The following is a 123,631-nucleotide window of genomic DNA, read 5'->3' as shown; positions in this document are numbered from 1 at the left end:
TTTTAAGATGGCGGCAGGTTAAACTTTTACTGGACTTGACTTAAATAATTATGCGTACATTAATATTTTAGGGCCACGTGAAGGTTTTTTATTTTCCGGGATTTTCCAGACAAAAGATGCTTCTTTGAACCAATAAATGCTTGGTAAAGTGATGCAACTTTCAATAAAATTAGACAAAACGACTTTTATGCATGTCTACATACATGTTACTATACACTAATCCAACTATCGTAACCTAGTTGTACTTTTCTTTGGGAAAAAACAACTTAATTGTACTTTGTTTTATCTTTTTTATTTACTGAGATTTAATTGCAGTTTAAGTCTTAATAGTTTGGTTTATGTATAATTTTGGGTCCTCTATTTTTTTTTTTTTATCTAATTGATTCTCTTCATTTTTAAAATTGTATAAATTTAGTCTCTACTGAATTTGTTTTATTTTAAACCCTCAAAATATTTTTAAATGTTTAAAAATAAAAATTTAGTAAAATTTTGACAATTTTTTTTAAGACATGAAATTAGGGTTTAAAGAAGCTTTATATATATATATAGACTGAAATTTAAGATTTGAATGGTGCACTTTAAGAAAAAAGTTTAAAATAATTTAATTGTTTCAACTTATTATTAAGATTGAGTGAAAAAAATGAGAATTTGAATGTCGTAAATGAAACAAAATTGACAAAAATAAATGAATTTACATATTTTAAAAATAAAAAAATTAACTTGAAAAATATAAAGGAATTAAAATTGCACGTAACAAAATTATAGTAAAGCCAATGTGTTTTTTTTTTTTTTTTTTTTTTTGGCATGAGCCGATGTACTTATTTGTACCCTAAGTTTACTGCATTTCTATGTGGTTATATCTTAAGAATGATGTACAAATAAGATGACAGGTGATGCGTAGCATAAATACGAAAAGCATATTTCTGGTAAACATCTCAAAAACAGTGAGTGCAATTTTTTTAATCAAGAAAATGACAGAAGCAGAATCGAAGAGACCAACAACCCAGAAAGGCTGAAGGCAGATTCCAATATTAAAATATTCTGCTCAGGAACTATCTATAAATGGTTAGTTTCCACTTCCAATGATGCTCAGACCAGATCATCTCACATTACATCATCACTTATATAAGTATCATAGCATCAAAATTTTTAACACTAATTTTAATGTTGTTTTACAATCTTTCTAGGTAATACACTAAGATATTTGTTATTGGATTTTTTAAAAAATAATTAATAAAAATGCAACATTAAAATTTTAAAAAAATTCTCAATGAATATATTAGAAATATTTATTAAAAAAGTTAGGATATTAAAAGCATATAATTTTTAATTTTTATTTTAAAATTGTTAAAAATATTTTAAAAACAATGTTTATTAAAATTTGGTTAAACACTGGGAGGGAGATTTTTGCTACTCAATGATTTTACCAATTCTGAACATGGTTACATTCAATAAAAAATACTTATAGTTTAAACAAAAAAATTATTTTATAAAAAATTTAAATATGCTGTATTTTAATATTTTTAAAATTTTAAAAAATATTATTTATTTATTATTATCAAGTAAAATTTCACCACTCAATTCATTAAAACAAATATGATTGATTTATTTAGAAAATATTTAACATTAAAAGTGTATTATTAAAAATATATAATTTTAATATTTGTTTATATTACTAATTAAATTATTATAATATTAATCAATAGTTATAATTTTCCTATTAAAATTTATGTGATTAAAATAAAGTTTTAGTCTTTAAATAAGTATTTCTTAAAATGTTTTTCTTTATATTATATTTTTTCTTTGTAATATATTATTTTTTTAGTATATATTTATGTTTCATTTAAATTGACTAATATAATATGATCTAAAGTTTATATAGATGAATATATGTTACTTATGAAATTTTTATTATTGTTTAGGATCATGTAATCTTGACTGCTTACATTATATCATGTAAAAAAATTATATAATTTACAAATAAAATAAATTTAAATGTATCATAATGTAAATGATTAGGATCACATGGTCATTTTTGTTATTTATAATTTTTTTCATATTTTTAAATTTAAATTTTAAAAGTTTCAACTTTATTAAATAAAATTTTATTAAAAAGTAAAAAAATGTGATATTATTAATATTATGTCTCATTAGTGTCATATCTCATTCAAATTATATAAACTAACTCAAATATTATATAAATAAATAAAGAAATAAGAGATTACATTAAAAATAAAAAGTATTTTTTGAAAGACTGTTAAAATATTTTTAAAAACACCAGATGAAAAAATGAACTATAATTTTTTCATGCTTACAGCTATCATCCTCTGTGAGCCATTGACTTCCGAAGTATCTACATCGTAATACCGTACACATTGTCACAAGGAATAACTAACTACTTCCTTTGTTCTTCCTTTTATATCAAAATGGAAAAGAAGACACAAATTCACGACACGCTGACGCCGTCAAACAAAATTTCACTCTCATTCTGAGTGCGTTTGAGGAAACACCTCTGCTCTGCGCTTCTCTTCTCTGCTCAGTTTATTCAATTTTCTCTCTCCAACATGCGTAGCTTACTTTCACTCCCCAAAATATAAAGATGCTCTATTCTCGCACCAGCCTCTGAAACTAGGGTTTCTGCTATTTGACACGTGCCGAAATTTATGGCGACTCTGAATTCGCAGCCGCTGCAGTTCGAGGACCCAGCGATAGCCGTCAACGACGACGACGACGGTGGTGTTGCTGATGTTATGGACGAGCTGGAGGATGTTAATGTTAATTCAGTGAACGTTGCGAGTGCAAAGCACGATGCAGTTGCTATGCCTTCGCGAACTAGCGAACTCACTCTCTCTTTCGAGGGTGAGGTTTATGTATTTCCCGCTGTCACGCCTCAGAAGGTAATTTTATTTTATCCGTTAGTTTTTTGTTTTATTATGATATTTGTTGTTCTTGCTAGCTTGTCGCTTTGTGACCACAGTTTCGTTTAATTTAGCACTTGTGGTGAAAAAGTGTTGTTAGGATTGTGTAAAAATAGAAATTGATGCGAGGTTTTGCTTAATTAAATAAAATGCTTAGTGGCGTAAAACTTCGTTCAAAGCGCAGATAATGAAGCCGCTTACGGAGAAGTAAAAATCAATCGACAAAATAATTTCTTAGAAGAAAGGTTGTAATGCGAAATGAATTACTATACTCTTCGGGGCATGTGACTAGGTCTCTATTACTGGTTTTTGTTTGACACAACTAAGAGGGAAATATATAAAGCAAGGGTATGAACTAGAAAAGTGCTGCAGAGTTTGGTTATTTATAGTCTGTTATTATTAATATATGTTGTGAAGAATCAGCAGTTTGACTTCCTGGGAAGTATATGGCAAAAAAATAATTCAATGCTCGATAAATTTCAAGACAGTATATGTGGCAAAAATAACAAGACAGTATATGCCATGAGATTCGTTGGGAGCGGGTGGGGACAACACTAAGTTATGCTTTTACATGTCATGTTTATGCTTGTTTAAGAAAGTAAAGAAAACCGTTACCTGCATCGTTTCCAATTTTTTTTCCTCATAAAACTCATATATCTGTATGTTTACATTTTCGATTTAGGTCTTTGGATGTTTCTGATTTTGATTTTCTTATCTAAAGCTGACCATATTATTGATTTTGATTCATCTTAATTTGTAAGCCCAATTATTGTCCATGATCCAAATCAGTAAAGTTATTAGCATACCTCTGATATTAAAAATTAAGTTACCTATTGTAAATTGATTCAAATTTCTGATCACTTAAAACAGATTGATAAAATATAGAAAATTAATCAATATTGTTTATTGAATAAAAATTACAAGTAAACTGAACTCTCCAAAAGGATGATAATTGAGCTCTTGCTGAGGAATGCTTGGTGATCAAATTTAATGTTGCAGGTGCAAGCTGTCCTGCTGCTTTTGGGAGGACGAGATGTGCAGGCAGACATGCCTACAGTTGAACTCCCGTTTGATCAAAGTAACAGGGTAATGCAGATATTGTCTGTCTTAATAAGAACAGTTCTATAATTTGTATTGCCTTTTTTTTCTGCTTGAATTTGAACACTGGCTACTGAAATCTCTAGGGCATGGGTGATACTCCAAAGCGTTCAAACCTTTCACGAAGAATAGCATCCTTGGTTAGGTTCCGTGAGAAACGCAAAGAAAGATGTTTCGACAAGAAAATTAGGTATTCTGTGAGGAAAGAGGTGGCACAGAGGTAAACAAAATTCCATATTTCACCCTTTCACCCAAAAATGTGATGATTTATTTCTAGGTTAAAATTTTGTTCACTGGAAATTGTTGACTGACTGTGATAACAATATGGTTACTCTATTGTCTCACCATTTATGCTCTTTGAAAATTATGGTAGATCTTTGAAAGTCATTTGTATGTTTTGTATCAACACTATATCATCTCAGCACCACTTGTGCAGTTGACATCTGAATACTGTTCTTGAGAAGATTGTTGTTTATAATAATTGTTTTATTAGTTTTATTAACATCACTCCTTAGGGCTGATTTTAAGCATCTAAAATTAGCAAGTTTTTATTAGGAAAAAAAGCATGTATTACATTGGAAATGTAATGGCGTAACAAATACTTTAATTTCCCAATAAAAGCTTGCTTTTATTAAATGCTTTAAATCAGCTCTAAGGGTTAGAGTTAACATTTTCCATGTTTTATTTTAGAGAAGATATAATATTGGTCTCTATCCTCATTAAGGAGAGAGTAAAAAGAAATAAATAAACTTTATAGAGCTTCCTGATCCCCTTTGTAAAAGCAATCTAGGAAATTTGTTGGGAAGAGCAATTTGCTTTAACCCATAAGCATGGTTGTCAAAATCGTGCTTCAAAGTGTTGAAGCATACAATTCAACATGTTGCAGCCTCTCCAGCGAGTCGTGCTCCACTGTGACTCATGAATATGCTTAGAGCAGAGTGAATTGTTGCTCCAGAGCAGTGGATTGTAGGAGCAGAGCATAGGATTGTAAGAGCAGTGCACCAAAAACACACAATGACTGATTTTCACTGCTCCACTGTGACTCATGAATATCCTTAGAGCAGAGTGAATTGTTGCTCCAGAGCAGTGGATTGTAGGAGCAGAACATAGGATTGTAAGAGCAGTGCACCAAAAACACACAATGACTGATTTTCACTGGGTAGGGTCGTGTGACCCATATCACTTAAAAAAAACCCATTTATAATGTTCTGTGAAGCCTAACTTGCATGACCCAGCCAGATATCAACATTCAATTCTCTCCGTGTCTATTCCCCATACATTCAACTCTCTCTAAGCCTCTGAGTTTGGACATTTCTGGTGTTGGTTATTGTGTCTAGGTTGCTGTGGGACTGCACCTGCATTCTCTTCTCCAGTTCTTAGTTGTGTGCGTTTGAGTTTCTTCATCTTTTGTTTTTGTCAAAAAACAACATTTTGGGTGTTTGTTGTGTGTCTACTGTGGGCATTTTGTTATGCTTTAGTTTTATACATTGCTTTTGTTTAGTCAAAAACTTATCTGACTTATGACTTTTGAAGTTGTATAAGATCTTATGAATTTTTAGGCTGTGATTTAAGGGCTATTTTATTTTTTCCTTAATTATGCTATGTTTAATGCATATATGTGTGTTTAAATATAATTTATTAATTTAGTTGACTCTTATGAGATGTGTTATGATTCACCACTCCTACGATGCAACACCTCCCTTCCGGTTCTAACTTTGATTCTCAATTTTGACAAACTTACCCATAGCCCCATAAGGATGTCAAGAAAAAGAATGCTTACTTATCATAATCCCAATCTTTGGCATTATGTTCCCAATGATAAGTGAGTGGTAAAATGGTTTTCCAGGCTAACAGACCAAACCTAATACATTCAAACTTGATTGCATTGAACTTTCACATAATGAAATATGAGAGCTGAATTGTCATAAGGTAAAGTAAAATCAACGAGCATATTTCTCAACAGCTAAAATAAGGAGTGAGTGACATAATGCTTTGTGTGTTGATAGTTGGTGCCTGAGTGCCATTTTGAAGTCCAGTGCCACTATTGGTCCTTTGTATGGTGCTATTTAATTTCAAGTTGTTTTTGAAGTTTAATGTGTTCTTTTATATTTATAAATGCTTTTTGTTGTTCTTTTTCTGTTGTCTTTTATTTCTTGCTAGGATGCATCGGAAGAATGGGCAGTTTGCATCCTTGAAGGAAAGCTCAGGTTCTTCTAATTGGGATTCTGCACAGAGTTCTGGTCATGATGGAACTCCTCATTCTGAATCTCTGTGAGTTTTAAGCTTAGATTTCTTGCATATATATTAGTTTATTCTAATGCAGTGGTTCTTTTGTATGTGTTTTTTATAGCTTAGAATCTGTGTTTCCTGTTTTGCAGACGTAGATGTCAACATTGTGGTGTCAATGAAAACAATACTCCTGCAATGCGTCGTGGGCCAGCTGGACCAAGGACTTTATGCAATGCATGTGGCCTTATGTGGGCTAACAAGGTTAGTCATGATGCTAATAAGTTTGGTTGTAATGAAATTCTTGGTGCGAAATTGTACTTCTTTATTTCATTTGAAGTACAACAAAAACTTGTTCCTCTAGAGGGATGGAGTTGGCTACATGGATCAAATAATATCACTGTGTTATGCCAGAATTCAAATCTTCAAAATCTGATGTAAAGTTTTTGTTTCTTTTTATATAATTCCCTCCTAAAGTAATTGGCGACTGTATATTGTGTCAATTTGCTAGACCTTTGCCATTTGATGCATTATAGTGACATTTCATTGTTCATGATTGGGACTATGGTCTCATTGGTTATATGGTATCGGAATTGTACCTTAGCAATGACATGTTTCTGACTAAATGATCTGCTGGTCATTATGTTTGTTTCTTGTTTACCTGGCATTGGCGTTGACCATACTTCACTGCATTCTCAATCTCTTTAATTGTATGTACCTTGCCAATTATCTTCATTTACCCTGAGTCCACTTCTTATATCTGACAGGGCACACTCAGAGATCTCAGTAAGGGAGGAAGAAATCTTTCTGTTGAGCAAAGTGATCTGGTATTTAAAATGGAGAGCTTAATGTTTTTCCAGATTTATTCCCTGATTGGAGGCCAGTTGTAAACACTCAAGGGGGATCAGTTCTGCATATAGTTTATACTTATATGTTTAAAATGAAATGGTTTCAGTGATGGATAAATTCTTGGGTGTGCAAATCTTAGTCAAGTTTTTTCTGGATAGGAAAAGAAAAACAAATCCACTTTTTTTGCGATGGGAAAATAAATTTTATTAGTGATAAAAGCAAGGTATACAAGTAGGAGGAAGATAAGATAATATCTTAGCCGTAAGTCAAGCTATTGATGCTCTAATTACAATTTGATCACTCCCCTTTATTAACAAAGTCAAAGATCAGCAGTCAAAATCCCATTGGATAAGGGATCGGTATGATACTAGTTAAAGAATTGTGAAATGCATTGATAATTTATACAATAATATCATATAATTTATCTGTAACTAAATGAAATGCTTTTCATTGACATTTGCAATTATTCTGCAAAAATGGTACAAATTCAACAGTGTACACTTCGGATTGTTACAAACAGATGGAGACAATATTCAGACATGGAAATAAATTTCATTTAGCTCTTTGTAAAATATTTATTATTAAACATTGTAGTTCAATGTGAAGATTTAGGTTAAAGTTATTCCTAACCTGAACCCAAGCCACTTCTTTTTCAAAAGAACTCCAAAACAATCTTCCCCCTATAAGGGTGAAAAACAAACTAAATAGTTTTGAGTTTGGTCAGAATGATTTGGATTTTGAATGCTAGTTGTTTTGAACAGCCTTCCCTGGAGATCTTCGTGGCACTTATTGTTTGGTCCTTTAATGTAAGTCCTAAAAACATAGATGGTTTACCGAACAATTTGAATGGAATTTGCAGGACACTCCTGTTGATGTCAAGCCAACTGTTCCTGAAGAGGAATTGCCCAGCATCCATGATGAGCAAGTGGAATCTTTTACATATATCAAATTCATTTTCAGCCCTGCAAATGTTTTTCTGTTTTCATGAAAACTTTTGTGGTGTATGCAGGGTATTTCTGAAGATCCTTCCAAGGCCATTGCTGCTGACGGTTCTAGTAATCATGCTGTAAACCCCAGTGAAGAGGTAGTTTTAAATTTCTCTGTCTATATATATTCTTTCACATCCATTTTGGAGTATTCAGACATCTTTTCTTAGGTATTGAATTGAGAAAATCAAAGCTTCTCATGAATTGTTGTGAATTGTGATACTTGTAATGGGTATTGTGATAATTCTCTTGTTCAGGAATTGCCTGAAACTGCAGAACATTTTACTAACACAATGCCACTGGGAATTGGTCATTCTTCAGCAAACGATGATGAGCAGGTATTCCTACTTGAATAATGTTACCTATACAACTCTTGTGCTCACAAGTCACAACTCTGCATAACAGTACAGGTGGCTTCATCTGAGTTTAACTATTGTTACTGCTTAAATGAGTGTCATTTGATCTACAGGAACCTCTGGTCGAGCTTTCTAATCCTTCATATACAGATATTGACCTTCCTGGAAACTTTGATTAGAAGGTACTCAGTGATTCATTACGTTAGGGGTTTTTATATAAATGGTCCCCCTGTAGCATATTGTCCGTGTACTAATGAGATGCAGATATAGAAGCAGTGATACATACCATGAGACAATTAGGAAAGTCTGGGTTATGACTAAATGTAGCCCCCAGAAAATGGAAGTGATTACTGATTAGCAATTGTCAAGAAGCTCTGCTGTTCCAGCCTAACATTAAGTGGTCTGCAATATTGATGCTGGTATAGGTGCCAAAATGCTGTTTGTGTATACATTATTAGATGATCTTCCTTCAGTGTTTATATCATGAGATATTCATTAGTTAGGGTCCTTGTTAATAAAAATGCTGTCTCCTTGTCCCTGACTACAATTAATTCGTTGAGATCAAAGCGCTTCTACCCTGATTTTGGAGATAAAAAACTTTGGTGATGCTGTGCCACTCAAGGATGGACTGCTAATTTGAATATCAAGGTAGCGGTGTGCTAATACCGACCTTTGATGGCTTGTGCTGCTGGGCTCTTTGTGAGAACATTTGGATACATTCAATTCGTGCAAACATACTTGTTCCAAATGTACATATACATATAAATAAATGTCATTTTGTGTTATCGTCTTCTGTGTTCTTCCATACATATGTATCTTTGCTGTTGCGATGCCTGGAAAAGAATTGCCACCGTTGTCATCATATCCTAATCCTAATATTGTTCTACATAGTTAAACTAAATTTGTTAGAATGATTACGTGACCTTGAAGTAAATTAAACGCTGGTTTAAGTTAATTACAACTGATTGTTGGTGCACTATATTGCAAGTTCCGAAGCAGAAAATGTTATACTGTAAGAGTATAATATCGTTTCTTTTGGCAAAACTATCATTTATTGTTTGTTTGGTTGAATGGAGAAAAGAGGAGGGAAAGATTTGAACGAAGTGAAGGAAAGGGGAAGGGAGGATAGGGAAGTTAAAGGATTGAACCCCTGTTGCATCTCATTGTCTCCTTATCTGTCCTACTATTGAAAATTGACACATCATTTGAAAATATTGATGTCACTTTGTCATTTATGTAATCATATTCTAAAGCCATTATATTGAATTCCTACTCTCTACTTGCCCCCTCTCCCTTGTGTTTTTTCTGTGTCACATTCGCAACTCTTGTCTACCACCTTTTGTCCTCGTCTTTTTTTATGCTTTTTATAGTTTTGTACACACAGGGCCTGTTGTATCTGTAGCTTCAATAATTATTATCTTATTGTCAAATTGTTATGTTGTACATATCAATTATATCTTCATTCATAGAAAAATTTTGAGACACGAATAAACTAAAGATGTATATATTCTTTAGCAGCCTTCTAGAGATGTAGACTTTGTTATGAAGAAATCTAATTCTGACATATCTGTGTGTATGATTATGACTTATCTTTGTGTTATTTTGAATTTTGCTTGGTGACTGCTAAAGAGATAAGATTGAACTAGAAAAAAAATACGCAGTGAAGGAAGAATATAAAAGTATCAAATGAAGTTAAAGTGAATAAGAATTTGATGCATACATTTTAAATGACATCAGATTTTTACTAGTGGGATAGGATAGGAAAGGAAAGGCAAGGTGAGATAAGATTTTTATTTGAAATTAAAATTTCTTGCTTGGTTTGACAAATATCTATGAAATTTTTGTAAATTTAAGTGATATGTGTCAATTTATTCTAGACACAAAATGATGATATTTTATAATATTTTAAAAATAATTTAATTTTGTCTCTGATTTTTAACATTTTCAATAAAGTACTTTATTTGATTTGAAATTTAGTACCCACATATTATTAAATGAATATTTATCATCTTTTTACAGTGTACAATGGTTCCCATTTATACAACTATGATAATTAATTCTGTGCTAAAATTATGGGTATCAATTATACCCAATTATGCTAATTACATAAATAAGGAAAGAGAGAAAATAGAGAAGAAAATCAGAATATTTTACAACACTCTCTCTCAAGCTGGTGAATGAATATCTATACCAACTTGCCAATAAGATTTTGAAATTGTTTTGTAGGTAGTCTCTTAGTATGAACATACTTCTAGATGGTACATATGTCGTCTCTATGAGTCCGCTATCTAATTTCTCTTTAATGAACTTTCAATTCACCTCTATGTGTTTTGTTCTGTGATGTTGAACTAGATTATGAGCAATTATTAGAATATTTGTTATCACAAAATAGTCTCATAGGAGCTTTATATTGTATCTTGAGATCATTCAGTATGTTTCTCATCCACAACAATTCACATATCCCTTGAGACATGGATCTATATTCAGCCTCAGCACTTGATCTTGCTACTACATCTTGTTTTTTACTCTTCCATGTTATTAAGTTTCCTCCTAGGAACATACAATATCCTAAAATGGATCTCCTATCAACAACCAATCCAGCATAGTCTACATTTGTGTATGCTTCCCGTAATAACTCACCTTTTCTCTTAAATAGCAATCCCTTTCCCAGGTTGCCTTTCAAATATTGAAGAATTCTATTTACAACTTGTAGGTGTCTCTCTCTCTCGAGGATCATGCATGAATTGACTGACTACACTGATAACATAGGCTATGTCAGGTCAAGTGCGAGATAAATAAATGAGTTTTCTAACAAGTCTCTAATATTAGGCTTTATCAACTACTGAACTCTCTTCTTCGCTACCAATTTAGTAGTTCTGCTCAATAGGAGTTTCAAGATTTTTGCACCATAACTTGTCTGTTTCTTTTAGGAGATCAAGGACATGTTTCCTTTGAGATATGAAGATGCCTAGTTTTGAATAAGCAACTTCAATCCCTAGAAAGTATTTTAGTCTTCTGAGATCTTTTAACTCAAATTGAGCTGCTAATTTTTCTTTAACACCTGTTTTTCACCATCATTAATACTTGTAATAATCATATCATCTCTATAAACTAAAAGTAGCGTTAGTTTACCACTATGTGAATGTTTTATGAAGAGAGTATGATCACCTTGGTTTTGCATATACCCCATGAAAATCATAGTTTGAGAGAACCTTTCAAATCAGACACGAGGAGATTGCTTTAGTCCATATAATGCCTTCATTAAGCTGCACACTTTGTCTCCTTTGGAATCATATCCAGGTAGTATTTCCATGTATACTTCTTCTTCCAATTCTTCATGTAAAAAGGCGTTCTTTACATCAAATTGATTTAACTTCCATCTGAAGTGAACTGCCAAAGAAATGATTACTTTGATTGTGTTCATCTTTACCACTGAAGCGAAAGTCTCCTCATAATCAACCCATACATCTGAGTATATCCTTTAGCAACAGGTCTTGCTTTGTATCGTTCAATGGAGCCATCGGATCTATATTTCAAAGTATAGACCCATTTGCACCCTATTGCCTTTTTGTTTTTGAGCCTTTCAACAATCTGCCAAGTCTCATTTTTCTCCAGAGCATGCATCTCTTCATTCATGGCTTGAATCCAATTCTCAATTTTTAATGCTTCATGTACTGATGTGGGAATCTGAATAGAATCAATAGCTGAAAGAAAACCCAAGTGCTGCATGGAAAGATGTTTAGTAGACATAAATTGGGAAATAGGGTACTTGGCACAAGACCTTTTTTCTTTTCTCAAGGCAATGGATAAATCATTAGAATTACCTATACTTTCCTTTGATTTGGACGGTTGGACTTGCTGTAGCACCAGGTCGGGTGTCCTTCGTCTTTGGTAAACCAATATTGGAGCTGATGTTGGTTTCCCAATAGGATCATTGTTGATGTTTCAATAGTGTTGTTTAGTGTAGGTGTCAAATCCTGTATAACCAATGAAGACACACTTAAGAGTTCTGGGATCTAATTTTTCACGATGTTGCCGGTGGATATGAACAAAGACAGTGCATCCAAAAACACGACACTCTAGACTATTCATAATAAGAACAGAAGACAAGAAAGAGGATATAATCTGAACAGGACTGACTCCATCAAGAACACGAGTGGATAACTTGTTTATCAAATATACAGCTGTCAAGATTGTTTCTCACAAATAAAATTGAGGAACGGACATTTGAAAAAGAAGAGCTCTGACAACTTGTAGTAAATGACAGTTTTTTTGGTCTCCAATCCCATTTTACTGTGGGGTGTCAACACATGTCAGTTCATGAAAAATACCATTCTTTTTCAAAAAAATTAGAGAAGGATAGGTTCACATATTCTCTTCCATTATCAGAACATAGTCGTTTTATTGTTTTTCCAAATTGAGTTTGAACCATATGGAAAAAATTCTGAAAAAGGTGTACAACTTCAGTTTTATCCTTCATCAAATATATCCATATTACTCGAGAGCAATAATCAATAAAAGAAACAAACCACTTTGCACCAGAAATATTAGACACAGAAACAGGTCTCCACACATCAGAATGAATTAGGTCAAATGGCTCAACACTTTTGTTATTATTACTCAGAAAGGTTGCACGATGATATTTTGCAAATTGACAAATATCATAATTAAAAGACTAAATGGATTATTTTAAAAATAAAGAGAGATACATAGACCTAAGAATACTAAATGGCGGATGACTTAGACGCTTGTGCTATTGAAGCCAAATTTGAGATGTTGTAGAATTTGAACTCGTTTAAAGGCAAGATTGTGGCACCATTTGTCTTCCATTCTCCTTTATTCCCATGCTCTGTAGATAATATAACTCACCTTGTTCCTTAGCAGTTGCAATCGTCCTCCCCATGGTAAGATCCTAAAAGACACAATGAGAAGGGAAAAAGGTTACTTTACACTTCAAATCTCGAGTGAGTTTTTGGATAGATATTAGATTATTAGATAGTTGAGGAACATGTAACACATTATGAAGAGATAAATAAGGATTGAAGAAAATGGCACTACTCCCGAAAACTAGAGTATGGGACCCATTAGCAACAGTAATGTGTTGGTTGATAAATGAGCTAGAGTAGGTGAAGAAATAGGAATGATGGGGTGTCATATGGTCAGTAGCACCAGAGTCAACTAAGAGATCCTTAGGCATAGTATCAGAAACATTAAAAGAAAAGATCCTAGAATTCTTACCGATCATTGCAAGAGAGCAAGTACTAGATTGCTTACTGGGTTTAGGGTTTAGAGTATGTGAAGAAACATGAATGATGAGGTGTCATACGATTAGTAGCACCAGAGTCAACTAAGAGATCCTCAGGCATAGTACCAGAAACATTAAAAGAAAAGATCCTAAAATTTTACCAGTCATTGCAAGAGAGCAAGTACTAGATTGCTTACTGAGAGACTCCATGAAGTTTTTCAGGTGCTTCACTCAGCTTTTAATACAGGTGTTTCCTTTGTAGTAGGCTGAGTTGATTGATCTTTGTTTGCATCCTCCACATCATATACTGCTTGATGATCCTGTCTTTGTGCATGACCTTTAAATCCACCTAAGCGATTAAGCACCTTCTCTTTCCCATGAAGTTTGAAACATGTATCCTTGGTGTGGTCACTCTTTTTGCAATAAGAGAACCAATGGTCCTCCCTCTTGTTGGCCGTAAAATTTCTAGTTTTGGGAATCTTGTTGGACGTCAGGGCAGACCATTTTCCTATTCTCCTTGCCTTGAACAATGAAGAATATCTCAGAAAGTGATGGAAGCTTATCCTTTTCAAGAATTTGAACCCATATCAGATCATATTCATGATTAAGTCCAGATAAAAGCTTGGAAATTCGAGGCCTCTGAGTAGACTATGACATAATGGCAGCATCCTTGCTGTTCTCCAATTTCAAATTTTGGTGTTGATCTAATTCCACCCACAAACCATTTAGGTGCTCATAGTAATCAGTTATCGAGAGAGAATCTTGTTTAGCACTAAAGATTCTACTTTCCAACTCATAACAAGTGGAGATGTCTTGCTTCATCGAATATATCTGACGAAGACTATCCCATATCTCTTGAGTTATGGAAAAGAACACATAATTTTGGCTGGTCTTCGGCACCATAGTACCCTACAACCATGTCATAATGAGAGAGTCCTCATCATCTTATGCCTTAAAGTGTGGGTCCTTTGCAGTAGGAGCATCCCCTTCAATATGGTTTAACCTTTTCTAATCCTTTAATGTCCTTTGAATAAATTGTGCTCACACAAGATAGTTCTGACCATTGAGTTGGTTAGCTGAAGGTAATGCTGGAAGATTATTCAAGGTTAAGGTTCCAAATCAGCAGGGTTTGGAGTCTCTATTGTAGCCATCACGATGAAGCAAACTGCAAAAAACACAAAACACAAAATTCGTAGGGTGTAGCTTCAACAATGGCAGTTGTGGCCAAAACAAAATAGAGAAAACCAGCAAGACAGGAAATGCAAGATATAGCGAATCTTCTGGTGTCAACAACGTTAAATTTTGATTTTGGTTATGAACAATATTTTCAACAGTGAATAGTGTTTCTGATAATGAACAGTGTTAAGATTGAAAAAAAATGCATAGCAAAGGTGCGATGACCGCAATGAAGGTGGCTAAATAATTTTAGGGCGCAGAAGCAAAGCCCCCAAGATCGGGAGCTCTAATACCAAGTTGAAATTTGGTACCCACAGATTATTGAATTAATATTTCTCATTTTTTTACAATGTACAATGATTCCCATTTATACAACTATGGTAATTAATTCTATGCTAAAATCATGGGTATCAATCATACCCAAATATGCTAATTACATAAATAAGGAAAGGGAGAAAATAGGGAAGAAAATCATAATATTTTACAACACTTTGTCTTCTATTTCACCTTTCTACTACGTCATCTTCCTTTTTTCGATCACCTTGCAATAGTATTCAAAATACAAAATCTCTCAGGTTTTGTCATAAGATTTGAAATAAATTGGATGAGGAAAAAGACATAGTAAAGACTGGTTTTATTGAAATTGAAGGATAATTTATTGTAATCGAAGGGGGTAAAGTTATCCAAGTCGTGTGGGGTATAGAGTGGGTTGGTGAAAATGTTAGATTTAAATGTAGATTTAATTGATATAACAGTGGAGAATGTGGTGGTTTAAAGATGATATTTGGGTTAATGAGAACTTAAACTTGTTGGGTTATGTTTAGGAGAAAAAAGATGAGATCTTAGTTGAACAAAGAGAGAACTGCAAGTGAAGCTACTACCATAGGAAAAAGACAAAACAAATACTATAAAAGAAGGAACATCATTATAGCAGCACTAACAAGAAAAATGTAAGAATAAATCATGAAAGAATGTGAAATAAATCTTATTTCTAAAAATGTTAGAAGTAAGAGATGAAAATGAACTATTTTTAAAATTTTATATAACAATGTCATTTTTTGTAAATAAATAAATAAATTGACACACTTATTTAACATGATAAGTCATTTTTACTTAATTTTAACATCTTTAATGATAAAGATTGATGTAATTAACGATTATTAATTTGAAAGACTAAAATTTTAAAAATTAAAGACTAATTTTAGTTAAGTTGCATATTTTTAAAATAAAAATAAAAATTTATCCGTTAATAATTTTATTAATTTTTTTTATTGATTGAGAACTAATTTGTAACCAAAGTTGTTAATGTCATGTTAAAAACATATCATGAAAATGAAAACACAAAGATCAATTGAAGAAATTAATGAATAAATAACTTAAAAAATTAAAATATAATAAATAATTAAAACTTCTTCTTCATGTCTATATAATAATATTAAAAAAATACTTACATTCTTTTATGAAAATATTGACTATGTAACATGCACCAATAAATTTATTCTATTAAATTTCATTAAACTAAATTATAAAAAATCACTCATATTTTTAAATTTATCAAATTTATTAGTAGTTAGACACTAAAATTTAATTAGTTATGACTTATTATAATAAAAAATAAATCAATAATATTTTTTTAAAAAAAACGTACTTAAAATACATTCCGATAATATATCCTTATAAACATATTAAATAAATATTTTATAAATTAAAATTCTATGACTTTTCCATTTGTGACTGTATACGTGAGACTTAAAAACTTAATTTAATTAATCTCATGTGAAGGAAGAACGCAATTGTTTTGGATAAAAAAATTGTTTAACTCTTTCCGTAAAAAAAGAAAAAACAATTATTGGCTCAAACGCCAACTGACTCCATTTTCTGCAACAAAAGATTCCCCAGTCCGCGCCAAATCAAAAAAATCATCACGATCGGAACAATTACTATCCATTTTCTTTTACTGCACCTACCTTTAGTAGAAATAGAACAGGGTTTACACTTCACGTTCCATTCCATTTCATTCCATTCCGATCTCTAAATCACCCAAAGTCACGACTCAATCGCTTCTCCCGACAGGTACTTCTCATTTACCCAATCAATTTCATTTTCCATTTCCCCAAACCACCGTCTAATTTCTAGGTTTTCCCAATTCCCTTGCTTTCTCCCTCAGATAATAATGATTCCCGCAAGATGAAGAAAAAAAAGCACAGCGAAACAGCAAAGGAAGACAGGCTCAGTGACTTACCAGATTGCGTTCTCCTTCACATATTGACATTCGTGAACGCCAAACACGCCGTACGAACTTGCGTCTTATCCAAACGCTGGAAGAATCTCTGGAAGAGCCTTCCTTCCCTTATACTACACTCTTCAGACTTTTGGACTTTCAAAAGCTTCACCAAATTCGTGTCTCGCCTTTTGTCCCTTCGCGATGGCTCTGTCGCACTTCACCATCTCGATTTCGAGCGTCACGGTTGCATTGAGCCTCAACTTCTCAAGAGAATCGTGAAGTACGCCGTTTCACACAATGTTCGTCAGTTAGGAATCTCTGTTATGTGTGATATTAATCACATTCCGCTTTCAATATTTTCTTGTCAGACTTTAACATCTCTTAAGCTTTCGGTTTGCCCTAAGGGTTACATTTATGGAAGCACGTTGTTTCCCAAATCTCTGAATTTAGGAGCGTTAATCAGCTTGCATCTTCAGCATTTTACCTTTTGCAATAGCGACAATGACCGAGCCGAGCCGTTTTCGGCATGTAACAGGTTGAGTGATTTGATTATTGACCATTGTACGGTAAGAGATTCGCTAATTCTATGCATATCGAGTTCAACGCTCCGGAGCTTAACTATGCGTTCTGATCATTCTAAGGACTTTTACAAAATTGAGTTGTCTACGCCAAATCTTCGTAGTTTCACTTTTACGGGTACTCCGTATCAGCAACTCATTGGGAACAATCTTTCCTCTCTTGAACAAGTGAATATTGATGCTGAAATCTGGTCAACTTCGTTGGAATCGCCTTTGATCCTATTTAGCTGGCTGCTAGAGCTTGCTAATATAAAATCGTTGACAGTTTCTGCAAGTACTCTTCAGGTACCTTTGCTTAGCATATTTTGAGCCTTTGTGATTAGTTTTTTCGTAGAATGTTTTTTTTTTTTGTGTGTGTTAAAACTGATTTGACTTGCATTCTGTTGAATTGTGTCTAATTCACCCTGTTGTTAATTGCTTAGGTTCTCTTCTTAATTCCTGATTTATTGAAGATTAAACTCCCTTGCTTGGGTAACTTGAAGTCGTTGAAAGTGAAACTGAAACCACTTTCACCTATATTTTCCATGACAGTGAAAGCTGCCAAGTCATGGAAAGCAGCACTGAAACCATCTCCACCACCTATACCTGATGGAATAGTGGACTTTTTGCTTCAAAACTCGCCATCGGCAAAAGTTGACATGATAAATTTCTCAAGGTGAAATATGAATTCAAGTTTTAAATAGAGAATCTTATAATTGGTTTTATTTCTGCATCATTCAATTCTATGTTGCTGTCTCCCTTGGTCTCTCTGATTATAAGTAATTATCGGTGGATAAATGAGTCCCTTGGGTAGAGGAACAAATTTGCAAATGTATAATGATTGTATCCAAATCTCAACTTAAGTGGATGGTCTATGGCAAGGATTGGTAAAATGTTGTTGCTTTTGGTTGTATTAAATGAAAGAAAGTTAATGGCGGTTAAATAAAATCTTTATTTTGTGGTTAATGAATGTCAATGATAAAAAAGAAAGAATTTTGAGATGTTGATGGAATGTAGAAACTAGAATTTTTGTGTATAATGAAACTGATACTCCATGATGTGTGTGTGGTTTATCCATCTTAAATCACAGCAAATACTTAGTGATAGTCATTTTGATGTGCAGTATTCTTTCTAGTTGATTATTTGATTTGCTTAGTGAATAACTCATCCTTGAAGAGCAGACTATTCAATATTCATTGAAAACTGGAAGCTAAGCGAACAGAAAATCTGCAAAGAAACCAAAGTTTTATGCGGCTTTGGTTTGAATTTTGGGAGTTGCAGGTTCTCTATGCAGTTTTGCATGCAAGTCCTCAAATTCTATTTTAAAAGAAGACAATTTTAGGCACTAATATTCATTCTAGTTACTTCTGAGTTTCCTTTGTTTTAGTTGCATGCATAGTAGACAGTAGCAGCTGATATCGCGGAGGTGCGAAGCAGCAGGGTGCTGCTAATCCCATTGTCGTCATGTTTCATTGTAGCCGTTGTGCTACAAATAGCAGCCAAGAACAAAGCAAATTGCGGCCATCATAGCATAGCTGCTATTTCATCCTAGGTCAAATCCCTACTTTAACCCTCACTTTCTGAACGTTGGGCGGCTTTAGGGGGGGTAATCTTGAGATTTTGCCCCTTTTTTTACATTTCTGATATCTTCTTCTCCTTCGTCGAGCAAGCCCTAAGCTCCTATCTCATTCTCATCTCTCAGTTCTCCTCTTGTTCTGTTCTTCTTCATCTTCGTTTCTGCAACATCATCTTGCTTCCGGTGTCCATCATCTTTGTCAAAGCTTCTGACACTGCAGACTCATTTTCTGGTCATCTTTTTCATCTTTGGTGAAGTTTTCGATGTGACCCAAATGTTCTCCAGTCTTCTTCAACTACAACGAAGCTTCCAATGTGACTCAAATATTTTTTAGTCATCTTCATCTCCAGCAAAACTTCCAATGAAGTAGGTTTTTCGGTGACTGACCATTCTTGTTTTCTATTTTCCTTTTCCGTTTTTTATTTTCTCTCTCTGTTTTGATTTTATATTAGGTATATTTAAAACTTTAGAATAGCAGTCATCTGCTCTGGTGTTTTTAGGGTCATTAGCTCCACGCCACTATCCAAGATTGACTACTATGGTTGCATGATAGTTTTGATAGATACCTACTCTATCTGGACTACATTTGGTTAGATTTGAGGTTGATGACCAGCTACTAAAAATGCAGAGCTCTCAATGATTTATTTTTTGGAACAGCAGAAATGAGAAGAATTTGTGTGCAAGTATCCAGTACCGAACTTTTAATTGGTGATAAAGTAAAAGGGATTATAACATATGATCTTTGGCAAAAGAAACACTGGAGTTTTTCCCCCACAATTTTCATAGTGCTTGGTTTCATTTTCATAATATTACACATGCCAAACTGAAATTTGACATCAAAACTTGATCATGTGCACGGGAACAAATTATTTTTATTGCAAAATGATAGATTTTCGGTTACCGCTATCAATTTCTTGATATTCCATGTTCAATTATTGTTTATATATGCGTTGTTTTAACTCCTGTTAACTTTTTGAATTGATTGATTTTGCTGTTACATTGATATGTTACTTTTTGGGCTTTTGAATCATATAGGTGAATGCAACGAAGATTCAGTCGAGAAGCACCAATCCAACACCTACTACGTGATAGTGGGTGGTGAAGGGTGCTAATCGACAATATCTCCTTACAATGCCTTCTTTATTATATTAACCTTCCTTTTTGGATTCTAGGAAAAAAAAATAGTTCTGCTAACTTTAGTGAAGCGCCTGCTGTCTCATTTGGTAAAACATCTTGGATGTCCACAATATCATTCTTGCTGATACAGTCTCAATTTTAAAGCTAAATTCTAATATGCAGACCAAACGACTTTCCGGGAGTATCCCTCGTGTTAAATTCTAATGTACGAATGCTGTACCTCTCATTTGTATGTCTACTTGTCTGTGTATGAATGGGTATATTCTGTTTTGGGAGTCTTTATGAATCATTTAGTTCCTGCTAGACCTGCATCGATGACTAATTTTGTTTTCTGAGCGAGATAATTCAAGTTAATCAATATATTGTGTACTAGAGAGAAAACTTGGCGTTTATTCATATTTCATTTATATTGTTTTGTTTCTAACGAAATATGGAGCCCGAATTGAATATTTATACAAGCTACCGGTATATACGACCAGAAAATTTTGATAGACGAGAGATGAATGTGCATCTCAACAGTTAGTAGAGGTTAATGGGGAGTAGAAAATGTTAGATTAGCGAGCGAGGTTGATATAAACTAAGGTTGATATATATGTATGTATGTATATGTCTAAGATTAAAAATCTACATGACTTTTTTTTATTTCATCCTATGATTTATTGTGTCTTTATTCTTATATGAAAGTATTTTTATAAAATATTTCTCTTCACTATGATATGTGACTTTTCTTGTATTTGATTTTTCAATTTAAAGTTTAATTATAATTTTTAATTTATATTTCTTTAAATTAGTTCTATTTAAATAATATAATATTCATTAGTAATAATGAAAATATTTTGAAAAATTAAATTTAAAAATACTTATCTAAAAAATTTTGATTTTTTATTTTAAAGATTATTTTAATTTAATAATACTTGTGGATTGTATAGAAACTTTATCAGTTATTTTTATTTTCAATATTCAACCAATCTACTATTATTAACACAAAAGTTGTTAACATATTTGTGGCATAAATTTTTTTATTAACATATTTGTGTATACAAATTAATATCTTTATTTTATGTTTTGTTTTAATTAATGTTTTATTTATATCTTTATTTATTAATTGAAACTTCTAATAAATCTGTGCGTTGAATGAATAATTTAGCGAGCATATCGTTAAATGTTAAATAACTAATAAGAAATCAGATCTAACAGCAAATTTATAGATGTGAATCCTGTCGAATAGCCGAATAGGGTTTGAAATAATGGCATCTTTTGAGAAAGAAGGAACCGATTAAACTTGGGTATACAACATCGAGTTAGGGTAAAGGCAAATGTCAATAAGAAGGAATTTATACTTTGTTTAGTATGCAAGAAAATGCCAGGGAAAGGAAGTGATAGAAAACGCATTTTTCAAAATCTCTTCTCTTATTTGGCTGTATTTGAATAGTAAGAGAAGGAAAAAAAAAACCCATGAAACCTAAATATTTTTTTCTTCCCTTTATTTAAGCCAAGAAAATGCCAAAACCGAGAAAACAAAAAAAAATTGGAAAAATTATCAATTAAAAATAATTGAAATTTTATTAAATTATAGGGGGTATAATAATCTAATTTTAAAAATCTTTTTCCTTTTCTTCAATTTCTTTTATATTTCTAACATACCAAACATCTTAAATTATTTATTTATTTACTACTTATTTTTTCTATTATTTTATTTACTTATGTCACGAAGTGTTATTAAACGGTAAAATGTGTGTTTTGGTCACTCCAAATGATTCAAAGCACTTGCATACCTGTTTATTTTGCCTACACAACTTCCTATGGAACTATGGAAGGTTGAAGTTATTGAGTTAAACATGTTACCTCCCTATTCATTTAACATCTTGACTTAATACGGAGTTCAAAGAACCGTTAACAGGTTGAAGTTAAATTATCTTGGTAAACGACAACATTTAATAAAATATTATAATTAACAAATAATTTTATTAATATAAAATATTTCATACATATTACTAACATTAAATATTAATAGAAATTATTCTATTATTAATTTAAATTTATAGTATTCATACACATAATTTAATTTTTGTTAAACAAAATTATAATAATGATGCTTTTTAACATTTAATACTTTGTTGTTAATACATAATTTTTAAGTAAAATAATCTCAATTTAATATAATAATAATAATAATAATAATAATAATAATAATTCTTGTAATAAATAAGCTTAATTGCAGTTGTTATTCATATAATTTAATGTATGTGCAATTTTAGTTTCCTTAGTTTTAATTACTCACATTGAATCTTTTTAGATTTTTAAATTTTTAAATTAAATCTTTCAAACCAAAATCAAGGATTTTTATTATATTTTATACATTTTATTTTTTATGTTTACTTAAATATTTTGTAGATTTTTCTTTATTTATTTGTATAAAAATAAATAAATTTTCATACTTTTATTTTATTTATTAAATTTTAAATTTAAAAAATTTAATTTGAACATTTGAAATATTAAAAGAGTTAAATTTAAAAAATCCTAAAAGTACAATAGAGATTGTAACTAAATCTAATAAATAATAAAAAATAATAGACATTTTATTCGATTTTTATCCAATATTATATATATTTTATATGTTAATATAAAAGATGTTATATTTTGCGTTTGGGCTAAGCAAACGCAAGAAACAAAAGTAGGAAAGGAGTGACTGTACTTATATATACACTTCGGCAGAGTAGTATGAAAAAGTTGGACCGAGAGAATTTCTCTTGCCTATATCTGTCGTTAGGAAAAGAAGACGTTTGTAGCTTTGGAATTGTGTTCTCGAACATGCGATTCTTTTTCCAACTTTTATTTTTAGCGATGACGCTTCAGTTGCAGAATTCTCCGTCCAATCTCTGTCAAACGTAAACGAAAATTTTAAAAGAAAGCGCAAGAAGTGATTTCAATCGCAAGAGCATCTTTTCAGTGAATGAATCTTCATATATTCTTTAACCTCCACTAATAAACCATTTTCCTTTTCCTCCTATAAAGATTGAAACTCGACGCTTCTTTTTCATTCTTTATTCTCTTTTTTGAGTGTGGAAGCCAAAAACACTGCCATGGCTCCTTCTCGTCTTCTTCATTTTGATCTAATTGAAGGAATGCAACTTGTGGTACACGTCTTTCCATTCAGTGGTAAATTACATGTTAAAGAAATAAAGAAGATACTAGTTAATACTTTATTTGTTGGTTCTTCTTAGATTAATATATCTGGATCCTTGGAGAGGCACAACGTGCGAATTGAATTTCAACTCAAGAATTGTACAAGGACTTGGATCCTGCACTGGGGTTTTGTCTTCAATGGGGATAAGTAAATAATAAAACCTTTTTTTTTTCCAATAAAATTGTTTGGTGTGCATTTTGTAGAGAAATCACCCGCACTATCAGTGTGCATGTGCTAGATTTATGCGGATAAATATTTTTTTAAATGGTTTATGATTTTTTAAAAAATTTCTACACTATCTAAATCTTTGATGTTTTGTCGTACGTAAATTAATTGTTGTTTCACAAAATAATTGTTTGAAGTCCAAACTGCAAGTGGAATGTACGAAGTTTATTTTGTGTCCATAGGAATTGGTTCATTCCAGCTGGTAATTCTTCGGGAGCGAAATCCTACAAGCACGGTGCATTACAGTCACAGTTTACAAAGGTTTTATCCTTAAAATTCAATTTTTAAACAATACGGTTATAATTGATACATGTTAAAATTTTCATGCATAACTTGCAGCATGGACAGATATACATGCTTATCATTGAGATGCGGGATCCTAGCATACATGCCATTGAATTTGTTCTAAAAGATGGCAGTCATGATAGATGGTTTGCTTCAAAATTTTTAAATAAACTAAAATTCATACCAATTTTTCTTGGTTTTCAATTTTTACACATTGAACTTCTCCAGTGTTATTTTATTTGTTGGCTTCTAGGTTGAAACTGAACCACAAAAATTTTCGAATAGAGATACCAGCAAGTGATGCTCCTGTAATATCTTATTCTGATTCTAGCATACCAAAGGACATGATAGAACACAAGGCTTATTCACTGTGGGAGAGTAAGGGTAGGCCTATAAGTTCGCCACAACAACAGAAGGTAGTTTTGGAAACAAGTTGCTTGCTTCAAGAAACTTTCTATGATGCTTGTTCATATTTTAACCACTATTTATAACGAGGAGTATTTTTGGTGGGAGATCTGGGCAGACTTTTTTTATGGTGTTGTGTAGATGTAGTTTAACTATCATTAAGGTAATATTAAATTTCTTTGGCATGAATATTGATACACTTGTAACCTTCATCTCCACCGTTTCTATACCTGTAAGCTCTTCCACTATGAAATGACAGACTATGTATTGAAGTGGGCCTAGGTAATTTTCATCCTAGTCCTTTCATTAAGATGCAATTTCAAAGAGTCTTTTCCTGTGTTAAGCTTTTTCGCTGTCTTCCTGCTGTAGCTATCTTCTCTTTATGTTAATAAAAGTATGGTCATTATGTTTTGTATTTATATAAAAGCCCTACCTGGTAATGCAACCCTATGATGCATTTTCTGAAACAAATTTCAGTCTTATTTGTACTTTTTACATTTTGATGCAGCAAGATTATGATGATGCATTGAGAGAGCTCCAAAATCACCTATCAAAAGGAATAACCTTAAATGAGTCATGGAATAGTCATGCAACTGGAGGAATAAAACCTGTGAGTAATAACAGAGATCAACTCAGGAGCGGTATGCGATATTCCTACCATAGGAAATACAATGTTGAAGACTGGTTACAAAAGCATTCTGAAGGGGACAAAGGAACTGTGTCAACATCAGCTTTGATAAATCTTGTAGAGAAATTTATAGGTGGAACAAATGTAATGTCAAGGAAAATATATCATGTTCACAACTATGAAATTGTGGTTAGTTTTCTTGTTATCATTCTTGTTCGCTTAAAGGCATAAATTTTTCAACAGTTTTAAATCGTTCATGCATTGATAGGTATTTTCAAAATTTATTAATGGCGACAACCACATTTTCATTGCTGCAAACACGAAAGGTACTACGGTGCTTCACTGGGGTGTATCTAAGTTGTCTCCAAGTGAGTGGTTGGTGAGTCATGTGATATATTCTTAAGCCTTCTGTTGTAACTGTTACACGTTTTTTGTTCATTATCTGATTTTTCTACATTGTGGTAGGTGCCACCACAAGAGATATGGCCAGATAACTCAAAAATGGTTTCTGGTGCATGTCAAAGCTATTTTAGAGATAAGTTTACTGGAAATAGATCATTTCAGGTAATTTTTGCAAGTGCATCGTTTCCTACTACTGTGATTGGTGTGTATTTATTAGAGTTTGGTGCACATACTAACAATACATCTCCCCCCACCCCCACCCAAATAAATAAACAGATTGTAGATGTCAACTTGCAGAAGAGGAGTTTTGCTGGTATTCAGTTTGTCATCTGGACAGGTGGATGTTGGGTTAAAAACAATGGAGCAAACTTCTTTGCTGAGCTAAAATCAATCAATCAAACTGAAAAGGTTATTTTTATATTTCTTCTTTAACAATTTCTTGTTAAATATGCAGGTGATAGCCCCACATTTCCCCCCTTTTACCTGCTTGAAATAAAGAAGTTCCTGAAAAATAGTATATGTTTGAGGGAATATGAAGAAATACGTTCAGATAGGCATAATCTTAACTACCAAAGAATAAAAAGAATCCTTCCAAATGCAAACCTTTTGAACTATGGGGATCCAAATTACCTTGTGGAAACCACCCAACTGTACTGAAAATATGAAGGCCAGCCACATTGCTCTTATCCAATTTAACCTTGAAACAGTGAGTCTCAAAGAATTTCAGAATAGGAATAGAAAAACAATTGATAAGACTCGAGTATCGCTTTCCTCCACCAAAGCCAGAATATTCCTGTTGCAAACCAAGGTCATGGTCCAGCTCCTTAACATTTAATGTAGTTTTAATGGTGACCTCTTATTAAATTTTCTCTATTTTTATTAACGCCTAGACTGTACATGTTCAATAAATGACATTGATCTTTGTTCCTCCTATTGTAGCAAAGTCCTAATATTTTTCCTTTTTGATAGGTTCAAAAATGTATATAGTAGGAGAAAAAGGGAGAACTCATAAGTTGTAACTAACTAATTTAGTAGTTAGGACAGCTAGCCCTTTTAGCAATATAAATAAGAGGTCGGGCAGTTAGTGAGAGGAGTTTTTTGGAATAGTTAATGTCTGGCTTGGAGAATGAGGTCTCTTGAATGACCTCAGGGCAGTGCAATTGTGTAGTTTTTCCTATTCCTAATCTGGACCATGTTGGTGTAGCATTGTGAATTAGGGTTCTGCAATAAAGAGGTATTCTTACATATTGAGTTTGATATTCTATTCTATCACTTTTGCAGTTAGATGAATTATGAAACTTAACATTTAAGCCTTTTTTGATCCAAAAAGCCTTATATACAGTTTGATAGAGATGCAAAAGAGGTTGTCTTGTGGCTACTAGATGAAATTTCTCGTAGAGAGAAAGAGGCTGAGAGATCTTTGATGCACAGGTGAGACTATGATATACTACAGTGTTTAACAAAACCTTTTATTCCTTTAACCATTTTCATTAAAAGAAAATTTATGAAAATTTTCAGAGTATTTTCTAAGTTTCTATAGCTATTTGTGTTATTAAAGTACCTTACTATCATTGTTGGTGTACTTTTCTTCTCTTCACCTTGATTGATCATGCATGTGTGTGTGTTGTAGTTGTATGCTAAAATGATTTTTTGATGTGTTTAATTTTTCTCAGGTTCAATATTGCCACAGAGCTGACAGATCGTTGCAAGTCGGAAGGGGAACTGGGGCTGATTGGAATACTAGTTTGGATCAGGTTCATGGCATGCAGACATCTCAAATGGAATAAGAATTTTAATGTAAAACCTCGGTAAATTATTATTCTTTTACTCCTTTTACCAATTAATTGCTTCATGAGATATTCCTTTCCATAGAAGTTCTTGTTTCATATCCATTGTCTAATAATTATAGCACCAACATTTCCCACTAAATGTACTATCCTTTTTGAACTTTGAATTATTTTGTTCAATTTCACTCAGGATTTGTACTTATAAGTGAAGCACAAATGCTCTTTTCTTCTTTAGTTAGATTTATCATGTGGACCAGTTCTTTGATTTGAATTTTGAAACGATTTGGATGTTGACTAATGACTAATATACCGACATCAGTGTTTCTCGTGCTACCATCATACCAATGCCACAATTTATGTAAGTTTTTTAATTCTACTTCCAATGAAACAGAAGACTTAAAAATGAGTATGACTAAATTAATAATATTATTTAACCTAATTATACCAACAACCAAGTCTTATCCCACTAGGTTGGGTTGGTTTAAGCCAATTCAAACAATGACAAAAAAATTTGAATATAAACTTTTTGTTAGGGGTTATTTGGAAAAGGAGGATTTTGGAGGGAAGGGCAGGGCACAACAAAATTTATATTTTAAATAAATATATTTAAAATTAATATTTTTAAATAAAAGATATAAATTGATATATTAACATAAACTAATATTTTAATAATGTATTTGTTATCATAAATAATATATAATTATTTTAATTTAAAACTAAAAAATTTGTTCTCTCTTCCCTTCCCTCCAAAACCTCCCTCCCAAACATACCTAGAATATTAGCATTCGTGTTAGAATATACGGTTGAATGTGAGGATATTGATTGCTAACTGCTAGTAAGTATTTTGGATAATTGTAGTTGATACTGGTTCAATTAATAGTTTGCCTTAGCCCATTTTCATAATGTATTTTGACATTATGTCAACTTGTCCATGTTTACTTTTTGTTGTATATTCAGTATTACTAATTGTAGTTGGTATCACAAGCCCATTGTTGCCTGCTAAATGAATTGTATTTCATTTGAAGTGAAATTAGTGAAGCTCAAGACAGGTTTACCAATTTACTGCAAATAATATACTTGAACCAGCCAAGCAATAGGGAGATTGTGAGACTAATATTGATGTGTGTTGGTCCTGGAGGGCAAGGTGATGCTGGTCAGAGAATCCGTGATGAAATTCTTTTGGTTCAGGTGTATAAAATACTTATGTTTGCTGAATATAATTGTTGTGCCTTGGATGATTAATCATATATGTATGTTACCTTTCAGAGAAATAATGACTGCAAAACAGGCATGATGGAGGAATGGCATCAAAAGTTACACAATAATAGTAGCCCTGATGATGTCATAATATGTGAGGTGACCAACTAATCAGCGCATTTGGTTTCATAATTTATTCCACATTTTCAAATTTATGTCCAATAGAAATCAAATAGATGATTATTTAATTTCTTTGTATATATATATATATTTTTTTGTTTTTGTTGAGCGAGAAAAGGAATGAGAGACGTGAAAGAATACATGTCTTAATTTCACAGCCAAGCATCTATTTATATCAGGAGTCATAAACAAGGATAATTACAGGAATATACAGTTACTCTAACCAAATTACTCAATGAATAATCTTCCCTCTTTACATTCTTACTATATCTACATTATTTTTGTCAGATTCTTATGTTATTCACACAATTTTTGATATAAACATTATTAGGGTAGTTCATGACATTTGGATAGTGTGAGATAGAAACAATAGAATCAAGGAATGTAATTTTTATAATACGTGTACTTAATAAGGGTAAGAAATTATGTATTGGGATTTAATTGTTCAATTGATTAAAATGTTATAAGCATTGGCTATAATATCTATTTGAAAAAATATTACTTGATTAATAAGTTGGTTGTTTCTTAATACTATAAGTGTTTGACTATTTAATGAGTGCAAAGTACTTGGTGTTCTCTTTATGAATTTTGGAAATGAGACTATTATTGAAGACTTAAATGTGTTTGGTTCCACATTATAGTGAATTTTTTGTTTTGGTCCCTTCAAATGATTTTTTTTGTTTTAATCCCAATTTTTTTATAAATTTTTGTTTTTAGTTCTTAACATTGATCTGGTCCATTGAGATACCACTACGTGTCAGTTTTTATTTGACCACATCAGCATTAGTGACTAAAAGAAAAAATTTATAAAAAAGTAGGGATTAAAATAAAAAAAGTTAGTTTGAAGGGACTAAAACCAAAATTGTGCTAAAATGTAAGGATCAAAAACATATTTAAGCTATTATTTAATATTGTTTTCATCATATTTCTTTCTCCCTTTGAGAGTTTCTGAATTCTCCCTCCCTCTCTCTGTCTCTCTATTTCTCTTGCCTAATTTTATTCCTCCTACCCTCTATTGTTTCCATTTATCATAGCTTTGTTTTTCTTATCTTTGTAAAGTTATGTCATTTAGTCTCAACAGGTCTGAGTTGATAATAAGCACTTCTACCCAAGATTAACACAAGACTAGTATCAGTATGCTTGCAAGTTGCGCCAGTGACCCCATTTTATAATAAATAAGATTTTCTTAAGTGGTTGTTATTTTGGTAACAGGCACTCTTGAATTATGTAAGATGCGGGTTCAGAGTTGATGTTTATTGGAAAACATTAAATGCAAATGGTCTGACAAGAGAGAAACTTGCAAGCTACGACCATCCAATTGTGTCTGAACCACATTTCAGGACTGATATGAGGGATAGCCTTATCCATGATCTCACTGCATACTTGAAGATTCTAAAGGTATGCACCAGCTAAAGAAAGGCACTTCTTATATTTTAAATTGGATATTTTCTTGTTCAAGTTTTACACTAAATTTGATGGCTGTAACTTCTCAACTCAAGTTTAGCAACCATAATTTGAATGTGAACCACCCACAGCTGCCCAATCTGTTTGCTTGTCAATAAGAGTCCCCTTGAATCAATCAGGAGCTGAACATGAAAGAGGAACCACAAACATAATCCTATCTCTTGAAAAGATTAAGGGCAAAAAATCTTCCTTAAAAATGTGAGCACTCCACTCTAACCAAATGCACCAATTGACTGCATAAACAGCATATTGTCACAAAATTTTAACTTCGTTATTTTTCAAAAACCTTTCTATTGAACCATCTAAAAATGATCCAAATTTGGTTCTTTTTTATTTTTGACAAGTAATTTGAGAGGAGAAGTGGCGTGAGTTCTAATTTTTATAATCTGCTCATGATGGGACATTATTTGGAATCAGGCACGTGCTCACTTAAGTTTTGCAGTCTTAAATTTGGGCTTAAACGTAACTCAATTTCAAAAGCTAGCTTGTAAGATGAGGATTGCTTTAACCTTTATATTGTGATTTTTTTTATATTACACTGAGAAATCTGCAGGGTGTAGATAGCACTCGAGAAGCCACAGGACCAAGTAGATTGTGTTGGAAATATTCAGAGCTAGGAATTTTTTTTCAATCAAGGGTGACCCAATATCAGATCTATGATAGGCTCTAATACCATCTTATTAGGTTTAAACTTAAGTCAACCTTAAAAGCTAATTTGTAAGGTTATAATTGCTTTAACCTTTATAAACTTTTATTTAATCATATCTATAGTTGATAAGAGACTTCAATAATAACTTTACAAAGATGGCAAAAGGATGGCGGTGTTGGTTGCAAGATCATATTGGTAAAAAGAGGCGCAGTGGCAAGCGAAAAAGGGTGCACACTAATCATGTGTACTGTTCACCACAGTACTGTTCACTGCAAAAAACAAAAACAAGAGCTAGTATTGCAGAGGAGATCAGAGAAGACAAAGCTTAAACTATTGATACCATGTAGAGAGAAAGTGTATGAGTGTTGTGCATCAAAGATGATTACACACTTATGCATTTCTAATCACAAAAATGAGTAAAATGAGTACAAAGAATGAATCATAATTATAGTAACCGTTACACAAATATAAACACATGCATATATGTTTTCTAATATGCAGCTTTAAAGAATCATTTTATCTGAAGTACCTTAATTTTTTCTTTGATGCTGGCATAGAAAATTCACAAGAAATTTTCTGGTTATATCATTATTGTTAATTTCCTGATTACATCTGGAATCTAGATAACAATATTTTAAGTTCCAATTTTCATTAGTAGCCCAACAATATGGTTTTCCTTTTATTAATTGCTTTCTGTATCCTTTTAGCACCAGTTTAGTTGTTAATTTTCAAATTTTTCAGCTGCTGTATTCTTTACTAATCTTCCAAGGAAGGCTTAGTTTGCCTACTTAATAGGAAATATTGTTGGAAATGGTTACTTCAATTAATTTTCTGTGACACAGGCTGTTTACACTGGTGTGGACCTTGAACATGCTATTGATATTTGTTTGAGATCCTCTTTCAAGGTGATGGTTGCAGATGTTAAGGATACTTGTAATTTTCATCTTGTTTGATTTCTGACATTACTAACACTGTATTTGTAATTAACAAAATGTTGACTTTTGTCCTGGTCTTTCAGGATGGAAACATTACAAATGCAATTAAACATAGCTGTGTGTTTGGTTTGCCATTGAAACTGCTGGTAATGTAATTTTATTGGCATTTCAAGTAAACTTATGTTTGTAAGGTCTTTTTATCATATGACAATAGTGCTGTGAATAAACAATTTGAATTATATAATATTTTTTTATTTTACATGTTTATAACTTGATCTTTTCTATATTTATAATTATTTAAATTATGAGTGGATAATACTTCGTTAATGTTGTAAACTTGCAGGAAAATCTGAAATTTGTCAAAGAACATTTTAGGGATGCCAATACTACTCCACTAATGGAGGTCAGTTCGTATAGCATTTGATGAAAAATATAATTTTACATGTGAATGTCCTTGAAAAGATGAAAGTTGTTTTTTCTCAGAAGTTATTGGAATCACGCATTGAGCTTCGCCCTATTCTGCTGAAATCTCATAGAAGATTGAAAGATCTACTTTTCCTTGATATTTCTTTGGATTCGGCAATCAGAACAATTATGGAAAAGAGCTTACAAAATTTGAACTTTGCCAATCTGCCGGTAACAATAATTTGAATCTAAAATTATTTTATAATTGGTTAGGACTACTTTTTTCAAAACACTCTGACTAAGCTTCTTATTTTCATTTTTCCTTCTAATTGACAACAGGAAATATTGTTTTTGTTCTCTTTTATTCTTGAGAATCTATGCTTATCAACTGTCAATAATGAAGACATCATTTACTGCACTAAGGTGTGTGTTTGATCTTGAAGTTTCTTTGACTTTCTCTTATGGACTTTGTGATAAGCAAAAGTCTAACAGTGGTATACTATAAGTGCTGCATGGATAATTATTTCTGGCATTTGTTTACATTATCCTGTCTTCTAAAGGACTGGTATCGCATCTGTGAATCATACAAATTGGGAAATAGTCAATGGGCATTACAGACAAAGGCTATACTTGACCGGTTGGGGCTAGTACTCGCTGAAAGGTCTCAGTATTACCAAAAAAGGCTCCAACCAAGTGCCCAGTATCTTGGTAATTTGCTTGGAGTTCCAAAATGGACGGTATGTTAGGTGAATTTTGGGCTATGGAAAATAATAAAGAAATTGAAATTTTTTGTTTTAGATTTTACAAAAATTCTTATATTGAACACTCCTTCTGATAACTTTATTCCATTACAAGATTGATATTTTTACAGAGGAGTTGATAAGATCGGGATGTTCTGCTATGATGTCAATCCTCATTAACCATTTTAATCCCATTCTAAGGAAAGTTGCGAATTTAGGAGGGTAAGAACGAGATGTACATGTGTGCATAATTGATTGGATTCAATCTAAGCTGAGTGATTCATCATCAAACTGTGCCATCATGTCATCATAATACTTTTATTTTTATTTAAATATACTGATCTCTTGGATTCATTTAGAAATTCTCTTATTGCTGGTTTGAGTGGTTTCAGTGGTTAATACTAAATTGATTAATTTTCTTTTGGCAGCTGGCAGGTCATTAGTGTAGTAGAAGTGTCTGGCTTTGTTACCTTTGTCAATGAATTGGCAACAGCTCAAAATAAAGTTTATAGAAGGCCCACCATTATTATTGCTTCTAAAATAACTGGTGATGAAGAGATTTCAGAAGGAGTGGTAGCAGTGCTAACAACTGATATGCCTGATGTTCTATCCCACATTTCAATCAGAGCTAGAAATAATAAGGCATGTGTATCATTTTCATTAATTATATCTTGTTTATATTGATAATTTTATGACCAGATACTATTGTTTTGATCATACACAAGAGTCCAAATATTGCCTAATGATTTGTTGTGGAAATTAAAACTAACACAGGAAGTAAGTTGGTTGGTGCAGATATGCTTTGCCACATGCTTTGACCAAAATATTTTCTGGGGTCTCAAATCAAAGGAGGGAAAAGCAATATCAATAAGATTTAAATCAAACAATTTGGTTATAAGGTAAAAATTTGTTATGTACTAGATTAGCACACTAGTGATTATTCAGTGATCTTAAAAACCATCATTTTTATGCTTGTAGTGATATCAATAGCTCCAGTCTGTCTCACAACTCCATTATTTCGTTCTCCATTCGTCGAGGAGTTACCTTTAAAAAGAAGACTTTTTGTGGTAAATATGCTGCTTCAGTTGAGGAGTTTACTGGTGAAGTGGTATGATTTTGCATATCAAATTGTTTCTTTGCTTGAATATAGTATCTTGTTTATGTTTGTACTTTGCACAAGGTCTTCTGGATAGTGATGGTAAGTTTGCAGATGATTGACAAGTCAATGATGCATCTAAAAATGTGACATTGTATAATTTGTTCTTTTATTTACTCTCCACAAGCTAAAAATTTTCCATTTTTATTTCTTAAACTGTAACAACCAATCATAGATACCAGTCTCTTTAGAGGTGATCCTATTTCAAAATTTTTCATGTATTATGAGAAACTAGAGGTTGTGTTTCCACCTAAGTTGATAAAAGTTGTGACACCATCAGAACACTCCTTTACAAACTTTTGCAAGTATCCTGGTATTGTGCTACATCAGCATCTCCAATGCTACCAAAGTTATTTCGATGATGACCTCATCAGTTCTTCTATAAGCACTACCTAGAGACAGCACAATTTTCTGTACCATCAACCACTGGTGCAGTTTCACTCTCCCTTTGATTCATTGTCACTAGGCTAGGCCACTGCCTAGTGCTACTGCAATTGCCTACCTACAATCACATTTTCTTTTCATTACCAAAACACCTTACCTGTGTCTGTTTTGAAATTGACATATTTCTTGTTTTGAAATAGTTGAAATAAAATTAAATAATTTATTTTTTGTTTAAGAAAATGAGGATGTTAGATGGGAATTAATTGGTGATTGATGAAATTTATACTTTGAAAATATGTTTAGTCAAGGCAGGAGAATCTCCTGTATGTTTGGTTGCAGATTTTGATGAAAGCCTGAATAGTTGTTACTTTTTACAACATTATGCTCTAATTAATTTCATTAACTTATGTGACTAGGTTGGTGCAAAATCATGCAATATTAAATTTTTATGTACAAGGGTACCATCTTGGATTAAGATCCCACCGTCAGTTGCCCTAACATTTGGAGCCTTTGAGACTGCTTTGCAAGACAAAGTTAATAAGGTCTTGTAATCATTTTTCATTTCCTTGTAAACAATGTATGTGAGTGTAGCTACTTTAGTTGCATTCATACAATGTTAATTTTATATGCTCTCTACTAATATGGATTTCATTAACATAAGTCAACATTGAAATAATTAGTTGATGACAGAAAATTTGAGATATTAGAGGCCAAAGTTGGCCACCATATTTACGGATCAGTTTTGTCATAATTTTAATTGTTTGTGGACATAGAAATACTATTTGGACATAGTCTAAAATATCAAGCAGTTATTTTTTATGATCATCTTTTTTCCTTCTGCTGATTTTCTCCTATTATTGTAATTTTCATTTAAGAAATAACTTCAACTTGGAATGGTAATTATCCTTATTTTGTTACAGCCATTGTTTGAACTTCAACCACCAATTATCATGCTAATATTTAAGAATTTGTGATTGAGACATGAAATAAATTGCTACTTCTGATAGTGGTAAGCTAGAGAAACATGTGTGACTTTATTTGAAAGAAGGGCCAGTAAAGTTTTCACTATCTTGCAGGCCATAGAAAATAAGATTGCTTCTTTATCCAAATCAGTGCATAATGGCGACCTTTCAAAACTTAAAGCAGTACAAGAAGCCATCCTGCAAATGAATGCTCCACCATCTATGGTAATTTAAAAGCATCATGACATCATGTTGATGAATTCATACTTATGATATCTGGTATAAAGTTTGTACATTAATATATACTTTCCTCTTTAATTTCTTCCTATCTTTGTTTTTCTACAAGATAATAACATTTTCAGTGGCATAGCCATCATTTTCCTTTTTTATTTCATTCTTTTTTTGGTAGTTTACATTATCATCTTTACAAGTAAGATGTTTGCCTTTACCCAGATAAAGCATATATTATTTTATGGTTTTGAGAAACATCGCACAGACCTATTTATATACGGTATATCAAGTGAAAGTGCGAGAGATTAGAACAAATCTTGACCCAATACAACCATGTATGGATGGTCAAGAATAACTCTTTGCTCACACTTTTATCTAATATGTTGTGCAAAATCATACTTTATTTCCTTTCTTTTGACATTGTAATTTTGCAAGACTTATGAACTCGAGCACAAAATTAGAAGTTCAAAATTACCATGGCCTAGTGATGAAGGTAATGAGAGGTGGAGTTATGCATGGCAAGCAATAAAGAAGGTATAACTTTGTTTTCACAAATACTAATACATAATTTTTGTTTTTCAAGGGAGAGCATGTTGTTATATTTCTTTCCTTTCCAGTGATATTAATGTTTTTCATGTTCACTTTATCCGTATTAACCTTTTCCATCCCAGTTTATTTTGGATTGGGCTCAAATCTTTGGCTTTGTCAATTGTTAGTTTGGTTTTTATCACCTGATTTTCTTATATCTAGCAAAGGTAAAGTACAAGGGCTTTTATGTATATTTGTCTTGAATTAAATTAGACTAGACTCCAAGTTTAAATACTTGTCATGATGACACTCCAGTGTGAATAATTGACAAAATCATGCAAGGATTTCTAATTTTCTTCTTTGTAGGTTTGGGCTTCAAAGTGGAATGAACGAGCTTTTCTCAGTTGCCAAAAAAACAAGTTGAATCATGAGAATATATGTATGGCTGTATTGATTCAAGAAGTTATTTGTGGTGATTATTCTTTTGTGATTCATACAAAAAATCCCTTGTCAGGGGATGCTACAGAGATATATGTTGAGGTAAATATTTTTTTCTTGGTCTGTTAACAAATTATAAGAGAATATTTTCCACTGTCTTACCCATCTTGCAAAAACAGATAGTGAAAGGGTTGGGAGAGACTCTGGTTGGGGCATATCCAGGACGTGCAATGACCTTCATTGTGAAGAAAACAAACCTGAAATCTCCAATGGTAATGTAGATATCTCTTCATAGCTATTTATTAAAATATGCATCATTAAGTGGGTTCATGTCAAATCACTTTAAATTTAGTAGTTTTAATAATCATGTTTCTCAAATTAACTGGCATATGAGCCCTTCATGTTTATCGCTCAAAAATCTTGTGAATTTGAAGGTTACCAGTTACCCAAGCAAGCTAACGGGGTTGTACAGTAAGAAGTCCATTATATTTAGATCAGACTCCAACGCCGAGGACCTTCAAGGATTTGCTAGTGCAGGTCTTTTTGACAGGTGAAATATGCGACACTTTGGTTTGAAGTAATAAATCAAGAGTATATTGTACAATTGTATTAGATTGGGCAATTACGGTCTTTCTTGGCATTTATACAATTGCATTTTTTGCTTATGCTAACCTATAAAGTCTTTGCTCAAATTTCCTGCAGTGTAATCATGGACAAGGTCGAGAAAATTGTGTTAGACTACTCCAAGGATCCAATTATTGCTAATAAACCATTTCAAACTTCACTCTTCTCAAGAATTGCAGAGGCAGGAAAAATTATAGAGGACCTTTATGGTTGCCCTCAGGACATTGAAGGAGTGGTTAAAGATGGAATAATATTTGTGGTTCAGGCAAGACCACAAATTTAATTTCGTAAAATATACTTAAAATTTCAACTGAAATAGTGTTGAATCTGTTAATAATATATATTGGCAAAATCATGCTTATGTTATATTTGCATTCCAACCACAAATTTAACCTTGTATTATACACATTAAATAAAATGATAAGATGTTATTGCCCTATAGGCATTTATTTTTACTATATAACAAAAATCACCACACGTTTGAATATATAAGCATTCATGAGGTGCTTATTTATATGAAATAAAACTTCATAAAACGGTTGAAAAGAATTGCTTTGAGAGAAAGTCAAATATATTTTTCTTTTACATTGTAATATACGCATTCTCACTTTAAAATGTAAACTAGGTAGAGCTTCACGAAATTCTTATCAATTAAAAGTGTATTCATATGTTTGATTGTGAAACTCCTTAAAATAAGTTAAAAATTTTGCTTTGATAAAATTCTCTGTACAACTAAATAAGAGCTAAGAAGAATTTTTAGAAAGATCATTGGTCACTTTAACAAGTTCAACTAAATGTAACTCCAGCAATATTATGTGGCATTTTTGTTAAGATTTTTTATTTTGTTTTTAAACATAATGTGCAAAAGCAGATATAGCTTTTATTCTATTTTTCAAAATATAATCAAATGTATGTACATAATCATGTCAAACTCTAGGCTTCTATTTTCTAATAAATTATGAAGCCTAAAATTGTACATTGAACAGAAGCTACAGGAATATACAACCCGAATACGACATGAGAGATGTGATGAACGCAATGATCTTCACCGGTAACTGAAGTTGTCGAGGAATACAAAAATGTTAGATCTGCGGTCGATGATGGACAAAATGTTAGATGAGAGATGAAAGCAAGGCTCTTTTTCACCGATGACTTACATAGGTTGCCACGGAAAATACACAATGAATTGCTATCAACATCAACCATGCATTGCCCAAATATCGAGCCCCAAGTTCTGTTGCCAATTCCATGCGCTCCTCTGCTCAAGATTTGAAGCTTTCAACTGAGGTACTTAATCGAGAAAGGTCATCAGTCACGTTTTTGTCTTTTAGAGTACTTTATGAACCAGAGGAAACAGCGTCATGCTCAGCTGAAAAGTAAGAAATCCTTTAGATAACGATTAACATTCTATTCATGAAAATCTTCATATGGTGAGGATCCACTTGAAGAATCACTGTCAAATGGAGTTGTCTCTCTTGGAGATGATGGTAGCGATTCTCTTTGTTGTGAAGATGAACCTGCAAGAGATTTGAAGCTTCATTCCTCATGTAATCAAATGGAAAGATTGATTCGCAGAGATGAATATTATCAGGGACGTCAAATATAAAAAACTTTGAATACAAAAGGAAATGAAAAAGTTCACCTAGACCCATAATGATTTGTGTAAATAATTTTCAATAAAAAGTGTGCATTACAATCAACCGCATGCAAGAGAGAAGAAGGTAGTTTATTAGGATAGACATCCAAAGCAGACACGGAACATAGGAAACAGCTTAAACACACAATTTCCTAATCATCATTCCTCCCAAACAAGACTTCTGTTTGGACAACTGTAACAACTATTACAAATGGAATTATAGACCTCAGACTGTTCTTTTTTTCAAGGTGTTGGTGTAGACCTAGTTCAATAACAGTAGCTCATTCTGATTGCATTGTAAATCAGCTAGTTTTAAAATGGAATAAGGAAATCTGCTAGGGATTCTTGCTGAATAATTTCTCATCACATGCTTAGAGTTTTGGCAAGGCTTTCCTATTGGTTGGGTTTTGGGCCTTTCATAATTGGAGATTACTATATTCGCCACCTCTTTCTCCTGTTTGTACCACCCCTTTTATTATCACAACCAGAATTGAATTTTCAAAATTGTGTTCAATACATTCCACAAATAAAATTTTGAAAAACATTTGTAAATCACTTACGGAATTTAATTTTTGGAAAGTATAAAATTACTTCTGAAAATTAAATTCCAGAAGGTATTTGAAATGGCTTCTAGAATTTAATTTTCTGAATATATTAAATAGACTTCTGGAAATTAAATTACAAAATAAAAAAAATGAGTGGTACAAGCAAAAATGGGTAGTGCAAAAAGTAATCACCTTATTATTTGGTGCTCGGTTTCTTAGAGCCGAAAGACCAATGATAAGAAAAATGGCAAGCGCGTACGAACTTCTGTCAATAGCTACTTTTGAAATTCTATGGTGTATTTACTAGTTGAAGAATGCCAGTATTTTCAAAAAAATTTCCCCCGTTTTTGTTTTAGGGTGATATAGGACTTCTCCCTGGTGCTTTGCTCATAGTTTTGTCAAGAGAATTTACATTAATGACGTGCACACAGAGAAGACAACTCTGGTGCATGGTTGGGCCATTTTAGTTAGCTTTCGTGTTTTCTATGTAGGGGAATTTTTTATCCTTTTAACAAAAAAATTTTAGCCAATCATGTACTCTCTCTCCTTTCTTTCTAATAATATATTCTTTTTTTAAAAAAAGAGCCGTTCATGAATCAAATGAATAGTAAGTAGGCATAAACGACTAAAGCAATAGCACCAAAGTGACAAACAAACCTTTCTGTCCTCTGGAACGGAACTTCTTAGTGTGCCTTCTAATAAGTTTTTTAGCTTTTGTAATTGTGAGCTGCCTTGCAAAAGGAGAGAACTCAATATCACTCTCACTCCAATCACCTTGAAAATCATTCTCTGCTTCCCCCCTCATAGTTCGGAGCACAAATGCCTTTGCCTTGCGGCGTTGAGTATTGAACAGTCCCCTAATGGATGTTACAAATCCATCACCTGCACCATCACCTGGACGCTTAGGCCAAGATGGTGGATATTGATCAGATTTTCCTGCCTGACCTTCATTGTCACTAAAATTAAGATCAATTTCAGGAACACCAGCACCAGTGGGCTGACTCTGACCTTTGTCTTTAAATTTCCTACCCTACATGATCCATGCAAAAGAAAAGCAATTCAGTGGAAACCGTTAAAATTGCCTCCAAATAGATCCATGTTGTTAATACAACAATTCTTTTTTTATTGATAAAGGCTATTTTAAAGGGAATCAGAAAAATAACAAATTAACAATATCACTCAAGTTCCTAATCTGCTAGTTATTATAACAGCCTGTTTGTGTTTTAATGTCCTCGTAAATTTGCAGTGGTAGGCGTATAAATGACAGTTATGAATACAAAGGAAAACAACAGGATCATATATAACTGCTTACAACAAAATGAAATGAGAGGAAACCGGAGGCCATTCCTCACCTGCATTCCGGTTACAGACTTTAGGACTCCCCATATGATGTGCTTCTTAACTCGTGAGAAGAGTCTTCGCCAAGTCCCAGTAAACTCGGTTCGGTGAAATTGATCCATAAGTAGTTTGAGATCATTTACAACAAATCTTTGCCCTTCATATGTGACCAATAACTCAACCTGTAAGAAATAATGCATGACATTTAGCAGAATTTTGAATTTAAATTATTGCATAAGTGATGATAGATAACAACTTTACCAGAACGCTCAAACCAACCAACCTGGCTAATTTTGATATTGTGAAACTCCATCATCTTCCTTGGCCTAGATCTCTTCTCTTCATGCGACTTAGCCACCTTTTTTTCTTCATGAGATGAGCGACCACCTTTGACCCCTTTTGAATCTTTTGATTTATTTTTAGCTGTTTCGTCTTGTTGCTCAGTAGAACCAAATGGGCCGTTTTTTGAGGAAGAGAAGCTTTGTAACACAAGTTCATTAGCTACAGATTCTGCCACGGTCTCTTCCCAGGTTCGATCAAAAGATGATGTCCTTCTCAACTCAGGAGTTGTACCAGCACCTTGGTTTGCTTTGACATTTTGTGTTTTGGATGCCTGCAAGCAGGTTACAGAAACTCCTTGAGAATTCTAGCATCTAAAAATTAATAAATTAGCGGGACCACTCTCTTGTCAATCAATGCACCAATTATTTGCTAATATTATTAATAATCTGACTTGAGAACCATGCATTATAGAGTAAATCAATACTCACTTGAGTTGAATCAACATGGCCTGAAGGCAGACTTGTTGACTGAAATAGCATAGCAGATATGCCAGATTTAGATGAGGCCTCAGACTCTTTTATTGAGTGGCTGCTTGAGGCAGAAGCTTCAAGGATTGATGAACCTTTCTTTACACGCCTTGCACCAGCAGTGGTTGAAACCTTCCAAACCTCCTGAATAAATAATCACTATTTTAACTTCTGATATTTTTTTCTGCTACTTTAGCCTTGGTTTTTGAAGACATCAAAATATAAGATCTGTAATCCTAAACTAACCTGTCGGCGTTGGGAATCTTGTTCTTCTTCTGGGAAGAAATATTCCCACATCATTCTGTACATTGTCTCCGTTAGATGGATCTTAAGGGGATAAATCTCTACCTATAGTGAAAAGTAAGTTCATATTAGAAACAAGCTGAACCTGTTAGGAGTTAGGACCAATCTTGACATTCCAAGAAAACCTCTCAAATAATAGTAAATTTTAGTTTCTGATTCTGAAAAATCCACACAAATGCAGATTTAGAATTTTCTAATTCCTTTATGTTTACATTTTACTCCATTGCAAATGGCTTTCAATATGAATATGAACTTCTACATTGTAACAGCTTTTCCCAAAGAAAATTGTATTGCAGGCATGTTTATGATAGACCTTTGTTGATAACAGCAAACCAGGCCACTTGACATCAATACTACAACAATATTCAAAGCTGACAAAACTTTGGAAGTACAAGGATAGTGACAGTAATAATGTTCCAGCCCTAAGATTTATGTGCCAAATTCTTTCTTATTACGAAACTTAGGTTATCTCACTCCCAAAAGCTAGCTCATAAGAGGATGACTACCAAAGCCCTTATAAGGAGTATTCTAACTCTATTCCTAACTATTGTGGGACATCTTAACATTTCTCACTCTCATGCCCCATCAGGCATATCTTCTAAATATTCAGTATATGGAGAAAATCATATTGCTAAAACATTCTTGTTGAGATTCCATAAAGGCTTGAACAATCCACCTTATGAGCTAGGTTTTGGAGTTAAGTAAGGCTCAGCCCAGCCCAAAAATTTGAACTCTGATAATGACTTAGCAATATTATATTATCTTCACATAATGTCTACTTGAGATAAGTATGAAATATGGTCTCAATTTTAATCAATGGCCACCAAAAAAAAAAAAAAAAGAAGCAAGAGAGAGAAACCACAAATTAAGAACTTATTCTAATTCTCTGCATTGAATTTCTTGGAATTTAAGGATCCAAAACAACCTAAAGGAAATGAATACCTCAAAAAGTTCAAGGGGAGAATTTCCATCCTTTGGTGCTCCCTGTTGTGCATCCACTCGAAGCATCACTTTTCTGGAAAAGAATTTAAAAAGCAGTCATGCAACTTGATACTTGCAACAAATACAATGCAATATGCAGTTGCTCACCCTTTACAAATTGTATATAAAAAAGAATTAAATAATGTAAATACAAACACCTTCATAGAAAAAGATTCCAAATTAACTATCCTAGAGACAAACATATTGCATCGAAAACATATTGTTACTGTATAAAGCTCTACCTGAATAGCAGGGAATTTCATGCCAAAAGACAAAGTAACACAAATAACTATCATACATATTTTCACACTCAACGAAAATAGACATGACTTTCAAAATCTTGTGCAAGCTTTGTTGAAAGATATCCCTCTACAAAATGAGTTAAAAGCCATTATGAATTGGTATCGCTTATCTTTTTTGGTTAACATCTTGTAATCATATTTAAATGATATCAACGTATAATAGGCTGCAAATTTTGGAAGGTATACTTTCAAAGGTATACATGAAATGATGATAAAAAATGCAATGGAATAACTGCACCTAGACAAATTGTTGAAAAGCTCAGGACATTGACAGATCCACATTATATAGCTCAGCTAAAAAATGCAATGAATTATCACATCAATGAATTTTGGTGGAAAAAGAACATCACGATAAACACCAAATGATTTAGCATGGAAACAGGGCCAGAGCCTCCAGGGTTGAAGACAAGCAGGGCATGATCTGGGACTGGAATATCAGTGTGAATGGGGCAGACCATGTTTGGTACAAAAACAAGGGCCAAATTGCATCTAGGAAAAACTGATGAGGCTCAAACCACATTTAAGTCTAACAAGAGAAAGAAGCACCGTCAACAAAAAGCAAGCTGAGGTCAGTTCATCCTGAAACCAAACAACTATGAAAATGCTGAAAGAGGAGGCACAGGACCTGATACTGACAAAGGGAGAGCAGATCAGGGACAAGGACAGCAGTGCAAGGTCACCATTGTAGACATTGATTGAGACGTGGCTGTAGAAATCAAGATACTAAATACTATTGAATATTTATCACATATTTAAACAGTAGTTTTACTTTTATATGCAAGGAGGTACATCCTCGTTTAAACTTCCTGTATACACTCTTTACAGAAAGTACTTTTACCACCTTATGGTGATGAAAACAGGAGGAGCACTTCTGATTTATTGTGCTTGTTGTAGAACAGGACAACTTTGTTATTAAAGCCAGACCAAGAACCAGTCAGATCAATGGTCCAGACAACCCAAAAAATTGATGGACCAAAAAGTCGGTCAATAACCAAATAAACCAAACAAGAATTGGTCAAAAGTAGGTAATAATTAGTGTCGAAAACCAATTTGAACAATTTTAAAAAAATGTTTTTTATTTTATTAAAAATTGTTATCCTAAAACATTTTTAAAATAAATAGACATGTATATGAACACTATGTATAAATTATTATTATTATTATTTAACTATATATTATTAATTTTTTTATCATATAAAACATGGAATATGACCTTTTATGCTAAATTAAAAGATTATCCAACTTAATTTCTTTATATTAATTTATTGCTTAATATATTATACAATACTAAAATTATAGATGTTATTACTAGATTGACTTCAGCTCAATCATGGTTAAACCAGTGAACTGTTAAACAACACCTTCACCAATTCAATAGTTATTTCAGTTTTAAAACATTGCATAGAACTTAGAATAGGAAGGCAACAAATATCATAACATCAACCATAAGCACCAATTATTTAAGAGGCAGTTCAGTAAAATTTACATACTTTCCCCATTCGATTGGAGGATTCCAAGCCGACAAAAGCATATCAGACTTGGCATTAGGCAGGCAGTTTCTGACAACAAAATATTTTGTTGTAAACTGAGCAACACCAACATCCTTGTAATCCCGGTCAAAGTCATAAATCTAAGTGTTTGGCAACATGAAACTGAATTAGTATAATCTTGTAAATTGTGACCAAAAAGAAATGAATAAAGAAAGCTACAAAAGAAATTGCTAGCAAAGTATGATGTGATATTTTTCCTTTGTCCTTCATAGCGGCCAGCGATAAGGCATTCAATGGCCCACTTAGGCAGAAGAAAAAAATTAGCCATATAAGAATGCCTTCTATATCAGCTAGTCATGGTAAAATTTTGAGTCTTAGCCCATGTTTGAGAATAGCTTTTTGCCAAAAATAATTGCCTTTTTTTTTTTTTCCAAAATCTCTCTCTTGAAGTTGTGACCAAAACAATGTTTATTTCTCCAAAATAGACTGAATCCAACGTGCACTTGATACAACAAAAAATTCAGAATGTATCTAATACATTACATATTAAGCCAGACTTGATACATAGAAGATTTGATATAGGGAAAGGAGTTTATACATTGCGAAAAAACAAATTTGAAGTGTGGTCTCGTGAGTTTTGAAAAGAAAAATAAGAGAGAGAAGAGAACAAGTTTACAAAATAATTCTTACCATGTCATTAATCTCAGCTTCAGCAAAGGATTTACCATCAACAAGCATGCTCCAAACAACTTTGTTAATTTGCAAAGATATGCGCATAGCATAGGAAGGACTTTTGTTCTTCTCTTTCTCCGTCAATCGTAGCTGCGCAGCTTTTTGAAGAGCCATCCTTAATGATGCAGATGCTGCCTTTCTAGATTTTTGAGCAATCACAAGCTCTCTCTTCAGTCCCTGGACCTGCCAGTGTTGGATTATTATTGATTAGGCATGCACATTTGTCTGCTGAAATATGCATAAAAGTAATTATACATATCAATTCCAATTAAAAATGCAGTATCCTTCCTCCACGCCTTAAAAAAGGGCAAAGAATCGAAACCAATATGGAAGTAAAGTCACCAATGAATAGAATCATAAATTTTAATGGGATGATGTCTCCTCTGAGCAACATTATTAAGAATATAAAGACTATAGTCCTTAACACTGGACAGGACCTCCTGACACTTCAATGGGAAGTAGTAAAATAGGTAGCTTATCAGTCTAGTTAGACCCTAATAGATATGGTTTAATCGAACATGCGGTGAATAAACAAATTAGCCAGCTATTACCAGCCAGTTCTTCATGAATGGATAAATTAAACAAGCCAAGGAACCTCGTATTAAACAAAATAAGTTGAATTGTAGGGGCACAAAGAACACTTTGTGAAGTGCTAATGCTAGGAATCAGACCCAACACTAGACTTAACTAACTAGCATTTGTACCATTAAGGCAATATGATCCTTATGTACGATATTAATATAAATTTTGAGTAAATTTGCATTTAGTCATCCAAAGTGTCATCAAGTTGGTCCTCCAATTATTATATCCATCAAATTGGCTCTTCAAAGTCAATTTATGCTATCAAACGGGTTCTTAAAGTATCATCACACTGGTACTGAAAAGAGAAGCAAGATGAAAATATTGCTATTAAAGGACCAATTGGATCTTGCCTAGAAATGTAGCACTAACATGATGTTGAGCATATTGTTAGTGAGTATAATATATGGACAAGACAATAAATTTTAAAAACACACTAGGGATGTATCTAATGAGAAAGTTGATTTGTTTATTTTCAATGAAAGGAGCAAATCTTGACCGTATAACCATATATAAATAGCCAAAATTAAAGGCTATATAAAATCATGTGATTTTTCAAAAAACTCACATGACCTTTGTGTTTTAACCTTGACCATTCGTGCGGTCAAGATTTTCTCCTCACTTTTGCAATAAAAAGATATTTCATTTGATTCCTCAAAAAATACAAGACATATCATGTGAAAGAACCTTTTTTACATGAGTGAGAGAGGCTAATATTAACTTTTAACATGAATAATCAAGATTAAAATTGTGAATATTTTAAGTAGCTTCATCCATGACCATTAGCCACCTTTTCTAGTTCAACGAGCACTTCAGTCTTTAAAACAATCAAAAAGAGGGGACACAACTGAATATCACAGTACTGTACTGCCAAAAGATCATAAAGGTGCACAAGTTCAACTCAATAACATCAATCCCAAGCATAGGATCCACCTAAAATTAAGCCATTTATACCAAAATATCGATGAGGTAAAAATAGGGAAGAGGCAAGTTTCGAGGATTATAATTTATAGTCATAATTAATTCAAGCATTTCATGAGCATTAAGTTACATCGCAAACATTTAGCAACTGAAATCAGCCAAAGGAAATAAACCAAAAAGTGCCAGATATGTTGATGAAAAGTGGAATAATCCAGGCTATAGACTAATGATATTAGCCTATCATTAACATTTAGGGATCGTAAACACAAATCATGAATTTATATATTTAATGTTTCATAATATTCAAAAGAAGGTTAACTAGCCCTCTTCCTCCCACAAACTCCTTTTCTTACATTAAAGTTCTTTTAAATAAAAAAAAATGACTTTTTATCCTTAATTTACTACCCACAGCTAATCATAAACCTCTGCCAATAAAACTGATATTTCACGTACTGCAATGATAAAAAGATCACCAAACAAAGTACTGCAACAGAATATTTAGCAACAAACATCTATAATTTGATTAAAACTATCGAGTCACATCAACTAAGAGATTGCTAACAAGATTCATTTCTTACCAGCACAGATCTTCCACCAGATATCATCCACAAGTCACTTTCCTTTTCTGGATGTAGATCTCCAGAAGGATCACAGCAGAGAGACAATTTTCGAATATCATCAAGAAGCAACCTTTGTTCTCTTTCTCTTTTTTCAAGGTTGATTTTTGCTAGTTCCACTTCTTCAACACCATCAGGAACCACTTCATCTGCTTCCTCTTCAACATCTTCATCCTCTTCAGCAGGAAAGGATAAGCTACTTTTTCGTGGCCTGAGTTGTATACAATACAATTATTTAATTTGAAGAACTCATTCTATACCATAACATCTTAGCCTTTGCTTAAATTTCTCCAAGAGCAAAACGAGATCATGATAATAATCACACATTCACACTAATACTGGATTATTTAAATTGAAACTAGACCTATGAAATTTTTTTTTAAAACATCAGATTGATACAAATAGTTTCAAGGAATTAATGAAGAGTAAATTAAAAGAATATCTATACTGCAGCATCAGTAAACGATGTGCGCATTCATCATATGCCAAGTAACTAAACCTACAAAACACCACATTGTTTCTGAATAACTGACAAATCTGGCATAAATAAAATCTTAGTTACGTAGTTTAGCTATTAATATTATTATGGCAGATTATACTCGTTTTATTAAGAACAGTCAGACCTACATTGACATGATTAAATTTGAAAGATCAATAAAAAGCATAAACATATAAAGGAATCGCTATAATTATAGATATTATACAGAATGAAATAAATGTTACTGTTATAAGGAGTGAATCACAACACACAATTGTTTGGAGTAGGTAAACTGATAAAAGTGCTTTAGATTGAGTGCAAACAGAGAGTAAATATGTCCTTACTTTGGCAGGCGTGCAAATAGAAGATTGGTCAACACATCCAGCATGACCTGAAACTGACGAGATGTCATTGTTGCTGTTATATTATGAGAATTGAACGTGAGCTCCTTCAAGGGCTTCACCTGCAGTAATTTTTGGAAAATACAATACATTATTGAGTATTGATCACATCCATGACAAATCGAAGGAACACGTGCTTACACTAAGAAAGTACACATTTATATGTCAACAGATTAGGTATAGAATAACTCACCTTCAGCTCTGGAGTGCCCCCTTTGTGCCTTGTATACCGAAAGTACATATCACAAGGCATAAAAACTCTTTCAAGAAGAGCACCTGTACGCATTACTTTTGGAGAGCTTTTGAGAATTTTTGGAAGCCACTGCAATCCAGCTCCAGGATCAACATCTGTTGGTGCAACATGAGCCTGTACATGCTCCAACATAACAGAGAACTCCATTCTTTTCCATGTCATTTCAGGTTGATATTCATTAATACGTACATCTTTAGTAACAAGTGCTTGCTCAATCATCTCATAACCAACATGAAGGACTGAATGAAATGACCGGGCTAAAACCCGACCACTTACAGCAGCAAGCAAAAATCTACCCTGTAAACAAAAAAGTGCAGGAATTTTAAAAGCATGAGTGATGTCTAGAGTATCAGCAAGCAATTAACTAAATTCAAATAAAGAAGTATCAATGACGTAAAACAAGTAACAATCTCAGATATATTAAGGCACTTTATTTGTGCAAATCCACAAGTAAAATAGATAGATACCTCACTTATTTTAAGATACGAGAAGATATATTAGAGGAAAGAAGAAGGGATTGAAAATTCAGGGGAAAAAGAAAAAAATTGACTTCTTTTACTAAAGAGAAGAAATTTATTAGAAGGCACAAGATAAGTACAAGAGCAGAGGGGAAATAAATAAGGGAAAGAAACAAAGATTACAATACAAGGAGGTTAAGATATTCTTCATCATTGTCATATTTTTTATTTTTTATATGTGCAATTGCAGTTCTGAACTCTGGATCAGAGATTTTGCCTCATTGAACACTCCATTCTTCAGCCATGAGCTACCTTTGGAATAAGATTTTCATATTTTTGGTGAGAATTTTGTCCTAGTTTGTTGGATCAGTTTATTCATGTTCACTTTAAAGGGTTTGGCAATAAAAGAGGAAACAAAACCTGTTGGCAATGTGTAGTTTACAGCATTTTGTAGTTTGTGGGTTAGAAAAGGAATACTTGCACAGTCAACGGTGCACCTTAGCTTTTAACTCTGCTTTGGGATTTAATATTGCATATGGATTCTTTTTGGTGTTTAGTTCATAGTTTCTTTAAAAGGATCAGTACTTCAGATACAAAAAGATATTAGACAGATCTTCTAAGCTGATCAGTTTTAGATTTTTTTTCTCTCATGTCTAAGTTTTCATTTTCTTTATCTGGTCTGAGGATTCCATATCCTCCATCATGTTGTACTGTTATTTCCTTCTATTTATAGATTACTTCGTTGTAAAAAAAATAAAATGCAAGACAATGAAGACATATTCTCCATCATAAAAATACAAAGAAGAAACATAGAAAAGACAATGAATGAGACCAAAGCAGTAAGACTAGACTCTCACTTGGTATATCTTGCAAGGAGACACAAGATAAACATGTGAGTGTGCTAATGTGCAATCTTACATTTTTCATTTTTTAAACGATATGTATTTCTGTTGAATTGCACTTCTTAAAAACCCAGTGGGATAAATTTTTGTTATTGTTGTACACTTTTTCAAAAATTGACAAATACCTGTATCTGTCATTTTATATCCTAAGCCAAAATTAATGTGTTTAAAAAGCAAGATGATTGAAATGAACAAACTTGAACGTAGTTCCTTAGTTAGTTCTCAAGATGATTGTATTTGTACCATGTGTCATTGGTTCACTAAAAAAATTAACACGAAACCTGTTTAAACCAGTCTAGTTTAAGTTGTTATGATTTATAAATCCCTATCCTCACGAGTCTAGTTTAAGAAGTAGAAGGCGATCAAATAGGGGTGTCAATTCAAATCAGCTGATCCCATTTAGACCAGTTAGAACTTAGAAGTAGGTCTGGCCTAGGAACAAAGTGCTAAGATAATTGATTAACAATACCAGAATATAAAATGAAAAAGGACCCTAAGGGATTTAATTAAAAAACGAAATTGAAGCCAAAACAGAAAATAAAAGGCTGTCAGTGTTTTAAAGGGTGCTCATATTTTTTAACTTACATTTGCATCTTCTGAGTGAAGATTAAACTGTGGCTCGATAACATTCACCATGAAGTGTCTAGTCCCATCTGAATCATCCACGTTCTCTTGTTTGACTGACAATACACCAAAATATGAAATAACTAAACTTGATAAAAATACTTAATGTTTAACAAAAAGTTAATGAGCTTGCAAGAAGTGATGCTGTTTGGGATAACTGATGGCATGTTTAACTAAATATTATCATATGTGTTTCTAGTCTTTGATCTAATTTTCATGTCCTAATTGATAACAGTAAACAAATTTCACAAAAGAATGAGACATACTAGATGGCAAGTTGTCCAGTTTAACTGAATTTGGCGAAGACGAAAGCGATACAGGAGAACCTGCATGCTGAAAAGAGGGAGACTTGGGAATTTTACCAGTCGGAGGGCACTTAGAAACATCATCTTGATGGACATCAGCCCCATCATGTTGTTTGTTTTCCTCAAGTAATTTTCTCTGTGCATACTGCCGAGAAGGAGAAGGCCTGGGAGGTTCAAAGGCTTTGGATAGACCACCAACCCAAGCCCAAACAGCATCTCTGTTTCCAATCGTCCACAAAAGCTTGAGACCATAGACAAACACACGCTGACAATCATCAGCTATTACCACATTGTAACCATCATCATCACTTGGGTCAGACCGCATATGTTCATCAGTTTCACTTCCATTTTCAAACTCTGATCGCACATATGTCATCTCAACATTTCTTCTTCCTGCTTCTTGCCATGCTAGTAACCTAGCAGGATCGGCCTTCGGAGATTGTCTTCTGATAGTGAAGTAATCAGAAGATAACAGAAATCCATCATCACGATTTTTCTCTGTCATGTAACCTTTTTCACTGGGAACTTTGTCCATGGATATAGATTGCGGATTTTTGAGTATCATGTTTACTACTTTGGCAACACTAGCACTTTCTTCTTTATTTAAGAAAGCCTTGAGCATATGAAGATCAAGACCTTGGTAAACCAGATCAAGAATGTCACGCTTGCTTTCAAAAGTATATTTTTGCTTGCCCCTACTGTAACACAATTCATATTTCAGTTTTGTCATTGCAAAAGTCAGTCCTTTGGCTGGATCATCATCATCTAGAGGCATGTTCTTTATACAGGCTGGTGTGGCATCTAGACGCAACATGAATTCAGTCATGACTTTATCTAGTGAAAGATTGCCTGACCTAGCAATTCTTGGAATACCAAAACGAGGCCAACGAGAGAAGCTGCGCAGCTTATGTGGAGGAATGTAGTTCAAACTCCAGAATCTTAGAATCCATGCTAGATCATGAGCTCCAAAGTTAAATGTTGGGGATGCAGATGAAGCATTTTGGGATATGTGAGGAGGATCAAAAGCAGTAGCATCTCCTTCAATATCTCTAGAAATGGATGATGGTGAGTGTTTTTCTGATGGAGGAAAGGGTCTAAGAGAGAAGTTCCATCTAAGGGAAAGTGAAGTGGATCTGAAGGGATCAAATACTTTATCACGAGGTTTGCCCTCAACTGGAAGTGCAAATAAATAATGATTCATGGGATCTCCAGATTCACAATCCCAGTCCATTGTAACTTCAAGACTAAAGGCAGGAGCTTCCAGAAATGCACCTGAGACACCTGTTGGAATTTTGAAACCACGTTTGTTGGCCAAACTCTCCAAACTACTCAACAAAATCTTAAAATCTTTGGCAGAAACAAAAACACGACCATCAGACTGGTGAAGTTCCATAGAGTTAGTGACAATTTGAAGTTTATCAACCTTTTCATAAGGATCTGTCGTTGCTAAAACGTTCCATTTTGATTCAGAAAAGAGTAAGGAAATTTTTCCATGGATGTAATTTCTCATGTCATCCCACCATGGCAAACTCCGCTCCTTTTTTGGTGGCAGAATAAGTGGACCAGGATTCCTGACACTAAGATTGGCCCTCCGAAGTGCTACGGTGAAAGCATAACTAATGTCAGCAAAGGCTGGTTCATAACCCACCCCAAATGACACCTCACCTTTCTGGAAATGTATTGGTAAATCAGAGTATGTCTTCAATGGTGGAGTAGTCCCACTAGCTGATCGAAGCATGCGAACCTTTCTCCATCTCCCAACATAGACATCTTGATATATTTGAGGTTGAAAGCTAGTTGCCTACATGAAATAGAAAAGTAAATAAAAGACCGTGAAATGGATATACTACTACAAGGATAATTATATCATGAAGCCAAAGCCCCCAAAAACAGGTAAAAGAATTCAGTTTCAGTAACAGGAAATATACACTCATGTGGACATTTATAAAATTATAATCAAGTATATACATACACAAACACATCTAAAATAACTGAACTATCTCGATAGCACATTTTCAAGGAAATTTTTGTTATTTTTTCTCCTTATGTGGAACAAGGGGGTCATCTTTTAACTTCTTTGCGGTGCTTGGCTACTGGCTTTTTGAGAGGGAGTTGCCATACAGATTAACAAGGTTCGCTCACTTGATCAGTTTTGGCATATTTCATAATTTCAGTGGTTTAATTACATGAATATCCCATGCATTTCCTTAGCACGTTCTTTCAATTTATTGATTTTATTTTTCTTATGAAATAAAAATAAAAAAAAACAGTAAACCTATTTTTGACCCTTGTTTATAGCATATTACTATAAAAAGTAAAAAGAACAAATATATTGAATGAAGTAGCCTAAATTCAGCAATTTAGACTTGATATAAGTTGCAGAAGTCATACAATACCATTTGGTTACTTTCCAACAATTGCCCACACACAGTAGTAAACTTTAACAAACGTTCTATATGATCCTGCTGACTGTATGCATCTAGGATTGCTTGAGTTTGAATTTTATATTCTTTTATGAACATAGTGTTTACTGTCCATAAGATATTTAATAAAAAGCCATTCATGTATCTTCACTAAGCTCTAGCTTTGGGGATAGTTGGTTCATAAAATAGCATTAGAGCCTTTATGACCACGCAAGTCCAGAGTTTGATCCTCACTGACCATTCTTCTATTTAAGAAGTTGAATTGCACAAGGCACTTGAGCTTGTGCAATATTCATGCTTCAAGCCCAAAGGGCTCTTGTGTGAGGGGTGTGTAACTATGTAAGATATATAATATAAAACCACTCATGTACATATACCTAATAGCTTAAGTTTTTGGGATAGTTGGTTCATTACATTGAAATGCAGATACATTTTGAAAGTAAATCAATTAAACACATAACAATTAGGACCAACCCTTAAATAAAATAAATGGTTAAATAGGGAGTTTCAAGGTTAACCTGTTATTAAAAAGAAAGCATCAGGATAGACTGATAGAGTAAACATGACACAGCTGGTGATCAGAATATGTTTTAGTTATGGTAATCACAACACTCCCTCTCAAGCTGGTGAATGGATATCTATCATACCCAGCTTGCAAGTTAGTTCTCAAAACCGATCAATGAGAATCGCCTTGGTGAATGTATCAGCCAATTGAAGTCCGGAGGAGATATATTATGTGACTATAAGACCACTAATTTCTCCTTAACGAAGTGTCTATCTATCTCTATGTGCTTGATTCGGTCAAGTTGAACCAGATTACAAGCTATGCTTTTCATAGGGACTTTATGGTCTTATTAGCTTCTTTTTGGTGCTTAAGATTTTATTTTATTTTTTTATATACGGAATGATAGGAAAAGATCTCTACCACAACGTATTTGTTTACTTGTAGTATTTTATGGATTTTATAGGAGGGTATTATATCCTCTGCCGTTGGACTTCTCACTGTCATCCCTTATGAAACTTTATCTCAAGGAAGGGCCAAGAACAAGCAGACATTTCTGGAAGTATTTTGGTACCTCAATTTTTCTACGTTTAGTATTTTGCTGATTTTTTTTGCAATGAATCCTATCCTTTGCTCTTGGACCTCTCATTGTCTTCTCTAAAGAAATTTTATCGCAAGAGGTGTTAGTGTATGAGTGTAGTTCAGATCAAGAGTAGTTCATACCAGTTCTGTTAAGTGACAATTGTCCTTATAACTGCTTTCTGTCTCTGTTTTAACTGTTTCTCATTTTCTGTTGTAACCAAATTAATGATTAGCAGTTTGTATTTTTCTCTTATGTACGCTTCTATAATATTCATCATTGATCTGAATTGTATATTTTTGTTATTCAATAAAATCAGAATTTCAGTTTCTCCCAAGTCTCTCACTGTCTCTGTTCTCTCTGATCATGGATTCTATTAAGAGGGGCCAAGTTACTATCACATATTTCTGGAAGGATATTTTTAGGACTTTGAATTTATTTCTCTCTTTGGGAACAGTTAATTATTTATACATACTTTAAGCTCATGATTCTGTATGTTAACAGGACGACCTTATTAATCAAAGGATGACCAGAACATGAAACAAACATAAACAAGAAAAAGGGATGGGAGACAACAGAATTTCTTCAACTTACCTGCTGAGCCAGTACAAGACAGCCTTCACATTGACCAGAACTTCCAGAGAAAATAGGAAATGTGTAATTCCGAAGCTGGACCACAAGAGAACCTGCATGCAAGAGAATATTTGTCCCATACAATCGGGAAAATGGTATATCATTTTCAAGACATACAGGATCAAGCTTCCTCAGAACCTCAATCATCCCAGTATCTCCACCATCAATTTTTTTCAAGCTTAAATCCAAATCTATTGCAGATATTGAAAGAAGAGAATTTCGTGAACTACTAGGTCTGAACCCAGCTTGAAAATCTTCCACACAAGCACCTGACCCTTCAGACAGCACTAGATTCTGGCATGCATGGTAATATGATCGGAATGATCGTCTATAAATTTCTTCTCTCATGGAGTCAATTGTAGCAGAATCTTTTACATCAACATCAACATCATTAAAAGAAATTTTTCTTTCTTGAGAAGAATTGACAGTGTCGGTAGATTTGGGACCATGTTTGGCCTTTGATATAAATTCATCTAGAAAGTTCAACCGGATAGCTAACTCGGCAGCCTCCTTCTTCAGCAGCTGATAGTGTTCATCAAGCCATCCCTGCATTGGTTCCTCTTCAATATCAGCAGTTAGCTTGCGTATGCAAAATTTTATGCATCCAAATTGCACTGAACTAGGTTTCTTAACTTTAGAGCCCTCTTTCTTTACAGGAAAAATCAAATTTTTCTTAGCAGCAACTATGAGCTTCAATCCTCTTAACATATCCTCGATGACATCATCAATGGCACGCAATTGCAATCTGTATGGCATGCAAATGTGAACATCAAGACCTTGGATTACCCAATCCCATGTTGTGACTACATGTCCTTTTGCATCAGATGCACTTGCAGTAACACTAGGAATTCGTGAAATTTGCATCCGACTACTCTTGAAGACTCTAGCTCCATTAAAACTAAGCATAAGTCCTTCAAGGAGCACTCCTATACGAGCATTCTCAGAGAAAATAGACTGCACCTGAACCATAGCATCAACTCCATCTCCTAGCCCAGCTGAAATACTCAACATTTCTACATCAACAGCAAAAATAGATTCTTTCTTCTTCTGCTTTTCAAGATGCCCTGACTCAATGGTAGCTTCTTTTGTCCAGTTAGCATCTTGCACATGAGAGACATTTCCCATGTGTTCATTACCATGTTCCCGAAGCTTGCTATTCTGCACAAGTAACTTCAGCTGGAGAACAAGTTCTATTAGTGATAGATGTACATCAGGCTCCCACCTTACAGTAATGTCAGTAGCACTGAAAAGAGAACAGACAGCAATGTCTTTAAGGCCACCTGAACGCTGCACAAATTTAGCATTTTGCATGTCAAACAATGTCACATTTGTTACTGGCCTGTTTTTCTCCATATATTCCTGATAGACAGATCTGGCTCTTTCAAGCTCCATCTGTGTGGACTGCTTCTCTTTGTTCACACACAAAGAAAACTGAAATATTTCAAGAGTGATAGAGTACTTCAGCTTGTGGAATTCATCAGAAATAGTGGACATTATATTTGCATTGCGAGGGGTACCATCTGCTGACACATTTATTATAACTCTACCACCCTGTGAACCATAATTCACTCGCTTGGGGTCTGCAACAATTGTATTTTCCAAACCTGTCTCACCCCATACATATACTGAACACCTTTCAAGATTGAATTTCAACAACTGAGTTCCTTTACCTGAAGGTTTTGTTATACGCCCCTGACTATGGGTCAATTTTTTCTTTGAAGCAGATAGGCTTTTCAATAGAGCTTGAAAAGCTATGGCTGTTGATATAAGAGATTCTACACGCTTGAAATTTAGATAAACTCCCATGCCAGTCACATCAACTGACAAACCTACTCTACACCTAGGACCATCATCTTCAGATGATTCCCCATCTTTTTTTCCCCAATCCAAACTAACCTTTGCAATGTGCATAATAGAGCCAGAATTTGATTCCACACCAAAAACACTTTCTTTTAAGCATTCTTGATATTCATCAGCCAAATGGAGATTTAATTCTCCAAGTTCAGTGTGTACTGTAGTACCCATATTCGAAATGTTGTTTGCAAACAGATGTGATGATTGTGAACAACCCTAAATTTGGAAAGCATTAGAACATATGTCAATTTCATTATATAACTAATTTAAATTAAGGAAAGAATAAAAAACTTAAACCAAGGATAACTACATCCAAGACAACAGAACTCGAGTAATCAACATTGGAGGTATAATGACTTGGTAAAAAGGAATTTAAATTTCAAAAAAGCAAACCAAACCACCAATCGATTTCCAGCACAGAAATCATCACCTAGGCGCCCTTCAACAAAACAGTCAAAGTAAATAATTGAAAGCAATACATTGTGGCTCAAATCTCATCCAAGTAACTACTACAAATTCTCCCTCTTCTGGAAATTTACAATGATTATGCATGTGTGGTTGATAAACAAACAAGTTTAAACAGCAAAAGGATATATTATTATACACAATCATACTTTTTCAGTATTGCTCCAATAGGCCCATGTTAAGCATCCATTCTAACATCTTGCTTCTTCTAAAGGTGTTATAGATAGTAAGAAAATGAAACCCAGTAGGGCTGCTACTTAAAGAAATAAATAATGTAAGATTTTTTCCTTCTACAGAACAACATATTTCATCAGAGATAAAAAGATGGGGAAAATGAGAGGAAGGAGGATAAGGAACACAGGATGCCATAGCATCAAGAAGCATCAGCTTGAAGGATCACAATATATCAATTTTTTTTGTTTCAGTTTGATTTTGGGAAGATTGTCTTCTCTAATAAGCTTCACTAAAAGTTGTTATGATGTGTTGTGTCAATTTGTCTTCCAACAATCCCAAAATAAAAACCAAGCATAATATTGAGATAACTTGATCTGTCAGCTTATGATTCCTCAATGTTAGAACATCTTGTTTCAAAAATATATCCACCTAAAAAGAAAAGTACTAAGAAAAAGGACACTAAGAAACTCAAAACTCAATAATTTGAAAACCATTTAAAGTAATAATATTTTACTGATTTAGACTTCCAATAATGTCCAAGAAACATTACAAAAGACTGTTATGAGTTCAAATAATGATCAGTTCAGGCTAATGTCAACAATATGCATATTTTTATTTTTCATTTTTTTATGGGCTTCCTAAGGTTAGAACTTATAAGGGTAAGCTCTCCTCACTCAGTTTTAACAAGAGTTCTCAAATCATGACATTATTGCCCTCTATATAGACTATACACCTATCAACTAAACTGCTTTAAGCTTGGGATTCAAATAAACAGGATTCTCATTCATTATATGAGTAATCATGGCATCCTATGATGATATTATGCGAGCCCTTTGTGAGCAATAATATGACACATGGATTTGCAATAATTTAGACAGACATGTTTTTCAAAACTATTTGAATGACACCCTATAACTTCAGATCAACACAGAAGACAAGGAATCTAACAAATCATATATGGAGAAAGCTAAGTTGCCACAAGATCCCAAACAGAAAAAACCACCCTAAAAATTAAACTAATTGTGCATTACAGAATGTGAGAACTTTTGAATCTACTGGAAACAGCTCCAAATAAAAGCTTCAACTTTCTAAAACTTATTAATAAACTCTTACAACAATGAGAAGTATAAATAATCAAGATACTTACATGATACACTGGAGAATCAACCATATTGAAAAGCACTATTGTCATCTCAGGAGCTGAGACATTGCATGTCCACATGATGGTCTTGCTATCAGTTGATTGTGGCTTTACAAAAACAGAAGCTTCTTCTCGAAGTACCATCTTTTTCTTCTTAGACAAGTGGAGGAGCAACCAAGGCTTTAACCTGCTCATTATGATGTTGCACTGGGTACCTCCCAGCTTGATTTCAGTTTCAGCTCTAACAGGTGCTATTGGCTGATGCAGAGGAAGTATCCCAAATAACAACAGTAGAAGTTACCAAAAGCAAATACAAAAAGGAATATTGAAACCCAATATGAAAATAAAAATAAAATAATAGAACCTCAAAAGATAAAAACAAAAGGAAAAAAATGGAGCAACATGTGGAAAAGACAAAACATCAGCACACATAAATTTCCAGCTTTTAGTGTACCAAAAAAAAAAAAAAAAAGCTTCAGTTTTCTTGAAAAAATTGTTCCCATTTTAGCAACTACATTCCTTTTTCCACTTCAAAAGAGAATACATTTTTTTTTCATGTTTGTAGGTTTAGGCTCCTATCAGTAACACAATTACTTGACCTAATTATTAGTACAATGGAAGCATTAGATTAGGGTACTATATCATGTCATCCTTCAATCATCTGAAATTTGGGCTAAAGCTTAACTCAACCTTGAAAACTAAATTTGGGCTAAAGCTTAACCCTGAAAACTAGTTTGTAAGGTGAGGATTAATTTAGCCTTCTTAAACTCTTATTTGGCCATATCTGTAGTTGATGTGAAACTTCAACACACCCTTTTATGTTCAAGATTGGACATTTGGAGTGTAAAAATTGTAGAACTAATTTATTTTTTTTAATATTGCATTGGGAAAGTCACATAGTTAGCTTAATTGCACTGGAAAAATCTGTGGGTCCAAATTTTTTTTTTTTTCCAAATCAAGGATGGCTCAATATTGGATCTACAATAGGCTCTGATACTATCTTAAATTTGAACTGAAGTCTAACCCAAATCCAAAAGCTAACCATAAAAGTGAGGATAGTTTTAACCGTTATAAGCTATGCTTTGGCATATTAGTAGTTGATGTGGAACTTCAACAAATCATATATCCAATTCTAGTGATAGTTTCCTTTCTTAATGCCAAAAAGAAGCAAGAGTACATAGGAAATATTCCCGTAGTCTTTATACATATCAACAATAAGTAGATAAAATTACATTAACTAAAACAAGCAAAATTGTAATAGTTTCTACTTCTTATCATCAAACATTGCCATCTTGCCATTAATATATAAATTTCAGTCAAAAATCTTTTACAAAAAAATGTGAGTTTGAATGATAATATCAAGCATAAAACTAGCTATAGTACCCATCAAAATTGCTCTGGCAGTAATAACTTGTGAAAAAAGACTTCAACAGTGGGGAATAGCTTTGCAATAAATTATTTGCATAAAGCGTAAACTGCATGTTTACAATTTTTTTCATTCGTGATTGAGTATATTTTGCCAGGTGGAGTAAAACAAGGCAATACCAGATTTAAAGTGATGAAAAAGCTGCTTTACATGGATAGAAAATAACTTACTTGTACTGGGATATATACAAAAGAGACCAAATCCACCTTCAATATCTCCAGAATGGAAGAACCAGCTTCTCTAAGAAGCTGTAATATCAATAAGGTGAAAGAAATATTGTTAGCAAGAAACAACAGCAAAAAGTGGAAATTATATCACAAGCTCTGCCATAATAAACATTCACACTCCATACATGAATTTCACTAAACTCAAGTTGGAAATCCAGGCGAGTACTCTCCCCAAGATCCTCAGTAGATCGCGATTTGGTGCTTATCAATTGGATGCCCGTGATGTTGTTTTCAACAGAAAGACCATGTTCACGATGCACAAAACTCACATCCAACTTTGGTAGATTGAAGCTGACCTATCAATAAAAAAGTACTTACACAGTTAATATTAAAACAATGTAAAAGACAATCAAAGCTAATTTTTAAGGCCACTTTCAATTAAAATACAAACATAACCAAAATTGATCATCAATTCAAGCATAATAAAGTGGATAAAAGCTTTGAACTTGCCTGTCCCGAATTTCCAAATTAAATTTACTCAAAGGAAGCCAAAAATCACCAAGTACACAAACACTGAAACACATACTCAGAGAGACTTACAAGTGAAGGAATAACATTTTGCCCAAAAGCCAAATTCTAGTGTCCAGCAAGCCATAAACAGTAACAGAATCAAGACTGTGAAGCAACAAGATCATTACTTAAGCAGTTTCTCTACCCTTCATATTTCTGAAAAAAAATGAAAGTTGCTTGAAAAACTAGAGCTATCCACAACAAGGAAACCCATAACCGAAGCACCACATAAAAAGCAGTAAGTTCAGCAAAAGCTGCATGAAGAGACTCATCATTACACAACAAAATCAACCAGAAAGTAAAATGATGATATAGTGCATCAGTCCAATTAAGTAGTCCAATATTCTCCACAATCAAAGAATGTTCAACATTCTGAATTAGTTACACATAACAGATACAAAAGGGGTAAATAGGGTGCCATTAGATGACACTAATATTTGGAAAAAAAAAAAAAAAAAAAAAGACAACTAATTAGAACAAACAGCACTAAAAGTTCACGCCACCAACAGATTTTTATTCAGTTCATAAAAGAAGAAACCATTAGAGAAGAGAGACAGAAGTACAACATTTCATCCACTGCTCCTCAACACACCAAAAAGAAAAGGTTTATTTGGAAAAGAGCATATACTAGACCTAGAAGTGCTACATTAGCATCATAGTAATCAATCTCGGATAGCAGCAAAGAGCGACTGACCCCACAAACACTATAGCGGATAGTGGGATGACCACTATTCTGAAAATGTAAAATACAACAAATATAGATTATGTTACATATGCTGTAGATTTCAAAATCGTTTGGAGGAGTTCTTAGAAGTCAGAACAAAGTAGAGAAGAAAAATAGAATAAAACAAAGTCTCACTGAAAAAAAACCCCAACACACATGGTCTTGCCGGAAAATGTGTGGGTCTTTTTGGAAATGAAGATCAATATAACTTGGCTGGATATAGTGAACAAAGTTAGATTTTGGTTAGAAAGTAGCTCTTAACACAAATGAGTCACATCAGAAATGAGTAACCAGAACTTGGCCAGAAAAGGACATTTGCTACTATAAAGCTTGTTGGAAAAGCAGAAGTTGCCGAAGATGGTGAATGGGAGCACTTAGGGTTTAAGAGTAGAGTTTGAATGATACAACGACATGCAGAAATTGACAATGTAAAGGGGGAGCAAAATCCCAAAATTGCCCCCCATAAAAGCCTTCTAATGTTAAGAAAACAATGGTAAATTTGACATTTCTGTTGTGCATCAAATAGCTGCTGCGATTTGCACCGCTCCCGCTGCTACACTAAACCATGACACTATGCACTTGGAATAGCGGAGGAAGCCGCTACGCCACAATAGCAACCCCTATTGACTACTATGATTAGCATTCAGGATTTTATCTTAGTGGAACATACGAGAGAAACCAAAACCATACCAGGATGTCTAGGCAAAAAATCAATGATGAAATCATGAAAACACCAAGGATGAAAAGGCTAATAGAAAGAAAATTAAAAAGAATATAGGTTAAACCTAAAGATTTGAGAAAGACTGCCAATTGTTTCTACAATTTCAAAAACTACCTTATTCTTCTTTTGTTTTTAAGATTCAAAGATGATGTCCTGGATGTGATACCTTCCTCTACCTTTTTCTCAAACTGAAAGCAGATGCAGTCTTCAAATATTTTCAGTGAATAACAATATATCAAAAAATGCCAAGGGAGAATCAACTGATAGAGATTCATTTTCTACGAAACATCAAGAGCAACCGAAAAAACTAATTTCAACCAAAGGATTATGTTTCAATCTAGCCAACCAGAACGAAAGAAGAAATGCAAGTTATATATTCAAGCAAAATACATGAAATGACGTGTTGTGGACAATGATATGTAATCATCTGATATCCAGTCAAAAGGAATGAACAGTTTTAGAAAATGAAAATGAATTTTAATGGAAAGAAGTATTTAAGATGATTATTGTATTGATGTGCTTTCAATGTTTCTAAAGTGTTTTGCTGTTTTCAGTTGTTAGGCAGGATTACTTATACATTTCTCGCTCAGCAGCAGTGACAGTAGTAAAGTAATGTAATGATTAGAAATAGGAAGTAGGTCAAATTCACAACCTTTTCAGGAAACAGAGAGCTGTACTTGGAGATAGCTGCAAGTGTTTGCTGCTTCTTTGATGGCCTTTTTGTGCTCACAGAATCAGCATGTGACCCTGTTATACTGTCGGGCCCAAAAGAAGAGTCTGATGGGCTCTTGCTTTTCACAAGCAACTCCTCATTCAAATTCATGGTGACCTCTCCACTGGAAATGTCCATGCTCTTAATAACTATACCCACTTCCCTGTGTCCAAAATGAAGAAAGACAAAATTGACCTATTATAGATATAACAACAGAAACAACAAATCAATAGCAAGCACAAGTAGAAGAGCCCTTAGGCAGTGCAAAGTCATAGACATCCAGCGACAAATATAAATTCAGAAGGAAGTTCCATTTGATAATTTCTATGGGGAAATTTGTTAGATACACAAGGTGCACCTCCAGAGCTTTGAACCAAACCAATAGAAACAAAAGTGCCAGATGATTTGGCATTTTTAAATATTAGTCCCACCATGCAATATTTGTCAAACGAAGTGTTTGTTATATTAGTTTAGTGCACAGCTGAGTATTTCACCATGTGTTATATGTCAATTTGAAATCTCCCTTACAATTAAAATTCCTCCCTTGAAAACACCCATTGCCTCCCAACTATAATGGTTACATGCTACACAATTTGGATCATCTAAGACACGACCTACTTCCTCTTCTCCAACTAGCATTCAAACATGTGCAAAATTAATAATAAAAAAATGTATATAGAGAAGAAATATACCTATCATGACCAAATTCACAAGAGACAGAGAACTTTTCACATATAAAAGGAGCAGAAGACCTTTCTATAGCAGTAATGGACGCCTGGCCAGAAGAACTGCATCCTCCACCACTTAAATTGGACAACAGGTCACAACTAACTCGCGGCTCACCAATGTAAACAAGAATAGGTAATATTTGCAGTCTAACTAACAAATTTGACTTGGACCCACCATCTTTAGATATATCCACATTCAATTCCTTGATCTCAACAGTATATTTAGGTGTCTGCAATGTTCAATAGAGATTACCAGTGAACAAAAAACCTATAATAAGATTCAAATCGCAAAAACAAAAGAAAATCTAATACAATTTAATTTAAACTTATAAGTAGACAGTGTGTGAAATTTATTTTTATGATTAACATAATAATCATCATAGTTATCAATCTCAGATTGTGGCACGTAGTGGTCAACGCCAAAAATGCTATAGCAGGATAGCGCATAGTAGAATGACTACTATTTAGAAATTTTATATACAGATTAAAAGTTTATACTATATATATAAATGCTGAAAGATTTAAAAGAAAAACTAAAATCCATGAAATATTCATAATTAAAAATAAAAAGCCACAGCTCTTAAGCAAAACATACAAGTAAATAACAACAAAAGTAAAAACTCCCTCCCCAAAACAATGTTTTTTTAAGGACAAAAATGATTTTTTTTTTAAGTTTCACTCTATGGCCACTATTTAAACTGCTCCGCTGTTCAAATTGTATAGTGACCTGTGGCCGCTCCGCTCCATTATTATGCTACAGCCTCCTATTGATAACTAAGATAATCATTATGCTTAATGTTCTAAAACTGTTTTTAAATACATTAAGTGCTATATGCACACACCATAGTATATGAAAATAAAAGTCAGCATATGTTTGACCATGCAAGCAGAACAATACAATTTTATGGAGATGGACACCTTCAGAACCAGATCAGTCACACAAATTGACAAATATCTTGCAATATTGCCCACAATCATCCACTTTCCCCTGCCTGAAGCACGGGACTTCCGAGTTTTCTTCTTCCCTGGGCTTTTATTTGAAGGCCTCATAACAACTTCTAGGTCACATATTAACACTTGCAGCTTTGGATCTCGAGATATGAAACCCACACCAAGTTTAACCAGGGACTGACGTAAGCTGAGTTTAATTTCACCAACAGAAACAGATTCAACAGCACCCTGTACATGTTATAAATCAACAGAAAATATTGCCATGAGCCCTTAAAAACACTATTCTGATAACAGAAATAAGCATTACAACTCAATAGAATGAACATTGAGGATTTTAACTAGGATCCCAAGGGTGTGGGTATATCAAGAAAACAAAGATCATCTGAACAAAATTTCTCAGAGATTTCAGAAGCTGATGAAAACTTGGAGGGGGAAAAGTTATAAGATGAAATTCACTCAAAAGTTGTGGAAAACGACAATTTAGTCATTCAATATTTACATCATTTATTACAACAAAATCCCAGCACCAAGTGCAATTTACACTCTAAAACTATAGCCTGATAAATGCAGTATGTAACACCCCCCACCCCCTCAATGTGCTTCAAAATTCCAATAATGAATAAGGCAGTGAACGAAGGCAAAAACAAACCTTATTAAACTTCACTACCACATCCCTTAAACATTTCCATCCACCAACACGAAATCCAACAGATGCTCCCAAAATCCGGCTCAAAATCCAAGCCAGCAACCCAGAAGCAAATCTATATAAGATGCAAAAGCAACATGATGGTTCGAAGTCTTTAAAGAATAATGTGTGAAAAAAAATAAATGGCAACATAATACTCAAATCATAAAACATAAAGCATTATATGTTATCATAAATTGACCTGAACAAAAATCATCAATGTGATATAATTTGATAACAAAATTTTGGGTATTCCTCTTTAACAGATCCACAAGGGACATCACCCCAATTAAGTAGTCTTCTCTTGACAATAGGATTTTTCAACACCCCCCCCCCCCAAGCCTGGTCACATTTCAATATCTCTGAAATCTGAATCATATAAGGACGTGAGTGTCTATTGCCCCTCCTATTCCCGTTACTCCTATATAATTTCTCTAAATGACTAGTGTGGTTAACAAAGAGGAGCAAGGATAGTTTAGATAAAAATTAATGGCAATAGACATTTCCTTCCTAGTACAATAATGGGCAAGTCTACACTCAAATAAAGTAGCATTATTTTTATGTACTTTCTAAGGATATCAAGAACAAGATGTGTTTTAAAACATACACTGCATGATTAAAGTGGAATGAAAAACAGGTATTTTGCTAATTTTTTTCCTTGAATTTTATGTATACAAGGACAACTTATTAAAAACTAGGAAGAAGAAAAAGCAAATAGAATAAAAAGAGAAAGATAACCAGGCAAGGGCTACAAACAATAAAAAAGTAGAAACAAACTCTTAATAAAAAAGATATCCCAAATCCCTCTGCATCTGTTTGTGAAACACCTGACTAAGCAACAAAGAGAGGCCCTAGAAACAATCACATCCTCTAAACAATCTAAATACTGAGAACAATTCTTGAAAACCTACGTGTTTCGCTACCCCAAATTTAATGTCCAGAGCATGTCAAAAGAGAGTGAGCCTTGATGCAACAGTAAATTGTGGCTACAGAAACAACCTCTTTGCTTACAACAGAAAGCCAAATACAAATAATTATCTTCGAACTCCATAAGAGTGGAATCCTTTTGCCTTGTGCCAAATTTAATGTCCAGAGCACGTCAAGAGAGTGAGACTTGATGCAACAGTAAATTCTAGCTACAGAAACTACCTCTTTGCTTACAACAGATAGCCAAATACAAATAATTATCTTCGAACTCCATAAGAGTGGAATCCTTTTGCATTGTGCCAAATTTAATGTCCAGAACACGTCAAGAGAGTGAGACTTGACGCAACAGTAAATTCTAGCTACAGAAACTACCTCTTTGCTTACAACAGATAGCCAAATACAAATAATTATCTCCAAACGCCACAAGAGTGGAATCCTTTTGCATTGTGCTGCTCTTTTAATCAACTTCTCCAAACTTGCCAAGTTTAAAGACAAGGTATGATAAGTGACTTCATTGCAAGATCAGAAACACTTTATCCTAATGTCTGTGTTATGTGTTTTTTTTCCAATCGTGAGACTAGTTGGTATCTATTTCTAACTTTGGAGGGAGCTTTGACATTCCAAAACAAGGTTATATTTAGAACAATTTTTTTACGGGTTAGGTTCTGACTTCTGAATCAAGTGTTGGGAAACAAACATGCAAGTGAAAGAACAAGAGGAATTAAAGCACCAAACCCTCTTATCTAGAAAAGATAAAAGTCAAGCACACATAGCAAAGAAGATTTGTCTTTTCCAGTAAGGAACCTTCTCCACGAGTTACTTCCTGACACTCTTTTAAGATAAACTCGTTAGGAGTAGATTTTGCATCCGTTACTTCCCAAACACCTCAGTTTCCAAAATGAATTGTTAGTCCAATAGTGATGCCCCTCATTGAGCCCAAAGGTATACTTATATTTATCAAACTTTCAATGTCTAATCACGTATTCCACTTCTACTGTATCCATCAAACTGTTCAACAGTTTCAAACAAATCCCTTATCTTAGAAACAGAAAATAACATGAACTCTACGTTTCTACAAAATTTTGGTTACCAAATAACTTAACTCATTTTATAACCATCAAAAACAAGTAATGTAGTACTAGTACTGGAACACTTTCCCCCTTGGACTATATACCTAACTATAAACTCTACGAACTGTCTTCAGTACATATTCTGAACTAAAGGTATCACACAACACTTCTCCACAAGCAAATAAGCCTTCTAAATCATCAGACAAGTGTCACACAGCTAAAACTAGGCTACTCCTCTATTCCAACTGATTCCAACCTAAACATACAGGACAAGCATTTGAAATTAAAAACTGCCAAATGCACTAAATTTCAGCAAGGATAAAAAAAATGGGGAACTTACATAAACACGAGCCACAATGTAATAGAAAGTAACAGGAATCCGAAGAGGAAATTGACAGGAGAAGCCGCCATTTTGGAAGGAGAAAAGCAGTTGTTAGCAGAAAACGGCAGAATTTCAATCATACTCGCGAAATTCCGCAAGAAGAAACGCGAACACGGTTGTGTGGCGTGACTTCATAGGAATGAAGTCGACAAGGATAAGGAAGAAGAGAAAAGGAAAAGAAGAACCCTAGAAAGAAAAAGAAGTGAGGACTCTTATAACTTGTTCTGTGAAAGCGTCTTGATCGGAAGCGTTCTTTGATCTTATATAGTTGATTGCTCAGATCCGATCCATGAGGTGCTCGGTGATCCAAGGCACGAAGACAGTGGTTAGTGAGAGAAAAATGGGAGGAGTCATAGGGTGCGACGCGGGTGCAGGAGAGGTTGCGTGCGGATACGTGCGGCGAGAGTCACTGTTTGTGCAAGAATTTATAACAGCGAACCTAATACGTGGCTCCGTAGTAAAACGAGAGAGAGATTTTTTTCAACGATCCATGGCGGTTACTCGCTGTCTTGGTTTCTTCCCCGCGCACATAGGCGCATGGATCAATCTTTCAATAGCTTCTTCACCGTAGTTTAGTTGTTCAAGGTATCTTTATGTCACTTCCACTTGTTTATACGTATTACTACTACGTCTCTAATTTTGTTTACACGTTCCAATTTTTCCTTTTATGTATTTCTGATCAATTTAAATATTTTAAGGTTTTGCGATTATCAAATTTAAATACTCAATTTAAGTGATTAAAAAGTAAGGATCTTTTATTAAAATAATTTCATACAAAATCTTCATTTCTAATAGTTTAAAACCAATATTTAAGATAAATGATTGTAAAACTAAATCTTTTTATTATATTCTTATGATCTGAACTGTTACTTTTAATAAATAAATTATATTTCAAAAACTGATTAAAAAGTCTTAAAATGATAAAAAGTTGAGTTTGTTTGAATAACTAATGTAATAGAGATAATGTAAATTTTTTTAGAGGATTTAAATTATTTTGTTTAAAAAATACTTAATAAAAACAACAACAGCATTTCTTTGGATTGAATATTGTATTTAGAAACTATTTGTCTTGAGTTATCATGTGTAAAAAATTCTTCAGAGTTACATGAAATTAGATACCACTCCAAACTTGTAACTATGAGTTACATGTCTCTTTATTTACTTTTACGGCTTAAAAGACTCTTTTGTAAACAAGTACAACACCTCACATGTACATATAAATGCAAAGAATTGGTTTTGTTATGAACTTGTTGAAAAGCCCAGCTTAAGGATAAGATCAATTCACAACAAGCTTCCAAACAAAGACAAAAACCAGACGAGAGTTTAGAATTGCATTAATTCAATTTCTTATTAAGTTACAGAAAATGATTAACCCTAGTGTCGAGGATAAGCAACTAAATTATATATATATATATAATATAAAAGCTTAATAAATATTATATATATAATATATATTTTCAATAACAAAAGAAATATTATTTTTATATGCTTAAATTCAACTAAAGAATAGAGTTAATAAAGATGCATTTAAAATTCAATCAACTTTTCACAACAAAAACAGAAAAAGAAAAAAAAAACTTGCAACTTCATTTTCAAATGTCCAGTAAAAAGGGATATTGAAACAATTAAAAGTTAAACTTTTTATTGAAAATATTATTTGTTACATTAAAATAAATATTATATAAAATAATAATAATAAATCATTTTTTACTTGAAATAGTTTTTAAAATAACTAATATTTAACATATATTTGGTATGTAAATTTGAGTCTTTAATATGAAAATGAGAATTTTTTATACGTACACTTTTTTGGATCTGTTTAGTTTAAAGAGACTTTTTAAATTTATTTTTTATATGAAGTCTTTTTCTATGATATTCTCTTATCAATTCTCAACTTAGTAATGAAAAAATCAAACATTTTTTTTATATTTTTAATATATTTATTTCATTTAATATTTTTATAATGTATTAAAAGGATTGTTGCACTAGAATATAGTATTACTATTTTTTCAATTATTTTTATTTTCTCAAAAAGAAACATATACGTAAAGAAGTGTTGAACGAATTTTAAGAATAATTATATGAACTAACTTGATTTTCAATATTTTGATTTATCTCTAAAATATTGAGAACTATTAGGTAGCTTGATAAAAATGAAGTTTTGAAAATAATAATTCACGGAATTAAAACTTCTTAACCGTAATAGATAAAAAGTTAAACCAAATAATAATTCACAAAAAATAAATTATAATTATTTTTACTAATAATATAACGAGTTTTAATTTTGAAATCGTCATAAAAGAATTTTATTTTCATAATCTTATAGTTTATCACAACTATGTATATGCAATATTTAAAAAAATAATTATATAATATACAAATATTTTATTATTTTTTAATTTGTTCCCGTATACAGGATACAATAGTCTTTAATAATCTATTTTTCTGTTCGATGGAAAAGGTACTTACAAAAGATATTATGATAATAAAGTCATATATCGGTTTAGACAATAAATGTTATTTATATTTTCAAAAGTCTACGTTTATCTGTATCTTTTACTTTCTTTTTATAGGCAATTTATTGTATTAAGGAACTTCATAACTCATTTTTGTCATAAACCTTTCGTTTATTTAGATAATTAACAGTTTATTTGCTTTAATTTTGTTTAATCATTTCTAAGTTATCTTAATCTTGACTAGATGGATGTTCATCTTAAACTGAAGAAGTATTCGGATTCATTCTTTTGTTATAGTGACCGAGTAGAATATCTTACCCAGTACATGATTTGTACCAATAATAATATTAACGATGTTATAATGATAAATCTTAAAATATAATAAAGTAATTATATAAAAACTAAAATATATTTTTTTAAATGCAAAAATTAATTCTTAAACGAATATTAATTATAAAGATTAAAAGTATATTTTAACCAAAAATTTTTTAAAAAATTAATGAATTTATTTAAAAAATAAAAAATCAATATTAAATAAAACAATCATAAATTTTTAAAAAATTTAAAACTTATATTTAAATTAAATATCATTAATAAATTAATATTATATATTTATTAATAAAATTTTATTGATTTGATAAATATATAAATTAATAAAAAAATAATTATAACTAATAAAATATTAATAATAATTTATATATAACAAATATTTTTACAGTAGATAAAAAAATATATAAACATACTAATTTCTTGAGTTGATATAATAAGACAAAATTTAACATCACTATATATATTTATTTATTTATCTATGGTAATAAAAAAGTAGAAAAAATTTTATAAATCTCTACCCATATAATTTTTCATAATATTTAAAAAGTTTTAATCAAATCATTTTAGTTGATTTTATGATTAAGTATAGGCAGATAATTAAATTTGTAGTGAAACTACAAGGACCTGTTAATTAATTTAATACAAAAATTCTTGTTTTTTTTTTCAAAAAAGGTCCATTAGACATAACCCAACCAGCCCAAACAATGGGCCGTTCCAGTGGCAAACTGGCAATAGCATGCTGCGTGGCCCATCACGCCTCGCAACTTATTACTCCCCTCAGCAACAGTAAATTTCCCTTCCAGAACTTAATTCGCAAATCCCTTTTTCCGCCGCAGCATCTGACATCCACCGTTCTCCGCTTTCTCTGGCTTTGGTTGTTACTATTTCCTCTGTCGCTCTCTGCGTTTTTTTTTTTCTGTATCAATCTTATTTCTCAAAAATGCAGGGTTAGAGATTGTTGATAATCGTTGCAAATCATGGAAAATACTGCGAAACATTTAATCAATGACGATACCACGCAAAAGTATGTTTATTTCTCTGCTTGTACTAGAACATGGTTCAATTGCTGTTTGCTTAAGACATAGACTGGGTAAACTTTTTGATAATTACGAGAAGAAATATGGGAGGAGCTTGATTCATTTTACTTCATTATCTTTGTTTTTTATAAGTATTCATTGAAAAGCTTGTTCAAACTGGGCCTCAATGTGTGTTTGGAAGTTCACTGAAATAACGTTAAAACACACTTCAGCATGAAAGCTATAATTTATAGCGTTAGAATGGATTTATGTTTGAGCGAATTTAACGTCAATCCAAACAAACCGTTAAAACTTTCTGATACACGAATAATTGCTTCAATATCTGTATCGTGTTTGCAGAGAAGCACCTCAACTTGCTGTACTGTTGAAAGAAATGAAGGAAGGGCTTGATGCCGTAAGGCGTAAAATCCAATCTTTAACTGCCAAGGTGATATGCACTTTTTTTTTATCATTCCTTGAACGTTTTCTAATTTGATTTTATCTTCAAATTCATAATGCTGCTACTTTAAAACTTTCTTTAGTTTGGACTTGCAGCTTCTAGAATAGTCATCTTGCTTGATCTCTTCAATTATTTGATATACTTATGTTAATTTAATAGCAATTCATGTCTCGTGTGTCAGGTGAAAGAAGGTCAATATCCTACAGCAGATGGATTCAGTTATCTTGAAGCTAAAAATATGCTGCTTTTGAATTATTGCCAATCCCTTGTTTATTATTTGTTGCGGAAGGCTAAGGGATTATCAATAGAAGATCATCCTGTTGTTCGAAGTATTGTAGAGATAAGATTATATTTAGAAAAGGTTTGGTTTTATTCTTTTGTGTGATAATCCTCTGGGTTTACCTATATGTATTTACATGATATCATGTGTGTTAGACATTTGACGCCCTGGTTTCCTTCGCAGATTAGGTCAATCGACAAAAAACAACAATACCAAATCCAGAAACTAATGAAAGCTAGTGAAAATGCTGCCAGAAGTGATATTCAAAGCGAGAAGGAGACAATTGCATCCAATAAGAGTGAGGATGTGTCAAAGTATCGTCCAAATCCTGATATGCTTGTTAGCAAATTAGACTTGACCTTGCAGGTGAGTGTATGCAACAATATCAAGTGTAAATTATGGTATGCTGTGGGGTGGTAATATGCAAAACATCTTTTTACCTTCTCCAGCTAACTTAACTTTTCAATGCTGTAGGATGGGAATGATTCGTATCAACCTGTAAAATTTGCTCCTACTTCAATGGATCTAGATAAAGCATCAAAGCATGAAAAAAATGCCCTGCGAAGAGAAAAAGAAATTCTGAAACAAGCTAAGCAGAGTGATTATATAAGGACATTAATGAATGATATGGAGGAAAGACCTGAAGAGGTGACATTATAGTTTATTTTTGTTTTGGAATCATAATGACTTAATAAGTTTACATATTGATTTGTTTTGGCTGCCCACTACCCAGTTAAGAGATTTTGAGGGAACTAGCAGAGAAGTTGATAGATATGTTGCCAAGATGGAGGAACGTGCTCAGCAAGAAGAGGAGCTGTTCACTCGTGTTCCTCTTACAAAACAAGAGAGGAAGAGAGAAAAGTACCTAAAGAAATCAAGAAATGGGTACGGGAAGAGTTTGGAAAGTTTGCTGGACATTTCTACAGTCTTAAAAGGCATTAACTGCATTATAACATTTTTATTTAAATACTTGTTTCACTTATTGATTTTGTTCATTCTACTTCAGGTTGCAAGGTTTAACAGAAAGTTTCTATGATGAAATTAAAGCATTACCCATTGAAGATGAAACTGGAGAGCAAGTAATGGGGTCTAGTAATGTTAGCAGCAGAAACAGTAGACTGAAGAAGCGTAAGGCATGTACTTTTAATACTTTGAAATTGTTATATGGAAATTATAATTACTATTATGAACAGCAATATGAAATTCTGATTAAGTTGAAGTATGGTGGATGTGATTTACATACTGTTGCATCAAACTTAATTATTTGATGGGCACCTTCTACATACTTTAAATTCCTATTGATTCTTTGTCCATTGTATGTAACAAATAATCCATTTAAAATCAGTATGCCTTATATCCTTTGTTTTATGCAGTTCTATTGCTTTATAATTTTAATTTATGGAATATATCATTGTATGAGCTGATTCCTTGCTGTCTAACCTTATTGCTGCCAATTGAATTTTATTATTTTAGCCAACAGATAGCCTTATTGGGATCCTTATTTTGTAAATTGTTGTTATTTCCTGCTATGATTTTTGCCTCTATGGAGTAAGCATGTTGAATTATCGATCTAATATTTGTGGTTATGTTCAAAACCAATTTTTGGTACGACGAATTTATACTATATGTACAGTTGTCTACATATTTTGAGCTATGTACTAAATAAAATAATCAAAACTGATACAATGATAACCCGAATAAGAATTACAATTACATGAATGTCCTTTGAAACAATTTACTCCTGAACACAATTTTTTATATATTTGAGTATTGAATTTCTTACTTCAACGATATACACTCTTCCATACCTTATGTTTGTCTTACAATTATAATTTCAACAGTAGTGTATGCAAAAAGCAATTGACTTGGTAGATTTTTCAGTTGAGTCAGGACTAACAATTTTTGCCGTCCCCGCAGAGGAAACACTGAAGGAAGAAAGAAAATTACGGTTTTGACCCAAAGGACTGAAGTGTCATCTGGAAAACTGACTACTGCAAGCGGTTGGAGGAAGTAATATTAGAGGTCGATGCAAGGAAATGTAAACTAGAGAATTGATATTAATGCATTCCTCCTTATTCCGTTGAAGATTTTATTATTATCATCGGCTCGAGTGCGTCGTTGGGAACCTGGGGTGGAGATTTTTCAAGAAATGAAATGAGTGTCTTTTTGCTATTGCCATTATGCACCCAATTTTGTGATGCACGTGGATTTTTTCTAATCCACCTTCTGATATTCAGTGTACTGCAGCATATCAAACTAAATATTTACTGAGTAAATTTAACATTCTGCGTTTTTTATACTAAAGTCCGCAGGTGAACATGTAGGGCAACTGGTTCTTCGGTAAATTGGACCCAACGCCCGTCTGATGTCTAAACAGTAGCGTTTAAACTCGAGTTGGTTATGCTCGAAGATTATCAACACTTCAGATTCGTAATCTTTTACAAACCATATATTGTGATGCATGGTAGTAAAGAAAACTTTTAAAACACGATTATGCATAAATTGGAAAAATAGACATTTAAAAAAGAACGAATTTATGAAACAGGTTCATTTTTCAAGATTGCGTGAAAGAAAGGCAATGTGACACATCGATTCCTATCGAATATGATCTTCTAATTCGAGGATAAAATATTTTGAGGATACAGTGTACTAATAACACTTTAATTTTGAATTTATGGCTGTGATTATAGCAAACTTCAAAAATTTGTATGTTGATTTTGTAATCTATGGTGTAAATGCACCTTATACTCTAAAGTGCAGCTTTCTTACTTCACTAGAACTGAATCTGTTACAATCATTTATGTTGATCTTCTGAAAAGTACCCACCTCATATATCTCATCGTAAAACTCTTATAATCAAGATTTCACTTCAATTTTGTATCGACTTTTCTCTATTTTCTTATAACGGTGTTAAGAAAAAAACCAATTAGGTTACTGAACTTAAAAAGTAGTCGTATTTCAGACAACATTTATCTGCTTCTAAATATTGATGTACAGGAAATTATTCTTGCACAAGCCATCAGAGATATCTGCACAATCTCGAGTAAAAAGATACAATGATCCAATGGCTGAAGGAGGAAGTTCGACATCATGAAGCAGCTAAGTGACCCTTAAAACGTGGAAACTGGATAAATTTTCCTCCCAAGAATAATCGTCGTGGGTAAGAGTGCCTCAGGGCTGACATTCTTAGTGTGGCAAGGGTGCCTGGCTGATAGTTCCTCAGCATTGGTTTCGTGAAATGGAACCGTTTCAGTCATCTTCAGAACTATTCCTTGCAGGTCGAGTCGTGTTGTACAGAAAAAGACCACATAGAAGAATGGCACAGCCGAGCAGAAAAAATGGGCTCAGGCTTGTTCCCTCAGGAAGATATGGTAATGGAAGGGAAAGAATATAAATAGAAATTGGCACTACAAAAATCATAAGCACTCGTGAGCTAAAAATAAAGGTCATAAGAAAACATGATGTACAAAAGAGTGAAAGACATTGTGAGTTACAACTTACAAGTTTTGATGGCATGCGGTAAGAAGCATTTAAGAGATGCACAAATAACTAAATATATATAAAGAGATAGAGTGTACCTGACAACATTACCAACAGAGAAGCAACAACTGCGGAAGAAGTTTTTACTACATTAAGCAGGGATATGTTGAATGCCAAATTGGTAATTACGTAAAGTAGTGGAAGCAAGGGAGCGCCATCACAATCTGAGATAAGGAAATTGGCAAGAAATATGGACAAATTAGAACAGCATGGTGCAAAAGGATTTTCGACGTAGTTCAAAACCATTAAATGGGAAAAAGAGCTAATAAATGTTCATTTTCATATGTTGGTTGTGAGACAGTTCATAAAGAATATTCTTTCAGGAGAAAAAGATAGAAGACAAAAGCCAAATAGAAATTTACTAAGCTCTTACAATTATAAGAATTTTAATGCAATTTCATTAAAAAAGTTAACAATAAATTGTTGTACTCGAGTTATCTTTTATATCTAAATGAGGTTGAACCATCTGATGTATATCCGGCATCTAATCTGACAGAAAAAGCTTCATGATCATATTATATAGGTAGTCTCTGGTAGGAAATTGAATTATGATATGAACCTTGTAATACTCACAACACAAAAGCGACCATTGTGCTAAAAAAGCCCAAGGCCATATAAAAACCACGTCAAAATCCCATATTTCTGATGTAGGATTTAAGTCGTAGACCTTGCAATTGGGTTGTAATGTTCCACTATGCTCTTTAGCCCGAGCAAGACACCTTACAATAGTTTGCAATTGAGAGACATGGTAGAAAACTTCAATATCAATGTACAAATCTTAGAGAACCGTTCTACTAAAGCTACCTATTATGGTCAGGAGTCCAAGGTCATATACTTTTGATGTGGGGCTCGTGTCCCATACATTATAATTGAATTGTAGACATTAACAGGAGTGCACCATGGAAATTAAGCATATGTTCATCATACTTAATCAGACAGTGTTTTAACAGCAAAAAGAACTAGAAGAAATGCAGAAAAGAATGAAAAAACATGAGGGGATATATGTTATTGCATTCCTACCGATCTATAAGAGCTTACTTGGTTTAACAGCTCCAAGGTTTAGAAAACAACCAGCACCACTTTTAAGATATGAAGGAAGTTGATCAAGAGGTATGCCTTTCAAGTGAGACAGTATAGGAAGAGAGAGAAGTACGAAAAGAGCCTGCAATAAAATCAATAGCCAACCATAAACACACCTCTCAATAATTATTTAAGCAACAAACATCAAATGGACATTGTCTGAAATAGACTTGAAATGCCAATAACAAAGTATTCCGGACATAAGTGTCATGCTACTGCTAGAAAAATTGACTCGTCAACGAAAATGTAGCACCTATCCCCCCTGCCCTACATAGGTGCTCGATCTCCAATGAAACTAAAATGAGGAAAGAAAAATACTGTTTACAAAAACTTTTACAGAAGAACAATACACTGCCAACTAAATAATGCTGTCAGGATCAAATCTCTCTTTTGACCAAAGTTTGAAATGTTCATAAACAAATCCAATTCAATATTGGCAAGCTTCAAAATTTGAAATAAAAAACTGAAAACTGTAAGGTAAAAAGATTAAAAAATGACTTTTTTTATTGGACAGACTGGTTTTTGGCTCCAATTTTGAAAACCTATCTAATCCAAGCCCATTTTAATAAATATCTAGTCCTTTGCTATTGTTAGAACTTAGAAGAGACAAATAAAAGTTACCATTTTCCATTTGTTAGGGAACAAACAGACGCAACACATTCTGAAATGACCTAAAAAGATAGAAAACAACCATATACTTTGAACTCTCACAAGTTACTTCAAGAAAGTTCTTCAATTACAAGATGAAGCAATTACAAATAAATCAACAATACAAGAAAGAGAAACTAAAAAATTACTTTGGTTTTATTAAATCCATTAACAGATTTTAAAAGGTACACTTAGTTCATGGTAATTAGTGTTGCAAGCCGTACCTGAAACCCAGATCCAAAAGAATTGACCACAAATATGTCCAGTGACTTGTGCTGCACGTGAACACATTAAGGACATCAAATCATGTCCATGAATGAAATGACAATGAAAAACATAGTCCAGTTTCCTTACATCCCCCATTCCCCCCAAAACAAAAAACGTAAAGGAAAGCATACCTTCAATCGAGTGGCAGAATCGATGAAAATATACTCCTGCCATACAAGAAAATGCAAAATTATAATGTTACTTAACAAGGTTTAACTAAAATCACCATCTAGTTATTGACTGACCTTGATTACAGAAGCCCAAGCCTGAAAGGCACAAGAAACTATCATCAATGCAGGCCAAAAAACCTGAACATCAGAGAGCATCTGACCTGCATTTGAGCCACTGCAATGATGAAAAATAAATAATCAGATGGGGCAAACTTCATTTGAAGTGAACAGGAATCAATTATCAATCTAGAATCTAGGCTCTGTATGATATTTGGACTACAATGACCACAACAAAAAGGCATTAAAAATATTACAGCAATCAGATTTCTAGAGCCTGTTATAAGCATTAAACAGCTAGTGACCAGGGTTGTTATAACATTTTAATGATACCTAATATTATACTGCAACAAAAATTACTTGACAATTACACAAAATAAAAACTCAGCAAAAATATTTCCAATTTAAGAATAATAAACCATTCGATTGGTTTATCAATTCAGTAGAGAGGTTACTCATCAACTATTCTTTGAACAAAATTGACCAATTGAGTGGTTATAAACTGGAATATTTTACCAAGAACTTTTTTATGGCAATTTTCCCAAAATTATGTCTCCTCAGACAGAGAAGAAGGGAACAAAATTATAATATTTTACACCAAAGGAGAAAACATCCAGATTCCAGACTAAAAAAGTTTCTGTCCATAACAATTACAAGCTGATGACAAGTAACTAATCTACTTTTGAAATTAAACTCCCATTTTAGCTCCATGAAAGCATGAGACATCAGTCGGACATCAATTTAATCCTAATAGATGATGAATGACATGGTCTCTTGTTATTGGACAAATAATAATACATAAAACAAATGAAAAGTAGGAAAAGAATAGAAATCAAATTGGGTCCTTTCATCAAACCATTTTTGTTAAATTTTTTCCTACATTTTATCAATTTCCTAAGTGTGATATTTTCAAGTCAATATCATTTGTCAAATCTCATTCATTACACATGGTGACCTAGTTAGTGAACTCAACATGAGAAACTGAATATGGAGAGTACTAAAGGGGATTACTGTATTTCTCCATATTATAGTTCAATTACCTAGAAATAGCCACCACGACACCAGCAGCTACAAGTAAGCACCCAATAAATTGATTGATTGAGTACCTTCTTCTCAAGAGAAGAGTGGAAAACATTAGCTGCCAAACCAAAAAAGTCTGCAACAAAAGAATTCATAGATAGTGTTTTGAGAATTTAATGTTACACTTACACATAACGATGCATTAAATTAACTAGCATGCAGATCAACAAAAAAAATACTACTATTACTATGCATATAACAATCCATAGTCAGTATCATCCCATTAAAATATATCAGGATTCAATTGATCTGGATCTGCATACACGGAATTTTTCCATTAAGTATATTAGTATCTTAAATTTCAAAACCAGTGAATTTTCCCTATCAATTGGTCTTATTGGCACCATTTCGAGATGCTTCACTAGTACTGCTAATGACAACAAAGGTTGTGTAAAATGTAAAATAGTAAAAAAAAAAAAATGCAAATGTTTGCATATCTGAGAATACTAATAAAATCAGTAGAAATTAAGTTTCTACAAAGGTATGAGTCATGAATAACCATTAGGGATGAATGAGAAAATGTTCAAAGGACACATGCCAAAAATATTACCCAGACAGCAGAATAATAATTTGTCATTCTTCCCAATCACTACTATATCATAAATAGAGAAAACAAGAGGCATATGCTGAAATCTGTTATCCGTGTGCCAAAATTACACAGCAGAGCTGAATTAAATAGACCAAAAATAATAAATACAGAGATTACAGTTATTCTACTTACCATTATTAAATGATTTTGTTATCCTATATAATGAATCTAGTCTAGACACTATTTACATCAATAAACATTAGTGCTACATATTTTATAGCAATAGTTCGTCATTTTCTTCCTTCCCAGTTGAAACAAAAGGATACGCTAACTGGGGAAATGCAGCTACGCCATCAGAAGAAACTGAATATGTTTTAAAATAACAAGCCTCCTATGCTTTAGGAGTGACTACTACATGCTACTATAAATATATCAACGAAATAGCTTAGATATGATGGCATCATAGTGTGAAACAGAACAGACTGAATCTGTGAACAAGCATGGACTACATTGTCCTTGTAAAAACAAGTTGGATGGCACTAGTTGTGTCAGTATTTTTTAAAGTAAAAAAGGAGAATAGAACAACTTTGGTTAGTAGTCAAATGCAAAAGCAGTTTAGTTCTTATGATGCTACAAGTTGATAAACATCATTTATTGTCATTGCAAACAAATTAGCAAGTATATACTATTGATCAATGCTATAATGTCTCTAATTCTGAATATATAACAAAATCCTTCATGTTTCTCAGTGAGCACTGACTGAACCCAATAATAAGTTCTCTCAAGCACTGCTGTATAGCATGCCATCCATATCATGTAAAATGAAAGAAGTTTTTCCTAAATAATACCTTGCCAAATATATGGTAACTGAGAATCTTAAAATAGAGTAAACGTCACAGATGTATAAAATAAAGGGCAGATGCATATTGTTTAAAATATTTAAACAATATTTAAATATTTAAGATATTTAAGATACCTGGTTCAATATGGGTATGACTGGTCCAGGAAGTATGGCTGCAGAAGGTAACCAACATTCAGTTTAGAAACACGAAAAGCAAGCGTTTGAGTACGCTTGTTTGTATAGGTGGAAAATTGAGAGCAGAGTGAAAAGATTTCAATGCATTCATTGTCGCTCACTAGAAGATGGGAACTCACTTTCAAGATACAAATAGCACAAATTGCAACCTTTGCTTTTATTCTTTCTTCTAGAAACAAGTTCAAACTTCACATTGTTTTTTATTTCACAGTTGTCTAATTGCTGGTTGTTTCAAATCCCATAGAAAAGCACTTAGTAGCGTGCAATGGGTCTATATAATTCCCTATTAACATTCAATAACAGCAAAGCTGACGTAGCTTTACAGCACTTAACACTAAAAAGCCTAATATACTTATTAACTATTTATTTATTTAAACTCCTCTAATTAAACATTTAATACACACTAATAAATGCTTTGAATTGCTTAAAAAAACAAAAAGCAAGTATTGAAATCTTTTTTTTTGGCTTTAAAAAATAAAACAAATGAAAATTCAAATCACAAAAAATACCTCCAGCAGACATTCCAGTTACCAATCCCAAAGCTTCTAGAAACCCAATGGCCACAAAGCGCAATTTCGGAATTGCAAGCATCTCATCGGTTACAATTCTCGCCCGATATCGGATATATAAGATGGAGAAATATATAACAACATAGCTACGTTACACAAAAACAGTAATTATTTCACAGCATAACTAATTGCACTATAATCCTATAAATAAATAACTATTGAGAGTGAAAACCATTAATAAATGCAATTAAGAAACCGATCAAAGAGGTTTACCCAAAAGTAATGAACTGGGCGAGAAAAAAGGGGTAATTTTTCATGGCAACAAGGGCTAATTTGTAAAGCACACGATTAGCTACCGCTGTTGTGACGGTAATCGCGGAACTCAATAAGATCAAGTTGGTGCCACTTCCCGATGAAGATGAAGAAGTTGAGTTTGACGATGAAGCTCGAAATTTGAAAACGTTAGGGTTGTGTTGGACATGGTTGCGGTGGAGTCTGGCATTGCCAGAAAAATGTAACGGTAGCTTCGAAGAGAGTGACATTGAGAGAAGAGGTTGAAACTTTGTATGGTGGAAACGGCAAGGAAACATATGCAAATGCAGTGACGATGTTGAACACAATGCCATTGCTCACAGCACTCCTCTTACTTTCAACTTGCAAGAGGAATTCAATTGGTCCTCTCTCCTGTACACCAAATAAAAATTAATTTAAATTACCATTTGACTTTAATTTTTATAAATTATGGTATAATAAATGTATAGACTAAAATATATGATTGATACGATTTTTTTAAAAATTTCTGTTACATTCTTTTAATAATTCTCTTTGTATAATTTTTAAGAAATAAGTTTATTTTTATATTTTTAATAAAATATTTTTAACTATTGTCCGGACATGTTTAATTAGAGGATTTTAACTATCTTTTATTAAACAAAAATGACTTTTGTATTGCACAATTTTTAAGTTTGATTGACTGTTAATCATTTATTAATGTTTTTTTGTATTCACACCAACTGCGATCTTGATTGATTAGTTTTGAATTGGTAAAATTTTTGTATAAAAATCTTTTGCGTTACTCTTAGATAAGAATTGGTTCCTTACAAAGCATCAGAGGCTCTTAGGTGAGAGGGTATAGTAGGTATAATTGTTTAACTAAATAACTGTTGTTTAATAAAAAATTATGAAATGTAGTACTAAAATTAAAAATAATTTGTGAGACTCATTTAATATAATTTTTAAGAGTTAATTAAAATTAAAAGAAATTAAAAAAAATAGAAAGAAGTAATATATTATTGTATAATTTACAACAAAATTTAAGAAAAAAGTTTTGTTGTTGAAGATATTCTTAATACATGTTAAAATGATTTTTACAAAATATTTATAATTTATTGATTCCTTAAAATAAATATTAGAGAGCATATTAGTGTTTTTTTATACTGTACAAATATTATTAAGTTGTTTCATGCAAAGAAGAAAAGCATGTAGGATCTTTGTGGATTGTTTCACTCATAACAGTAACAGAACAGCTGAGTAATAAATATCACCTCCAAACTTATTTACATTCTGAAAAATCAAGACTAGAGTTGCAGGTAATGAATTGTCATGGGAGTGTTGAGATCTGGTAGAGTTTGCAGGGGCATATGTTGCAGAACCAAGTGCCTTAAGGGACACTTTTATCAGCCTTTTCTGAGAGTAAAGCGGATTAGTACTATGTAAGCATCACATTGTCATTTTCTCCAACCAAGCCAATGACCTTATGAATCTCTATCTGTAATCTCTGAGCCAAAAGCTCAATACCCCCTAACTCTTTAAACAAAGATACAGCCGAGCTACAATAATCCATAAGCTTCTGGAGGGTTTTCACTGCTAAAAAAAACAATATGAATATGTGCAAGATCAGAATCCTCCAGCAGAGGCAAGAATGTGGGTACCAATAATCTCTAATATTTCTCCCAGAAGATGAGGTCACATGCAGCATATAGAATTGAAGTGCCTCAATGAAAGCAAGGGAAGATGGATCATTAGAACTCTTCAATGACAAAATAGCTCCCTGGAGCACATTCAGGAGTATCATGCAGTTACCTCCAGTGAAATTCATACTAGATCCACTTAGCACCGTGCCTGTTCATGAGATGATGTATATGCTGTTAACTGAGCTCCTAATGCAAGCATTATAAGTGTTCTGATAGATCCAGATATGGTTTCTTCTGATCGCACAACTTTAACCAATTCATTTGTATATTCTGGTTCATTAGCGAAAAAGGACACAAGCTCGTCATGAGCATCACTGCACTGGACCAACACAACGAAAGCAAGAAGGCAAATCCTGCTATAAATCCTGCTTATTCTTGCAGACCGAAAGACACGAGTGTATCTAATTCTTGTGAGCAAAGAAAATCGGAGCTCAGTGGGAACATTATACTGCTTAATGCATCTCTTCAACATTGTCTAGTCGTCTTCTTTGCACAGATGCATATCAGGTATGTGAATAACTCTCAAGCTAGAGGAAACTGTATCTACACTTCGTTCCTTGCTTTGGGCAATGGGTCCATGCGGTTCAAAATAGAGTAGAACCCATACGGTAATTGGATTGGTCACTACCATCATCTACATCTGAAGGAAACAAACACAGTGCTTCATCCTGGGCTTTCTCATTTGCCACAATACAAGAGTACAATCCCAGGCTCTCCTCCTTGCTCCCCCACCCGTGTGCTAGCGACAGGAGACAGCTATTCACTGAACCACAGCCAACCATTTTTGCACTTCCATGAAGCTTAGAGGAGTTTATTTTTACAAGTGCAGCAAGAGTTTCTAATGTCGCAATAATAATCTCAGGATCTGTTGATGCTAGTAAAAGGTTGAAGTACTGAATGGGAAGGGACATATTAAAAAATAATAGTATCAAATGACAAAAGAATAATCACTTAACTGAGTCTTCAAAGGATGGAATGAAGCAAAAGAAAATGAAATAGAGTAGACTATACTTAAATAAGAAATGATTTCTCTTCAATTACCTCTAAGCCATCAAATGAACTTCTGTTTGGACAGTTCTCTAAAATTATTTGCATCAGTATTTGAAGAATTGCATGTTTTGGTAATGGCGTGTCAACTTCAAGAGTATCTAACAATGTCAGGTTTTCGACACAATACAAATGTCTTTATGTATCAAAATGAAGTAACAATGGTCTCCAGTGATGAAAATTCCCCTGTTGTAAACACAATACAAAGTCTATGTGGAGAAAAGACAATACTGCAAGCAGCAACTTATCGTGCTATTACCTTATTATACTCCCACCGAAAACCAGAGAGGGGTATTGGTATATCTTGTAATGGACATTGAATGACCTTCTCAATAAAGGCTTTGATCTTAGGAGGCTGAAATCAATCCATCATAAAATTCAGACAAAATAGAATTTCCAAATTTTGAAGGTATGGTATGTGAATAGAAGAAAACTTGAGCCGTTAGGTATCTTATTGAACAAAAATGGTGATATTGTTCTTCCATTGATAAGAATTTTGATTTTTGAGAAGTATCGTGGTCATCCAATAATAAGGATTTTCTTTTTTTCAAATAAAAGATCTAACAACTGATTATAGAGTGGATTATTCGGATCTTTCAACTCATAAATGTGGATTTCGGACTTATGAATGGGGATACTCTCGAAACTCACAAAGAGAAAAGGAAGTGAGTGGCAAGTCTTAGAACATCCATGAATCATCAGGACTTTGTGAAGGTGTACGACTATGAATAGAAGTGAACATGCAACCACAGACACGAGTGTCTATACTAATGGATCTAAAAATAGAAATAGCGAAACGCAGTTGAAACAAATTTCAATACTTATTTGAAAGTTACAAATCATTCATGCTAATTTTTGAAATGAAAAAACAGTATTGGTCAATTTGGCAAAATGAATAAATAATACTAGTACTATTAAAAGTTTTAGAATAAGAAAATTTCAACACTGAATATTTATGATGTATATTTATGCTTTAATAAAAAGATTTATTGTTAAAAGTTGTGTATATTTATGTATTAATAAAAGATTTATTTACTAAATTTTATGATGTAACTTTAAATATATATTTTTCAATTATTATCTTTATAATTGATTAAAAATTATAATATTTTTACTAAATCCAAAATAATTGGAGATGAATTACTCTTCAATAAAGGACTTGTAAATTGTTTTCTCGTTAAGCATCTTGATGATACGTTTATAGAACACCTGACCATAATTCACTATATTATAAATTTAAAGGAGTATGTCTAATGAAAATACATTAAAAGACAATTAAAATTTTGTTAAAGTTTAACAATAAAACTTTGGATAGAACATACTAATTTCTCAATCATCTATGGTATAAAACTTACATTTTCTAATAGAAAAAAATACATTTTCTTTTTAAGTTTGAAGAGAAAAGTCAAAGATAAATCTCATTAATATATTTTTTCCTGCATTTAAATTTCATAGTTTTTCTTCATCACTTATTTCTCATTATTCTATCTTGTATGACCGTTAATAATTAATAAAATATTATAATGAATTCACATAGAATGATATTAAAATAATGTTAACCGAATATTTAAATCCTACTTATTATTTATTATACACATTTTCACTATTCATATTTTTAATCTTACGGCATCAATTAAATTCTAATAATAAAATAAACAAGTTATTAATAATATTTTTAAATTTGTACAATATTATATATGATAAAAATTATATATAATAAATTTTTATTAAAATTATAATAATGGATAATATCAATGCATTAAATATTTATGAAATTCATAATAAATAATTTAAACGTTAATTTAAATCCACAAAATGATTCCATTGCCAGTGAAAATCCTATTCACAACTACCCCCTCCTTTATAAATCAAAGAAATAGAGATTAGATGTAGGAATTTAGAAAAACAAAAGGAATAGCTGATTTTGATTTTGATTTTGATTTGGGACGGAATCGTAACTTGCAATTTGCGATTCAATCCGTTCACGAACCCGATCAACGAATTGATTTCCCCATTTCGAGGGTTTCCATCTTCTCTACTTCAATTTCAATGTCCAACAATTCGCACAGAGGAGGTTCTTTCTACGGCGATGCTGCCCCGTATCGTTCCAGGTTTCTTTCTCTCTATTCGATTCCTTACTGTTGTCGTTTTGAATACAAAGAGTTTTCCATCAATTGAAATTGGGGAAATTGATTGGTTTGCAGAGAGGGGCTTAGCACCAGACCCGTTGCTGCCTCCGATGAAATTCAATTGCGTATCGATCCCGTCAATGACTTGGACGACGAAATCTCCGGTCTTCGTGGCCAAGTTAGAAAATTGAAAAATGTATGTTCTTTCAATTTCCCCCTTTTGCTGTTCTTTGTAACCTTTAGATCAAACTCTAAAATATTTGAAACTTAGAAAGAAGAATAATTATATTATATGAGGTTGCTCTATACTGGAGAGAGAAGCATTACGTTCATATTATTATTGTTCCCTCTGAAAAGAGAGAGAGAGAGAGAGAGAGAAATGAAAAGAAATGAATATGAGTAGATTAATTTTATGTATAGTTGTTAATGCACGAGTAATTTTTTTACATCCAACGATGTATTGTTCCTTATAGGATATTTGATACGATATTTGATGATTGATGCTTGTATGCTTGCTACTGTAGGTTATGATGGAACGTTATGATAAATTTCCAACTTGAAGTTAGAGTCTGAGCAACTTGATAATTTGTTGAATTATATACTGCTAAATATTATCTTTTATTTAGAACTAGTGTGACGAACCTAGGTCATGCTTCAGAACTCTTCGCTTTTCTCTCCTGTTTTCCTTTCTGCTTCCTAATGTTGTTGTACAATTTCATATGTTTCTGCTGCAGGTTGCTGAAGAGATAGGTACTGAAGTCAAGTATCAGAGAGATTTTCTGGAACAGCTGGTACGTAATTTCTCGGATGAGCTATATTTTGCTTGTTTCTACGAGTTCAACTTTTAGCTGGAGAAAGGAGAGTGCATTGTGCCTAGAGCTGCCTGATTTATGATACTGGAAAAATGGATTTACTTTTGAAATTTTAATTTCTTTAGATTTTGACAGCTGAAAAACTACTGTCTGAAGTAGAAAATGTTTCTCAATCAGAAATTAAGCCTCCATTTCTTATAATGTCAAAGACCATAAAACTTAAAATGGAAAACCATGCTGTTAATGCTGCTGGTATATCTTGAAACTTACTTAAAAATTATAATTGCGTGGTACAAAGAAACATCTAGTTCTTTATTTGACTATTTCTGACGTTTAGTAGATTTCCCAATAGGATTTGAAGCCACGTGAATTTTTAACCATCTGTCAGTTGATCCTTGTTACTATGGGTTGAATTGCATTAAGATAATTGATGGATGGAAGAAGGAAATTATAAGTAATGCTCTATGGTTTTTCATTTGAAGACAAATTAAATTGATGAAAACTTCATCCAATATTTTATAGTATTCATTATTAGTGAGTTTTACTTTTACTGCCTCTAAAAAGGAGTAGAGAGGAAAATTCTTTTGATTGGTTTCTGTTGAATGCTTTTGTAGTAATTGATATGGCACTGATACTTGTCTCCTTTTTAGCAAGAAATTAACCAACTGTCTTATTCATATTTTGGTTATGTGTGTTTCAATACAGCAAATGACAATGATAAAAGCTCAAGCTGGGGTGAAGAATAATTTAAGAAGATTGAACAAGAGCATCATCCAAAGTGGTTCGAATCATATTGTTCATGTAGTTGTTTTTGCATTAGTCTGTTTCTTTGTAGTGTATATCTGGTCAAAGATGTCCAGAAAATGAGCGCTTGTAGCTGACAGACTTTGCTTAAGGCCTTCTTCAGATTACTCGCTATGATGCCTAATTTTGTTGTATAGAAAAGCTCAACTATCCCTTGCAGTTTATAGTTAAAAAATCTTCAGACTTCCGAGTATTTCTTGGTCGAAGCAGTAGTTTTGTGTGATAAAAGGAATGATTTGCTTGTATAATAGATTTGAACTCCTTTTTTCTCTTTAAAAATATAATGTGAAATGTATTAGCAAATAGCAACCTTAATATTTACTCACTTAATGGCACGGTATTAGATAAGAATCTGTTTAGTTTAGAAGCTCAAAGTGAAGTTAGATGGTTTGTTGTCGTGAACTGTGTATGCAAAAAGGAAATTAAGAATCGCTGAGACAGGAATCAATACTCACAGGTCAAATTTTAACACGAGATTATTTTTATATAGTGTCTAATCTTCTTCTTGAGATAGGAGATAATGAATAAGCATAACCTTTTTAATATTTTACTAAAAGGGATATAGTTGTAATATTTGAACATGATTTTTCATATGTGCGACAGCTATATTCTTATTCTCATTTTCATCGTTTTCATGAATTTTAATTGGCGGAAATTATGGGGTAAGGCTATAATCACGGCAAAGGAAAAATTAACACCACCGATGCTACAGACTGTTCAATGACTGACGGTAGATCACCAGTCTATACGAACTTTATTGCATTACTTGCCTCTTTAGCAGGTGGATAAGAAAAATTATCTTCGTTTCGTGTATATATATATATATATATATATATATATATATATATATTGTGCTTCTAGAAATTAACATTCTATCAATATCATTGCAGGCCCTTTTTTATCAGGGGAATGGGAGTTGCCATTTCAACAAACAGGACGACAAATCCTTACGATGGGACTCACAAACAAGCGATGCATGTCCACGATTTTTCGTTCTTCCTTTTTATCAACGTTGGTGGCATCGACTAGTCTAGCCAAATTTTATTGTTGCATCTACTTAAATGGACAAAGTATTCTTTTCTTTTCTTCATCATCATCATAATATATACGATTTTGTTTGAGAATTTCGAAACAAAGTTGAAAAGGATTTTAGTAACAAAGAGGGCCCATGTTTGGATATTAATTTTCTACAAAAATTTGATAAATTAGAAAATTTTAAAAATTAAACTTAAATATATTTTAACTACTTCTAAATAGAATTATTTTAAATTACTACTTATTAATTTTTTTTTATTTTAATATCTAACTATTATTTTTTAATTTTGTGTTTAACATTAACTTCCTTGAGTTATTAACTTCCTTGAGTTGGTGATGTAGCAAAACTGTGAATCATATATCACTGTTTAATTAACAGATATTAACGTCAAATATAAAATTAAAAAAATTAGTTAAACATTAAAATGAAAAGAAAAAAATTAATAGATAGTAATTTAAAATAAATTTTATTTAAAGATAATTAAAATATATTTAAGTCTAAAAATTATGTGTTAAAGGTTTTAAAATTTTCTTATTCCTTTCACTCTTTTACCATATCCTCTCTAGATATTAACATTTAGAAAAAACAAAAACTTCACGCGGAGAAAACTTAAAAATTATATATCATTTGAAGTTTTAAGGTTCAAATTGACTAAATGAGAAAATATGAACTTCCAGTCACATCACACTACCACTATTAACATGTCAAATCAACATATTCATTATATTAACAAGTTTATTAAAATTAATCATTCATACATTTGTCATAATTAAATGATAACATAATTAAATCTGCTTTAACATTCACATTAATAGCCGCATAAAACTCCTCACAACCTATGTACTAATTGCCCTTGTTAACTATTAACAAGATACTTGGAACTTATAAAAATGACTATCATCTTGTAAATTAAAAAAAATCATATTATTTTTTATACAAAAGACGTTTAGGAAAGAATCTATAAAGAACTTATCTCCTATATAAAATCCGTTCAGCTTATATTTCAAAAAACTTTTCAATATGATTTATTAAATTAATTTCTTCATAGTTTATTTTAAAAATAAGTTATGATCAAATTTATAAAAAATGTCCTCATGTAAAAATGGTTATTACATACACACTTAATTGAAAAAAATTGCATTTCCAAACAAATCCATAGATTGTTAAAATAAGTTTTTTTTAAACTTGTTTCAGTAAATTCTATAATCAAATTTATAGTATAAGTTCTCATGTAATTATTCAATAAATACTCAATTAAGTTGTATACCAAACATATGGTTCCCTCTTCGATGGGCCAAGACCTTCCAAAGAACATGCTGGTTGTTCATCATGACAAATCATAACATGTTCAATTTGTATAAAGCAAGCTGAAGCAAAAATAAGAACGTCAGCAGTGATACCTTAACATTCTATTTACAAATGCTGTACAATTATTTCAGTTTCCTCAGTTAATCATATTATTAGGTTATTAAGCAAAGGAACAAAAAAATATAGCAATTAGATCTCACACTAACAAGGTACTTCGAGAAAAAGTGGCACCCAGGCCAACCTAAAATGTGATGTCAGCATGTAAAATCCACTTTTGCCCACCGTGTCATGTGCTGGGGAAAGTAAATTCTACAATCCCAGCTAGGACAGTTAAGATAGTGGTATAGGTGGTGTCAGCCTGTAAGTAGGTCAAAATGCTTTACAGAGGTTGTTAGCCTTCATGTTAGATGAACCTTGCTGAACTATAGGACCTGCGGGACCACACAACCTGCTCCTCTTTGGTTCGGATATCCTCACATGTGAAATTGCAGTGGCAAGTGCATCAATCAACACACAATCATCTTGATCATCTGAATTGCAACTTTCAGAGGATGAAACCTCGCTAAGTGAGCAATTACCTATCATGTTTCCTCCCAACCTTTGTTCAGGTGCAGCAACAAGTTGTTGGCATGCTGCACCAATTTGGTTCTTCAATTTTGTTTTGATGGGCAACATGGTCAATGAATGCGCTGTGTAGAACAATATCCATGGATGCCCTGAAATTGAACCACTGAATGTTAATATAACATGCAAAGCAAACATCTTAAAAATATCGAGCAGTCATTGAAAGCATTCTCACTTTTTCTTTAAGGCTTTGTTTGCGAGTTTAGAGGCAGAGAAAAGTGAAAGGTTTAGGGGGTATGGGAGGTGAAGGGAGGGGAAGGGAGAGAGAAGGAGGGTTAACAAAAAAAAATCCAATTTAGAGAAACATAAAAACATGAATTTATGGGAGTTTTGGAGGATTTATAAAAACTTATCCCAAATAAGGGTTACTATAGAATAAACCTTCCCCTTTCCTCCCTTCTCCTAAAATTAACTCCCAAACAAAGCCTTAGAAAATATTATTAGGTACACTTGAAAGAGCATCATTAGTGTATAAGACGAACATGTAATAAAACAACTTATGTGAGGACTAATAGATTCACTGTCACACCAAAAAATAAAAAATAAAATACACAAACAGTGCAGAAGGGCATAATCATTTAACAACATCTAGTCAAAGATTGATAAGCAAATTTTATTGAAATCTAGCAAATCTTCTATTTACCTAAAATCCTTATAATCCTCATTATAGCAAAGTTCAATTTTTAAAAAACTTGGATATATTCTCTGTTTTGATTATTTCAATGAAATAACCTTAAGAGAGAGAGATACAATCATACAACAATTGGGGGTGCATTCATCATCGAGGGAGGAAAAAAGGTAAAACAGGCAACCCAACAATTCATTCATAATATATCATGAACTTACTAAGTGCTTCGTCAGCTGATATCCTTGCTGAAATATCCCTTGTCAACATTCTCCCAATAAGGTCTCGTGCAGGTTTAGATATTGATTCCCACATCCCAGTTTGGAAATTTAATTTGACAGTCTTAATAGCCTCAAAAACAGCTTCTAATGAATCTCCTTGAAATGGAAGACTGCCAACCAACAGCGCATGAAGGAGCACTCCAGCACTCCATATATCAACCTTCTCAGAGTATCTGCCTAACAATACTTCTGGGGCAACATAGGCAGGGCTTCCAGCCAAACCAGTCAAGTTCTGACCTGAGATACAAATTTATAGTCAATAAGACAATGCTTTAACAAATAAGTATAACTGAATGATGATGTATGGAAGCCAACCAAAAAAATGTTAACTGCAAAATGTTATAAGTGTGTACCATAAAATGCAATCACTTTCAAAATTCATGCATGTTTTATTATGTTGAAAGTTCACTATGATGAATTCCTTCATCTTTCTTTAAAAAATGCCATAGGAAACCACAGCTAAACACACTAAAACAAAAAAAAAATGTAGAACTACTAGAATATCTGCCTAAGCCCTACATATTTTTTTTTTCTCACTGATTGATACTGAACTGGACAATTTTTTACGAAAGGCAAATCGGACAAGGATTCAATCAAATTTAAATGCATACTACGGGAAAAAAATCTTCCAGACAGGTTTCACAAGATACCTTCTGAAATTCTCATAGCCAAGCCAAAATCTGCAAGCTTTATTTTTCCAGAAGCAGTAAGCAGAATATTTTCGGGTTTGATATCTCTGTGCACAACTCCCATGTCATGACAATACTTGATGACTAACATCACTTCTTTGAGTATATTAGCAGCCCGCTGTTCTGAATATGGACCATCCTTAAACATTCGATCAATGAGTCGTCCCCCAGAGCACAACTCCATCACAAGATGAAAGCATTCAGCTTCTTCATAAACTGCTTGCAGAGTCACAACCCCAGAATGTCCAGACAAGTGTTGCATTATCTCAACCTCTCGATGAACCGTCTCTTCCCCCTTCCTCAGAGTCTTACATGCATATTCTGCTCCACTAACCCTGGACCGACACAACCAAACAGATCCAAACTTGCCTTGCCCAATCGTTTCACCAGATACATAATCATCCTCAATCTTTTTCTTCCTGCCCATCTGGGTAGCGACATCAATGCAACCTATCTTTCTCTTGAGACCTCTTCCCGGCGTGATCAAAGATGACGTCCCACAAGGCGGAGCAGTAGCAATTCCAGCAAGCCTACTTTTATAGGAAGCAGCTGGCTCAGTGTCAGCATCTTCTTTACACCTCTTCTTCAACCGAGAACAATCTTCCAGAGAGTAATGGGATTTCAAATTGGACGAAGCAGAGCCATGATTCGAAGGCAAAATAACAGGCAAATCCGCGGATGCATCAGCCTCAGTTCCTTTCCTTTTTTTCCTCATAACATCGGTCAATAAACTATCACCACTCACAAATTCCTTAAGATCACAACCCCATCGCACAAGAGTCCGCAAAACCACCAAGCTAATCCTAATTTGCAGCAAAACACACTTTGGCTTCGCTTCTACAATCAAGACATAGAAGATCAATCATCGAAAATCCGTCTAATATATATCCACACCCAATTTAAAAAAGAAAACCGTTCAGCGCAAAAAACAGCGCCAAACAGCGACATTACACAGTACGCAAATGGGGAAACGGAAAGGGGAAAATCTCCGTTCCGCCGCCACCAGAATCACGAAGAGAAGAATCGAAAACTCTTAGGTTTCGGTTGAGAACTAACATTTCCTCAACGATAAGGAGTGGTAACCGTGCAACTAATTTATAAACAAGAATAATTGGATAGAAAAATATTAGCACGAAAAGAACGAACCTTTTAGGCTTGGAGTGAACGAACCTCTCGAATGGGGAAGAAAAGAGAATGGGAAAGGAAAAGAAACGAGATAGAGTTGCTGAAAATAAGAAGGGGGAAGAGAATGGGAAATCCCAAAGAATCGCGGAGAAGATTGGGGGAACAGAAACCCTAAAAATCTCGGATCGAAGATTTGGGGGAAATCCCCGAAATAAGAGTTATCTTTGATGTTTGGTGAAGAAAGGAAGACTCTGTGTGTGAGTGTGTGTTGGGTGGTTTTTTTCTCTCTACGACGCAACTTGCGTGTTCTGTTTGTATTGGATCGTGTTTATTGCTTGTGGTTGCGGAGAAATCTTACGCTGTGGGCGCGACCATGGTAGGCGATCGAACTTCTTCTCCCTAGATTTCTTTGGTATTTTGGTTGGCTCACGTGGCATTTGTGTGTTTTTATTGTTTATAAACCGACAAAAGAGGATTCATCCAGCACGGGGTTTCACGTGTATTAGGCATTGACTGAGTCACCTCCTGCTTATCATTTTCTGTTTTTTCACCACTCGATGGCCCATATAATATACATGGAATAATAATATTCTTCAACATACAAATAATATTCTTATTTTTTTTACATAAATAAAATAAAAAAATTAAAATTACGCATATACACTAAATTAAAAAATTTTACATAAATATTTTAATTTAAATTACATAAAAATTGATTAAAATTAATTTTAATATCAATACAAAAGTCAATTTAAATTATTTTTAACAGTATAATAAAAAAGTTAATTGTAATTTACTTCAAATATATAAAAAATTGATTATAATTGGCTTTAGTTAAAAAAAATTAATTTAAATTATTTTTTAGCAGTACAATAAAGAAGTTAATTATAATTAACTTTAATTATAAAAAAAATTTATAGTTTATTTTAATTTTAAAAAACTCATAATTGATATATATAAATAAAAATGTTGATTATAATTGACGCTAATTATATAACTGTCAATACGTGTAATTATTATTTGAACCGTTAATATTGTAAAAGGATTGAAGTTATATCATGACATTTTTATTGATAATATAGTTTTATTTTACCAACAAACATGTAATTAGATTCTTCTGATCTCAAATATTGCATAAACAAATATAAACTAGAGAGATGCTCATTTAATTTAGTTTTTCATTTTCACTCTTGTTTTAATACAAAGCCTCTTCCAGCTATAGGGTGTCATTGACCACCTTATTCAATGGTAATTACTTCCAGAGTACAAAAGACCAAATTGTTGTATCATCAACTTTTTTGAAGAGGTAACTACTGCATCCTTTCCCTTCCTTTTAAGTTCTACCGGGCTTTAGTCAAGGTACTATAATTATTTTGCAGTGAGCAAGAAAATAACACATATAGAAATCTAATTTCACTATTTTTAGGAAATTTTTCTTAGTCATTCTTGAAACCCCCACATCTAGATGAACCTATATCCACTCTATTTCTCTCTGAATCAACTATGGCTTTTGGGTGTATACTTATGAGTAAAAATGATGGGAACTACAAGGGGCCACTCATACTCTCTTTGAAGAAGGGCTATATATTCACAGTTTTTTTAAGTAAAGCTATTTATAACTAAACTTTTTCATTACACTGTTAAAAATAATTTAAATCGACCTATGTACTAATATTAAAGTTGATTTTAATTTACTTTCATATAATTTAAATTAGAACATTTATGTAAAAAAATTTATTTTAATGTATATACGTAATAGTGATTTTTTTATATTTTATTTATTTCAAAAAATCATATTATTCATGTATATAATAATTGTTATCAAATGTAATATTCTTATTTATACATATAATATACATTTAATATATATATATATATATATATATATATATTAACATGAATAGTGTTAAAAATAAAATGATTTCATTTATAAATAAAATATCAAACCATGAAAAGTTATATTCTTTTCTATATTTTTAATAGAAAAATAATTTATTAGTGTTTATATTTTAGCACAAAATACTTCATTATTTTTTTATTTTTTTTATTTTTCATCCAGTTTAATCTAGGTCGTGCACTTAAATATGGTGAGTGAAAAGATTTTTTACATATATAAGAACTTAAACTTAAAATTTTGCTTAATCGATATTAAGTTACTTGTCAATCGGACTAATTTTATTAGTTCCTCATTATTTTATATTACACGCAGATTTAATGATAATTTTTATTCTTCAATTATGATTAATGCATAATACTAGTCTTTGAATAAATTTTTGGTCAAAATTATTTATTTTTAATTATTAAATTTGATTATTTTTTCCGGTTTTCTTTCTTCCTAAAACACATTTATTTTTAGTTTTTATTATGATTAGGTGTTTAGTTTTGGAATTTTAGGGTCCTATGTTAGTCCTGTATTACCCCTTTTTTGAAACTTACAAGTTACAGAGAACTTTTGCAAATAATATTTTGTTTCTTTTCTAAAGTGAAAAAGGAAAAAATACATATCATTTTTTGTTTTTCAAAATCAAGATTTTTTCTTCTAAGAGCATATTTGTTTGTATTTTTAAAAAGATTTTGTTTAAATAAAAAAATATAGTTATAAAAAATATTTTCAGAAATTTGAGTCCTTGCGTTTTATCATTTTTTTTTCAAGAATAAAGAGCTGCATTTTTCGAAATCATAATCAGAGGGTCCTTTGCCTTCTACTTTTACTTGTTTCTTGACCAAACAATGCTTTTGGCACAAAATCGTTCATGAATATGATTCTTTTTATTAAATTAAATTATATATATATCTTGCGAGTATTTAATAATAGGTGGTTTGCTCATGTTAGAAAGAGAAAATCTTATGTATTATCGAAATTTTATTATAATTTGGTGATATATATATTTTATAATTATTTATAATAAAGTTAAAAAAAATATTGAATGTTTATAATTTCAAAACCAGTCGATTGTTTGAAGGAAAATAAAAGGCAAATGGTTCTTATACATCCATGATGTGTATACACTTTAGTTAGAAATAAAAAGAAACGAAAAGAAAATGATAAATAATGTAATGCGACAGAAAGAAAAAGTGAAAATATTATAATTGTGTAAAAAAAAAAGTCAGAACTCAAATAAAACATCGATCATGCGAGCACCCGACCCATTGACAATGTAGTCCAATATCCAACGACCACCAACGAAAATGAACAATGATGAACCAATTTGGTGTTGACCACATAGTTCCATTGCCCAAAATGGCTGAGCCAGATGCCCCATGATGAAGACATGGCGACCTGAAAGTCGTAACTTATAGGAGGCAAGACAGCTACTTTCCAGGTCCATTATTGAGCCAAAATCATTGATCCTGCTGAGTCATTTTTCTCTTCTCTTTAAAATATCTACTTGACTTAAATAATATTTTAATATCCAAAAATATTATTTTTTAATTTTTATGAAATTTTTATTCAATTTTAAGTTTTATATTTAAAAAAATATGTAATTTTAATTTATAGTTAACGTCTAAAATTATATATATTTGTGTTAAATATAAATTTCAAATTAATTATTTTTTTCTAAGAACTAAAATTAAAAAAATGATATTTTTAAAAATTAAAATATTATTTAAGCCTATCTACTTTCATTTACGATTATATCATTGATTTATTTGACCAATTGGGACTCGTTTGTGGTCTTCTTAAATCATCAACCAGAAGACGTCACAGCGTGTACTTGTATATGCATTCTTTATTGATAGGTCAATAATAAATAGCTAACACCCATAGAGCTGCTGGTGTTTGGTTATTAATTCACAAGTTAAGAAAAAGAAAAATGGAAGGAGAATCGCTCACGTTACTAGGGTTCTGGGCTAGTCCATTTGCCCTCAGGGTTAAGTGGGCTCTTGAACTGAAAGGGATTCAGTACCAATATGTGGAAGAAGATCTCATCAACAAGAGTGCCATGCTACTGCAGTATAACCCTGTCTACAAGAAAATACCGGTTCTTGTTCATGACGGCAAGCCCCTGGCAGAATCACTAGTGATTCTTGAATATATTGACGAGACCTGGAAGCAAAATCCTCTTCTTCCACATGAACCTTATGAAAGGGCCAAAGCACGATTCTGGTCCACTTTCGTTGATGAAAAGGTCCGTAATAAATTAGAACAACATGATTTTCCTAGCACATGCTTTTTATTTTTTTGTAGCACCCAACCTTTTCTTATCTTCAGTGTGTGCCAGCTTTTATGGCCACCTTTTCCAAAGGAGGGGAGGAACAACAGAAGGCAGCACCAGAAGCTCGAGAGAATCTAAAGACCCTTGAAGGTGGACTCGAAGGAAAACGCTACTTTGGAGGTGAAAAAATAGGCTTTGCTGATATTGCTATCGGCTGGCTTGGAATCTGGGTTCGAATAGTGGAGGAAATTGTGGGCATAAACCTAATTGATAAAGAGTCAAAGCTTAATGCTTGGTTCGACGATTTTCTTGACTATCCTGGTATCAAAGAATGTGTGCCGCCCCGTGATAAACTACTAAACCACAACAAGGCCTTCCACGAAGCCTTGACATCTTCCTCCACCTGAAAGCCTAGCCATCAATATCATGCAATATGCGTTGCTTAGCCCATGCTTGATCTTTCTTTATGATATATGAGTTGCGTATTGCAATAAATAATCATGGACCAGAGCTCATGGTCAACCTATCATGTTGTAGAAACGCGGAAAACTACTAGTGAAGTAATCTACCTTATATTACCATATTATGCGTTGCTGTCAATGTTTAAATCAAGGAAACACCTTGAATGATATTTAACTATATGGTGGAATTGATTGCTGAATGGAACAAATATCTGGGTTGATGATGGACCAAAAAGCTTTAAAAAATCTCAGCGTTGGACTTCTCAGTACCATTCGTGATCCTCTTGCTCAAGTCTAAATAAAACCTAAACACGCATCGACAAGATGCATGAATCGAATTTTTCCAAGAAAAAACATAACATGCTCAGCAGGAAACAAGTAGGAATTTGTCAATTAAAATGAAACCCATTAAATGCTACAAGAATAGAAGTTTCTGATCATTCTTCCAAAATTTTGAAGATGGAAGAGGTCAGCTAATCGTCAGAAAGGTGCAGTCCACGCAATACAGTGATAAACTTGGAAGACCAAAATTGTCGGTACTAATACAGTTGTTGCAATTTTCCCTTCAAAATGTTATCCAAAACATTGCCCAGCAATAGACATCTAAAGACACCCTGGTGTTCTCCCAAATAAGCTGGCTGCTCTCATGGCTAGGGTTGTTTATCTTTCCAGTTCTCTATTACCTTGGAGTAAATTTCCTTTGGCTATGTATCTCAATTTGAACATTAAACGCTGAACTGCAAAACATAAACACAAACGTGTGAACATAAACAGAGAATATTCATGTATATAGAAATAAAAGAGAAGGGATTAATTTTAGAGGAGGCAGAAAACTCAAGAAACTAAATCTTATAAATAGAATAGTACAAACAGATATCAACATCACCACAGCATAATTGGCTTTGTTACTTTATGCCACTGATTCAATATGAAAAGGTAAAATGAAAACAATAGGTGTTGCAAATCTTGGTTGATGGTCATACCACTATGCTATAGGCATGGGAATCTAATAGCCCTGAAGCTATAACTTGCATTCAAGGGTGCAAAAATTCCATCCCCTTTCAGCATGGTAGCTGAAGATTGTAGAAATCTAGCCCGTGGAGCCCAAAGATTAGGAAGCAGATGATTGCCTATTTGAAATAGCGGCCATCCAAATAAATAACCAGTTAAAAACACCCTAAAATAAGAAACCAATTTAAAAAATAAATGGGTCAGTATAACCAATTATTCTTAACGGTTTGGATTTTTTTTTAGTGATTTTGATTTGGATCTAGTTTGGATCACCATAACTGAAGTTTTTGGACACCCCTACTGACACACATAAGCAAGCACTCACAAAAACAAAGCTAATGAATGAGCTATATTATCCTAATTCCGTCATCTATAGCCATCACCAAAACCAAACTCAAGGAAAGAGAAATTGCATGTCAATCAACATTCATCTCTTTAAAAAAAATATTGATAATAAACAAATCAGTCATTTGCCCAAGTTGAAAGGGTTATGGTCTTCTGTTTCCAAAATGAGTGAGGTAAAGAAAAGTAAAAAAAGGTAAAAACAAAAGGTAATAGGGATGAGGATGAAGTTTCTCACCAACTGCAGCTTTTCCACCTTAAATTGCCAAGGAGCCCATCCTCTCTCTCAGATTCTGAAAACTACCAAAAGAATTGAAGTTATTTATTTATTTATTTTAATTTCTAGTTTCAAGCATTGAAAAGCTGAATGTGAAAACTTGCACATCAAAAGTATGATTGGAATGGAGGAACCTATTTATTTAGTTTTTAAAGTTAGTAACGAGTTATGAATAATGCATCATCAAAGACAAAAGAAGATTGTCTGTAATTTAACCAAAATTATATGTTAGGCCTGTTTGCGGTTTTTTAAAGTTTTTTCTTTTGAAAAAATATTTAAATAATAATAATAAATTAGATAATTTTTCTGGAAAAACAGAAACACTTATTCTTATTAAAAGAAGCTATTTAGTGTTCTTCTCAAATGCTCAAAAACAATAGCTTATAATAAAAGCAACATTATAAAAGCTCCTCTTTCCAAAGCTTAAACAAACGGGCCTTGAGCCATATTGAAATTTCTGATTTATAACAAACAATATTTCAATGAAAATTGAGGGAATTGAACGTCAACAAGATTAATAAAAGAGCTCGCTACTTCCTTCCTAACTGCAATTGAACTTACGAAAATATAAGAGTATAGATGTTGGGGAACTTTATGAAGTTACATTAAGTCCTCCTTCCAAGTTTTATGGGACAATGTTGTATGAAAAAAATTTTAACTTGTTTATTAAGGAGAAGGAATTACCCAAGTATGGAATTGACTTCAAGGTTACTGGCTTCACCTCCTAGCACTTCAACCTGAATGGAGCTTACAAAAATATGAGTACAGATGTTGAGGATCTTCATGGAGGTACATGAAATCCTCCTTCCATCTTACGACGTGCAACAACAAACTGATGGGGGGATGCACACCTTGCAACAAGCAACCAGAAAATCTTAATGGATTGATGTTACCTACCTAGTGAAGGCTTTGAGAATGGAAAGTGTCTCATTATCCATCACAACTTTATCTTCATCCATCATTTTAAGGATATGGAAAGGTGGTTTGTTTGCAGAGAGGTGCATTCTAAGCAATATTTTATACAACGATAAACTAAAAAGACCAAAATTATGGATGTCTGTAATATACTTATTAGCATATTCAAAGTTCCCATCTTTTTCCAAATACTCTGCAATGGCTAAAACAAGTCCATGTGGTGGCCTCCAATGACAATCTTTCATCATAGTCAAAGCTCTTCTCATGGCAATAATAGCCTCATCCATTTTTTGCCTATTGATGTATCCTTCTATGAGAATTTCCCACGTTTTGTAGTTTGGACAACCACCCTTCTGCAATGTGTGGAGATGTAATGATTCAGCTTTGTCCATTAATCCATTCCGCACATATGCACCCAAAAGAACATTAGAGACTCTGATATCATACTTCCGACAATTGGACTCCCATTCTAAGAAGATTCTCTTGGCTTGTACAATGTCCCCAAGTTTCACCAAGCATGTTAATATGCAAATGTAGTTGGCACAACTCATTCTTCTACCAACTGCCTTACTAGCTTCCCATAACCGCAAGACTCCTTCCTTTTGCTTCAAAGAAGTATATAGTGTTATTAGGAAGAAATAACCAAGATGGTTACTGGTAGATAGTTTATTTTCAGCAATTTTGAGAACCTGAACAGCTTTCTTAGATTGTCCCACTTTCTTATAAACATTGGCTAATGTAGCAAGACTGCTCCATCCAACTTCAACAGTCTTGTCGTTTTGCATTATTCTAAAAACTGCCTCTACTGCTGCAACCCCATATCCTACTTCCTCACCACAAGCATTCATCCAAAGGTTGTAGGATAGAACATTGCAGGGTACTTTATTATGCTTCATTTGCTGGATAACAAGGGGTACCTTCCTGTACTCACAGGTGGCTAGATATAGTTTCATCATCTCATTATAAGGGTGAGGGCTCACCACCAGCCCCAGTTCATAGAGCTTCACCATGAAAGTCTCAGCTTTACTAGTGTCCCTCTCTCTTATATAGCCACGTAGAAGGGTGAGACAGGCAACTTTCTTTGCAGCTGAGTCAGGTATATTCATAAAATAGTCTTCAGCTTCCATTAGACCATAATTTTTAATGATCAATTCCAATTTCATAGCATGATCAGATGGGATCACATAGAACTTCTTCTGGTTTTCCATCCATTTAAAGACCTGTGTCAAAGAATAATTAAGAGGTTTAAATTGCCAACCAAATTGAATAGGCTGTTTATAAAATGCATTACAATGACTTGCTCATCACAGATTGAAAAAACCCATAATCAGCAACCGTATGTTATGCATGCCTTAAGTGGTCAATCATGGAAAGTAGGGCAAAGTGGCTCACCTGAAAAACAGTAATGGGAGAGTGGATTGCATAGCTGCCACTACCAAAAATATATGATACAGTGCAAATAATTTATACTACATCCATATCAATGCTAAAAACTATTAAATTATTCAAATTTTAAGATATACTCATCATTATTGCTCAAAACTCATAACTTAAAAGGTACAATCACAATTAAATGAAGGATAATAACTAAATAAGTCAATAACAAAAAGAAGCATATACCAAAATAAAGAGTACAGCACCAAATTCTAAATAATTTTAGGCACCTAAGGTATATGCTAAACCTCATGCTTGTAGTAACAAACATAAGCAACAGTTCCCCTAATTCATCAATCAAACTCATCATCCCCCTAGGAAACTGAGTATTTTTAGGAAAGAATAATTTAGGATATTTGTTTATTTTTCTGTATAAATATGTAGAATATATAATTAGGAAAGAGTCCATGATTCAAGGGATACTAGAATAGAATAGGGAGTTATTATGTTTCTTTTGTCCACTATAAACAATCTTAAGCCACGAATTTTTTGTTGTATCTCCTTTTTCCACATTCTTTGTACTGATAGACAGAAACTTGATCCTAGATCCTTAAGATATATCTTTGTCGCTTACTCTTCCACCCAAAAGGGTTATAAATGTTAACATCCACAGTCTTAAAAAATTTGTGTCACAGGATGACACCTTCAATGAACAAGAGAGCTATTTTAGTAAACCTCATCTTCAAGGGGAGAGCTCTAGGGAAGATAAGGAGACTAATTCTCATCTACCCATTTTGCTGGACCTAACATTTGAACCCATACTTGACTAATTTGAAAATGAAGGGAAAGTCATTCAAGAAAGTGAAAGAGGTCAAGAAGATGCGGTCCAAGAAAATGAAGACGATCATGAATCAGATCAGAGAGGTGGTGAAACTACACAGAATATAAGATATGGTAAGAACCTTGTGTCCTCAGAGAAGAACAAGGTCATTCCAAGATCAACAATAGGTCTGGATTCACAAGTTGTGCAAGTTGAAACCGAAAACCAGAATGATGACCTTGACCTTCCAATTGCCATTAGAAAAGGGACAAGAGAATGCACCAAACACCCTTTTTATCCTTTCTCCAACTACCTGTCCTTTAAAAACTTCTCTCCTACTCATAAAACCTTCCTAGAGAACCTAAACAGCACACCCATACCTACTACCTTATCTGAGGCATTGTCTGCTAGAAAATGGAGACAAGCCATGGATGCCAAGATGGAGGCATTGGAAAAAAATAATACCTAAGAATTAGTTACTCTACCAGTGGGTAAGAGACTGGTTGACCGTAAGTGGATCTATACAATAAAGTACAGGGTTGATGGATCAATTAAGAGATATAAGGCAAGACTAGATGCCAAAGGTTTTACTCAAACCTATAGAGTGGACTATTTAGAGACCTTTGCACTAGTTGCAAAAACAAACACAGTTACAGTGATATTGCCCCTTGCTGCTAATTATAATTGGGACTCGTAGCAATTTGATGTAAAGAACGCCTCTTTTCATGATTTCGAAGAAGAAAATTATATGGAGATACTTCTAGGGTATGGTGGAGATGTTACTGCCAACACTGACTGCAGGTTACAACAAACATTATATAGGCTGAAACAGTCTCCTCAAGCATGGTTTGACAGGTTTACTAAGGTTATGACAAGCCAGGTTACAAACACAGTTAAAGGAACCATCCCTTGTTCATTAAACACTCCAAGTCAAGGGATGTAACAATATTATTAGTCTATGTAGACAAAATTATACTGCCAAAAGTGATATAGAGGAACAGAAACTGTTGAGTCAATGTCTAGCCAAAGAATTTGAGATTAAAACCTTGAAAAAATTTGAAGTATTTTTTGGGAATTGAAGTGGTTCACTCCAAGAAAAGGATATTTATATTTCAGCAAAAATTTATTGTTGATTTGCTCAAAGAGACTGGAAAGAGAGCTTGTTGCCAACATCGCATTAGAACTGAATCTAAAGCTTGAAAGTGCAGAAGAAAATATTGTTGTAGACAAAGAAATGTATGAATGGCTAATGGGCAAACTAATATATTTATCTCACACTAGGCCAGACCTTGCCTATGCAGTAAGCTTAATTAGCCAATTTATGCACAGCCCCAAGGAGACTCAATTGCAAGCTGCCCACGAAATCCTACAGTACCTTAACGAGACTCCTAGAAGGGGAATTCTATACAAGAGATATGGGAATGTGAAGCTTGAAGCCTATACGGATGCTGACTATGCAGGGTCTATTGTAATAGATAGAAGGTCCACCATAGGATATTGCACCTTACTTGGAGGAAACATTTTGACTTGAAGAAGCAAAAAATAGTGTGTAGTGGCCAGATCCAGTGTTGAGGCTGAATTTCAAGCCATAGCACAAGGTATATGTGAATTGTTGTGGCTTAAAATTATCTTGGAAGACCTTGGGATAAAATGGGAAGAACATATGAAGCTTTAATGTGATAATAAGTCAACAATCAGTATCGTCCACAACCCAATCCAGCACGGTAGGACTAAGCATATTGAAGTGGACAAACATTTCATCAAGGAAAAGCTTGATAGTGGCTTGATGTGAATTCTATACATGTCCTCTTAACAAAAACTCACAAAAATCCTCCCCAAGGGACTAAGCAGCCATAATTTTGAAAAGATTGTCCAAGCTGAGAATGAAAAATGCCTATTCATCAGCTTGAGGGGGAGTGTAGAAAACAAGTATTTTTAGGAAAGAATAATTTAGGAGATTTGTTTATCTATACAGATATATGGAATATATAATTAGAAAAGAGTCTATGATTTAAGAGATTGTAAAATAGAATAGGGAGTTATTATGTTTCCTAAAATAAGTAAGTCTGTTGTATATATTTGTACAATGTTTTAATGAAATAATATATAGATTTAACCTATTCTTCAGAATCCCCAAGGTCTTCTAAGATTTCTTCATCATTATTGCTTTCATCATTAATATATTCATAGATCTCGTACCCTTCCCTTTCCTCTTCAATTTCTACATAATGTGGCACTTTTTCCTCTTCAACTGCAATAATACCCCCTGACCTAAAGCTTGAAGGCCTTGAACTTACTTTCTTCTTGAATTTTGCTTGCTGTTTAGTGAATGTTGTAAGAGCACTCGCCCCAAGTACATTACCAACAACACCCCAAGCCAAAGTATTATCGTAAAAACTCTAGAACAAAGTGAGAATCCATGTGATTTTTACATTTTTACCTTTCTTAGCAATGACAGTTGCAGGATTATCACCTTATGATTCAGTATCTCTATTTCTACCTTGAATTTTATGAATTTCTTGCTCCTTTTCTTCCTCATCACCATCTTTATTCAACTCACCAATGTATGCATGAGTGTCAGCCTTCTTCTTCCTAGCATATTCCTCAAGCAATTTCTTTATTTCGGATAGACACTCCCCGCTAGCATTTATTTCCCCTCTTGTACCCATTTGGTGTCCTTTTTGAAACCTCGTCATGCTTTTTCTATTGTCCCCTGTGAGGGTCTACAGGGCCTGAAAACACTGTCATGCGCTTGAATTGGGAAGGCCTAACAATAACTGCCTTACCGTGACTCAAACACAAAATGCAAACAGATGTTTCAACGGAGGTGTTCGTAGTGCGAACAGAAGAGCGAGTGCAAAAATCGAAGTGCGCTTAAGAAAACAAGTTTGAACGGTTTTCCGCCTCAAGTTCAAAACAGAGGCGATGCGGTGGGTTTTCTTATAAGGGAGAATGGTTTCAAACCCTAAAATGCCTCTGATGCAAAAGGGATAGTAAATCACGAAAATATCCCGGACAAATGGGAGCCGAAACTCAGAAAAGTGAGGGAAAAGTCGAGATTTCACTCCCCACACCGTAGCGGCCGCGATTAACTATTATATTCTACTTGTTTTGCAAAAATCACAGATAGGAAAAGTAAATCGAACCTCGAGGGCGTGGTGGTAGCGCTTCGATTTAACAAGGTCTCTGGCGATGCGTCTGAGCTCGGAGGGTGAAATCCTGTTTCCTTGGTCCACCCAATTTTGAAGCGCTAGTACTGGACTCTTCTTTGGTGATCTGAGTCCTGGAATTCGGTTCTTCGGGTTGTTTTGCGCGAAAGGCTCCTCCGTCGCATTGAACGCATAAGCGCGAGTAGCTGCGGTGCTACATAGACTTCGTGCACCGAACACACAACTGATGCTGCTAAATTTTGCAAGTTTAGCGTTGTCATGAATATGCGGGGAAAGGAGAATAGGTTTGGCGTACCGTTTGAGTCCGGCGGAGAGGGAGCGGTTCGCCATGTTGAAGCTACGGCGTCGCCGATGACAGGAGATGGTCGGCGCTGATTGGTTCACGTTGGAGAGGATATTAATTTGCCGCTAAAACGCAAACAGCAAACCGACCCGGCCCATTAAGTAATAATGTCGGGTATATCAGGCTTTTATAGGTTTCGCAAAGGGGATTCAACTCGTCAATTTTTTTATATTTTATATATTTAAATTTAATAAATATTTAAAATAAAATATTAATATTTAACAAAATTAATTATTTATATTATTTAAATTAATTTTATTTTTATTTTTATTATATATTTTGTTTAGTTTATTTTTTTCATTCTGAGTTAACCAGACTCGTCTCAAAACAGGTTACTATTTTTTTGATAGATTAAAATGAAAGTGAATTATCTTTAATTTTTTAATCATCATCCTTCTCTTCCTCATAATAATAAAATAATTTTATATTTTTAAAAATATTTAATGTTCTTTTAATTAATGCTTAAATTTTAATTTTATCTTCTTTTAAAAATTATATTTTGAGATTTAGACTTTAAGTTTACTTCGTCTGATCCTAAACTTTATTGATTTTATCAGTAAACATAATAATATTTTATTTTATTTCAATTAATTTTTAAATTTTACATATTTTGTAAATAGTTTTTTATAAATTAAAATATAGTTTAATCACTCATAAAAAATGAACCATTTTTATTTATCCTAAATTTTAATTACTCAGTAATATTTTTAATTGTACTTTTTTAAACATGATAAAATATTTAAGGTTAAAAAAACCACTAAAAATAATTTTTAAAAAACGAGTTTAGGTAAAGTTATAATAATAAAACAATAATATCATAGTAAAAGTCTAAAATTAATTTTTTTATTTTATATAAAATTATTGCGAGTGTATAAATAAAAAATTAATGAAATTCATAGAGTATAGTTTAATTCTGACTTTTTAAAAATTTGATATTAAAATTTTAAAATTAAAAACTATAAGAGTTTAAAACTACAAATTTAATATAATTTTTAAAAAATATAAAACTTAAAACTAATAATGACCTCATATAAGCTTTAGCAGTTTGGAATGCTAATGTAACTTTATCAAACTTTGTCAAGTAAAGATAAAACACTGATATATTTAAATTTGTATTGTTAAATAATTGTCAAGTAAAGACAAGAAAATTATAAATTAACCGTTCCACTTTAAACATTATTGTGGGGGACCCACAATTTTGTAGTAGGTTATATTGTCTATATTTATTTTATATTTATTGTATCATTTATTATAAATTCTTACTTTTTATTTACTTTCATCATAGACTCGTGGCCACGTACATTTCCCATTCAGCAGTATGAGACTGTCCTTCAGCAGGAGAAGACCCTTTGGTATCAGAAGTCGAGGAAAAAGTGGATTAAACTGAAAAACAGGAACACTGCATTTTTCCATACTCAAACAGTTGTGAGGCGCAAAAGAAATAGAATTTTAGGGTTGCATTTGCCCTCAGGTGTTTGGTGTACAGATGAGAAGCTTTTGAAGCAAGAAGCTCTGGTATCCTTTCAGAGTTTGTTAGGTGTCTCTGAAGCAACGCCTCAGGTGCTGCCACCGTGCCCTATTTCCTTGACGCAGAATGAACAAGCCATTTTGGAAGCTCCAGTTTCTAAGGCAGAGGTTTTTGATGCATTGAGAGGTATGAAATCTTTTACGTCTCCGGGACCTGATGGATTCCAGCCTTTTTTCTATAAGAACTTTTGGCATGAAATAGTGGATGATGTGTGGCATTTTGTGGCATTGACTTTTGCGAATGGTGGCATTGACCCTCATGCTACTGAAACTCTGTTAGTTCTTATTCCCAAGGTGGATCATCCTAGGACATTTAAAGATCTTCGGCCCATTAGCTTGTGCAATGTGTTGTACAAGTTAGTTTCGAAAGTGCTTGTTAATCGCCTACGGTCGTTTCTTATGAGGATGGTCAGCCCACTCCAAAGTAGCTTCATCCCAGGTCGGGGCACTATGGATAATGCTATAATCCTCCAAGAGATCATTAATACTATGTCGAAATCAAAGAAAAAGAAAGGTGATGTTATCTTTAAAATGGATCTAGAAAAGGCTTATGATAGGGTGGATTGGCGGTTCCTCCAAGAGGTCCTTGTGGACTTTGGGTTGCCTGATAAGCTTATTAGATTGATTCTCTCTACAGTTACTTCCTCCAGAATTTCTTTGTTATGGAATGGTGAATGTTTGGAGGGATTTAGCCCTAAACGGGGCCTGCGACAAGGTGATCCTCTCTCACCTTATCTATTTGTATTGTGCATGGAGAGATTGGGGCATGTGATTAAGGAATAAGTTGCAGCTGGGCTTTGGGCTCCCTTTAAGTTGGGTCCAGATAGTCTTCCTATATCCCATTTGTTTTTTGCAGATGACGTCCTGTTATTTGCTAAATTAAAATTGTCCCATATTAGAATGGTGGCTGCTAGCTTGCAGAAGTTCTGTGAGGCATCGGGACTAAAGGTGAACCTACAGAAGTCCAAGATGATGGCTTCTAAAGGAGTTGCACGTGACAGAAAGGTGAAGATAACTCAGATTACTAATATGCACTTCAGATGATGCAAGGAAGGGTTACAAATAGCAAGTTTGGTGAGGTTCTTTCGAAGGTTCAGGGTCGCTTAGCTGCTTGGAAGGGGCGGCTTTTGTCTCAGGCAGGTAGGGTCACTTTGGTTAATTCTGTTTTGTCTTCCATTCCAACTTATACTATGCAGACGCAATGGATTCCTACGGGTATTTGTGATCAACTAGATGCCATTGCCAGGAGGTTTATTTGGAGTGGGGAAAGTATTTGAAAGCTTCATTTGGTAAATTGGGATACTCTGACTCGTCCAAGGAAGGATGAAGGTCTTGGAGTATGCATAGCTCATAATAAAAATGTCTCATTGTTGGGAAAATTGATTTGGGATTTGTTCCATCATGAGGATAAACTTTGGGTTCAAGTGGTAAGGGATAAATATCGGAGCAGGAATATTGATACTTTATTACAGGCTTTGGGTTCCTATTTTCTGACTTCCTTGCGAAGAGCTTTTGAGGAGTTTAGGCCAGGAATTCAGTTTCATTTGGATAATGGTGATTCTAGTTTCTGGTTTGATAGTTGGTTTTATGGTGGCTCTCTTGCCAATGAGGTACCCTTTGTGCATATTCATGACTCTAATCTCCGTGTGAGGGATGTGTGGCAGGACGGTAGGTGGTGCTTGGAGCACCTTCATTCTTGGCTGTCTACGGAGCTTAAGTCACGCATTCTTAATATGCAGGTGTGGCTGCACTCTTCTGCTTCCGATGGCATTGTTTGGGAGGCGTCTGCAAATGGTCAGTATTTGGCTCGGATAGGGTACCGCTGGTTGTGTGATAGGGATGGGGTCTCTTCAAAGAGGTTGGCAGTGGATTTGGAGACTGCCATTATCGGAGTCCATTCGGTTTTTTTTATGGCAGGTTGGCCATGCATGAAGCACTTCCCACAGCAACTTTTCTGGTGCGACGACATGTGGGTCATGTTGGGAGTTGTGTGCGGTGTAGTAGGGAGGATGAGAGCATAGGACATGTGTTTTTTCACTGTGCGCCGGCTATTAAATTGTGGCGGTTGCTACATCTGGAGGAGGTGGTCGGGGTCGTGGCGAGAGTGGCTCAAGTTATGTTTTCAAAGGTGTCATATTCTCCCTCTCATTGTTTGTTGGGTTCTTCGGAATATTCGAAATGAGAAGCTTTTCAATGGGTGTGAATATTCCGTGTGGGAGGCCTTGCTCCGGGTACGTACTCTACATGCTACCATGTTGAGTGCGTTTGCTGATATGGGCACTGCTGCGACTCAGGTTGCCAGGCCTCTGTGGGTCTCTTGTATTTTTGCAGAGGGTTCACAGATCAGCCTTCATGTTGATGCTAGCTCAAGGGGGGAATCGGGTCTTGCTGGGATTGGAGGCCTTGCGCGTGACTCGAATGGTAAATGGCTTTGGGGGTTTAGTGGGGCGGTTGGAGGGGTTGATATCTTAGAGATTGAGCTCCTTTCCATCCTACATGGACTACGCCTTGCTTGGAGAAGGCGCACTCAAAGTCTGTTATGCATCTCTGATTCAGCCATAGCTGTAGAGTTTATGGAGCAGGAAACTTGGAGTACTCATCGACATGCAGCGATTCTTTATTCAACTAAGTTTAGGCATCCCTTTCGATAAGGGAATCAGTGTGCAGATCTTTTGGTTAAGATGGGTGAGTTTGGAGGTTGAAGAACTGATTTCTCCTCCGCTAGAGTCTCAATTGTTAGCTGATGTAGTTGGTATTCCGATCCTTCGGATGTAATTTTTTCTTGTGTTTTTGCTGGTCCATTACCAAAAAAAATATTTTCCATTCAGCGAAATAAAAACAAATAGCGACACCGACACTTACTGACCACGATGACACTAGCAAAATAGAAGAAAATAAAATAATCACACCAAAAAGAAAAATTCACAAATTTAACTTTATTAGACATTTTGTTGCTTATGTTCATGAACTCCCGACATAATTGTTTTTATAAAAATATAATTTTTTTTTACATATAATTTTTCACGAACACACAATTATTTAAGTTCCTGTTACACATTTATGGTGAAAATCACTTTCTACATTTTTTTTCTTTACCATTTCCAACTTTAAATTTGAATGAATTTAGTATCCACCTTAACACAAAGGGATTATTCTTTCACTCTTTACAGATTTTTTTTTTTTCAATAAATATTCAACTATCAGTGTAGATATTTTTTTTTATTTGTATTGATAATACTATATATTATATTAATACAAAATATGATTATATATTATTAAAAGCTTAATTTTGATGTATTGTTAATAAAAAATTATATTGTCAACAATTATAGAGTTTATTTTTATATTAATTATTATAAAAATCATATTCCCGTTTCTTCGTCAAATTCCATAATAAAGCATAAGGGAACTTGTGTTCTTATAACTAAAGGGAATCATAATGTCGACGATATGATAATCTATCCTGAATTATAAAGTAGTGTAATTTGTCTAAATTGTGTCTAAAATTTTAGACGAATTTATGAATTTTAATGTGTGTGTGTGTGTGTGAAAACCAAACACAAACTCGGACGAAATTAAACAAATTAAGTTATTTGATTTCAATAAAATTACTAGAATAAAGTCAAATAAATTTGTAATCAAAGTGCTGTTCTAAATAATTTTTCCAAACAGAAGCATTTTTGGGAGTTCATGGTTTTAGTATCGTGCTAAGTGAGTTTTTTTCACTAAACTTTTGTTTTTTTTTAATTAACATTAATTCAGGATTTTTAATTTTTATAATTTATTTTGAATTTAAAATTTTATATTTATTTAATTTTATTTGAAATATTTATATTATTGATGATTACACCATTTACTCTTTTTATATTTAGAAAATTTATCAACCTCAAAATGCTAATATACATTAATTTATATTATCTTATCTAACAAAATATTACAATTGTTTTAAAAATATATAATTATTAAATTTTAAACTTAAAAATAATTATATTTTTATTTATCGTTTTATATTTATCTACTCATTTAATATTTATATTTATCTACTAATTTGACAAGAACATTCTTAAAAAAAAATTAAACAAAAATGTTTATTGGAGTATTTTTAACATTTTAGAGATCAGTTTTTTTATCATATCAAAATATTTTTTTATACATTATATATTTATTTTTTAATTTAATATGAATATATTTTAGATTTTAAACTTTATTTAACAGATTTCTTTAAATTTATAAATTATGAAATTTAATATCGGACTTATAATATATTTTTAGTAATGTACTAAAGTTATTTAATTTAATAATAGTGTGCATGCGTGAAAATATTTTTAGTTAGTTTGTATGATTTAATCGCAAAAGCTTCGCGTATTACGGGGAGAGGAATTACTTGGCAAATGTTTGAATATATAAGTAATTGTATATAATTCTTTTTATTAATTTTGTCTTTTTTAATGGCTACTAACTTGTTCTATGCTTACATTTATCAAATATATCAATTATTGTATTATTATTCAACGAGTAAACCATTACTTCAATTATTGAAATTACACTGTTATATTCCCTTTAGTTTCTATTAAATTTATAAAAAAAGTATTCCTTTTTTTTTGTCTTTAATGTTAATGAAAACATGATAAAAAATTAAAATTAATTAGCAATTATAATATTTTACAAGGGTAGACATGAAAATAATTTTTTATAAATTTAGAAATTAAAATAAATAACACTTGCTAAAAGAAAATAAGAATTGATTCTTGTTGGACACTTGATTAGGACGTGTCACGTATTATGCAGTGGCCTTTTCTAAATACGATTATTGGTAAACGAAGGCATCAACTTTTGATGTCCTGACAAACTAGAAGGATAGAGAAGAACAAGAAAGGGACGGCGAAAAATAAGTCAGAATAGGTACCATTTTCAGATTTCATATGAAAGGCCTATCTTGTCTTCGTGAAAAGATAAATAATATTTTCAGACTTCGATATTTATTAAAACAATTTGTTAACATGTGTTTATAATTTTATACTTAAACTATTATTTAAAAAAAACTTTTTCCCATAGAAAACTCAATTATAAAACCTATTAATTGTTAGAACTAATAATGCTCAAGTGTTTAGTCAATACACTAACTTAAGATGATGAGAGCAATTACAAGAGTTTATGAAAGTATTTTTTAATGTATTTTAATATTTTTATACATTATAAAAACTTAATGAAAAGAATATTAAATAACCATTTTAAATAAATTAATACAATTAAGACCAAATTATAAATAATATATTTACTTGTTTATTTTATTTTGACAACTAACACATTATAAACTAAAATTAAAATGGACACTCATTAAGATGAAATAAATTAACAAGGTGAAACTCAAATATAATTGTAGTTGCCAAAAATAGGACTGTTTAGCCTCATTTTAATTTGAGGCAAGTTATACAAACCCTTGGTAGGTTACTTATTTAGATGAACAACTTTCTTAATATTGTATTTTATATTTTTTTTCTTTTACAGTAGAACTGTGCTTATTATTTTATCACCATGAGCACTACTTTATATACTCCATCGAATGAATAAAAATCTTAACTCAACCTAATTTGATTGGCTGAACTAGTTCAAAAAAATAATTTATAATTTTTATAAATAGTATTTAATTTATTTTAACATTTTTTAATGTAGCCCATTAAAATTAATTATTTTAAAAGTATATTTAGATTACAATTTATTTAAGTATTTATTCAATATTTTTTAAATAATAACTTATACCATAAATTTAATAAAATAAATTTAAAATAATTAAATTAATAAACTATATAAAAAGTTATTGAAGTAAGGTTGTTTTTTAAGAATGGTTGGTAACTTTTTTTTTATAGGGATCATAGTTTAACTTGTAGCGCAAGTTAATATATAATTTTTTTATCACACAGATACTTAATTAAAATATATATTAAAACTCAATTATTATATACTCACAAACTGCAAGAGAATAACAAAACAAGGTTAAAAAAAAAAACAATAGTAGGATAAAAGTGCTTGTTTGATAATTGACATGGGACCAAGGTTTTTTATTCTCGAAAGAAATAACAAGCACATAAAGTCAAGTGTTTATTATGCTGGCATGGTCTCTTTGATTTGACCGGAACAAAATGCTGTCGCACAAGTAGACTTTGGAATTGGATGGATGCATAGGCACGTTGAAGGGTGCAAAGTTGGCCAATTTGGCGTGAGCTGAGCTACCAATCGAAATTCAAACACAAAATAAAATACCTAAAGCATGCACTAGTTGCACTGTGATTAAAAGACTAATCATGGATCAGGAATATTGAGATAGCTCTGTTTCCACACTGCTGCTATTCATCTTCTTCATTTTTTTGGCTTGTTTAATCTCACCATAGAAGTAAGACACAAAGCCCCAAACCGAGAGTAACAGAGAAACCCCTTTTTCTGCTTGGAACTTCTCTTTGTAGAAAATAACTGCCAAAACTTCCGTTATGGGTAGGAACACCGCGATTAAAATACCCGACAACAAAGACGAGGAACAAAATATAACCCCAATTGTTCCCAAGAAAAAAGCCTGCCACATTATTGCACTCGCCACCAGCACCACATAGTAATTTCCTTCCCCATGCTTAAAATTTCTCGCTTCTCTCGGAATTGCCTACAAATTCAGAAGCACAAATTAATAAGCGGGCCCACAATTAATTAATTCTCAAGAACAAAAATTAAATAGATAACAACAACCTTAAAGTCGTTGTTGATGAACATCCCAACCCCGCAAAACAGAGTGGCAAAGAGGCTCATAACGAACTGAATCTCCATGACAAGAGAGTAAGTGATGGGTTGTTTGGTTTTTTTGTAGACCAATTCGATTAAGGGTAAAACGAAGCCGTATAATGCAGCTGCCATTAGTGTCGTAATGAAACCCGACACATAGTCTTTAGTGGACTCTCCATTAGGACGGTCACCACTCGCGTGAAGAGCCAGAACCCCCGCGCCAACTGTCAGCAAAACGACAGCGTTCACCGAATAAGCCGTGAACTTCTGCCTCACAAGGAGCAAAGCAAAAAAAGCCGTGAAGCCGAGCTGAGTCGCGATTATTAGAGCCGAAGTGGAAACTGGAAGCCGAGCCACGCCGTAGGCGTAGAGATAGTCGTCCAGGCCGGTGAGGATCCCCACGAAGGCGGAGGCAATGAAGAGAGGAAGTTTCATGGAGATCATCTTTGGTTTTTGGGGTTCTCCGGAGGAGAGACGGCGGCGACGGCGAAGGTAGGAGACGGTGAGGGGGATGAGCATGACGGGGAAGCCGACGGTTTCGAGGAAGCTGGAGAGCCAGACGCGGTGGCCGCCGCGGAGGAAGTAGAGACGCATCACGAGGGGGCCACCGCAAGTGCCTATGCTTAGCAGTAAACAGTTTATTATGAGAAGAAACCTCTTAAGGGCTCTGTCTTGGGCTTCTACTCTTCTGTCCGCCATGGCTACCTGCAATTCTAACTCTCCTCTGTGTAGTGTTTTCTTGTTACCAATAATTGAACGGAAGTTGCTATGCCGTCAAACGATCATTTGGAAAGTTTTCGTGAGTGTGCTATATAAATTGACCACTGCTTAGTTTCTTGCTTTTTTTTAATAGGCTAAGATATGAATTTAGTGTTGCGTGTGTCATACTGTTTTAAATTCATTTTTATGTATAAGTTTTCTTTAATTGAGGTTTATGTGGGAACAATTTTAAAATAATCCTGATGTTTGAATACGTTACATCGATGTTACAATGTCATCTTTTTCTTACTGACGTGTACAGTAGCTACATATTTAGTTAGTTCTTTGATTCTTACATGGATTATGTAGTTCTAAATTGAGTAATTTTTAATTTTAAAAGTAACTTACCAAGCACTTTTATCAAACTTTGAAATGATTTGATTTTAATACTTATTTTTTTTAAAAAATTTATAAAATTTATAAAAAAGAAAAGGTACATACCAAATTAAATATAATATTATTTTTTAATAAATTTAAATATAAAAACTAATCAACTGGGGTGTTAGGATCTATGCAGAGGTACCCTCCATCCTAGCTTACCATGAAAATATGTATAATAATAATAAGCAATGAAATCTATATTTTTGGAGAGTATATGATTGATTGTAAAAGTAATTTGCTATCCTCCACAAGCAATTAATTGTCAACGTAAGCATAATTATTTAGAAGAATGAAGCGAGACAAATCATTTCATTATCTTTCTCACTCACACGAAAGGAAAATTCGCATATATTCATTTTAAATATTGAACTCTCAGTCCACCAACACAAACCTTGCTCCATTGTGAATCCCATATTATGGCTTAGTCTTCCAAAAAATTATAAATTCGTAGATTAAATATGCTTTTGACCGTTAAACTTTTATTTTTAATTTTAGTTTTTACTGTTTTAAATTTAATATTTTTAATGATTATCAAATAATAATGTAATTAACTTAAAAGTAATCGTATATAAACTTCTTGTGAAATACTAAAATATAAATATTAGAACTATATTTTTAATCTGTATAGAATTGTATATATTAATAAGTTGTACATTATATTTTATTTGTTAGAAAACACAACATTCATTGTAAATAAAACATTATTAATCAATCTCCTTAGGACATTCCCCAAAAGAAACAAAAGTAATTAAAAAACATTACAATTAAAACTACTAGATAAATTATTTAGTATAATTTATAAAAAAAGATAAAATCACTTTTGAGTTATTAACAAGTGCCTTGGCATTTTTCAAAATTAGAGACATATTAAAATTACAAGGCATTATTCATATGGTAATATGACATGATAATGTTGTGTGATTTTCAACAAAGTAAATAAGTAATCAAAGTAGCGGTCAACAAGCGATTGGAGATGCATGAGTAAAATATTCTTATAGTATCCTTTTTTGGAATATATGATATTCTCTTACTAGTGTTTAATGTCTATCTACTGTGTAACGTTTCAAAGGGGAAACATGCCACTAAATATGTAATTTTAGTAGAATTAGCTTTTATATAACTTTTGTGTTCCATAAACTCCAAATTTAGTTAGTTGATTTTTATGGTTTTTTTATTAATATAATATTTTATCTATAAAAATATTTATTTTTTTAAAATATAGTAAAATTATATATATTATTTATAATATTTTATTAATCTATGTATATTTATCAAATATTAAGATCCATATTAATAAATATGTACAATATTGAATTATAAATATTAATTCTAGATTAAATATGTAAATTTGTAGTCTCTTAAAATTTATTATTTTATTTTAATTTTTTAGTCAAATTTACTAAATATTTTTTTATTTTTAATTAAAATATTTATTTACTATATAATTAATACTTATTATACTTTAAAAAAATTATAGTTTAATCCATGTACAAATATTTTGTTATATTTTAATTTTTATTATTTTTAATACTATTAATGACACAAATAAAAATATAAACCGCAGCATTAAAATATAATTAAACATTCATATAAAAATTAAAATATAAATTTTTAAGTATAATAATTAATTTATAAATTAGTTTAACTGTAAAAATTAAATATAAATTAAATATTTTTAATTATAAGAAATAAAGACATATTTTTAAATATATTAATTATATACAATTTTTATATTTTTATTTACTGTAAGATTTATGTAAATAAATCACTCTTCTATTAATTATATAAATAAATATACTAATCTATTGATTTTAGAAAAAATTAGTTACCGTTTTATGGAACACTCTATAGTTTGTGTGAAGTATTTATTATGTTATTTATATTTATTTTTAATAAATAAAGTAGGTGGGAATCTAAGTTAAAATAAACATTATTATGATAATGAAGATAAGTTTAATAATATTATTATTTATAGGATAGGAAGTAGTTTACGAAATTATTCCTAATAAATGAAATATTTAATATGAGTAATGGAATAATAAATATAATTAGTATATAATATACATAAAAGTCAGAGTCATTATGTCAGCATTTAATGTTTGGCACACGGTTTGAAGATAAGCTTTCGCAAGCAACGACATCCAAGTGATACCAAAAACTGGTGAACTTCAGAAATACATGTAAATAAAATGATGATATATATAAACGTAGTTTAACTTAATTTTAAATTAATAAATATTTTAATCAAATGTTAACAATTCTTTTTTTTTTAATTTTAGTTATTAGAATTAAGTTTAAATAAAAAATATATTAATATATTTTTAACAAGATTTTAATTTTGAAGATAAAGGTTAACAAAATTATGTTTTTACTAATTTTAGTTATTGAAGAAATTTACTTCAGACCATGAGCGAAATTTATTTATTTATTTTTTAACACGTTTTCAGACTCTAAAGTTATATAATAAAAATTTAAAATCTAATAAAATTTATTAATATCATAAAATATCGAAATTACTATTTTATTTATATTAAATGCTAAAATTTTAAAAACTTAGTCAATACTAAACACATCATTATAATTAAAAATTGTGTTTGAACGTGTACTGTCCAAGTGTCCAACTATTGTATAAACTCTGACGTTTAAGGATTAAAAAAATTATTAATAACATATATTTTAATAAAATTTTAATTATTATTAAAAAATATAAAAAGCACACAAGTTTTACATTTTTTTACTTTTAAATTAATAAAAAATAATTATTTTTTAATAAAAATGTGATAATTAGCATACTTCGAAGTCAAAATTATCAGTTTACTATTCAGCTAAACAATCGGCGTGGACAGGCATAAAAAATAAAATAAAAAATCACTGTCCTTCATAATTAACCACCACGTTATTTGGCAAGTCAACTTTTTCAAGCTTCTTGGTAAGTTAATTAAGATAATCTTGTATTTAAAAGCTTCACAAGGAATAAAAAATATCATATATCAGATCTTTTGTTTGTGATGAAGTTTAATAGTATGTATATTACGTTGACAAAAGCATCTTAGCTTTTCAAAATTTCTATTTCATAACTTTTATTTGATAAGTTCAATTAATTTAATTTAATAAATAAATAAATAAATATTTAATTTGATATATTATTTGTTATTTTTTAAAGTTATTTTCAGCAGTTTTTATCAAATTAATAATATATTATTTAATTTTTTTTTCTGATACCTCTATTAATTTTTTTTCGTATTTGAGTAATTAATTTTTTAATAATAAATGCTATTTTAGTATTTTCTCGTATTCAATCACAAAATATTAAATCATAAGTACTTACTTTAAAAATCTATTTTAAAATATATACTAATACTTATTCTAAAATTATACTTTCTCTGATTTTTTTATAAGAAACAAAATAAATATTTTTTTTATTTTTTATTATAAAAAATAAATGATAAATTTAAAGTATATTAATTATTAAATTAATTTTATATTTTATATTAATATTATTAAATACATAAATTATTAATTATATTATTTAATATTCTGAATATTTTTAAAATAAAATTTATATTTATAAAAAATATAACTGATTTAATTATTTTTCTTGATCTTTGTAATTTAATTTTTAATTTTTTATAAAAAAAAGTGGAACTAGTAATTTTGAAAAGTTACTAAAATAACATTCAGATACATTATGGAAACTTTGGAAAGTGATACTTATAAACTTATGGAAAGTAATGCTCCGATGTTGCTATCGGAATATGTACCTTCAAAAGTTAATCAATGAAAGTGAGAGTTCCAAGAACTTGTCTGGGCATCCATAGAACTGAAATCAGGGAAGAGAGTTTGCTGCTAAAGATTTTTGTTTCTTTAACAAAGATAACAATATGGTGAATTCATTATCAAACAAAAGAAAGAAGAATTATAATATTTAATGAGAGTGATATAGTAATGCTTCAGTATATAAATACCACAAATATGTTTACTCAAAATATATAAACAAGTAAATAACAAATAAAATAAGCAAACACATATCTTAATTCTTAACCAAACCATGAATCCCATGAATAGCGAATAAAACGGCATTAAATTGATCCTGTAACTGTTCTACCTCACCCAAAATCTAGGCCTAAAGATTATTCAACATCGATGTAGGGGGCACATAGTCATGGTTATGCCAACTACCATTTATGAAAAAAGCCCAACTACCATTCCAATCTAAATTGATCTACTGTTTACCATTTAAAATATTATGAATTACAATTTAAAAATATTAATCCATTTATGTCATGTTATGTCCTTTTTTTTGTTTTAATTTATACTGAATTATCTATTAATTTAGAAATAAAAATATTAATTATATTAGTGATATTTTACTTAAATAGTTAGAATAATCTCTAATAATTTTTTTACATTTTTATTATCCACAGTGTACGCTCACATTTTGCAAGACTGATAGGCAAATGAAATTTTACATTGGGCTAGTTTTTCCATTTTTGGGTCACATTCGGCTTGTTCAAATACAGCACGCACTTTGTTTTTGGACACCACGAGCAACAAAACACCAAATGGTGTCATGGAAAAGAAAGCAAAACAAAGACATCGTCTCATAGCGTGGCCTAATCAGCTGATCCGAACAATCAAAGCCTTTCTCTCTCCTTGGGTTCTGCAAGACTGATTGGGGATTTATTAGGAGACAGTTGATGATTGATTATTAGATTTCATCGTTATCTGAACATGCGGGTCCTTTGTCATTTGCGTCAATCCTTTGGACCTTTTTGCATTGTTTGCTTCTTTCCCTTCATTACCGGCGTTTTTGTTTCTTGCTGGTGTATGCCTTTCGGGCTCATTTTCTCTCGCCTTTCGGCATTGTAATTTGGTTCACAAAATTATTTTTTCAGTGTTTATAAATAAAATTGATTTTAACTATGAATAAGTTTGAAATCAATTAAATTATATTTAAAATTTTTACCTTAACGTAAAAGTTAAAAAATTTAATTAATACAAAATTTGTAATTTATTATGCTGATTTAAATTTGAGTTTAAAAATATAATTAATTTTAATATATAGTTTTTAAATTCATTAAAACAAATTTAAATCACATTATATCTTTAAATATAATTTTAAAAACTTCAAAAATTCGTCCAAACATACTGGTTGACTAATATAACTACTTGTAATTAATAATAATAAAAAAAAGATGCCGTAAAAGTATATATAATGAGTTTGGAATTTTCTTTTTTACAGAGAAAAACTAGAAGAAAAAAGTTGAAGAACAATTTAAATTTTTTTATTTATATTTTTATGATATATATATATATATATATATATATATATATATATCTATATATAGTCCGGATCCATTAAAATAAAGTAATGCGATGAAATATTTTATATTTTTTAATAATTTTATAAAATTATCTAGTTAATAAGAATTTTAAAACTAATTATTTAATTGATCAATTTTATAAAAATTATTAAGTAGTGTTGGTATGCAAGTTTGAGGTTTGATGTCTCTCTCAAACAATATATATATATATATATATTAATTGAGGGTTAATAGAACAATTTTAAGAGGATTTCATTTATTTTCCTTATATTATTCTGGAAAAAAGAAACCTACTGTCATTTTTTTTTTCTTTTGCATGAATAACCAAAACCAAATGATTAATGAAACCAAACTGACATAACAATCAAACGTCATAGAAATTGACAACTTCACGTAAGAAATTTAATTCCCAAACGAGATTAATTGCAAATGCAAACTTAATTGGCACAATATATTATTCATAAATTCATAATCATATAGCATGTACAAAGATTATTTGTGTCATGACCGAGCTAATCGATGTGCAGTCTCCGTGACTCTCCATTGATTGAATTGCTCCATCAACCCACACAGTCTTTATTACAGATTGTTTTGTATATGTAAAACTAAATATAAAGCATTCATTTCAAGCAACAATTTTAGAAACCACCAAAAAAAAAAAAAAAAAACAGAATATTCACTTCACATGCAATTCTAACAAGCAACTATATACAACTGATCAGGTTTCCATAGTATATATTTTATTTGTAAAGAAAATGATTATGCAGACCATGCTAAATCGTATAATTGACGAACTTAATTTATCAGCCATAGTTGACACGACCATGAGGGGCGGGATCAGGTGCAGCTGGTTCATAAGAGGAGCCGCCACCACCCTCTCCAGTTTCTTGAATCTCAATGTCTTCATAGGTAGTGGCTACGGTTTGTTGAACTGGACCATATTGATATGTAGGTGGAGTTGGTGATGGAGGGGGAGGAGGCAAGGGTTTCTTGGTGACCTTTGCAAGGAAGAAAACGCCAAGGAGAAGAAAAGCGAATAAGAGACCACCCAGTGAAGCGGAAACGGCAATTATGGCTTTGTAATCATGCTCCACAACGACGGGTGGAGGTTGATAATAGGAAGATGAATTGTAGGAATAACTAGGGATGTAAGGATGATGGGGAGAGGGAGGAGAAGAGGGAGAAGGGCACGTGCAGTTACATATAACGGGAGGAAGTATATATGTGGTGCAATTTGGTGGTGGAGGAGGAGGTGATGGTGGTGGAGGAGGTGACGGTGGTGGTGGAGCTTTTGGCTTGGTCATGTTGCAATCTGGTGGTGGTGGTGGAGAGTAGTATTTATAATTAGTTGGAGGAGGGGGAGAGTAATTTGAATAACTCATTTTGAATTTGTGATCAATGAGATTGAGATGTGTGAGTGCTCCCTCTCAGGTGTTCAATTAGTTTATGAGAGTTCACAGTGTGGTAGCAATGAATCGATGGGCTCTATTTAAAGGGTTTGCCAACTTGACAATTTCCTTCTTTCTCTCTTTTAAAACGTATCTTTAATTACAAGTCAAAAGACTCAAAAATTTTACATCAACTTTTTTTTTTGGACAAAATTAGTTAGATAGAGACATGAATCTATTGTTTGTTTGGTGGTTGGAAAATAAATAAAGAAAGAATTAAAGAGAAAAAAATGAAAATTTAGTTTTAAAAAAGTATTTTTTTTTTCATATTTTAATTAAGCACTAAAAAATATGTTGTTATCTATATAATTTTTTTGTTTTGTAATTAATGGCTCAATTTTAAAAGCCGAAAATAACTAATGTAATGATCACTCTATGATCTGAAAAGGAAAGTATAAATTAATTCATGTAAACATGCAACAAGTTGTAATTAGAATTGTATGAAAAAATTCCGTGCTTATGCCTATAATGTCATTTGTCTTATCCAAATCATTCTCTAACGAAGCATCTAATGTCATCAAACGGTTTTGTTTTGCAAGGGCAGCTTCTGCTCTGAGTTTGATATTATAATACCAAATACGTATTCAGGATCATTACATATATATGTAAAATACCCCAGTCAATTAAAAAGATATCTATTTTCCACGCTATCTCTTAGGAGCTTTTTAATTAGGGAAAGTTGTTGTTCACCCAAAGATCCTCAGGTTATGATAGCTTGGTTAGGTCTAGAGTTTAAAATTTTCCCTAAGTCGATCGTGATTATGGTCCTTTTTATTACTCGCGTTCCTTTATAGACACGTGTTGAATGTACTTGGTTATAATTATTCTGTTGTTATGATTTGAAAATAACATTATTAAATATGATATTATATGGCCTAAATGTTTTTTATTAGTTAACTTTCTGTATTTATTGGCTAAATTGGTAAATATGACCGATAACGTGTTTGAGTGAGAACTCCGCCAAATAGTAAGAA

General features: G+C 32.5%; 11 protein-coding genes across 33 annotated transcripts; 6 read left to right on the top strand and 5 right to left on the bottom strand.

Annotated features, from left to right (window-relative positions):
* The first annotated feature begins 2,387 nt into the window (after nucleotides 1-2,387).
* LOC113864680 (GATA transcription factor 24-like) lies at nucleotides 2,388-9,278 on the top strand. Of its 5 annotated transcripts, none has more exons than XR_003504902.1 (11): nucleotides 2,388-2,897; nucleotides 3,918-4,004; nucleotides 4,103-4,236; nucleotides 6,177-6,287; nucleotides 6,395-6,506; nucleotides 7,010-7,069; nucleotides 7,951-8,012; nucleotides 8,101-8,175; nucleotides 8,354-8,415; nucleotides 8,547-8,615; nucleotides 8,704-9,278. XR_003504902.1 is itself a non-coding variant. In XM_027498676.1 (11 exons), exons 1-10 carry the CDS (start codon nucleotides 2,664-2,666, stop codon nucleotides 8,610-8,612), a joined length of 1,026 nt encoding a protein of 341 aa, XP_027354477.1. In that variant the 5' UTR covers nucleotides 2,388-2,663; the 3' UTR covers nucleotides 8,613-8,615; nucleotides 8,710-9,278. The 5 variants fall into 5 exon arrangements, 2 of the variants coding, with proteins under 2 accessions (XP_027354477.1, XP_027354476.1); XR_003504901.1 differs by having other exon boundaries at nucleotides 8,335-8,415; XM_027498676.1 differs by having other exon boundaries at nucleotides 7,951-8,016; nucleotides 8,335-8,415; nucleotides 8,710-9,278.
* Nucleotides 9,279-16,785: 7,507 nt separating this feature from the next.
* LOC113864518 (putative FBD-associated F-box protein At5g22720) lies at nucleotides 16,786-20,743 on the top strand. 3 transcript variants are annotated; one of them, XM_027498327.1, is made up of 4 exons: nucleotides 16,786-16,927; nucleotides 17,022-17,941; nucleotides 18,079-18,311; nucleotides 20,384-20,743. In XM_027498327.1, the coding sequence occupies exons 2-4, from the start codon at nucleotides 17,042-17,044 to the stop codon at nucleotides 20,394-20,396; spliced, it is 1,146 nt and encodes a 381-aa protein (XP_027354128.1). In that variant the 5' UTR covers nucleotides 16,786-16,927; nucleotides 17,022-17,041; the 3' UTR covers nucleotides 20,397-20,743. The 3 variants fall into 3 exon arrangements, with proteins under 3 accessions (XP_027354128.1, XP_027354129.1, XP_027354130.1); XM_027498328.1 differs by having other exon boundaries at nucleotides 20,247-20,648; XM_027498329.1 differs by lacking the exons at nucleotides 18,079-18,311; nucleotides 20,384-20,743 and having other exon boundaries at nucleotides 17,020-17,965.
* A 2,545-nt stretch (nucleotides 20,744-23,288) lies between these two features.
* On the top strand, nucleotides 23,289-37,603 carry LOC113864516 (alpha-glucan water dikinase 2). Of its 5 annotated transcripts, none has more exons than XM_027498322.1 (32): nucleotides 23,289-23,485; nucleotides 23,573-23,682; nucleotides 23,898-24,021; nucleotides 24,100-24,191; nucleotides 24,299-24,461; nucleotides 24,959-25,267; nucleotides 25,347-25,457; nucleotides 25,544-25,642; nucleotides 25,757-25,888; nucleotides 26,811-26,911; nucleotides 27,154-27,288; nucleotides 28,293-28,455; nucleotides 28,534-28,623; nucleotides 29,857-30,042; nucleotides 31,600-31,662; nucleotides 31,776-31,838; nucleotides 32,036-32,095; nucleotides 32,155-32,328; nucleotides 32,437-32,520; nucleotides 32,658-32,834; nucleotides 32,953-33,059; nucleotides 33,266-33,479; nucleotides 33,633-33,736; nucleotides 33,816-33,945; nucleotides 34,794-34,919; nucleotides 35,454-35,564; nucleotides 35,749-35,769; nucleotides 36,006-36,104; nucleotides 36,465-36,638; nucleotides 36,716-36,808; nucleotides 36,971-37,086; nucleotides 37,239-37,603. In XM_027498322.1, exons 1-32 carry the CDS (start codon nucleotides 23,432-23,434, stop codon nucleotides 37,441-37,443), a joined length of 3,990 nt encoding a protein of 1,329 aa, XP_027354123.1. In that variant the 5' UTR covers nucleotides 23,289-23,431; the 3' UTR covers nucleotides 37,444-37,603. The 5 variants fall into 5 exon arrangements, with proteins under 5 accessions (XP_027354123.1, XP_027354124.1, XP_027354125.1 ...); XM_027498323.1 differs by having other exon boundaries at nucleotides 23,943-24,021; nucleotides 37,239-37,602; XM_027498324.1 differs by having other exon boundaries at nucleotides 23,943-24,021; nucleotides 26,823-26,911; nucleotides 37,239-37,601.
* A 409-nt stretch (nucleotides 37,604-38,012) lies between these two features.
* Nucleotides 38,013-68,215, bottom strand: LOC113864331 (protein SABRE). Of its 5 annotated transcripts, none has more exons than XM_027497929.1 (23): nucleotides 67,628-68,215; nucleotides 65,255-65,366; nucleotides 64,573-64,833; nucleotides 63,619-63,884; nucleotides 62,867-63,089; nucleotides 60,385-60,555; nucleotides 60,203-60,280; nucleotides 58,613-58,864; nucleotides 54,934-57,042; nucleotides 50,796-52,635; nucleotides 50,491-50,585; nucleotides 48,486-48,842; nucleotides 48,236-48,354; nucleotides 47,375-47,624; nucleotides 45,255-45,479; nucleotides 44,565-44,704; nucleotides 42,734-42,806; nucleotides 41,735-41,836; nucleotides 41,450-41,632; nucleotides 40,963-41,292; nucleotides 40,694-40,861; nucleotides 39,999-40,371; nucleotides 38,013-38,677 (listed from the first exon to the last, which is right to left on the bottom strand). In XM_027497929.1, exons 1-23 carry the CDS (start codon nucleotides 67,747-67,749, stop codon nucleotides 38,568-38,570), a joined length of 7,959 nt encoding a protein of 2,652 aa, XP_027353730.1. In that variant the 5' UTR covers nucleotides 67,750-68,215; the 3' UTR covers nucleotides 38,013-38,567. The 5 variants fall into 5 exon arrangements, 4 of the variants coding, with proteins under 4 accessions (XP_027353730.1, XP_027353731.1, XP_027353733.1 ...); XM_027497930.1 differs by having other exon boundaries at nucleotides 44,565-44,677; XM_027497932.1 differs by having other exon boundaries at nucleotides 50,856-52,635.
* A 3,021-nt stretch (nucleotides 68,216-71,236) lies between these two features.
* LOC113865581 (neuroguidin) lies at nucleotides 71,237-74,501 on the top strand. Of its 2 annotated transcripts, none has more exons than XM_027500250.1 (9): nucleotides 71,237-71,333; nucleotides 71,407-71,479; nucleotides 71,832-71,919; nucleotides 72,113-72,292; nucleotides 72,395-72,577; nucleotides 72,686-72,859; nucleotides 72,945-73,096; nucleotides 73,218-73,344; nucleotides 74,129-74,501. In XM_027500250.1, the coding sequence occupies exons 2-9, from the start codon at nucleotides 71,433-71,435 to the stop codon at nucleotides 74,138-74,140; spliced, it is 963 nt and encodes a 320-aa protein (XP_027356051.1). In that variant the 5' UTR covers nucleotides 71,237-71,333; nucleotides 71,407-71,432; the 3' UTR covers nucleotides 74,141-74,501. The 2 variants fall into 2 exon arrangements, with proteins under 2 accessions (XP_027356051.1, XP_027356052.1); XM_027500251.1 differs by having other exon boundaries at nucleotides 71,257-71,329; nucleotides 71,402-71,479.
* Nucleotides 74,502-74,962: 461 nt separating this feature from the next.
* LOC113864384 (protein CLT2, chloroplastic) lies at nucleotides 74,963-90,243 on the bottom strand. Of its 2 annotated transcripts, none has more exons than XM_027498017.1 (10): nucleotides 81,401-81,848; nucleotides 81,128-81,273; nucleotides 80,559-80,596; nucleotides 79,014-79,129; nucleotides 77,992-78,091; nucleotides 77,878-77,913; nucleotides 77,704-77,754; nucleotides 76,790-76,913; nucleotides 75,790-75,915; nucleotides 74,963-75,618 (listed from the first exon to the last, which is right to left on the bottom strand). In XM_027498017.1, the coding sequence occupies exons 1-10, from the start codon at nucleotides 81,751-81,753 to the stop codon at nucleotides 75,461-75,463; spliced, it is 1,248 nt and encodes a 415-aa protein (XP_027353818.1). In that variant the 5' UTR covers nucleotides 81,754-81,848; the 3' UTR covers nucleotides 74,963-75,460. The 2 variants fall into 2 exon arrangements, with proteins under 2 accessions (XP_027353818.1, XP_027353819.1); XM_027498018.1 differs by lacking the exon at nucleotides 81,401-81,848 and adding an exon at nucleotides 90,230-90,243 and having other exon boundaries at nucleotides 75,093-75,618.
* Nucleotides 86,009-88,116, top strand: LOC113864385 (bet1-like protein At4g14600). Its single transcript, XM_027498019.1, has 4 exons — nucleotides 86,009-86,258; nucleotides 86,352-86,472; nucleotides 87,011-87,067; nucleotides 87,794-88,116. The coding sequence occupies exons 1-4, from the start codon at nucleotides 86,197-86,199 to the stop codon at nucleotides 87,953-87,955; spliced, it is 402 nt and encodes a 133-aa protein (XP_027353820.1). The 5' UTR covers nucleotides 86,009-86,196; the 3' UTR covers nucleotides 87,956-88,116.
* On the bottom strand, nucleotides 89,629-93,875 carry LOC113864383 (serine/threonine-protein kinase PEPKR2). 4 transcript variants are annotated; one of them, XM_027498013.1, is made up of 5 exons: nucleotides 93,602-93,810; nucleotides 92,417-93,292; nucleotides 91,707-92,003; nucleotides 90,437-90,952; nucleotides 89,629-90,295 (listed from the first exon to the last, which is right to left on the bottom strand). In XM_027498013.1, exons 2-4 carry the CDS (start codon nucleotides 93,168-93,170, stop codon nucleotides 90,606-90,608), a joined length of 1,398 nt encoding a protein of 465 aa, XP_027353814.1. In that variant the 5' UTR covers nucleotides 93,171-93,292; nucleotides 93,602-93,810; the 3' UTR covers nucleotides 89,629-90,295; nucleotides 90,437-90,605. The 4 variants fall into 4 exon arrangements, with proteins under 4 accessions (XP_027353814.1, XP_027353817.1, XP_027353816.1 ...); XM_027498015.1 differs by having other exon boundaries at nucleotides 90,088-90,295; nucleotides 90,478-90,952; nucleotides 93,602-93,827; XM_027498016.1 differs by lacking the exon at nucleotides 93,602-93,810 and having other exon boundaries at nucleotides 89,634-90,295; nucleotides 90,443-90,952; nucleotides 92,417-93,317.
* A 3,520-nt stretch (nucleotides 93,876-97,395) lies between these two features.
* On the top strand, nucleotides 97,396-98,374 carry LOC113864556 (glutathione transferase GST 23-like). Its single transcript, XM_027498406.1, has 2 exons — nucleotides 97,396-97,710; nucleotides 97,794-98,374. Exons 1-2 carry the CDS (start codon nucleotides 97,396-97,398, stop codon nucleotides 98,142-98,144), a joined length of 666 nt encoding a protein of 221 aa, XP_027354207.1. The 3' UTR covers nucleotides 98,145-98,374.
* LOC113864555 (pentatricopeptide repeat-containing protein At5g27460) lies at nucleotides 98,345-106,525 on the bottom strand. 4 transcript variants are annotated; one of them, XR_003504876.1, is made up of 6 exons: nucleotides 106,403-106,525; nucleotides 106,084-106,336; nucleotides 100,513-101,963; nucleotides 99,790-99,851; nucleotides 99,182-99,328; nucleotides 98,571-98,935 (listed from the first exon to the last, which is right to left on the bottom strand). XR_003504876.1 is itself a non-coding variant. In XM_027498405.1 (3 exons), exons 1-3 carry the CDS (start codon nucleotides 106,435-106,437, stop codon nucleotides 100,722-100,724), a joined length of 1,530 nt encoding a protein of 509 aa, XP_027354206.1. In that variant the 5' UTR covers nucleotides 106,438-106,525; the 3' UTR covers nucleotides 100,434-100,721. The 4 variants fall into 4 exon arrangements, 1 of the variants encoding a protein (XP_027354206.1); XR_003504875.1 differs by lacking the exon at nucleotides 99,182-99,328 and having other exon boundaries at nucleotides 98,564-98,935; XR_003504874.1 differs by lacking the exon at nucleotides 99,182-99,328 and having other exon boundaries at nucleotides 98,345-98,935; nucleotides 99,790-99,844; nucleotides 106,084-106,474.
* Nucleotides 106,526-114,106: 7,581 nt separating this feature from the next.
* LOC113865501 (purine permease 1-like) lies at nucleotides 114,107-115,590 on the bottom strand. The gene is made up of 2 exons (XM_027500099.1): nucleotides 114,713-115,590; nucleotides 114,107-114,629 (listed from the first exon to the last, which is right to left on the bottom strand). The coding sequence occupies exons 1-2, from the start codon at nucleotides 115,442-115,444 to the stop codon at nucleotides 114,285-114,287; spliced, it is 1,077 nt and encodes a 358-aa protein (XP_027355900.1). The 5' UTR covers nucleotides 115,445-115,590; the 3' UTR covers nucleotides 114,107-114,284.
* Nucleotides 115,591-123,631: the final 8,041 nt, after the last annotated feature.

Source organism: Abrus precatorius, unplaced genomic scaffold (genome assembly GCF_003935025.1).
Source record: "Abrus precatorius isolate BTA unplaced genomic scaffold, Abrus_2018 Scaffold4, whole genome shotgun sequence".
NCBI classification, from domain to species: Eukaryota; Viridiplantae; Streptophyta; class Magnoliopsida; order Fabales; family Fabaceae; genus Abrus; species Abrus precatorius.
The sequence above is the reverse complement of the archived record's forward strand: the minus strand, read 5'-3'. Positions and strand labels throughout refer to the sequence as shown.

What these genes read in the sequence shown, in the direction of transcription:
- LOC113864680 (XM_027498676.1), top strand. Translation starts at nt 2,664, where the DNA reads ATGGCGACTCTGAATTCGCAGCCGCTGCAGTTCGAGGACCCAGCGATA. An exon ending in AGGAAAGAGGTGGCACAGAG is followed by an intron (nt 4,237 to 6,176) that starts GTAAACAAAATT and finishes ATTTCTTGCTAG; the next exon opens with GATGCATCGGAAGAATGGGC. An exon ending in CTGTAAACCCCAGTGAAGAG is followed by an intron (nt 8,176 to 8,334) that starts GTAGTTTTAAAT and finishes TCTCTTGTTCAG; the next exon opens with GAATTGCCTGAAACTGCAGA.
- LOC113864518 (XM_027498327.1), top strand. Translation starts at nt 17,042, where the DNA reads ATGAAGAAAAAAAAGCACAGCGAAACAGCAAAGGAAGACAGGCTCAGT. An exon ending in TTTCTGCAAGTACTCTTCAG is followed by an intron (nt 17,942 to 18,078) that starts GTACCTTTGCTT and finishes TTAATTGCTTAG; the next exon opens with GTTCTCTTCTTAATTCCTGA.
- LOC113864516 (XM_027498322.1), top strand. Translation starts at nt 23,432, where the DNA reads ATGGCTCCTTCTCGTCTTCTTCATTTTGATCTAATTGAAGGAATGCAA. An exon ending in TACAGTCACAGTTTACAAAG is followed by an intron (nt 24,022 to 24,099) that starts GTTTTATCCTTA and finishes CATAACTTGCAG; the next exon opens with CATGGACAGATATACATGCT. An exon ending in TGAACTTTGCCAATCTGCCG is followed by an intron (nt 32,329 to 32,436) that starts GTAACAATAATT and finishes AATTGACAACAG; the next exon opens with GAAATATTGTTTTTGTTCTC.
- LOC113864331 (XM_027497929.1), bottom strand. Translation starts at nt 67,749, where the DNA reads ATGATTGAAATTCTGCCGTTTTCTGCTAACAACTGCTTTTCTCCTTCC. An exon ending in TGGTAGTGAAGTTTAATAAG is followed by an intron (nt 64,834 to 65,254) that starts GTTTGTTTTTGC and finishes TAACATGTACAG; the next exon opens with GGTGCTGTTGAATCTGTTTC. An exon ending in CCGTTCCAGAGGACAGAAAG is followed by an intron (nt 38,678 to 39,998) that starts GTTTGTTTGTCA and finishes AATCTCTTGCAG; the next exon opens with GTTCATCTTCACAACAAAGA.
- LOC113865581 (XM_027500250.1), top strand. Translation starts at nt 71,433, where the DNA reads ATGGAAAATACTGCGAAACATTTAATCAATGACGATACCACGCAAAA. An exon ending in TAAGATTATATTTAGAAAAG is followed by an intron (nt 72,293 to 72,394) that starts GTTTGGTTTTAT and finishes TTTCCTTCGCAG; the next exon opens with ATTAGGTCAATCGACAAAAA. An exon ending in TGGAGGAAAGACCTGAAGAG is followed by an intron (nt 72,860 to 72,944) that starts GTGACATTATAG and finishes CCCACTACCCAG; the next exon opens with TTAAGAGATTTTGAGGGAAC.
- LOC113864384 (XM_027498017.1), bottom strand. Translation starts at nt 81,753, where the DNA reads ATGGCATTGTGTTCAACATCGTCACTGCATTTGCATATGTTTCCTTGC. An exon ending in AACTGGAATGTCTGCTGGAG is followed by an intron (nt 80,597 to 81,127) that starts GTATTTTTTGTG and finishes TACCTTCTGCAG; the next exon opens with CCATACTTCCTGGACCAGTC. An exon ending in GTCGTGGTGGCTATTTCTAG is followed by an intron (nt 78,092 to 79,013) that starts GTAATTGAACTA and finishes TCATCATTGCAG; the next exon opens with TGGCTCAAATGCAGGTCAGA.
- LOC113864385 (XM_027498019.1), top strand. Translation starts at nt 86,197, where the DNA reads ATGTCCAACAATTCGCACAGAGGAGGTTCTTTCTACGGCGATGCTGCC. An exon ending in GCTGCCCCGTATCGTTCCAG is followed by an intron (nt 86,259 to 86,351) that starts GTTTCTTTCTCT and finishes ATTGGTTTGCAG; the next exon opens with AGAGGGGCTTAGCACCAGAC. An exon ending in AAGTTAGAAAATTGAAAAAT is followed by an intron (nt 86,473 to 87,010) that starts GTATGTTCTTTC and finishes TTTCTGCTGCAG; the next exon opens with GTTGCTGAAGAGATAGGTAC.
- LOC113864383 (XM_027498012.1), bottom strand. Translation starts at nt 93,170, where the DNA reads ATGAGGAAAAAAAGGAAAGGAACTGAGGCTGATGCATCCGCGGATTTG. An exon ending in GGCTATGAGAATTTCAGAAG is followed by an intron (nt 92,004 to 92,416) that starts GTATCTTGTGAA and finishes TTTGTATCTCAG; the next exon opens with GTCAGAACTTGACTGGTTTG. An exon ending in ATCAGCTGACGAAGCACTTA is followed by an intron (nt 90,953 to 91,706) that starts GTAAGTTCATGA and finishes GTTCAATTTCAG; the next exon opens with GGCATCCATGGATATTGTTC.
- LOC113864556 (XM_027498406.1), top strand. Translation starts at nt 97,396, where the DNA reads ATGGAAGGAGAATCGCTCACGTTACTAGGGTTCTGGGCTAGTCCATTT. An exon ending in CCACTTTCGTTGATGAAAAG is followed by an intron (nt 97,711 to 97,793) that starts GTCCGTAATAAA and finishes TCTTATCTTCAG; the next exon opens with TGTGTGCCAGCTTTTATGGC.
- LOC113864555 (XM_027498405.1), bottom strand. Translation starts at nt 106,437, where the DNA reads ATGGCGAACCGCTCCCTCTCCGCCGGACTCAAACG. An exon ending in CTCTCCGCCGGACTCAAACG is followed by an intron (nt 106,337 to 106,402) that starts GTACGCCAAACC and finishes AAAATTTAGCAG; the next exon opens with CATCAGTTGTGTGTTCGGTG. An exon ending in GCTACCACCACGCCCTCGAG is followed by an intron (nt 101,964 to 106,083) that starts GTTCGATTTACT and finishes TCTTTGACACAG; the next exon opens with GTCTTTAAATGGATGGAAAA.
- LOC113865501 (XM_027500099.1), bottom strand. Translation starts at nt 115,444, where the DNA reads ATGGCGGACAGAAGAGTAGAAGCCCAAGACAGAGCCCTTAAGAGGTTT. An exon ending in TCATCAACAACGACTTTAAG is followed by an intron (nt 114,630 to 114,712) that starts GTTGTTGTTATC and finishes CTGAATTTGTAG; the next exon opens with GCAATTCCGAGAGAAGCGAG.